Raw genomic sequence first — 109,947 nt, forward strand, 5'->3', positions numbered from 1 at the left:
CGGGTTAGTTGTCAGCATCGGATTGAATTCTTGAGTTCTTCGCTCGACTCAACAATTGATAATTTTTTTTGTTGAATGTTTTTTTTAATGTTGAAATAAAGGAATTTCATCCTTTATAAATCACATAAAATTGTTTTTGACTCACGATACTTGAGGAAATTTCTTAGCTTGTATTTACGTATTCCCATAAGTATGAGTATAAAAAACGGTTTGAACATGCTTGAACCAATCTTTTGAAAGACATGTAAATACCGAGTAGGATTAATATGCTCATAAAGGTTTTTGAACCGGCTTTTCTTGTTGAGACGGCTCAATTGACTGAGATATAAATAAGGTTAATTATTATAAGTATCTATGTATATAAAAAATGTAGATACAATTTTAAACTAAAATAAAAAAAAAATATCCTGAAAATCTCGGTACAGAATACCTAATGTCATTCTTTATGTCAAAAATCTATGTCCATATGTGATTGATGCAACCAGTTACCGATTCGCCGCTCGAAATCTGCTCGATTATTTGACACATACCGGCTTAAGCTTAAGCTTTCTAACTTTTGGGATGATCTACCTCATTTGTGGAAAACATTTAACCATCATTGCGACCGGTCCACAGTTGCCCGGATAATCGATGTTCTACTGTATTGGCGCTTATTTCGTTCCAAAATTTACTACATTCCCGCAAACTACGCAAAATTCCCAAGCAGAGCCGTTTTTCGAGTTCTGATACCAGGGGAGCATCTTTCTAGAAGGTAACATTAGTTACCCTCCAGCGTACATACGGCTGTCCCGCTTTCGCATGTACCGTTGAACGTGATAGCAGATCTTCTACTACATTGACTATCGTTATCAGATAGTACCAAACATTGTACTGATCGCTGGTGCCAATGAGGCAGATGAAATGGAAAGCATCCTTCAACTCTCTCAACCCCCCCGTCGGCGGATACCAAATTCATGAGAGCAGCAGAAGTGATGGCAAATCATCTACTACTTTTCCTATCATCGTATACTATCAAACTCTTGAGAACAATTGCAAGTGAGAAAGAAAGAAAGATTGCAAGTTCTTTGTCATTTCAGTTACAAGCCATTTATTTTTCCAAGTTTTACCTACCAGAACTTGTTTACAGTGTTTTCCCGAGTTACGCGACACTGGAGTTACGCGAATCGCGAATTTCCCTGGCACGCATTATTCGCGTAACTCGGGTAAAGTCTGTACATCGGAGCGACGAAAGTCAATCTATGCTGCCTCCGTCGTGGCTACTCGCTTGGTTTCAAAGATTATAAAACTGTTCAATTTCTTTCTTTTTGACGATGGAGAATTTTCCGACAGGAAGGAATCTCTGCGCTTCATCCAATTTACTTACACTCAATGGTGGATTGGTGGGGCAGGTACACGGCTAGGACCTCGCTGTGTAGGGAACATCGATTAACGAGGATGCTTGTTGCTCGGAGTTTGGCGCCATCGAGAGATCAGTTATTTTCGCGGTTGGTTGGTGCACGGCGGAGACCGGTCAACATTTATCAATCCTTTTTTCGAGGAAACTGGTACGCTGACTCGTAGACTACATAAACGCTTGCCAATAAAAGAACGCATTCAATGACCGTTTTCGATTTTATATTTATTTCATATTAGTTTATTGCAAAAAATGGTTTTATGTTACTTTTTATCATCGAAGATATCAACGATTCTTTTGTCGTTTGTTTCCATGATTCCGAGGCGCGTTTCCCATTATCGCACGACAGATAGGTCGTTTTGTTGATACGCTTATTTGATGCGGTAGTGTTGTGTATGTTTGTTTTCATCTCCCATTTTACATATGTTTTGTTGTATTCTACTACAATCGCAATGAGTAGTTTGTGTGCCTTACACATTTAAGTTACTTTACCTTGACTATTGGTAATATGTTTGTTACCCATCGTTTACAGATTCACTTTCTATCTAGTCAATTCTTGACATTCTTGACATTGTAATCATGTGATCTTCGTCGTGTATTGGATCTTATCGCTGGAGTTTTTATTCCGTTTTTTTCTAAATAAGCGGTTTTTAACTTCCCCGTCGGGTTTATGTCGGGCTCATATAGGTTCGGAGCAACATGACAGTCTGACTTTATAAACTTTTACTAGCTGGGCTGGTATCATTTCTGCCTTTGATGCATTTCTTATTTTTTGCGTTTTATCATTTGCAAGTTGTACTTTTCCATAGTAGCACATATTTCTTCAAACAATCCCAACAAATAATAATGTTAATAAAAAAAGCTTTCCTTTCGCTAATATTAACTACACTGGACAATGCAAGAGTTGCAGACATTTTCCGGTCCACTCGTTCAGTTCATCAATTAGCTCCTATCTAATGTTTATCCTCTAAAAAAATTGCTTTCACTTTTGCAATCCTACCATTGAAGACTTTTTTAAACACCCTCTCTATATAACATCAAATATAACAGAAAAGAAAAATAACGTAAAACAACGTAAAAGATGACGTTTAGTCACTTGAAATAATGATCTGTTGGTGTTGATTGAAAAATATTAAAATTATTTGCAAAAAAAAATATAACGAAACAACACAACCCCTTTAGGCTGGGCACAATCTGGATATTTAACTGATTTGATCTGAAAAAGACTGTGCTTGAACAAAATTGCCCTCGACATTAGAAGCGTATTGTTAAATGTTCGGAAATGAACTGGTAGACTTTTTGTTTTTTTTTTTTTAATGAAACCTCTTATTTTGCCATTAAAAAGAAGGAAGTAAAGGAAGAAATTAAGTGTGGAACTATAAGTGTAAATTTCCATTCGTTGGAATAACGTTTTTTTAGCACATGATATATCTGTTAGTTTAAGAACCAGTCATCGCATAAAATTATACTACTTATTGGCAGCAGAAAATCAGCTAGCCTTGGAAAATATTTTCGAGAATGGGGGAAATTCAATCATCACTCATGGCTCAACACTCCAATCCTTCCTTTAGAAACGTTTCCGTTAGACTTGTTCCTAACACTTTTGCACTATGTTCTAACTTCTGGTGGGTTGGGACCTCTTTCCTGGAAGCAACTGAGTAATGGAGAGCAATATTATTTTGCTTTGGTAGACTTGTGCATTAGATTACGCGACATTTTATCGATACACTCAGACACATCCAACAGATGCACACACACCCACACACACACATTTACATACACGTACGAAATATTAATATATAACAATAGTGTTCTTCGTGTCTAAAAAATATAGATCCCTTTCTTGGCTCTGGTCTCGGGTTTCACTGCGAATGTTATCCATGTGCTAATAGTGATAATAGTTGTGGTTGCGTTATGTTTTGCACGATCTTCTGCTGGCGATTGCTTTACAAAGCATCACTATGTGATTGATTTGTTGATCGTTCGTACGTTCTGTGGTGCAGGCAACTTCCTACCACAGAGGTAAGATAAGGGAAATTAATGGTATATATCTTTTCTCCTTACAATTTGCAACCGAAGTGTACCCTGAAATAATGAAAAAGAAATCTATACCTCCTCCATATCTTCATGTGTATTTTAAGATATGATTCTTCATTGTCGTTATCTTCGTTAGTAGAATACGAATAAAATATTGGTACGCTAGAACATTCGCCTTTTTGCATCGAATTGTGTCTTATTGTGTCCCTCCAATAAGTTGCGAAAAACGAAACGATAAAAATTTACCAAACTGTTACCACCCATCCCTGCCCAATGTGCGTAGTACATGTGTGCGTATGATAGTTTAGCGAATACTGCCTAGGAACTCACTTTACTTTTGGAAAAATCAAGGGGCAATAGATGGAAAGAATATTTGACTGCTATTCAGTTGAGTGGTTTTTAGCCACTTCAGCCATTTGTGCATGCCTGTATGGGTTTGTGTTCTTGTATTATTTTTTTTTTTACTTTGCATGCCCATTGCTCAACACCGCCGGCAAAACATTAACCTGCTGGACGGCAGCATTCAGCGCATCAATCTCTTTCTTCAGGAAAGCATTGCTGCTGGTGGTGGTACTGTTTACGGTGGTGGTGTTACTGTTACCATCCGCATTTACATTACCGTTCGCTAGCCCGGTGCCACCGTTCGTCTTGCGAGGAATGTACAGACCTCCGTTTGTTTCGTCCGGCATACGCATCAGATCATCCTTCAATTCGACGAAACCCGTCACAGTCTTGTCGATGAATTCTTCGATACTACGCGTCTCCTGTTCCAGCTTCTCTTTAATTCGCTCCCGCGTCAATTTTGAACCGCTCTTTCCATTAGCAGTAGAGGTTGCACTGTTGAAGTTGGTGGTGGTTGTAGTAATAGTGGCACTGTTGTTGTTATCCTCTGCGGACAGGAAATCGTCAGTCTTTTTGTGGTTGCCATTGATGTTGCTGGTGGTTGAAGTGGTGGTTAGACAGAATGGATCCACTACATCATGCACCAATTGTTGGGAGTCAGCATAGGACAATCGGGAGCTGGAAACATCACTTCGGCGACCATTTTCACCACCACGAAATCTAATCCCAGTGCCATTATTACATTCAGCTTCCACTGCGCTACTTTCCGCTCTATCCTCATTTTGACTGCTTCGAATATCGGTCGGCTGATTGTCCGTGGCGGCTGTAAGTTTGGAGCCCAAGCAAACATTCACCGCTTTACTGCTGGCCTCTCCACGTGGTACGTATTTCGATAAAATAAACACAGTGATCAGAGCGACTAGATGAAGGCACATAAACACATTCAGGTACATACGAAGACTAGCCTTAAACTCGAGCAGCACGAATGGAAAGGTCGCGTAACCCATGAAGACGCGTGTCACCAGACACGTCAGTATGTCATAAAATACGCGCGAACTGCCCGTACGTTGGAACGACGGCCGGAACAGTTTTCGAGCGATGCGCGCCGCCATCACTATCAGCGCACCGGTAGCGAACGTCATGTAATAGCCCGGATAGAATCCGTGCCAGAGAGCGCTCAGGCTGAAGGTTAGAACTGTGCCGTAGCGTTTTGGCACTCGCTCAAACACGACCATGCGCAGCCAACGGTTGGTACCGGCATTCCATGCATTGATGCAGTTCCGGAAGTTGGTACCGAACTCAAACTCCATCACCTGAATATTGGATAGCATATCCCAGCGGGGCGTTACACCATCTCGTTTGTCATAACCATTGAAGCCGAGCCCAGAATTGTTGCAGATCGCGTCGGCCATCAGCCAGGCAAAGTAATATTTGAAACGGACCGCTGTCGTGGCCATCATCATGAACCACAGGGTGTAGAAAAAGCCCGAATTTTCGATAAAGCCGTCATCTACAAACGCAAATGATTGATCAGTGTGATTGTCGTTTTTAGGAGAAAAAATGTTTTCGCCCTACCTTTCATCGTTTTGATCGGATATATAGTAGCGAACTTTACGAAGATCAGAGCACATACCAAACTTGCGACAACTTTCTTCACGACAGCTTTCACTGGGGATGGTTCATGAACGATCTTTTTCTCGATGTCATACTTTGCCTGTAGGTGAAAGAAACACGTGATTAATTTAATCAAAACCTATCAAGACCCATTCAGCTACTCACATTTGAGGATGTCTGTTTTATGATGTGACAGCCCTCAATAAAATCAATGTAGTCCTTATAAAACACCAACGGACCTGCCATCAGACCCTGGAAATGCAGAGTGTACGAGAAAAACTCTAACGGTGATGGCAGCTTTCGAATGGCGTGCTGCTGCTGGCTCTGTGTCAAATCGTTCATTTCGCGCGTGAAGCCGTCGTGAATGCTGAACGCCAGGCTGGTCACCTTCTGCGTGATAATCATGAGCGGACCGGTGATGTCGAGCGAGTACGATCCGTAATCGTAGTATTGGCGGTGTAGATGAATGCAGGATAGATAGAACAATGCCACGACCATAACGAGCCTAGAAAAGTACGTAAACGAATTAGGGATCACACAATTTCAAAGGGTACTTTTATTTCTTACCGTTGAACGATTTGGGGGTTCTGTGTACGAATAACAACATAGCAGACGGCAGGGAGTCCGGCGATATGGATCGCCTGCTGACCGAAGCAGAAGTAACCGAAAAACAAACCAATTACTAGCCCAATTGCGTGCCGGGTACTGGCCGACACCTTGGACGGATGTAAATATGAGCGAAACGCCGAAGCTAGAATCAATGCCAAAAACTGTGTGATGAGAAAGTTAACCTAAAGAGAGAAAAGATAAAACAAAATAGGATATTTTATCCATTTATCTGATTGATTTGTACTAAATTAACTGAACGTCTAGAGGTAATCATTGGTGTGAAAAAAAAAACTTTTTTTTACGAGTCACAGCTCACATAATTGCTTACTTCATGTAAGTGACATATAATGTCATAGTACACATAATGTCATTATTTTTTTTATCATTCATTCTTATGTCATTATAATGTCTCTCTTCTTGGCGTAACGAGCTACTATAAGCTTCAGGCCTGCCATTTCTGGCTGACTGGACTAATTTTTACCACGTAGCTGGCTAGTCAGTCCTTGCTACGGAGGATTGGCCCGGATGGGATTTGGACCGGTCCTGTCACGTGAAGATTGGCGCCGCGACCAATACACCACAGAACCGCGCCATTACTGTAATCTATCATATTTTAATAAGGTTATAGAGCCTCTGAGATACCAGACTATTTTGCAAATAAATACGCAAAGGCGTAAACTAGTTATTTGAAAGGTCATTTCGCATATCCCTTGTGTGTTTGCGTTCTCAGTGCAGTATAATAGAAAACGAAAAGGCAGATCAATTCCAGCAATACGGGCCAGGAATTAAAAAATACAATAGCAGCAATGCAACAATCTTATAAATAAGTATACCCCTAATCCTATAATAAATATATGAAAATTTACTTCCACAGCTCCGTCGTAACAGCAGAACAAAAGGAGGTTCACTCTTATCAATTTCGCCTGTCTCAAACGCTATTATCAATATGCAAAACAACAAACAAACCTCATCTCGATGCCGATTGCGTACAACTTTTAAAACCTTCTCATATGGAGATAGTGTGTTTGTGTGTGTGTGTATCACGGGTTCAACGAGTTCGCGATTGCTGATGGTTCCCCCTGCCTGGGAGCGTAAGCCAATCACGGCAAGCGCATGATATTTCGCGTGATCTCATCCGCACAATGTGGATTTGCTCGCGTAAGTGGAAATAATGACGACGGGAGCAAAGTAGGTACACAATCAAGTTGGTTAGGGACACAATTGGTTGGGGAAAAAGATGGCCTCTATCAGACACTTCAGACAAGCGCGAATAATATCCAATGAAAGGAGGTAAAGCCTATTCAAGTGGTGGAATTATGATATTAATCCAACATTTTGGAATCCGAAAGACGGAGCACCAAATGGTAAAAAAAGACAGACAGAAAGACATTATATTATAATTTTATCAATGCAGGAACGTACACCCCAACCTGATGACTCATATTGCTTATATTGCAAATGGAATTTACGACCTGTTACCCAGATACACCAGCAAATAGCGATTTAAAAGTGCTCTATTAGCGCTCTTGGCAACAGAAACAGAGAGCGAAACTACAAAAACTAAAATAAGCCGTTTTAAACTTTAGAACCTAGTTGTGTTGTGTTGGTTTAACTAGTGCTAGGGCCTTCGCACCAACTGGGTGAAATTGGCGAGTGATGAAAACAAAAGCCTTAAGACCGGATTTTGGACAGGAATCTGGGTCAAGCATTTATTATTGAACATACAACGTCCTTGACTAGTTTACCGGCTGGTTTTTGTTTAGTGGGTCGATGTTGGAGATCGGTGCTACAATTAGTCAATGCGCGACGCCAGAGCAGTTAATTTGAAGAGTGATGCAGTGCCATAGTCAGGAGTAGTAGGTTAAGTGTTTTAGTTTTAAACGAATGGTGAGAAATAGGCATATAATAATAAAGGAATATTACGCTGATTATTAGTTCATCCCAAACTGCAATTAGCAAAAAACTACTCTGTAAACTGTCCTACTGTTTTGAAACCCAGTGGCGGAACAAACGGTGGCCGCCAAGGGCTTCGTCGTGTGGTGGGCCTTAGTATTGGAAATGAAATAAATAAATAAATAAGAACCTCCTAGCTAGTAGGGACCTACTAGCATTCCGCCCAGGGCCTCCAAGGGGATTGATCCGCCACTGTTGAAACCTGTGTTCATCACAACACAATATGTGTAACTGTGGAAATTAAGCTCTAGGTTGTTGGTGGCGGTTAGAGCGAGAGCGAGAGAGAGAGAGAGAGAGAGAGAGTGCAAAGGGCTTTCGCTAGCCTTAACTTCAGCTGCATTAGACTCCCGAACCGAGTGCTAATATCAACTGCAACTAGGTTGACCTCGACCTTAAACCATGCATTATGTACGATCAATCGTTAAACGGGTTTATAGCATCGTCAGCGATTGACACACTCCCTTCCCATTTATGCTCCTATGACACCATTTGATAAGGTAAAGATCTAATCGGCGTATCTACATTTACTCCATGGATATGACCGTAAAAAAAAGCTTTAATTCGTACGTAAGCAAAAACAGATGCTGTTTCGCATGCGCCAATGGAAAGCGGTCTCTGGAGACCTTGGATGGTTCAGTGCGCACGCGGCCCAAAGTGAGGTTTTTCGAGCAGTTGTGCATGTGCATCGGCGCGTGCTCATGGGAAGGTTAAGCGTTTGCCACGGACAGTCCCGAGGCAGTGTTTTAGAAATGATTTGTTTCGTTTTAAACCCACTAACGGAGATGACTAATAATGTATGTATAGTTCTACCTAACGGAGCTCGGGATATTTCATTTTGCTGCAATAATGTTAATTTACACACCCTGCTGTTTGAGGTTTGTTTTACTCAATTAAATACAACGCCAGACGCTTACATCTCTAAATTATCACCCGAGAGCAACAACTTACGTATTTTATTGCGCCAATTTCGACGAAATAGGTTCGTATCCCTTCGAGCGGACCATCTTCAGCGAACAGGTCGTCCATACGCTTCATAACGATTCGGAATGATGATGGAATGTATGACTTTATTTTTTTTTTTATTTTCACACAACACAATTAGCTGCTACCGTGCCGTTACACGATTGATATTTTCGCATACTGATCTGTACTCAGCTTGGCTAACTAGCTGGTCTTTATCGGCTTAACATTTCATCCCGGTTGTTGCATTAGAAAAACGTATATGGTTTGGACTGAAGAGTACGATAGAAAGATGAAATATATACAAAAAAAAAACTAGCTCAGAGCATGGTCCCAGCCATTAGCTGGTGGGATGACTATTTTGGTGACAAAGTCTCAAAATCGAATAGTCTAAGAGCGAAACAAAACAATCTTCGTAATTAAATATTCATTAGTGCCTCAATCAAACAAACGTGCGAGCTGAAAAAGGAAAAAAATTAAAAGATGCCCTTTTGAAACCGAGTCGATTTTAGTATGTATATTTTTTTAAACATCCACTGCGCATCGTTTCACACGCTAATATCATCCAACAAACGCCAAGGTTAAAGTTGGCAGCCCTTTGCATATAGGATTAAATGGAGGAAGAGTTAGGATTGCGCTAGATAGGTGCATTTCCCAATAGCCATCGACATGCCGAAGTTATATTGACGGCTGGCTACTACACCCAGCGCAGGCAATGAAATAACTGCCACTCGAAATGTATTGCATTTCCAAACGTATGGTGCGATTCGGGGAATGAATACGGATGGTTATGACGGTGGTCCATCATTATGATGTGAAAACCCGTACCAAAGCCAAAAACGATCGAATGGCGGTAAAATAAAATAGTTTGCCACCCGATGCAGGATACACCGTCAGCACTGCTACTACTATTACCACCATCTACACTACCAGTACGTGCTCGCCACCCCAAGGAGTGAAAACCGAAATTGGAATACAAAAATAGAAAAAAAAAATGAGAAGCAGCCATTCACACGCACGACAAGAACTTTACATACGTTTCCGCTGAGTTTCGACCGTTTCGACCCTTTATTGGTACAAAATCATGAAACACAGGTTCAATGCAAATCGAAACAATAAATCATACACAGTCACTCCACCATGTCATCTTCCCGCAATATAATGTCGATTACGGATCAACTTTCGATGAAAGAATTAGCTGTATTATTATTGCACTGATTGTGAAAGGTGACGTTCTATATTTCCACTATGTGCATGGTGGGCATGAATCGGCTCAAGATCGGCTCGAGACAGTTTTTCCACTGATTGTTTCAATTGTAAGCACGCGCTTCGATTCAAAGCCTATTTAATGCGTTGGGTAGCAGTATTAAGCCGTCTTAACCGAATAAACAGGAATAAAAAACAACTACACCAAGCACCAAAGCGTTGTTTCTCTCTACTCTTATCAACATACATTGTACCGCACTGGAACCGCGCTGAAGCAGTGAAAAAGTAGTCATGAAGCGTTTTTTCCTAAAGGTGAAAATAGGCCATTCCGTAGAATGATCGGAACAAAAATAGAGTACGCCCACACAAGCCCCACCCAACACCAAAGGTGTCAGCGAGAAACAGAAATCATTAGAACACTAATACTATTCATTCAATAACAAGCAGATGATTAATAATTTTACACAAAACAAGGAATTTCCACAACGGAATCGAATTTAAATCGGAATCTCCTTTTTTTGTAGTGGTCTGGCGTGATTTATAAGCTACGTAAAAATTGCGGAACTTACTGAACAAGCTGTCTCTCCACCAAAACCAAATTTTATTTGAAGGTGATTTTGAGCTAAACTAGGAGCATATTTGCGATCTAACTTGTTACCACAACTTCAAAGGGCTATGTTTTGTTCTCGCATTATTAGTATATTTGTCTAGGTACTTTGTATCGTTTTTAAATAAAATTTATTTCATATAACTCCGACACTATTCGAGCGCTGCCGTCTGCCAATCATATATCCCAGCCTTTCTGGCGGACGCTTCAACGTCAGCACTCCTTCTACGCTGTGCCCTACCACCGACCATTGTCGTCCGGTGTCCTTCTATGGAAACGACCGCACACCGGAGCTTAGCGCGTGTAAATCGTTGTACGATATTGAGTGCACATAATTTCATCAGTGTAAATTAAATTCGTTATTGCAGCGGATGTGCAATTGTCCTTCCACACATACGGGGCCAAAAGCTTATGCTTGAGCTTATCGCCCTTCTTCCCATACCTCAGTAACAGTTCGATGAATTTTATTTTCTAGTGCTGCACCCTGGTATATGCTCAGTTCGACTACTGTTCCATCGGAGCCTGGTGACTCACTATTCTTGACCTGACCTAATATCCTTTCGGGGTTTCTCAATGCAACTACCGTCAGCTAGTTGACTCAAAAACTAATCGGGTTTTCACTATTGTTTTCTCCTTCGCTAATACATTTCCGATTTTAGTACAACTAGTTTGTACTTTAACCGTCGCTGGTCTTCATACGACAGCACCCATCTTCCCATTCGGACCAATCCCTCGTACGCAGGACTACGGGTACGGGTAAATAAATTTACAGTAAGCCAGAAATGGCAGGCCCAGACCTCTTGAGGTTGTTGTGCCGATCAAGAAGAAGAGTCTGTTCGTAACCCACCTAAATCTGCTTCAAAAGTAGTAAGAACAACATAACCTCATAACCACACGACCACATGACCGGTACAAACACACATAATTGTACGCAATCACACAACAAAACGCGTCAAGATGAACAAGAACCCTGCTGTTTGACTATATCTATCTGTTGCTATTGATACTCCTGGAACCGACGTTTGGAGTCGAATGACAAAAAGGTGGGCGAGCGTGAAAAATATCATTATTGGAAAGCTGAGATTTATTTCATGTTGGCATAAAACTTCGGTCTGAATGTGAATGTGAGTCTTAGGAAATTTGAATCTGCATAATGCACTGGATTGCAAATTGTTACACCACTAAACACCGAGTATCAACTGCGTCCCAAAGTGTAACGAAGCAGAGTTAGGTGTGTAAGTCATAAAAAGTAAGTCACAGGTCTTAAATACGAGCACTTACTCCTTATTTATTTGAAACGTGCTGTCTAAGGGCCAGCGGCCGATAAGATATTTTTTTGATTATTAATTTAACGTTTAACTCCTATCCTTTCCTCTCTTTTGTCCTACGGCGCTCAACCAGGAGAAAGCGAAGAGCAGTACACAGACTCACTCGCTCACTCCCGTGTCTTCGACGCTCACCGCAGTTGCGTGGTATATGGCCGTAAAAAAGCTCATACAAATCGCCAAACAAATCGGAAGATAATTAAATTGCGAATGGAGCAACAAGCTTATCTTGAATGAAACCGAAACCCCGAGTTTCGCAACACGTCTGGAGGGCAGGAAAGTCTGTCATAATCAATAGTATCAACATCTTCATTCGCTCTTCTTTAGCCAGTTCAAATATTTCTAAATCTAATGTGTTTAGATTTAGTACATATCAGCAAAACAAAAGTTCTGGAAGTTTCACTTCGTGAACCTTTACTTCTGTTTATGAGGGAGATGTCCATACGCGGGGGAGGGACGCTGGAATATTTGGTTCTTCTCCATATTCTTCAGTTTTTCCGATATAAAAACACGCATAATTTCGACAGTGTTTAACTGCTGGTTTTATCTCATTCACTGATGGAGTCAACAGACGAACATCACCAAACTTCACACCCAGCTTGCAATACAAGAAGAGAGCAAATGGACAGTAGATCCATATAACGATGCAGGATTCATTCGGTTTTTCTTCAAGCACGGCTCCGTGCTTCACGAACGGTAAGATAATGCAACGATTACTAGGACATATAAACGGGTTGCCAAGCTAAACTCTTCCGGAGGATAGTCCAATCAAGCAGAAAACTGAAACTTTCTTTACGTTATCTTTTCCTCGTCATCATTTTCTACGGTATCGAGTCCGAGCCCGTCAGACCTTTTACAATTTCCTTTCAAAATACTGGTACAGTGTTGAAGGGCAATTACGGAAAGCGACAACCATCAGTCTCTTAGTCAGATAAATGTTATCGGACACAGAAGCTGGATCATGAAGATGAAATGTAATAACCTCAATAACGACTGACTCGACTGAACGACTGAAACTCATTTGCAGGAGAAGTACGCATGAGTTGTGTCCACGCCGAAATTGCCAAATGAAATCTAATGAAAATCTACCTCGGCAGCTGTTTCTACAGATCGGTGGCTAATTGTTCTAAAACTGCTCAAGAAGCTCTCAAGAAGAAAAAACCCCATTTCAATACACCTAATGCTATCCACACATCGAAAACGCAGCGGAGTAAAGAACCATTGGCCATTGAACTCTTAAATCTCTGTTAAATATATGCGGATGATGGACAAAACCGGTAGAATCACTTTAAATCGATTTTTGTGTGACAAGCTCCCTTGTAATGCGACCTTCAAATGACAGGACTTAAATCGGACGAACACAATACACTGCCAATAGTGTAAACAGTTCAGTTAGCATTTTCAGTTTTCGTACCGTGATTTTTAAACGAGTTTCCTACGGATGAAGGAAATAACCTAGATAGTCCCACACTCTTAAGATTCAAATCGATTGCCCTATTTTATTAACCTTCGATAGTCCCTTCTGTTCGCCACCGTCGTCGTGTTTTGAAAGAGTAGGAGATCTACAGAAGGATTTGTGTTTGAAATATCATTTTACAATGCGGGTCGTAGAAATTAATCACAAATTGAAGATTACTGCTTAAGTCAAAGTTCAAGTTCATAGCTAGAAACTGCCGAAACTGTTGTGTAAAGCTTCGAAATGCTGAGAAGCTCGTGCTAGATGCCGTCTGTTATACAATATATATATATCGGATCGGCACACTATACTTGAATGTATTTTCACCGAAACATTCCCTCTACTTTTTTATCAGCACTTCGACCTCAAGAGGTCTTCCACATCTGCCTTTCTTTATTTACTTGTTTACTTTATTTATGTCCCCGTAGCTGGACAGTCACTCTCAAGTACTTAGAACTTGAGTCTGGACGGGATTTTGAACCGGTCTTATCGTGTGAAAATCGGCGCCGCTACCAATACACCACCACCACATATCAAAAGTCAAGTTACCTTTTTGCTGGTAACTGTGGTTTCCCTTTATTTTGCGGCGACATGGGTTGGCCATTAATTCATCGTGCCATCCATCTTAGGCGCACTTGAACAATTTTGTTTCCCATCACCACGCTCAGTTTTCCCCCAATTCTTGTGTATTTAATCTCCGTCCTTCCAAAATCTCATACACACATAGAGCCTATCTTCTACTTCGACATTTCCCGGTGTGTACAAACCATCAGCATTTAATCGAGTGACATTGATGTGTTTCAGGTTAGAAGCTTAGCGAACAACACAAACTGTGTGTGACTTGGTATGTCTGTCCAGCGGACCAAGGTTTCGTACCGTGATGATTTTAAAAGCAGTCAAAAAGAAAACGCAGAATAGTATATGCAAGTGCGTGTGCACGTTTAAACTTAAATTTGATTAGGTCATATGCTTTACACCGTACCGTCATAATGTGGATTGATTAAAATGCATCTTACTCCACGTCAACGTTAATTTGGCGAACAATTTTGTTACTGATTGGAAGCAGAAAATAACACATATCATTCCCCATAGCACCTCAAAAAGATGCACATGGAAGACAACAAGTCTAAAAAGATTGGACTTGTGTAACAACTTAGAACATGGACCGGCTTAGACTTGAAGAGCCTCGAAGAGAAAAAACGGGTGTTTACACATTTGTCTTCGTTGTTCCTTCAAGTTTCAAGTTTACGTGAACTTCAATGGACGGAACGTGACTTCCTGCAATAAAATTTTACGTAGCTAATTATGTACAATGGAACGCCGATTATCCGGGTGCCTTTAACCGAGTATCAGATTATCCGTGCTGTCCGGAAATGACAGTTCCAAAGGAGATTTGACAGTTCCATATTCTCTGCCGTTGACGAAAGAAATAAAAGCTTAAATAGTGTTAGGTCCTACTGCTAGACCTAAGTAAGACTAGAAGCACCTGAAAAAGAAGGTTCAGTTCCTCCCATGTACAATGAAACTAGTTCTCTAATGACTTAGAAAGGTTTCGAGCTTAGATCCTTTCCACTAGTTACAGCAAAGCTAGTAAGCATAAAGCACGATACGTTAAGCAAAATTTAAAAAAAATGCATTAAATGTGATAATACAGCTGAAACCCATAAAAATAAACGAAAGAAAACTATGAATCTCTAATTAAGTTTCCAGGGTTATATAAAAAAAATCACGGTACATTACAGGCAAGAATGTAAGAAACCGTGGTGTATCAAATTTCTTGGTTAGACATCTGTTCATACAGATATACGGCCCGGCCGTTCTTCAGATAAATAAAAACAAAAAAACATCTGTTCATAAAATGGCCAAATTATTTATTGCTTAAAAAAGTGTAATTTATCCAATATCGTATCTTTCTTAAGAAATTACAAAACCGAGCAAATTTGGGGTGCGACCATTGAAGTTGGCAGGACTGTAAAACTATTTTTATCACGCAGCCAGATAATCAGTCGTTGTTGATGGGGAACGTCCCGGATGGGATTTTATACCGGTCCCGTCGTGTGGAACTGGCGCTATTACCTAATACACAACGGATCCGCTTCTATCGCACTGTATTAGATATTGCAACAACAACAACCAAAAGCGACCAGAAGCAAGGCGCAAAAGCAAACAAAGACAAAGTTTGGTCTCAATTTTTCCCTCAGTTTTTGTGATATCCCCCAACAACAACCACTTTCACGTTGAAGGTAAATATAAACCGAATAAAATGATAAATATAACGAACGTTGGGTATCCGTTTAGTTGAACGAAGCGATTGAGACAGCCTATCTACTTCAAGAACCGGTCATTCTGGACAAGGCGATTAGTTAGGCATGACATTGATTGACGGACGCAAACCGATGGGGAGTGTAACAACACAAAATCGCTGCAATTTCGGGATGTATACGAAGCATTTAGATTAGAAATGATAATGCTGCTAATTATTTGTTGCGCCTAACCAATGTCATATGAATACACGATTCGAGCTAATGTTCATTGTATATTATTATCATTGTGCTCTGCAAAAGTTTTATTTAAGCGCTCATAAATCCGATTGGACCCGCAATGTGTTTGATACATTATTGATCATTTGATACACCTTTATGGCCCTGATACCTGACCTTTTTTCACCTGCAACAGTGAACAGAACAAATTGTCGAACACAAATCGCGGTCTTCTTTTAAATTTTGCCATTCAAGAACTCAATTTCCACTCATCGCGTGTGTTACAACTACAAACGAATGGCACGTACATATGTAGTTTTGACCACGTTTTAATGGGGATCACCAGAAAAAGAACGTTAATAAACTCAAGCAAAACGTTCCATCGGAAGATGTGTGTGCATACTAGGGGTTCGTTATGCTAAATTATAACACATAGTTGACCTTCAGGGTACCAACAGACTCGTTCCAACAAGCGTATGCGCGAAGGTGGAAGTTTTCTTACGGATGATGTCATTCATTAAATTACGCCTCACCACGACACGATGGATCAAAGCACCGAAAATCAAGCGAATGCATTGGTGACAACACCGTTTTTGGGGGAGTGTATAAGTGAACAGATATATCGGGTAGGTAAATATGGTAGAAAATAGGGAACCCACTGAATGCCAAACATCTTGCCACAATCAGATGGTGGAGTTTGAATTGAAGCAAAGATGTGCGACCCTCCTCGCATTCGACTTGCTTATCATGGCGAGGCAATTCATTGTAAAGGTGCATTGTGAGAGCACTCGATAGCGCCCATCGTATGAATTTTCCAGTTTGAACTACATTGAAAACACCTGCAATTAGCAATGCGAGATACATCGCCCTGCTCATTAGAAATCTATCGCACATTCTAGTTTTTCAGGGGAACCAAACTTTAAACTCTTGCACATATGCGTAAAAAAAAAAGTTTGAATAACTCGATCCCGGGTAGTACACAATGACCGTACACAAAACCTGACGATAAATTCAGCGTCGTTGACGTCCACGCGTATACTAAACGTTTTTTCGATGACTTGTACCCACTTGCACACCTTGTCTGTCCAGGAGTGGGGCCAGGAGGGCGATCGCTGTATTTGGAAACACCCATACTCCTCTCGAAATTATGCGCGTGTATGTGTATAAGCTTTAGTGGCGCTTTGTTTTGTTAAACGCGAATCCGAGGCGCATACTAGCCCACACACGCAACTCACCCCCTTGGCTGACCTATTCTCTGGATTTTTATAGTATTGGTAGCGTCGCCCTGAGCTGTTGGCATCATTGCACTACTTCCGAGACCGTATTGATTGTGTACAGCTTTAAATTAATTAATCGTTCGTGTGTGGTTTCATTCTTATCTTTGCGATAAAAACATGCACCGCTACAAATGGGTATTCCGTTTTTTTTTTGCTCAAACAACCCAGGTGTCAATAATGTAACTGGACCATCAAGCGTAAAAAATCATTCAAGATATAAAACCGCACCGCTGAAAGCAAGTTGACAAGGTTTACGAGGATGACGAAGTGTCGCCAACACTCCACAGGCATCAGTTCGGACAGAAAAGCCATCTTTACGTGTCAGGCATGGAAAGAATTAGTCAGTGCCCTTCCCACATGAATGCCACGTGCACGGGAGTGCAATCAGGCTTGGGTTGTGTATTTAATGCAAAACAGCTGACCAACGCGCTTAATAGCTCTTGAAGTGGCCTGATGTTTTGTACAAAAGCAACACACAGGGGTAAAACACCTAGCTGAAGATATTCACAGCCTTTTCGTTCGCTTTCGTTACTAGCTCTTCTCGGGTGAAGGTGAACTCATGAACGGTTATTTTTAATTCAATGCCACCAAAAAGCGTACTACGCACGCGAGTACGATAAACTTAACAAAAATTGAGAAATGAAACAAAAAACCACAGAAAGTATCTCTCAATGCGGCTGATTTTTTTTTCTCTTTCTATTTTTTCTCTCCTTTTTTCTCTCTCTCTTGCTCTCTTTCTCACTCTTACTCTGCTATTCGTTCGCTTTGTGAAAAATATCTGGGCAGAGGTGAATTAAACACCTTGCAGGGGGAACCCCAAAAGGGGGTGGGGCAAGGTTTGAAGACTGCTGATGGAAAACTTTCTTCGGAGCCTTCCTCCAACCGGCCCTACTTCTCCTGTCGTTAAATCACCTAGGTTCTTCATGTAACCTTGAATTTCGGGGCTCCGTGGTTGCTTAATCTGCGCCTCTTTATTAGAGGCGGGTCTCAGAAGCCATCAGCAATGTAACATTGTTTGCACTCTAGTCATCATATCTGAAAATGGTATTGACGCCGGTAATGATGAAAATGATCATGATGCTGATGGTGATCATGTCAATCGATCATGTTTGGTAACCTCTCGTGTGACTCACTTTGTGACATGAAGTAGTAAATGACTGTAAAACATTATGTAGACATTTATCATACGAGTGATTTAGATTCCAATCAGAGAAATGCCCTTTTTCTATGACGAACGGGACACTGTTCAATAAAAACCCTGAATTAATCGCATAGTTCAGCGTTGATAGATTTGCCTCGGCATGTTAGCAACACTTTCGAAAGGGAAATTTTGTATTGTATATCCCCGCACTCTCACACAGATTAGACGTGCTTGTGTTGTTTTGCAGTTTAATATAAATTACCGCCATACAAACAGTGATAAATTGTATGTACGTGTATTGTTGTGTGATTATTAATCGTTTCTTCTGTTAATTGTCCGTTCACCGCAGCGCTGTAGCAAATACAATCATCTTTGCATTCCGTTGATCGCATCATCGCTATTTCCGCCATGACAATGTAAATATAACATCCTTCAGCTCATCGTGATATTATTCAAAATGAAACCGAAACCATGAGTTCCGGAGGAATTCCTCCGTGGGATCACGATCCCTACAGGTAGATAGTCATCTCCTAAGCAATCATGCAAAAAGAAAACTCACCACGGGTGGACGCATTGCAGTGGCGGATCTGAGCATTCTATTTTTTTGGTTACGGTACAAAAAAAAACTCATAACTGGTGGCAGACAAGACGATCAACAAGTTGGGGTCGATTAAGCGAGCGTTTTTCACTCGTCATGAGACGACAAAAGGGCCCTTCATTTCAATAGGCTTACATGTAAGAAAAACTACTGACTGTGTTGTGCTGCTGTCGGTGGGTGATTAGCGTAATGCTTTAGCCAATTGATAAGAAAATATATCCCAATTGTTTTGTGGTCTTAGGTCGATCAGTACGTGAACGGAAGATTTTATTTATCAAAACCTGGCGACCATTCGAAAAGACAGTAGCCGTGCGTTTGAAATATCGTTAAATATTGTAATCGGGTATATACAGTTATTAAATAACCACATTTATTACCAATGCTCAACCAATTTTTGATTTTATCTTTCGATACTGCAGGAATTTTACTGGAAGATTATTTTTCAATCACTTTGGGACAGGCGGAGGTTGGCTCCTCAAGTGATATTCTAACAACAAAATCAGTCCACCGGAGCCAACATGCCAGTATAACTCGTTCATCGTACTACTCATGGTTCACGTCATATGCACCTGCTCCTGCATTGTCCTTCCACAAATGCGGATCGGAATAATTAGAGCACAACCATCCATACACAGTAATAATGAAGATGATGTTTTACTTATCACTATGATATAGTGCAACAAATGTGTTACACATCCGACACTCTCAAACGATTCTATTAAGCTACTCAAATTAAGCAAGGTCATTGAGTGGCAAAAGTTTCTAGAAGAACAAGCAGAATACGGCGCAAAAAATGATAAACTTATCAAACGTTGATTAGTTTATTGCAGTTGATAAACTTCCCGCGAATAATAAATACGTACCTATTTGTCAAACGCCTCACTGTTCCCCTTGTCATACAACAAACAAAGCCGTTTATCTCGAAAAACGGTATTGATTAGATATAAAAAGAGGCATTTGTCACCACGGGTTTGAAAAATTTTTGCTTTCCAAGATGTTCACTGTGTACGGTCATATTTAGCGAATATTTTTTCCCAACATAGCGAAGGTGAGAAAAAAGCGCCCATTTAGTTGCTGCTTTCTTTAATGAATCCCCAAATCTCAATGAGGTAGAGCAAGTGATTTTATTATTATTATTATTATTAGTTTTTTTTTGCTCTCCGCAAAGGGATTAACAGAAAAATTACTTAAACTAGAAAACGATTAGGAAAAGGAATCATGAAGGCGGGAGCGGAAGTGGGAGGCAGGGACATTGCAATCGAATACGAGTCGTTAAAGACCGAAATTGCATTTAGAAACGGGTCATACTGTCCGTTGCTTGTATGGCGCATGGGAATAAGAAGTGAAGGTCTATCTCGCAAGCTTCGGAAGGTTGAACATATAGAGGGATCGAGGATAGAAAAACCGGAGCGTCAAGATCATGGGAAAGGAGACAATCTATGACCTTACCAAAGGATTTATGCAATTGCGAACGGAATGTGTTGTAAATTTTTCAGATTGCACCTACTTCATTAGCAGTTTATACCATTAAAATCAAAACGAATATTATTTCTTTGAAAAAGATTATGCAGAACACTGTCCAACGTATCAAAAATACTAAAGTGTTCCGAATTCCCAATTAATTATCAATTTTCGTGTCAGTCCGAAAGAGAACTGAGAATTTTATAAACCAGAATTTCCACTGACAGAGTTCAAGTAAGCAGCAGAGTGGCATCATCCCTGTCACATTGACGTGCCGTGGGACTATTGAGAAAAATCGATGCCAGTCAAGTAAGCAACACCCTAAAGATAGCCAACCCCCTATTCAATTGACGAAAATAAAAAAAAAAGATGTGTGATGCGAGTCACCGTAATACCAGAGGGCAAAGTGAAAATGACAACCGACCGGGCAAGGAGGTTTCTTTTTGTCTCTCACACTTTGGGAATCCCGTTTAAATTAATCGAAATCGTGTTTCTCGTCGCTTTTGATCGTCTTCGCAGCAGTAGAAACTCGCGCCATCAGCAGATCAGTGTTTGAACAAAATGGTATAATTCAACTCACAGTGATGCACAAATAAATCAACACACCCACATATATCTCTCGCAAGATATTAAGTACGGTTATATGATATGCACGCTGAAACTTACCAAATCTACCGATAAGCCACACATATCGGCAAGCCAAGTGAACACGCGGCTTCCATCATAGTAGGCGTTCGCCCCGATGATCGTAGCTATTTGTTGCATCTTATTGATGGTGTGCCCTTCCGTTGCGTTGTTATTGTTGTCACCGTGTTGGCCGCGGTTGTAAGAACACTCACCGCCGTCAGCGCGTCTAGTTAGGCCGAATGCCTTCGCTGACGACCACCTTCACCGATCGACTATTCCTTTTCTTCTGGGTCGCGGTTTATCGACTTCACGCACCAGGTTCCCTTGATTGCGAGGATGAGAGTGTGTGGTGAGCTGGATAATGACGGTGGGTGACTTGGTGGGATATGATAATAATGCACACCCGTTTACGTTTTCGCATTGACCCTCACGCACACTAAAACCGGCTCAGCGAGATCGGATGATTTCCGATGACAAGCGAACAACACCTGCCTCCTCTGCTGCTATTCCTTTGCTTTGGTTGCTAATCTCGCGAGAAGAGTACCAACTCAGTGCTCTATTTATCTAGCTCCGTTCCGTTCGATCTCACGCGCGCGACAATAAAAACAAGCAGGTAAATGGCCCTGGCTCTAGGACACAACAATGGAACAAAGCATTCCGCGAGCAACGGGAAACCACTCTTACACACAAACATACGGTCACCCGTGCGCCGTGCTAATCTAGCAAAATATAAGAAGGGTTTTTTTCCAGATTCACTAGACCTTCTTTACATAATTCTCACTACACACAATCATCATCAACCAGGATACCTTGTGATAGGATTCGTAGCACACACACACACACGCACAAAACACACTCACTCGCGAACCAGTAACTCCAAAGGGAAGATTAAATTGTTGTGGCGCTGAACCTATCGGACATTTTTTTTCAACTGCACAGATTGTCCCGTTCGTCTACACATCTATGTACCGACACATAACCTAGTGCACCGCGTTTGTGAAGGCGTTTTGTTCACTCAACACTCAATGGAAAAAAAACTATCTGCCACTGATGCTGATTGCATGTCGTGTTGGCCGTCGTCGTCTTCGTCTCAGGGTGGATCTGGTAAATTTGGCCGTGACACATGCGCTTACTTCGAGATGCTGCGGAACTGCTACCGTTGATGCCGTGCCTGAAGAGACGAACTGGAAAGTAAGTTACGTGGAGTGGCCGGTTGACCGCGTACAGCGTTCCGAATAAGTATGAGAATAAATCATCCCGAGCGTCCGCAATAACACAAACTTTGCGAACCGAATGCTGCTCTAATGGCTAAATGTTTATTTCATTCGTAAAACGACTCAAATAGTTTGTAAATTCAACCATTCCCAAATGAAGCAAGGTTTAAAGGTTTATTACACCCGTCACGTAGTTCTTACTGCTGTTTGTGCTTCAGTGTTGTGTTGTTTGCTAGCTGCGATTGCTTCTAAAGCCTTGGCCATAGTTCGCACAGGTTAGTTCGCTCACTCTCCTGTTTGACAGGTCACATGGCACATACTGTGTTTTTTATTGAATTGAAATTCGTTAAATAAGTTTATGTGACATCGTGACGTTTCACTTTGATATTAAATTGGTTGGACGTGTTTCCAATAAATATTAACTGAATTTCAATCTATCTCATCGTAAACTGTAGGTGGCTAACGAAATCAAACAATTACAGTGAGTGAGATTGTACCTTGTACCAACGTAGTCTGACATTTGCATTTCATCGAGTAATTTGATGAATCGGTAAACAGGAAAATCAAACAACGAAGCTCCTATAATTCGACGCTCATTGCACATGCACATGGTATATTACGTTTATTAGTTTGCTCATAATAGGCATGCATTGTGCTTATGTATAAAACATATGATATTACTGTTTACGTTTAACCTTAAAGACTTAATTGTCGTTAAAGCTTCCGAATTGATTTTTCGAGTTTGGTTTGACAATCGGATGGAGCTTGTTTATGCGATTTCGCAACTTTGTTTGTCGTCCAATTGTTTCTGAACCGGCCATTGGAAATGAGTGAAAAAAAAGGATGCTGCTCGAAGGAGGGAAACTTGACCAATTACCAACGCAAACGTATCGAAGAAAACCGCCAAAAAGCGCTTAATTTGCGGCAGGCCCGGCTTTTAACGCATCCGTACAGTTCTGAAAAGAAACAACCCGAAACGGCCGTTTCGGTAAACAACGTAATAAAAGTGTCCGGAACAAAGTACATCGACAGTGGTGGCGGTTTCCTGATTGAGCAACGGACCAATCCGACCGAGGAAGAGGTTGGTGATCAATTAGAACCTATACCGGAATCGGATGCGATACCCCTGCCCATAGAGTACGATGAATGTCTGGAGTGTGGTGATCGAATTGCGGACTCCTACCTACTCAGCACATTCGACTATTCGGTATGTGATGCATGTCGAGAACCGGACGGTCAGCATTCGCTAATCACACGTACCGAGGCTAAACAGGAGTATCTGCTGAAAGATTGCGATTTGGACAGTCGTGAGCCACCCTTGAAGTACATAAGCCGCAAAAACCCTCACAATGTTCGATGGGGTGAGATGAAACTGTACTTGCATTTACAGATCGAGAAGCGCGCGTTAGAAATTTGGGGCAGCGAAGAGAAGCTAATGCAAGAAAAACAAGAACGAGAAGAAAAGCGTGAAGTGGCGAAGGTTAAGAAATACAACAAGCGGCTGAAGGAGCTACGGATGGATGTAAGGAGCAGTCTGTACGATAAAACGGTTCAGGTGCACGTACACTCCTATGGTGAATCAGAGGTATACAACAAGGTAGAAGACAACTACACGAGAACATGCGAATCTTGTGGACATTCGGAAACGTACGAGAAAATGTAATGTGGCTTCATGTTAGATGTACGCTCATGTTTTGTATCATGGCCCTTTTGTAATTATCATTAAAACAGGCAATTTCAGCTCTGCTGGAAAAAGAAACTGTTTCAACTGACTTATTTTTTATGCGTGGTTTGCTTTAAACTAACTTAATTGCTGCTTCGCGTTTGAGCCGCTTCCTGCTCATTTTTTGTCTTTGGAGTACCCTTTTCCTCTACGCTGGTCGTCGGAAGAGGAGTGCGGTCTTTCAGCGCTTCACGTACTATATCCGTTAGCTCCTGCGGCTCCGCATAAGATACTTTCCCACCTGCAACGAACAAATCGTTATGAAAACGTTAAATTTAAATTTAAGTTAACGTATTGCGTCTGAACTGGGGACACTCTATGGTAAAGAATCAAACAACGATCGTTAAGGGTGATTGTTGATTATTTATTAATTTAAGCTTGTGTTTGCTTCCAATGTTAATATATCTGCACTTATTCCAATATAGCACCAATAACACAGTCACCACCGCTTAACAATCGTTGTTTGATGACGTTGCGTTTCAGCTCGTTTATGTTCAGGGCTCATTTTGCGGACTGTTCAAATCCTTGAAGGCCCCGAGGGCTATCCGTTTCCGCTCGAGCGCTGCCAATCGTTCGCGTTCGAATTGTGCGTCTGTCTGTTTGTTTGTGTAGTATACAAACCAACCCGCCACGAGCAGCGCCCCGAGGGCGTAATAAAATCGCGTATCAAACCGCTCCTTGCGGTATTGATGAGTATCGGTTGGATCATGTGGTTTATACTTATCGTAGCCTTCTTCATCGCGGGCACCCTGTGTGTGCTTGTCAGATACATTTGAAGAGGACCAGGAGGAAGAGGAAGTGGAGAAGGATGTGGATGAACCGCTGCTAGATGTGCCTGAACCGGAAGATGAAGACTTACCGTCGGTTTTAAACGTAACACCCATTATCTGACCGGGCGTATCGTCCTCCAGTTCAGCGTATGCCTGAAAAAGAAAAAAAAACATTAACGTACAGAAACGATGGATAACAAGTGCTTATATAAATATCCCTTACCTGTATAAGCGCTTTTTGTTTAGGTGTTAGCCTAGTTGGAATTTGAATTTTCAAATGTACATAATGGTTTCCGCTGCCGTAGCTGTTCACTCGCTTCAAACCCTTTCCGGTGAGCGTTATTCTTGTGTGAGAGGAAGTTCCTGGTGTAATTTGAATCGTCTGATCTTCGTACACGCCCTGGACCCGTATTGTTCCACCAAGTATAGCTTGCGAAAGCGAAATATTTGCATCCGTGTGCACATCTGCTCCATCCCTCCGAAAATAGCGGCTTTTTTCGACTCTAATGAAAAATGGTTGATTGATTAGCTTTCAAACTTGTAATTGAGGAAAATGTCCATGAAAATATACCTAAACGTAATGAAGATCTCTTTGCTTCCAACATTCATTCGAACCGTTTGTCCATCCTCAATTCCGGCTGGTACCGGTACTGTTATTCGCTTTCTCTGTACAGTCTGTCCCTTACCACCACACTCCAGACAAGGATACTTGATGTACATACGGGTGCCTTGACAGTAACGACATGTTGATCGCATCACAAACGGCCCTGTCGAAATGGTTTCCATCCCGGTGCCATTACAGTACTGGCACTTGCCCGGTTTGGTGCCTGGTTCGCACCGTGAACCCGTACACTTTGGACACGTATCGACCACATTCACGTCGATATCCTTGTTAACGCCCCGTGCCGCTTGGGCAAAAGTAAGATTCATCATGACCTCCTGAGCGCCGCCAAAACCAAACTTGGAATCGCTAAAATCTTCAAACCCTGACTGAAATCCACCGTCTCCGAAGATCTTCCGGAATAGTTCTTCTGGATCGATTGTTGAACGAAACTGCCAGTTTTGAGAGAAGCCCTGCGGTCCAGCACCTGGTCCCGGACCACTACCCGCGCGACCCATCTGTTCGGAAGTTTGTCCGAATGTGTCATACTCACGACGTTTCGTTTCATCGCTCAGAACCTAACACGAAAGACGGGCACGTAAGAATTGGATTTTTGTGTTCCGTTATGTAAGATTGCACGGCAGGAAATGTCACGGTTGGGTTTACCTCGTAGGCTTCAGAAACTTCCTGAAATTTTTTCCCCGCATTTGGATCGTCCTTGTTAGTATCGGGGTGATATTTCTTCGCAAGCTGATAATACGCCTTTTTGATTTCTTTTGATGAGGCGTTTTTCGTCACTCCGAGTGTGGTGTAATAGTCCTTTTTACGCAGAATGTTTGAAGTGTAAAACGACCGCGTGCTCGGTAAAGTGTTGTCTAGAAGGAAAATATGATGTTATTTTTCAGATGCTGCATTTGCTAGGCCGATAATAAAATATGATGTAATATGGGTGTAATCTTCTGCAACTCACATCTGGAACTCGATGGCTCGAGTCGCTGGAGACGGCGGTCATTGGTGGTCGCCGGCGTGAACAAGTACCTGCTGATGGGTTGCTGGTTCGAGGTGATGCAATTGCATCCGCTACAAGCGGCCACAGCAGAATTAGCCACACCGATGGATGCAGACCGGCACGAGAATCTGTTGTTTAAAAAGCCAAAACTTTTCGGTGAAATAATTTGCAGTATTCCTCGCGAACCCATTTTCTCGCGGAAGATTCGGTATTTTTTGGTGTGTTTTTACTGTAGGAACGAACTGTCAAATTCTATTTGATAACTTGACGTTAGTACAACGATTTACGAAGATAATCAAATATGGAATGAAGGGTGAATTAAAAAAAGCTTATAGTTTGAATAATTTTTTTTTTGTACGAAATAATGGATGAATAGATGTTTTAAAAAGTCACATATTGTATAAAAATCGCGACCTGAGATACGCTTCATCGCAACAAGCGACCATAGTGCAAACAACCTCGTTTATATTAGCGTGCTGAGTAGTTTTCAGCATAGATAACCAAGGTATGTATATCGTTATTGAAAGTTGCGCCCAGACATTCCTACAATTGACCACACGATATAAACGAACAGTAACGCGGGATTGACAGTTCCAACAACGACAGCACAATTGTTAACCAATAAAATAGCTTCCGAGTGTGGCGAATGTTTGGTGTGAGTCTTTAGCGGAAATTCTACACATAAACCAAGCTCATAATCGTGCGAAGTTTTTCCTCGACAAAAATATACTGTTGGGTTACACGTTTTCTTGGGGGCTGTGTAAAGTAGCATTGTTGTTAGCGGTTGATCCGTGACCATTCAGTCAATTTATTTTATTTTTTTTTTCATTAGCTCGAGTATTGTTGCAAAGAATGTATGCTGCAGTATATAAATTTGCACACTACAGTTCCTCAATACATGATTAAAGTGTAATTCATAAGTAAGAACGGTTCAAGCATTGCTTCGATTGCAAAACGACATTGAGGTCAATTCTGTGAAAAAAGAAAAACTATAAGAAAATCGCATCCTTATTGAATGCGCCATAGTGTTCAACAAACAATAGGAATTCCGAGGAAACGTTGAATTGCAGCATCCAAATCGTCTAATTACCTACACAGTGTTTTGTAAAACGGAAAAAATGCACCACACTGAAAATGATAAAAAGCGGGCCAATTTTTCGGCATTGAACCCTATTAATGGAGCGATTATTAAAACGACAACCACGGGGAAGCCTGGTGATGTTAAAAAACTTATTATAAAAAATATGAAATGTAAGTAACTGGATAGCCAGGTATTTATTATGCTTGTTTTTGATTGTGAATATCTGTTCTGTACCTTTATTTTCAGCTTATCCCTCAATACCGGAAAATTTTGAAGAAACTACATGGAACCAACTACGCAAAGCGGTGATTGCTATTCAGACATCTACGCCGATAGAATATTCGCTGGAATGCCTCTGCCAGGCGGTTTCGCACATGTGTGAAGACAAGATGGATTCACAATTGTACGTTAATCTGACGGCCTTAGTAGAGCAGCATGTGAAGGCAAATATTGTACCATTTTTGTCTGAGTCTGGAGACAAGTTGGTATATCTTAAGAAAATGAACGACTATTGGCAATCGCACTGCCAGCAGATGATCATGATACGTAGCATATTTCTCTATCTCGATCGTATATACGTCTTAAATAACCCAACCGTTCACTCTATCTGGGAGATGGGATTAGAACTTTTTCGTGATCATATTGCTATGAACAATTTAGTTCAAGCTCGTACCGTTGAAGGAATTCTAATACTCATTGAAAAAGAACGCCATGGCGATACTGTCGATAGATCACTATTGAAAAGCCTTTTAAGAATGTTGTCCGATCTACAAATCTATCGGGATGCATTTGAACAAAAGTTCCTTATGGCAACGAAACATTTGTATCAAGCGGAGGGACAGGCTAAGATGGAAGAACTGGATGTACCAGACTATTTGCAACATGTCGATAAACGATTAAATGAAGAAGAAGAACGCCTGGAACATTATCTCGATGGCTGCACTAAGCATCAGCTAATTGTAACCGTTGAGAGACAGTTAATCAACGAACACGTAACTGGAATACTGCAGAAAGGATTGGATCAACTTCTTGAGGAAAATCGGCTTAACGATCTAACTCGGCTTTACAAATTGTTTTGTCGTGTGAAGAATGGTACCACAGAGCTGTGTGCACATTTTAATGCATACATAAAAAAGAAAGGCCGTACAATTGTCATCGATCCGGAGAAGGACAAATCTATGGTGCAGGATTTGCTGGACTATAAAGACAAAATGGATAATATTGTCAATTCATGTTTCGAAAAGAATGAAAAATTCGGCAACTCACTACGTGAAGCATTCGAGTACTTCATTAATCAACGATCTAACAAACCTGCTGAATTGATCGCAAAGTATGTTGACATGAAACTACGAGCTGGAAACAAAGAAGCCACGGAGGAAGAATTAGAGCAGATTCTGGATAAGATCATGGTGCAGTTTAGATTCATTCATGGCAAAGATGTTTTTGAAGCGTTTTACAAAAAAGATTTAGCTAAACGTCTGTTGGTTGGTAAGTCCGCCTCTGTTGACGCAGAGAAAAGCATGTTGTCAAAACTGAAGCAAGAATGTGGTGGAGGGTTTACTTCGAAGCTGGAAGGCATGTTTAAGGACATGGAACTAAGCAGAGATATAAATTTTGCGTTTAAACAGGTAAGATTGTAACGCTTATCTTCCAAGCTAAATTGCTCTTAGCTACATATCTCTTGTACTTTTTTATATCTTCGTAGAGTATGCAAAATTCGGAACATAAAGAGCTTCAAAATATCGATCTGACTGTAAACATACTGACAATGGGATTCTGGCCAACTTATCCGGTAATGGAAGTAACACTTCCGCAGGAGCTGTTACAGTACCAATCGATCTTCAACAAATTTTACTTAGCAAAACACAGTGGACGAAAGCTTCAATGGCAGCCAACGCTTGGCCATTGCGTACTTAAGGCACAATTTGATGCGGTAAGCGCATTTCACACCATTTAGGTGCGCAAGCTATAAAACTATCAATATCGTTTTATTTACAGGGACCGAAAGATTTGCAAGTATCTCTGTTTCAAGCTTTAGTATTGCTACTATTCAACTACAACGCTGCTATCTCATTCGAAGAAATACGTGCCGCAGTTGTAATAGAGGTATTGTAAATAATGTTTATAAAAAAATCCTAAATGCTTAAATATTGATAGTGTATTAATCTATCTGCCAACAGATTGGAGAATTGAAGCGCACCCTGCAATCACTTGCCTGTGGAAAGGCACGCGTTCTAACAAAAGTACCCAAAGGTCGTGAGGTGGAAAACACTGATAACTTTCATTTCAATAACGAGTTCACCAATAAGTTATTTAGGATCAAGATTAATCAAATTCAAATGAAGGAAACGGTATGTCAGTTATATGAAGCATATTATGCATGTATATTAGTTGACTATTGTTTTTTTTTAGACCGAAGAACAAAAGGCCACTGAAGAACGTGTATACCAGGATCGTCAGTATCAAATTGATGCTGCGATTGTGCGTATTATGAAGATGAGAAAAACCCTTAGCCACAACTTATTGATCACGGAACTGTATAAACAGCTAACCTTTCCAGTTAAGGTGGGTAATTTTGATTAAAGGCCCTAATGATGAACCTTTTATGCTGTAGATCATCTATATGCTATAATATTTTGTTTTGATCATTTCAGCCGGCAGACTTAAAGAAACGTATCGAATCTTTAATAGATCGGGATTATATGGAACGAGATAAGGATAATCAAAACCAGTATAACTACGTTGCTTAATTTCTTCGGAAAGCGATAACAGACAGTAGGTAAAATTAAAATTCTGTCTGCAAAAATATCTCTTGTGTCAGTAAAACAAAACACCAAGCTTCTAGACATGCAAGATTCCACAGAGCAAAAAAAAAACTCAATATCTATATATATATATACATAAATCACTTTTGGTTGCAGATATCTTTCTCACCGGTCGTGTTAAACTCGACAAAAATGTTAGTCGCATTTTACACACGGTTCGTTAAATGATAAGGAATATAGTCATGTTAAATGCAGGCTATATCTTTTAAGCAGAATACTTCACAATCGTTGATTTGAAACAACCGTATGTACATTTTGTAATAAATCTCCGAAGAGTGTGTATGTATGTATGAGTGCTGAGAATTTGTGTTAATATTTGTATAATTAGAACAATTTTAAAGTCTACTTTATTTTCGAAAGCCTTGAGACACTGTGTTCAACAATATTATATTGATATTGTTGGATGATTTCTTCCGTAATGATATGTTGTTAATCCCTATGTCATATACGACTCTACTCCTCCCCTTTAAGTGAGATAATATTTTCGGATAGTAGCAAATGTATCTACCGTTATATTATCTCATCCGTTCCGTTCTTCCGTACGCAGGGCTACCTATTCTTCTACAACTAAATACGAATAGAGTAAACCGAGAGCTCTGAGGATTAAATGATTTCCTTGAACATTGTTCTCCCTGTACAGGTTTATTTTATTTTCAACACAAATACAGTTGAATGTACGCTTTTGATATCAATTGAACTACCGGAAATGATCGTCCATGTGTTTTAAACGATCGTTACAAGCATCAATCTCGTTAATTAGGCTTGAAGTTAAATTTGTGGGATTAATCTCTCGTCCCAAGAAGTTTGAAACTAACAAACGACTTGGAATACCACCACCATATGCTAGACATCCACGACGATATTTTTCACCTTGTGTTCGACTGAATGGATCCTGTTCAAAATAAGTTTGCCATATCCATGAAGCAATTGTTCTCGAAATAAGGTATGAGTAATACTTTGCACCGTATCCGACCAGATGAGAAAAACGGAGCTGCCATGCGGTATTTTCCACGTAAGGAAGACCGTAATATTTCTCTTGCACTCTTCTAAGTGTGGCAGTTGTGTTTTCCCCATGCAGACCGTGATCTCCGTGGTAAACCTGATCCAGTGCAGAATAAAACACTTGCAGCTGTGTTTCGCTCGAAGCAAATAAATGTTTCGATGTGCATAGTCGTTGTAACATTTCTTCAGGCATTGGTTCTTGGGTTTGAAAATGTTTAGCAAAGGATCTTATCACTCGTGGGTCATTTGCAAAATATTCCATCAACACTGAAGGAACCTCTGCAAAGTCTGTGCTACAACGTGTACCAGTCACATGTTGATATTCCGTTCTTGCGAGCATCGAATGCATTGCGTGTCCCATCTCATGAAAGAGATTGTCCACCATAGAAGGAGCTAGCAGTGTCGGTCCTGACCAACGGGGTTGCGTAAGATTCAGCATGACGACAACGATTGGGTTTTGAAAACTTCCATCTGGCAATATTTTGCCTCCCTGGATCGTAAAATGGCAATCTTGGTTCGGTTTTCCTTGCCGCTCAAAAAGATCACAATAAATATAGCCAAGCAAACCCTCCGTCTCATGTACAACGGCCAGCTTATATATATCATGACACCAGGATTCTCCCGGCTCCATTTCCACATTTTTCAAATTGATACCGAACAGTCCGTTCATAAGTAGGTTCAAACCTTCCATGCATGCTCCTATACTGAAGTAGGGTGAAAATTCTGAAGTATTTGCCTGTAGATATTTGCGCTTCAAGCAAGACGTGTAGTATGGGGTGTCCCAAGAAGCCAGCGGAACATCATGGCCACATTCTGCAGTTTTCATTTTCTGCATAATAGAAAAATCTTTAGCTGCACGAGGACCCAGCTGTTCGTTGAGAGCATCTAAAAACAAATCCACCATCTCCGGTGTTTCCACAGTGCTTGCTTTCAGTGCTCGGTGGGCGTATGTTGGAAATCCGCAGACTGTGGCAAGTTCGTGTCGGCATTTTAGCATTTCCGACAATAGACGCTCCTGATCCTTATCTGGATAAAGAAATAAGCGATATGCTGACTCCCGAGCCTTACTGTTTGCAGAATCGGCATACAATCCGGATACGAGAATATGGTCACCATCTGAAGGAAAGCTGCAAAACAGGAGACTTGGTTAAGTATGCATCCAAATGTTCTAGTAACGCTTTAAGAACACTAACAAAGGTAAAATAGCAGCAGGAAGAATGTTTCTTGAAATTTGTCTAGGATTTACGGCTCCGGCCATGAACCGTTGACCAAGTTGAAGAATGCAATCATTTAAAAACACCACTCGTTGCCGTGCTTTCTCCTCCAGATGAATACCACTTTGTTCGAAATCAAAAAGAAATAATCTGGCCACATGCTTATCGACGTCGGTAGTCTCTAATTTGTCTCCGTTGTCTACGACGGTTTTCAATGAGTTAAATAACTTTTTATGGGTATTCAATTTCTCCACAATGCCACTAATAGTAATACAAGCGTCCTCAGCTGCGTAGCAATAATTAGCTGCCGGGTGAGCTAAGCGAATGAACTCCGACAGATCCGCCACTTTGCATAGCGTATCGGAAAGCTCATCAAAGATCATAACCATTTTTCGTCGGCGGTTTGGTGAAGTTGCTTCCTCGATAAGATCATCGGTTTTGAACATGGCCTTTTCCTTAAGTACATAAAACCCTTCATGCGATGTGAGTTCCGGTATACCAAACAGTCCCTAAAAGACAACAACAAAGAGCAGATAGAACCTAGTCGATGCAAAACCAATATCGTTAACAAACCACTTCATTCTTGGTGAAATTTATACGCTTTTCCGGACGAGTGTTGAATGCAGTGGTCAATGGAGACCATGTAGTCACCATTCGTTGTAATCGAATAGGAATGCGGAATGTTTGGGTCCGACGTAACATTTCGCTTATTTTTGTTTCTTGTTTTAATATTCCGCGTACTTCGAGAAGTACGTAGGACGAAATCTGTTCTGCCAATTTCTACAGAAACACCTGTCAAAGTGGACAATGGCGATTTTCCCATTTAAAATAAAGTATGCGAATAGCGATCATTAAAATTTGAAAATTTATATTCTTCCGTTCTTCAATGCATTAAAGGAATAAATTATGCATTGGACAAACTACATCTGATAATTTTTAGCTAATTCCATACCAAACCGACCATTGAACTTTAGCTTATAAACTACATGACAGCATTCCTGTCGTTTGTGGGAATATGAAGAAAACTTCAAAGATACAAAGAAAACAAAAGCAAAATGGTGTTGGCTAGACTGTTTGTAATTTGTGTGCTTATATTGAATATATGCAGAGGTAAATCATATTAACATACGTAAATGGTGTACAAAGTTATATAGTACACTATGAAGTTGCGGTTCTAGTTGCAGGATTATAGTAAGACAGCAGTATAGCGGTTTACAAATTCCGTGTACTGTTGTACCAGACCGTGGATGAACGAAACAAAAATGTTCAGAAACACCTTAGAGAGAAAGAGAGAAAGAGAGAGAGAACATATACAGTGGATAATTTTGTTATTTAGTAAACGAACCAAGAAGGGTAGCAAAGCTTGTTAGATGTAGTATAATGCTTTAAAGCGAGCGTGCAAGGTTTAACGTGAATTTAGGAGTACAATTGTATCGGTGCTACCACATCGGATCTGATGTACAAAATTACAACAACATTCATTGTTGTTCAAACGGAACGCTAAACGACTGCCGTAAAGCATAAGAAAGTGGTCCCCGCCATGGTGAAAGGAATGCTATCATTATTCTTATTATATTGTGCACAACGAAGCAAAACTAAATAAACTATAGGTTTAAGAGTAAAACTTAAAATAGGCATACAACAGATTGTTCCTTTCGTACTAGTTCTAATCATTTGTTCAGTAGTTTTATACTTGTTTACTTGAGTTTATTAATTCAAACTGTTTGCCTCAATGGGTCTTACAACGATTCAACGAGGAGAGATAGGCAATATAAAAAACAGGCAAACAAAAAAGCCATCAAGGAAAGGCAAACTTGACAGACTTGTTCCAAGTTATAAATTGTAATTATAATGTTTGAATAATATGTACATATGTATTTATGCACTTTCCAGGAGACCTAGAAGACGGCAAACTACTAGATGATATGGATGATAATGACATGGAATCTCCTCTTGGAAATCATAATCTTCCTATTCAAAATACTGTTCTTGTTCATCCCAGGTAAGCGAATGTAATCCCATTTTAATGTAAATAATTTTAACAGATCACTGGCCAATGACTTATGCCGTTGATTATGGAAATATTTATGTATTTACATTTTGGCATTTGTATAATATGTATGTGTGCTCTGGACTGTGTTGCTACTTTGGTGATAAATAGAAGGCACTCGAAGTCAAACAAGCGGATGAAACGAAGGTAACAGGGCTGAACAATTAAACATCTTCCTGGTTCAAATTAGTTTTTAGTTTCTTAACTTTATTCATTGTAAGTTTCTGATGTCTGTGTGTTTTTCTTGCACTGTTATATTATGTTTGTTTAATTACATTACTATGTTTGCCCTAATCGTTTTACAAGCTTTGGAAATAAAACAATTTAATATGATTTCAGATATAAATGTTATTCTTGCGAACCACCAGACTGTGCTGATACGGCGATTCACGCACACTACTGCCAAAATGCTATCCAATGCTGGAAATCACGAACCCGTGATCCCGAAGGAAATGAAAATGTACAACGAGGATGTACTACCGAACACGAGCAATTGCCGCTATATTGCCGTCAAAATCAGAAAACAAACTCTGGTGACGGCGGTGGACCAAAGAAACGCCATGTTTCCAATACCGGAATGTATAACATCGAATGCTGCACGGGTGATTATTGCAATAACGGATCTTTTCCAGAACTACCTCCCATGAAAGGTATATTTTTACCGTTTCATTTAGAAAGGGGCCAGAATAATTTGTCTGTGGTGTTTTACAGTTTCAAATACAGTCCCAGTGGCCGATCCGTTCGTATTGAAGATGGCAGCTGCTATTCTTGTACCATTTGGCACAGTCGTAATTCTTGCTGTTACTGCTATTTATTGTATGCGTCGGGCCCATAAAAAACGAATGAACGCTTGTCGAACTAAATATGATCCTGAAACCTATTACACAAACGACGATGTACTACGAGCTACCAGTGCGGGAGACAGCACGTTGCGAGTATGTTGGCTAATATTTTTTTTTTTTTTGTTTGCTAAAATTGAGATCAACCTTGTAGGAATATTTACAACACTCCGTTACTTCTGGCTCTGGTAGTGGACTGCCTTTGCTTATACAACGTACTCTTGCTAAGCAGGTGTCTCTTTGCGAATGCATCGGTCGTGGTCGTTATGGAGAAGTATGGCGCGGTATTTGGCATGGCGAAAGTGTTGCTGTGAAAATTTTCTTTAGCCGTGATGAAGATTCCTGGAAACGTGAAACGGAAATTTATGGGTATGTGGAAACGTAAACAAAAGATAAGAGCATTTTGTTTATTTATGTTGTTTATCGAACGTTTTAGGACGGTTCTGTTACGGCACGAAAACATACTGGGGTATGTTGGTTCGGACATGACTTCGAGAAACTCTTGCACCCAATTATGGCTCATTACACACTATTATCCGCAAGGATCCTTGTTTGATTATCTTAATCGTACCGCAATTACAACACACCAAATGGTCACTATTTGTCTTTCCATTGCCAACGGTATGGTGCATCTTCATACGGAGATCTTTGGAACCGAGGTAAGCCAACCTTTCGCATATACAGCCGAATATTTCAAAAATCTAATCGTTATGTCGTATTTTAGGGTAAGCCGGCTATCGCACATCGTGATTTAAAAACAAAAAACATTCTAATACGAGCCAATGGAACATGTGTTATCGCGGATTTCGGTTTAGCTGTAATGCACAGCCAAACAACCAATAAAATAGATATAGGCAATACGGCTCGTGTAGGAACAAAGCGTTATATGGCCCCGGAAGTGCTCGATGAAAGGTACGTTTGTTTCATAAAGAGGTTTGATGAGAACGATTGAATTACTATTCAAATGCATTTAATTTAATTTCCAGTATTAGCATGGATTGTTTCGACGCCTTAAGGAAAGCTGATATCTATGCATTGGGGCTAATTTTTTGGGAAGTTTGCCGTCGCACTATCTCATGTGGTATTGCTGAAGAGTATAAAGTACCCTATTTCGATTACGTATCGTCTGATCCTAGTTTTGAGGAAATGCGCAAAGTGGTATGTGTAGATAACTACAGACCTTCGGTGCAGAATCGATGGACTTCTGATACGGTGAGTTAATCTATCCAAAAATATTTTATTATAATATTTAATCAAAATTACATCTTTTTATAAACACACAGTTTCTCGCTAGTATGTCCAAGTTGATGCGTGAATGCTGGCATATGAATCCAAACGTACGATTGCCAGCGCTAAGGATTAAGAAAACTCTGTTGAAACTGGCTAGCTCTGACGAAACAATAAAAATAACCCCAGATGGCGAAGTAATAGTATGATGAGCAATCAACAGTAATAAGATCAATGTACAATAATAATTGGTCGAATACGATGATTTTAATGTTTTTTTTTAATAATCTAAGTTTTATTATGATTGAATTTGCATGTACTCATTGCAAACAATCTTCTTTACGGTAAAAATAATCATGTATTGAATTCTCGTTTTAGACTCAAATTGCAGCAGCTTATCACCCAATCAACATTAGGAGATGCTTAACTGATTAACACACATTTATCGAAGTGTTTGACGGCATCTAAGTAGTTATAATACAACATCACTGCAAACAATGTAAACAGATCGATTACTTAAGGCATGATATTAGTGTACGGTACTTTATCATTAACACAAAATGTGTCTTTAAATAGTTAATTTAAAGAAATCATCGGTCTTGAGCCGTTGAAACTCGTAGTGGGCTGAAACGAAACAAATCTTGAGTACTTGCCATCGTGCAATCAAGAAAATTATCCTTATTTTCGCGATTGTACACACAGTAGAAAGATATTGTCTAGGGAAAGATGTAAATAGTTTTTTACTAGTTTTTCACATAGTTTTTTATACTTGAAAAATAAATAAAACTCCCATCTCTATCATGATAGAAACCATCCGTAATGGTTTGGGGATGAATTGATTCTAATCCAATCTAAAGGTATACTTGTCCATGGACAGAAGTTGATTTTGATGTCATAGTTTGAAAGAAAATTAAGTTAATAGTATACTTTGTGTATGTTAATGAGTATATTTATAATAGCTATAGTAAAACAATGGAGGTTTCTCCATAAGGAATCAAGCACAATTTATTTTAAACGTCAACATATCGGAACCTATCGATAATTTAACAATATTCAACCAACATTGTTCAAAACACTACCAACAAGTTGTACAATGCATTAGCCATACATGCTGTATCGCATGTGTACTATTAGCATTCGAATAGAATCCACTATTACGACCTAATGAAAACAGCAATACGTCACAACAATAACTCGTGGCCAACAGGAATACGGCTGTAAATATAAGAAGCAGTCGATGTTTGTAATGAGCATGCGTTGAAATCTACGAGCTGTCGTTGATTCCATTTTTATCGTGCTTCAGTAATTGATAAAGAAAATTTCGGTGAATTGGTTTACGTTTATCGACTATTTCATTAAGCAGGTTGGATCTTGTTGTGTAGGTTCAAAGCATCAAGCGAAAGATTTTTAAATTTTTAGAAAACGTGTTCATCGAAACAGCAATTGTTTGCTATGTATATTTACACGGTGCTCCGATAGACGAATACGAAGAAAGGTTGATTAATCTTATTATCTTCTTATAGACAGTGATCAATAATGTGAAAAGTGTTTAATTCATTATGTTTTAATGAAGTGTAGGGGGGTGTTGTAAATGGGGGCTTTAGTTGGGGGTTTTTAAAAATATGCACTGATTGTACAAGCATGGTAGTTCAGGCAGGGATATTTTATCCACTACGCAAACGAAGCGACCGTGGCAGACACCGAGCTCTGGGGTGATCTAGAACCAGTGGTGGATCTAACGGAAGGCAGAGTAAGTGACCGCTAAGGGCCTCGAAGGAAGATAGAATGATTTTTTTTCAACAAGCACTTCCTGGGAGCCACGAAGGTTGTCAGTAGGGGTGGTCCTCCCGATCTGTTGCAGTGAAGTGTGGAGTCAATATGTAATGCAGTGGGCTCCATCTAGCATTCCGCTCAGCCCCTCCGAGCTTGATCTGCCACTGAGTTCAGGGCCAATGAAGTTCGTAGAACAAAATAAGATTAAGATCCATCTTTCTGTCGGTTGAGTTTATTTTAAAAAAATAATTGGGCTTAACTACGTCTGATATTTAAAACCCTACTCTGACAGGTTGCACCTATTGGAAGAGTAAAAAGTGACTAAATTACATTTTAAGTATGAAAAATAGTACACCCTAAAGATGACTAGCATGTTTATGTTCAACGAAGAGTAAAATAATATATCCAATGTTAATCCAATGAGGCTACCAATGTTATCCTTGATAATTTGTCAAGATAACAATAATCTATGAATCAGATAATAAGGTTTGAAGAAATGAATGGTTCTTTTCAAACAGAACTCAATATGTAGATGTAGTGGACCTTGCACAAACTTGTGTACAAGTTGTAACTGTATTATAATAGAAGAAGTTGGAGTGAATATCCCATGTTGCAGAAACAAATTGATTACTAGCCTACACGAACTGGACACCATAAATTCCTTACACTACTAAACTACATTAATGAACCCCCTTTTTCACACATGCTGTATTGGGCATGGTTTGAACCTTTGATTCAATTCCCGATAAGTATGTTTCATTGCGTCATCGTACGTGAGAGCATGCTGTTTTTGCCAAAGTATGCTCTGTGTAATTGTGTTAGTGTTATGAATGAACAGAGAGAGCACAAGTCTATGTTGCACGCATGCGTCAACGGTGCTGTGAACCAGTATTTTGCGAAAACATATTCTAAGCTTCTTTGGCGAAGGTAACTATCTCAATAGGTGTTGTAATTCATTCGCAAAGCGTATGTTTACCGCGTTTGGAATTTATTTAACTAGCATAAAGTGATACAAAGTGCTGTAATCCAAAATAAGTGTTGTGAAAGATACACAAGCTGTTCTTTTTTATAAGGTGTGATTGTAAACAGTTTGTGACCAAATGTGGAGTGAACAGTGTTGGTTAATATGCACATGCTAGAAGCTAAGCTAAGAAAACATAACCTTCGTGTGATCTGTAACAGAAAATGCTTTAACCATATCGTAAATGTTACTTCACATTTCTTTACTTTGCCAGAATCGTAACCATGCACACGCACCGAACACGCACACGAACGTAGATAAAATTCAAGGTTAAGGTCTTTATCAGAAATTCATGTGCCAAAACGAATAAGGTATTGCTATGTCGTTATACTACACTTTCGATGCCACCCGCAGTTGCAGCATGAAATTAATGAACAAACTCATGGGAAGGTCATCTGTTGAGGGATAAAACGGCGGTTTTGCGTATGAAAACGGAAGCTAAACATGGCTGGTTTCGCATCGAAAGCTGCATTACGTTCCAAATGGAGTGATTTGGTTGAAAGTGGTGCCACAAACATTGAAGCAACAGCCGAGGTTTCTCAGGGGTTGAAACATGTTGTCGGATGGCTAAAACAGGTGTTGTTATTTCACTTAAAACGTTTTTTTATCGGTTAACCGTTCCCCCTAGATAATCCCCTAATACGTTAACGTTTTAATGGCCGTAACTTCGTCTTCGGCGTCCTAAATTAATTGTATCAGTACTTTTCTTTTGTATTAGTGTAACAATTAACGGATAGATGAAACCTAATGTTTGAAAAGTTATGTTTGCCTAAATGAGAATGGCAATATTCGAATGTTTTGGTTTAATTAAATGTGTTTTTTTTTTTTGTTAAAATTATTCGTGGCATTGATTTATGAACTATGTCGCCGTATATAATAGGCATGACAACGCACGTGAAACACACAATTAATATCCCTTTAATGTTCTAGGTGTTCTGATTTCGTACAGTAGCCAGTAACTTTATTTGTGTAAACCATGGTTAAATTTCTTACACTAAGGCCAAACTTCCTAAAATCATATCTGTACCGTTTTTATTATCCAAAATCATGCAGGCATCCGTAGAAGTAAGAGAGGCCGGAAAGAGAGCCGTCTCACAGATACAGAACAATACACCGAGTTTGCTACCGAATCTTCACTCAGCAGCGTTAATTGGCCAGGGGATCGACCGAGACAGTAGCAGCATGATGACCGGTGCTACGGTGGATAAATTAACTATTATACATTACAATGACGTGTACAACATTGATGCAAACAGCAAATCTGAACCAATCGGTGGAGCTGCACGGTTCTGCACGGCAGTTAAATCATTCAATCAACTGAATCCTCTGATTCTATTTAGCGGTGATGCATTTTCCCCAAGCATGCTTAGCACCTTCACAAAAGGAGAACAAATGGTTCCCGTGTTAAATGCCATCGGAACACACTGTGCCGTTTTCGGTAACCATGATTTTGGTAAGAAGATCTGAAGTGTAAAAGAAATAATAAGCTTCCTCATGAAACTAATGATGTTCCACAGATCACGGATTGGATGTTCTTAGCGAATGGGTTGAAAAGACTAATTTTCCCTGGTTGATGTCGAATGTAGTCGATAACGAAACTGGACGACCGTTAGGTGGAGGCAAAATTACTCATATTTTAAATCACAATGAGGTGAAAGTGGGTCTAATTGGTTTGGTGGAGAAGGAGTGGCTGGATACGCTGCCGACGATAGATCCGAACGAAGTAACGTATATTGATTTTATTAAGGCGGGAAACCAACTAGCAGATGAGCTACACAATCAGGTAATTCTGAACGAACCGCAACACTAGTTCAAATGCGATGTTTTTATTCTTATGAATTTTTTTTGCACAGGGTTGTGAAGTTATCATAGCTTTAACCCACATGCGAACGCCTAACGATATTGAGTTGGCCAAACACAGCGGGCACATCGATCTTATATTAGGTGGTCACGATCATGTGTATGAGATATTGAATGTACGTATGCGGCTGTTTTACCCTTTACGATAATACAGCACATTTAATCTATCCTATTTTTCTCCAACTTTCAATTTGCAGATTGATGATACACACGTAATTAAATCGGGTACCGATTTTAGACAATTTTCGAAGATTGGCATTAACCTAGGACGTACTCAGAATGGTAAAATTACGGTCAACGTGGAGAAAGTTGATGTGAATTCTTCGCAGTATTCAGAGGACGTCACATTAAGGGACGAGTTGAAAAAATACTCCGAAACAATTGAATCGAAAATGGATGAAATGTTGGGAATGTTTACAGTAGAATTGGAAGGAAGATTTTCTGCCATTCGTACATCTGAAACCAATCTAGGAAATTGGATTTGTGATGTGGCACTTGCTGCCACTGGCGCCGATTGTGTGATTATTAACTCTGGGACATTTCGTTCTGATCAAATACATCCCGCTGGACCGTTTACGATGCGTGACTTGATCAATATCATACCAATGCAAGACCCATTAATCGTACTAGAAGTTACGGGCAAAATATTGCACGAAGCGCTTGAAAATTCCGTGTCAACGTACCCAAAGTTGGAAGGAAGGTTCCCTCAGATAGCGGGCATGTCATTCGTATTTGACCCAACAAAACGTCCAGGTGAACGAGTAGAACCGAAACTGGTGCGCCTTGGTGATGAATGGTTAAATTTGGAGCAGAAATATACACTATGCATTAAGAGCTATATATATGGCGGATGTGATGGATATACCATGTTTAAAGGATGTCGTGTGCTGCTAGACGACGATGCTGCGCCAGAGCTTGGATTGGCCATCCAGAATCATTTCAAAGCAATCGACATTCGTTTAGGTAAAACGCATCACACTAAACATCGCCAGTCGCTTGTAACTCTGTCACGGCGCCACAGCATGGTACAGATGCTCGAAAACCTTGAGCTAGATGGTCCGACTCCAATCAGGCGAAAGTCTTCCGTAACGATACCCAAAATGGAACACATCAGTAATAATCGGGGCAAGGTAATGGAGCTAGTACAGTTAGAACGATAGCTGTGACTTTGATTTAATTTGTTTCTTATTTCGAATCCCTTTACAGCTTTTACGTCGTGCGTCGCTAGATGATTTGGAACAGAACAGCTGCCAGCTTGCACCATCAATTCAACATAGAATTATTGTCGTGCAGAATGAAGATGTATGATAGAATTGGTTTGTCTACAATTTTAGTGCAACCAGTCTAATTGATCCATCCCTGTTTTTTGTTTCTTCTGCAGCATATTCGAGAAATGATTTTAAGGCGAGAGACTATTGAAAAAAATTTTGTTATCAAGGAAACCGACGAGCTTACCCCGTAAGTTTCTAGTACCGGCCGTGCACATGTCAGAATAATGTAATATACCATAGCCTTAACAGGAATAAACTACGCGAAAAGACGTGCGGATCATTTGTAAAGATATTGTTAGTGTTAAACCTTTTGAATAAACAGATTGTGTGACAATCGATCTGGTTCAGATATTATCTGAAAAAAAAACTCTTTAGATATGGTCTGTAATGTGCTACTGGACGACCGTATATTTTACGAACAAATACATAATGCTGTCCAAGATGCTGAGAAATAGATGTCGCGATCGTATTTGATTTGGGATATAAGAGCTGCTACAAAATCAACCCTTTTTCTAGCAGGTGCCATTAATTTCCCCACCAGCGTGGCATTGATCACTTGCACCAAATTGCGTGATAGTATGCGATAATGATAGCCAATGTAGTAGAAAATCTGCTATCACGTTCAACGATACATGCGAAAGCGGAACAACTGTATGCACGCTGGAGCGTAACTAATGCTATCTGCTAGAAAGATGCTCCCCTGGTATCAGAACTCGGACAACGGCTCGTTGCTTGCACGCTTGCTGCTTGCACAAAATTCATTCGAAAATGACTAGAAGAAGAAACAAAAATAATAAAAATTTAAAATGGCGCTTTATGAAATAATAAACGAATATCGCGATGGAAGCTGGAAGCGGCTGGCATGCAATCGATGAAATGGTAGAATATTGCATTTGTGGACAACATTGCATTTAATTAACAGAAATAATTATTTAAAAAATGGCACGCTTTCGTGTAACAGGGTTGTTTTTATTTGGTAGTTACGTTAAAATATAGAATCTATGAGCAACACGTCTGGTCTGGGTTGAAATCTCGGTTAAACTGTGCTTCTCATGCCAAACCACCACTGTTGGTTCAGGAAACAATTATTTAGTCGTAGGATGTTTGGCATTGCATGATGATTACCACGTGGACCGTTGGTCCAATAGTTGAAAATTTCACATTCACGCGCTTAGTCCTACTTCTAGAACGCGGTAAGCTAATTCGCGCGGTCTACTATTCAGTGAAATTCTTTATCACAGCCGGATTTAACATTCAACCTAAGCAATTTGCCCTTTGACGGAAGCTTCTGGCCGATTTCCTTCAAGCCAGTCGTCATCCTATACAGTAGCACGGTAGAACTTGGATCGCATATCGCCAATATGATGCTTTCTGGCTTCCCACCATCCGGCAAGGTGACTGCTTCTCTGTATGTTTTGAACTGGCCAACGTTCAATTGGCCGGTCGTTAGCGACGGAATGAACAGGTCGAACGCTGAATCCGGTTCTTTCTTCGCGATTAGGTAGAGCAGCTGTAGCTCACTGTCATACCGATACTGTATGTTTGTCATGCGCTTTTCTGTGATGAAGAAATGCATTAAAAACGGGAAAGCATTGATATTAGGACAAGTTCAGCACCGAACGACGTACCTGCCTTGAGATAACAGTAAACACGATACCCCGCATAGCAAAGCGCCCCATCTTTGCAACCTAGAGAGTAAAATGATTTCAACTGCAAGACAGAGTATTACTTTCGTATAAACTTATTTAAATAAACATATAAGCAAACCATTATGTGAATGTTTTACTTACGATTTCGTGAAAATTTACCATCCCATCCCAGAGGTATGTGCCGGCTAATGTTTACAAACGAAACGTCAGATGTTGACGTTTCACGCCGTCAAAAGCTTTCAAGCTGCTCGACTCTTCAAAAAAGCCCAATCTGCCCGAAAAGACTTGAACGTTCGAACGGCATCGAACGGTCAACGACGAACTTTTTCGTGATACTTTTTTAGTATATATTTCATCAGAGGATATTTTTTGTATTGACTCTTTCTTACCTTCTCTTTTAATTTATCAATGTTTCAAATAGTAAACACCGCGTCTAACAGTTTTGTGTTGTGTTCGACTTGCGACTATTTTTATTATAATTACAGAATAAGCAGTTTATAATTATTAATCTTTGTTTTGCTTTTGCTCTTTCCTCCTTCTTTTGTTGTTACTTTTCACGGTCTTGTTGTCCATGTTTTGGATAGTTGTTTTTTTGTGTGTTTTTCTCTCCATCTTCTTTGAGTTGATTACACTATGAGGAGCTTTTGCATTTACCGCTTATTGATGGATCGAGTCATGCTTTGACTAGATTGATTATATGTTCACTTCAATCCACATCTATTGCCTATACTTTTGCTACCTTGCGCTACGGTACCCTCCATCTTTGTTTGAGTTCCGCTTCCAAGGTTTAATGGTGTTGTCGAAAAAGTGAGCGCCACGCCACGTCCTGATGTGTTTTTCTTTGCTGTCCTGTTTTAAAGGAATGCCTCTTTCCTACATAATGTTTTTTGTGGATGTTCGGGGAAGTGGTTATTTCCTTAATTTGGGTTAAAGTTATGGCATGGGCGCTTCTCCTCTCAAAAGGGGAAATTTGTTTAATAGCAAGCTTATCCTTTTATGTGTTGTTGTTATTAAATATTCACCCATTCAATATCGACCTTTTGTGACATGCCGCGCACTCCCAAGCACACGCATTCGCATGTGCACAACGCATATTACTAGTCTAGAAAAATAGATTTGTGGATTTTATGTTTGTTCTCATCACTTATCTTCTGCCACTTTCATGACCATGTTAATCTCTTATTTCTGTATTTGTGTGTGTGTGTGTGTGTGCTATTATATCTGAAGATTCTCATATATTTTCACAATGCCTCTCTTTCGTGGTATTATTTTACTCGCCTTTGGTAAAGAATTATAATTTGTATATCTTTTTGCTCTTTATTCGCCATGGCCAGGGCGGGAGGGTATGTGCGACGGAATGGGATTTTACTCGATAGACACGCGTCCTCACTCTTCCTATATACTTGATCAGCAAAACATCAATTTCTTTCCTTTCGCGCCCAATATGTGGCGCCAGACATATATGTCTACCCAGTGCGCTGTTTGACCAACTTTTATCAATTTGCAGTTTTCAGCCTTCATCATCTTTATTGCAACAGCCCGTCAACTTTTCCAGACCAGAAAGCGCTCTTCAGTAGTCATCATTCATACTATACACATCTTTATTTATTACACCGGTTATTTTGACATTCATGGATTCCCTGCTACCCAGCAGTTGGATAGTCATCGGAATCGTAGATCGTGGAAAACTTGGGGATTAAGGAATGCTAGGGTAGTGTAGAGGAGAATAAGAGAAATAGATCTGCTCCTCTCGCAGGGTACCGTTTGCCTTTTAACACTAGTAACAATGATTGTGAATTAATTACGGCCAGGAGCGAAACGGCTTTCGCTTGTCTAGTATATAACATTTGATACACATCGTCGTAGCAATAGCCTTTACACCAATGGAAAGATGTAAAGCTGGGGAGCGATGAAATCTTATGTTAGTATAAGAGGGCAAAAGGAGTATGCACACGCAAAAACATAACATAGGCATTAAAAATAAATATACACAAACGATGCTTCGGCGGCAGGAGCATCTGCCTGTTAAATAGTATGAATCTGTTTATCTGCTCTTTTTAACCGCGCAGCTTGCCCTTTATGTACATCTAATCGAGTCTCTTTCAAAATAGTAACTAAATAAAGCGTCTCTCAAATCGGTGTTCTTATCGGGGAAAATAAAATGAAAACTAAGCTTAAAATCACACAAATCTATGCTACGGCAAAACACAAACTCTTCACTATCATTGAGCGTAACACAATAACAATAAGAACTTATACATACAGGATGCCCCTGCCACTATCCGGTGGCCGCAGCAAACTTCGAGCAAAGTGATTTATAACATGTTTGTTATGTATAGTTGAAACAATTTGAACAAATGTATACTACACGGAACCTTATTCCTCCGATATGATGACATTCTAAGCACAAAAAATGAAGTCATTTTGAGCGAACGGTAACACAAAATTTGTCTTCTAACTTAAACAACTAAATCACAATTTCCTGTTGTCTAGTAACAAGTTAAAACCATCAGCATCACGTGAAAATTAGAAGCTTCAACTCGTTCCTACTCTGATCATTTTCTCGACAGGAGGCGCGTTTACTCTCAAGTCCTAAAGAACGACTATTATCTGCTCAAATATTGCTGTTTTGTTACCGAATTGAGTCTTGCTGTGTGTTGCATTTAAGCATAAACTGCATTGCTGTGTAAAATGGAAGATTGCATAAATGATATGCCCGCAACGCAAAAGAAATCCTATTCAAACATCTCCGCCACACGGAACTGTGACGCGCTTTTGCATTCTGAGTGAGCAACCATACTAAATCACTATACGAAATGATTATTACCGCAGCGTTAAAATGGTGCTGCTGTTTACTAGTTGTCTACACATCATGCTACACAGGCCAGGAGGGACAAAGGGTGCCGATCAGGGCAGATTCCATTATTGCAATCTACGATTCTATCTATCCAACACTATACTCCATTTGATTTTTGATGCTATTGCTGTGCTGCACAGTAGTACTGTGCACATTTTCTCCAGCACAAAGATTCACTGGTGTTCAATTTTGCATATGTATCTACATCTAAGATCCACTACAGACGTAATTGCCGTTTACTATCAGTGGTTCATAGCTTATCGTATAGGAATCGAATTGTGCTTGAAGGAATCACAGTACTGGTTTACACGTTCACAATCATACTCTATCCGTGTTGCTCTAAAACTCGACTTGCTAATTTCGACATGCTTCTGGGCATGCTTTAGGCCGCTTCTAGCTGGAAAGCTTCCTACAGCCACTAGCAAATAAAATGTAAAACAATACTTTTCAAACACATAAACAACTAGCACGTGCTCGTAGGTTTTTTTGCACAAACCACTGGTTCCAATACTCTCCACTGATTCGATGCTTTTGGTTGAGCTAAGCACTTCATGAGTGGTACCTTAGCTACCAAAGCTATCAGTTTTCGATACCATCATGTTCAATACCATTAGGTGACATAGTACCCAGCACTGTTTCTTCTTCAAGCACACCTCGGTCCACAGCTTCTTGTACAATTGTTTTTTGTTCAACGGTGCAGCAGATAAGTGATCTGAGACTAACAGTGCTTATCTAATGACGACGGAAAGAATGCACTGTTACCGCATGTATCATCAACACACATGCTCAACTTCAACCTTTCGTCAAAACTCGAAACGGAATGCTAATTGCCACCGGATGGAGTACCTCTCACCCAAGCATCCCAGCCTTTGCGTTACCTTCTCTAGAACCGGTAGAAGAGACTAATAATAGCGTTCGGTTGGACGAATTGCTGCTACTGCTTCTAGCGCCCTATATTAGTATGTTCACGGGCGGCATTCCTACCACCGCGGGCACGCTGCAACGGAAGGAATCTTGCTTTTATTGCAATGGAATGGATGGTTTCACACAAACGGGTTCAATCACTTTCGTACACTTACGGACAGAATTTCTATGACCCACTATCGGTTCGTTTCAATTTTATCTCGCCAACCATTTCCTACTTTCTACGATCTACGCCTTTGCTCCTATTTAAGCGTTATGCTTTGTTATTTTCTTCCTTCTAACATAAATAAAAAATATGCTACATTCAGCAAACGGTTTTTTTCTTCAGCTTTGCAATCGTTTCTATCATCTACCTACAGCTTCACACATTGAACGGACGAAAAACGTATAGATTGTGTGTTAATATTTTCTATCGAAAGCGGGATGGAATCGGGTTCAAACAGTTCAAAATGCCTACCGTCAGGCTAAAAAAATTACGTTTTCAATTAATCAAACAATCAAATGCTTCAGTAGGTTGCGTCTCTTTATGGCAAGTCACTTGTTATTCGATTTAGTTTACTGTTGGCAGAAACTATGTGATCACACCAAAGTGCAACTAACATTCAGAATGCAATTATGCACGAAATGTGTGAGAAACGAACATATGAGATATGTTCGCTACCTCCACAATCGGATACATACGGTTACTTTTTCTCGTGACGTGAATATGTATTCAATATAAATCTCCCCGCCTTTGGACAACCCTATCAGCTCGTGCATTCTTGATAATGCTATGATATTTGTGATAGTCAGGATGACGAAGATAACCTCATTTATTACTTTACTTGTCTCGTCATCAACTTGGGATGGTGAAAATATCTCATTCACTATCTAGAGCTGCTATAGAGCATTAGCTTCTGAGCTATTTATGCGTTTGCCTAAAGTTTCTCTATCGATCGCTATTACTACTACTGTCGCTTCTCTAGCAAAGCGAGCTTCTAGTTTACGACAATATATAGGAAAAAAAGCATATCTTCAAAATATGAAGCAAGTTTCCTGATAGAAGGGATGGATTTTGTAGCATCGGACTTCCAAAATAAATCTACACTTTCGATCATGCGGCCTTTTCTCTAAAGACTCTCCTTTCACAAGTGTTCGCGTACTTTTGACTATCGAGCTAGGTCATGCATATGAAGATTGCGGATATTTCAGTACTGCCTCTGCTGTTTGCTTTTCATGTTATTCGATCGGCATGCTGTATATGGTACTGTCGAGATGTCTCCTTTACTTACCGCGGTTAAACGTTGCAACGGAGGCAGACTTCGGAACAAACCGCTTTCGGCCTGCGAACGGCTTCGACAAACACTGCGCGCTACTGAGGCCACGATTAAACGCGTATCATTTGCGTGGACCATTTGTTGTCATTCCAGCAGCCGTCGATGGCCTCTGTCCACCTTTGCCGGTAGCTAGGTCAGCTAAAAGAGTAACATATACCACCATATAGAACATAAGGTATAATCGGGCACATACTTTTAACTGCTACCAACAAACCTTTCATCTTCTCCGCTTTTTTCAGTTCACGCATTGCACGGCCACGCTTGTCGAGAATCAATTTGTCAACACGCACAAAAATTCCGTGCTTTGGACGGCAATCAAAATATTGGATCCCTTGCACGGTACCGTCATTTTTGCCAGTCGGCGTGTCCAACTCCACTCCGATCCAAGTTCCTCCCTAAAAAAAGGAAAATCTTTAATAACTAGTAACTTTATAGTGCAAAATGGGGATGCCTTTACTTGGAAGTGAGTGGCACCGATGAAAGCTATTACACCGCTGGTATTATAGGGTCTTATTAGCACGGACTCGCCAACCGCTACCCATTCCGGAAATATTTCCTGCTTTCCAGGCGTCGACGAGAAACTGCTTTCCATAACTAAACAATAGAAAACAGAAACAGAGCATACAAAATTATTCGTTTTGATTTTGTTCGATCGAGGGGTAAGCATAACGAACTGACTATGCGTAACTGTGAAAAGGCATAAATAAAATGTCTGTTGATGTCTTCACATTAATCAGAAAGACAAAAAGGCAATTATTAGCGCGTTAAGGTAACTAAAGAAAAAAAAGATAAAACAATTACAAACGTGTGGAAGTAAAATTATTTTCTATTAGAAGTATTATATCCTCCACGTATAAATCGAATGCTAACAATCGTTAAAACACACATACCATCTGAGGAGAGTTTGGTGTTCGCTGAGCATTGATCACTTTCTTCAGTCTCGTCAACCATTTGTGTTGATTCGCTCATAGTCGTTGAATCTACAGATTGAGTTTGCTCTGCGCAAATTCCTTCATCTTCTTCATTATATTGTTGTATATGCTGTTTCACATGATCGACAAATCCGATCGATTTGCTACCGTCAATCGATTCCAAAGTGGTATCCTTAAGGAACGGATTAACGCGTTTAGGCATATCGCTAAGTGGTCGTGTTGATGGACTGCTGCTATAGCTATCCATGCTCTCCACCATTAGCGTGCTCTCAGAAGCGGAGGTTGAGGTCGTAAGAGAGGTCACAGATTCCTCCTCGTATTTGGCATTGGTGCTAGCAGAAAAAATTTGATCCTGCATTTTGGACGGCGACATTGTATCTAAGGGAAAAACACAAAACAATTGTTTAATCGTTTTCATGATTTTTGAAACGCACCTGAAACGAGTTTATCTCTCCACACTAACCTGGCGTTTCCCCGGCGCTTAGTGACCGGATGGAGTATGTGTCATCGTTGGTAAGGTTGGTGCACGAGACGGCTTGAGAGCCATAGCCGCTCGAAGTTGACGAACTCATGCTAGGCGTCATTGTTTGATATTTTGACCCATGGCCACCAGCACTACCGCCCGAAACCGGCGCCGATGAGATTCCACCCATGGACGCCGATTCTACTTTCGTCTTACCAGCGAACTTTCCACCAGTCACCCCGATTGAATTCATCCCTTCACTAGCGGTCGACTGGCTACGTTTATCGATGTCAATAAACGATTCGACTGTGTAGGATGATTTCATCTTCGATAGTGACGGTTTCTTGCCCATTGGCTGATCGTAGAAATCGTTGTAATCAGCATACTCCGGTTCACTAAACCGATCCTCTCCTTCTTCCTCATAGCATATCTGCTTGATCAACGGTTCTTCATGCAACGTCGTCATCCTTTGGGCTAACTTGCTTGCAGCTGGTGATGCTAAATATTCGAATAAAACAATGTGTTGCAAAATTAACACAAGTTATACAACGTCTAGTCCGAAGGTAATATTAAGCAAATTTAATAAAAAAAAAACAAATAAAAACATAAGAAAAATAGTGCTCAATCACAACATATGAAAAATAAACAAGTTTCTTAAATTTAAATCACGAAATTAAATATATAAACAAATCCATGTTCAAAAATAGAAACAAAACAAACAGAACAAGTACGAACATTAGGAATTTAATTAGTAAAATGAATATGACAAGACAAGTTGGGCTACATACGCTTAGTAGGTTGAAGTCGCAAGGAGTTCAGATTGATATTGAGATTGAGGAATGTGGGACGAGCTGCATTCCATTAGTGAGAGCGTGAGGAGTGTAGAAATATTAAATGTCAGTATGTGAATACAAAAAAAGAATATCTCTGTTGTATTCGATTATTGGAAGGCTAACCTCTTCAGTGAAATTTACTTATATTTTCAAACTTCAATAAATGACATAATAGAGTTACAATATAACACTGAAACAACTTCTAACATGAATTTTTCCATCGTTCACAAGTAAAATAGACGTGATACACCAAACTAACGGTAAGGTGATTTAGGTGTGAAAAAATCTAAACAGGACACATATACCCCTATTGCAATCTATTTCGCACGTACCTGCACCGTAACCGGAACTAGACGATTCTTCACCATTGTTGTTTTTCATCTTTTGTCTGTTGTTAGCCGTCTCACGCGTGCTTTGCGCTGTAGAACATGAAGGAATTACATTTGCATTAACAATTCATTTATAGCGCGCCTTAACATCGCGAACAACGCCTACCATTGTTAAGACCCATTTTCAAATCAGCATACGATTCCGATCGTCCAATGCTCAACAACGACTCGAACGACGCATCGAAGAATCTCATCTGCAATTAATTGGAAAGCATTCGTTATCAATCAAAGCAGTTAATGATTGATTGCCATCATTGCGCATAGTAGCGATAAGATCGATATCATAAGCGTATATCTTCTGATATCTTATAATAATATAGTTTCTAAGCCGATAAATAAAAAGAAGAACAATTGTGTAATATTATTCGTAACTTAATCACTACTACAACATATATATATATACAACACATCGAAGCTTTGATGGGAAAAAATCCAACGAAAGTGACTATATCATCGTTCAGGCGGTAAACATTTTTTCTCTGGTATTCGTAGCTTCACAATATCTCGTCGATCACGTTTAAAGGAATTCAGTTAAAACACAATATAACGAATGGAGAATAAAATCATTAAGAGTAAGGTAAACATCTATTATATTTAAATACTTTTAAATACTTTTAAAAACTGTTGGGTAGAGTTGATAGCTTAATTCCTGGCGCTTTTCAGGAGTGATATGACTATTATCATGTGATAATAGGATAAGGAGTTGCAATCGCATTAAATCAATAGCTCATAGCTTTTCTATTGTTTGTGCTCGATGATACTGTGAACACTAATTAATTGTGAAAGCTTTTGGTTCGTTTGTTATTATTTTTGTTTTACAAGTCTCAAACAATCTTTACGTGCCAAATAGAAAAAAAATTTCAGAACAATCTCTAATAAAGCGCCATTAATTAAGGTAACGACCTGAACACACTAGACGATTTATAAACATGTGTTTTATTTTTTTAAAAGTACAAAACAGAAAATCAAACAAGGAAATTCATTACAAGCTAAATACACATTCATAGACACACTCTAAAAACACGATTTTTCGTCTAGCGAGCGTCTACTTACTGTCCTCGAGGTGGTGAGACTCGTACTTAGCTCCCTGGCATCTCTAACCGCCTTTTAGGGTTTAATATTAAGAAATCACGCATTTTTTTCGTACCACCAAAACGGGTAAAATCACCGCGCACAATCGCGAAACACGATTGGATCATTTAACGATGAGCGAAATTTACAAAATACAGCAGAGTTGATGTTTTAAGGATGAAGGTTTTCATGTGTGAGAGTAGCATATTTAAAAAAAGTGAAATTTTGAAATGCATTTGCGCGTGCACAATGAGATTTGTTATCATTAGATTAGGATACGTTTAATTTAGTTAAAGCATTTTAACGGATATGAAACACGCAGGATAGGGTATGTATTTAAAACACGGTGTAATTTAACGGTGGGAAGGGCAAAGCACACATTGATAAGGCACAGAAAAACGTTTTTTTTGCAGAAGACAGAGTTAGAGATAGAGAGAAGAGAGAAGAGAAAAAGAGACAAAAACAATTGTTAGATGAAATTTACAGTTTAGACGCTATGAACGAAACCAGATTAACGGAGGTAGGTGTGGCAAATTGGTTGGAACTAGGAAAATTAACACGGGGTAAGCGTTCAATTGGATTTCAATGTAGCACACGAGCAGTAGTAGCAGTAGCTTTAGCGACAGGGAACGAACAGGGATCACTTGGAACAGATATTACGCAATATGATTTATACCAATTATAGAATTGGAGCAAGATAAAATAAATTGAATTATGTCCAAAATAAGACGCGTAAGCTAATAAGAAACAAAAAGACAAACAAAAATAAATTTGCCAGATCAAATTGCATGAATGCGACATGTGTGACGACACATGAATTTAAGTGATGACACAAAAAGGTGATTGTTTTGCAATAAAAATACGCCGCCCTGAGCTGTGCACATAGAAATAGCTGTTATTGTATACATTGTATATAATACATATTGTATTTTCCACAATTGCAAAGATCGTCCGCGATATGATTGAACCCCGAGACCGTAGAAAACGGTTACCAGAGAGAGTCCGCCCAGGCCTTAAGTGTACTTCAAAACGTTCCATTTCCATCACACGCAGCTAACTTCCAAGCTTCTAGCATACTAAGCAATAAGGGCGTAAGTTCGGCCTCGCGTTCGTACAACAAAACATACAAATGAAAGCACCATCCGAGCGTAGGACATGGAAGGCAGGGGAGCTTGGTAATATGGTTGTAGACTTGACAAACGTATCGTACCTGTGAGAAGTTTGGCACACTGGCCGTCTTGCGCATAGAAAGTGCCGGTCCGCGCACCTGTTCCAGCTCTTTTACGGCCACACTCTGCCTTAGACGATCCAGTGTCAAAATACTCTCCACAGCTGATACTCCTTTGGTATATTTTTCTACAAAAACAATCGTACAAAAATAAGTAAACTATTTATTCGTTTTCATTCATTTCAGTAGTACTGATTGATTAAACTTACCGATATATGTTTCGCCATCACTTGCCGAACAATCATCGCCGGTGGCGGCTATTTGTGCCAACGACTCGCGATCCTCTAGCTCTTCCGAGGCCTTTGGAATGTTGGAAACCACTTCGTACGTAACGCCTGATTGTAAAGACAGCGACTCTGCGCGCCCAATGCGTAGTTTCTTTAACCGATCCGTAAAGCTCTGTCGCTTGTAAATGTTTAGTGCCAGCCGCTTGCGAAGTACCAAATCCATTGGAGCCGGGTGCGAAAGTCGAACGGTTGTTTTCAGAATCAGGTAAACACGTTCATTTGCTTCCGTGATACGGTTAAGGGATGCACAGTCATGAATGGACGAATCCCAACTACAAATAGCGCAAATATCTTTATCCAAGTGCTGGATTATCTGCAAATTGTAGAATTTATTGCCATGCTCTTTCGGCAAAATCGAATTCAAACCAGACAACGGGACCTCATCGTTCGACAGACCCTGCGTCGACAGATCGTCAGCATTGAGATCAAGAAACAGAACAGGAACATGCGGTTCCATACCGAGTGGTGGATCCCAGGAAGCGGGCGCACCAGGAATGCCGGATCCAGGGGCCGGCACTAAAACCGCATTGCGCTCCTCCGTCAGTGAAACCCACTGGTTCACCAAACTCTGCTCTCGCTCCTTTTCTTGTTCCGTCTTATCATCTTTGTTGATCAATCGCTGTATTTGCTGATCAAGGTATTGACGTCGACGTCCAAGTGCTTCACTCCATTTGTCCCGCAGTACCGTCAGATCTTCTTCTTGATACGAGTCCATCGGTTTCTGCAATTTGGAGCGCACAGTAACACATCCCATCGATACATTGATGATCGATTGACAGATAATAGGTAACGTGCCAGAGTTTTGCACTGGCTTTACTCGCACCATGACGCGACGTTGGAATCCTTGGCGTAGTTGGTACACTCCACCTGTTAGCATGTCGCGTGCGCATTGAACCTCGACAGGAGCCCAATCACCATTATCGTTCAGCTCATGGATCTCAACCCACAGTTCGATCTTGCGTGATAACTCTGCCCATCGATCAGCCAGCGAACGTGCTTTTGCCTGCTGTTGTTCTACCTCCCAATCTTTCATGCGTGAGAATCCCACCGACCGATGGCCCCACACCTCAATTGAAAGTGCACCATCCGTGCAGTGTTCCATGAACTCTTCGTTCATCGTCACCACGTAGTCCGCTTCGTGGTCAAACTTGAACGTTATGTTTTGGTTGTGACCAGCGACTTCTTGATTGGTCGCCGGCACCACTGCTACCTCGTGGTTCCAGAAAGAGTACTGACAGAACACAAAATTGGACAGGTAAAGCGGCAGTCCGGACGCTTGCTTGATGCTAATTCTACAACTGATCTGATTACTATTGGTGGGCGGCGGAGGTGACGGTGCATCGGGCGAGTCCTCATCGTCCTCATGACTGTCTGCGGAACTCTCAGATGCTGACTCACACATACGATCTTGTGGGAAGGTACCTGCCACGCGGCTAATTTCCACCTGCAACCGCCCCGCAACTTCACCTTGCTGACTAATGATCGGTGTATGATACTCCAGCTTCACATCGTGAAACAACACTTCCAGAAAGATGTTTGCTACACCGATCAGGTTATGATTTTCTTGTGACTCGTAAAATGGATCCGACTTAGCTTTAGCCTCTTCCATAGCGGCCAGATGACGCTCCTTATAGTCTTGGTACATGTCGCGCATATCTATCAGCTTGTTCTCCAGCTTCTCCATACTCCAGATCTGGCTGCCCGAGTTCATGCGTCGCACCAAGATGGCTGGTTCGCTTACGAAAGCGCCTCGTTTTCTATTCGGACTGAGATTGGCAGGAGGTATCTGCAGCGTCACACTGAATTTTGTTTGCTTGTCCATCTCTTCTGCCAGAACGTTTGCTTCCTGTACGAGTGCATTTGCTCGTACGATGTCTGTCTTGAGCTGACCAAGAGATCGTTTAAACATCTCGTCCCTCTCTTGTGCCCACTTCTCAACACGAAGTTGGCCCGTCGGTGTGTTTGGGGGGAGTTTTCCTAGCCGGAATGGATCGTACGGTGCATACGGAGCATACGGTGTTGTCGGTGACAGTATGTTTCGCAACTGCTGAAATTGCTTCTCATACTCTTGTCGTTGCTTTTCGAGTGCCACCTGCTTATCTTCTTCGTGTTGCTTCTCTAGTCGCGAGATGGCCGCCTGTATCGGGTTATTGCTCAGCTCGTTTTGCATCAACTCTTCCTGCGCGTAATAATAGTCAAGATGCTGCGCCGGCGTTTGAGGTTCCGAAGTTCCCAAAGTCGCATTGTTTGCGGCCGATTTCGGACAATTTACACGAAAAAAGTGATGATTGCCCCAGAGGATACGATCACCATGATGAAGCGCTGTCTTTCCATTCATGACAGAGCCATTCACGCAGCAACGCGCATTCTCGATGGGTTCCATGTACAGCTCGCCATCCTCGATTGTGATAAGACAGTGTTCTGGCTGGATGCCGAGACCAAGTAGCTGAATGTCGGGTTGTTTGCTACCGCTACTACTTCGACCACCGATCAGTGTTTCCTCTTTCAAGTAATACACCAGCAGCTCATTCAGAGACGGATCAGCATTCAGGTTGACAAGATAGTATTTATTCTTTTCCACCTTGATACCACTGTCCTGCACGCTGATACCCATCTTCTCCAGCGCCTGCTGACGTTCGCTTTGAATTTGTTCGGTCTTCTCCAATTTCTCTTCCCACGTTTGAGAGATCTGCTTCATCAGGTTCTCGCTTTCCGCAAGCTTATCGTGGATGTCGACGCGCTTCATGTCACCGAAATTGTTACCAGTCGCATGCTTTAACATTTCGCGCAGCGTTTCGACCTCCTTGCGCAATTCACGGATAATACGTGCATTCGGGTCTTCATTCACCACTGCATGGTTAACAATTCGTTTAGCCCGATCGGCATACCTAAGCGTAGACAGCGTCTCCTCATAGTTATCTGCCGCTGGTGACAATGTTGCCAACATTACCGTCTTCGAGTTACCACCAAGATTGTCCTTTAGTAGCCACGTCAACACTGAGTCACGGTACGGTACAAACTTATCTTTGTTCTTACCGCCTCCAGTACTATCAGCCAACTTCGATATCACCAAGCCGAGTGTGGTAAGGCTTTTGTTGATATTTGAGCCCTCTTTGAGGCGGTCTCCAACGGCACCTGTTTTCACAGCACGCTCACTACCGGCCAAATCGACCAGTGAAACCCGTGATACCTTTTCTCCCGTGACTCCGGATAGTGTGTCGATTAGTGTCTGTGTCAGTACGACTGTGAAGACTGCGTGCGAGCGGGACGATTCCGAATTCATATTCGTTGCGGCGACCGTACGCGATTTGTTGCCTTCTGCCATCAGGTTATCGATGTCCTAAAACAAACAGAAAAACATATAATATGTGCTGCATAGTACCAAACAAATGAGTTTACGCATTCTATACTGCCTTAATAGCCTTGACCAATGTGTCAAATCGATGAATCACGCATCGTCGAGCAAGCAGACCCTCCCAAGGGCAACATCAATTATGCTGCAGGTCGGGTCAAATAATTGAGTGGCAATAGCTTTGGGTAAAACATGAACGTTTGTAGATAACGATACAACTAAGTGACATGGAAGTGTTCGGCTTGCGAGCAAAATTGTTCCCAGTTTACCCACTTCCAACGAGGTGTGTATATATTACCGTCGCTTATCTATCTAAAAAGCCAGACCTCTATAGTAAACTGACACTAAACTTTCCCAAGAAGCAATAAGAACAACAAATTAAAGCTTCTACAAGTATAACGTACCACACAAAAGAACTTAAATTTTATACTCAAATATGAAGTATATATTCTTGTCTATACTATAATTTGTACGAAACGTACAACAAAGAAAAGGTACCAAGCAGCTCTATCTAACTTATGCAAGCGAGTGTAATTGTTTTTGGATATTTTTTCGGTTAATCGTCCTTACCAGAAATGAGGTGACTGCCAGCTGGGATAATCCATCGACATACGGACCAAGCACGTTATGCTCGCGCACCTTCAGCGACTGTTTTGCTGTCTTCGGATCGAGCAGATCGTGCACCTTTTCATTGTAGATCTCCATGTATGACACCTCTACCTTATAGTTTAGCTCATCCGTCTGTTTGGCTGCGATGGATGCAAACAGCTCGTCACACAGGCGCGGTATGATGCCTTTGCTTTCTTGGCTACCCATCATCGTGTACGACTTGCCCGAACCAGTCTGACCGTACGCAAAGATGCACGCATTATAACCCTGGAATGCATTCTCCAGAATGTCCCGACCGATGTTGTTGAAGACCAGCTCCTGTGACGCAAAGTTGTTCGCGTTTGCATCGGTCGAGTAGAAACAGTGATCGAAAGCGAAAATCTTCGGAGGCTTCCTGTAACGAAATAGAGTACAGCTAGTGAATGAGTAACTAGTGGCGAGCAACAGCATTGTCGTTGTGTAGAAAAAACGTGTTAAGTTAAATATTAAATCAAAAGACCAAAACAGTCAAGGCCATATTACCGGGGCGGTTAGCGTTGAAAGCGATGGGCACATCTGGTTTTGGTTTGACATCGTCAGTTGTGTTGACGCACTTTTTGCATGCTTTTCTATGCACTTTTTGACATGGAAACAGTACCAGCAGTTGCAACATTTGCAGACACAGTACAGATTATCGGTAACAAGAATGTACTACTTGCTTAGGTGTTGAAGATACTTCCAGTTTTCTGCGGTGTATGGGGTTACCTTTGGCGATTGAATATACTTTAGTGCAAATTGCTCAATCTCTATTTATCCCTCTAGAGTGTGCCGGGTCACCAGCAACCAGCATTCACAGACAATTGACTTCATATAAGAACAACCCTGCTCGTATAAATTTACAGGACTATGGGGGCAGGGAAGCATTCTTGGGATGCATGAGTTTTTATTTCAGAGCCTACTTCAATTTAATTCTCGCACCCCTTCGGAAATGGCCATCACGTTCTCGAGTGTTCTAAGATTTTTTGTGCTTTTGCTTTACATACTTCAACATTACACTTTCACTCTAATTGAAAAAGAAGTCCCCACCATTATGGAAATATTCTTTCTATAGAAGAGAAATCCCAATCCGCCTTCCTCTTCATACGGTAGGCCTTTTCACTTCTGAAGGTAACGGTGCCTTCTTTATGAGTCGAAAGGAACTCAAAACTGCAGTTTGTTAAATGCTTGGTGGGACCGTCATTTTTTGCACCACCGATTACCTATTTCCCAATTGCGTGGCTTCGGCGGCATTCGGTAGAGGAGCACTATGGTTCCATCATCAAATCATCGCCCCAAAACGAGAGAGTACCGCAAAAAAAAACTCGCCGTTGTAATGAAAAACGCATGCCACTTCGGCGGAGGAGCAATGGAGCAGGAGAGGGGAGCATGGTGGCCGTCCCTGGAGAGTGTAACTTTTCCGAACGTTCCATTTGTTGCTGCTTGTATGTGTTGCGCCAATTGCGCCAGTAATTTTTTCTTTATAGTGGGGTTTTGCTTCTTCGGAGCTCCCGGCACCCACGAAAGGCCACTTACTATTTTTTCCATTTTTATTCATGCATTGGTACTGTCTGAGGTGGTCCCACGTGGTGAAGGACGGTTGTGGTTTCTGTGAGGAAGACGGTCGGCAATCGCATAAAGCGCGCACCAAAAAAAATCAAATACACACACACGCTCGAAGATGGAAGAAAACAAATCGGACACCATGTTTCTGCTTCATTCGTTGTGGGCGCGCGCGTGGCGTAGCTTAGGCACCTTCGTTTCATACTTTGAACCAACTTCGTCGTTTCATTTGGTTGAACCGTGCTTTCGAGAGTTCGAGAGTTTCCTTCCAAGGTGTTTCGTTCAAACTGCTGAACTAGAAACAAAAAAGATCTCACCTTCGGTAAGACACACATCCGCACACATGCGCGATTTGGAAAATATTACCCTTCTCCTTCTTTTTGCTTTTCCAACCGCTGCATGAACCGAACAAAGTAATGCTTATTAACAAGCCGCTGTCTTTTTGACGATCAACCGTGCTTTTACGCCGCTTTTTCTATTCTCTTACTTCTATTTCTCGCCAATTCATGTAATCGCGCTTGATGCATCTGCTTGAATTCCATGGACAAGGAGTATTAAATATATCAATTTACTTTTTCAATTCCACTCGGTGCTACTACAGAAGGAACTCGTGTAGTGGAGACATTTATTAGGCGTGTTTACGGATCGTTCGATTGGGACATTTGGTTTGCCTCTAGGGGGCAAGTAGGAAAACAAACCGCCTTCTACATGAAGAGTACGACATTTCAAGCCTCACGTAATCATGCCACGCCTGTCTGATGAAGTCTTACTCGTTTACACTCCGGGAAGCATTATCAAACGATTATCATTCATTCGATTCGGTTTGTCACATAACAGCATATTACCGATGTCTACTACAGCATTTATTTTTGCAAGCATGATATCCTGTAGAAAAAAGTAAGTCTGGTGGGAAAATTAGGCCATTACACCAGGCACCGGTCCGTTGTTGTTTTACCACTGTGTTGTGATCTTAAAATTTACATCGAACAAACCATCGTCGTTGTTGGGAAAGTTGGGCTTTTCACGCGGCCAAAAAACACGGTGCAATTCCATGATAAATTACTTATCTTTACGACGATAAACTTGTTACTGTACAGCACGGGGCATCATATGAATGGCCCCTGTCCGTCGGTTGGCCCATTTTGAGACCCACAAAAAAGCGTAATTAATGCAGTTACGCACCAAAGAGCACTCGAATGTGCAGAGGTCGTATATTTTCAGTTTGATATGATCTTACAAGACATTCTCTCTAAACTTTCGCTTTGTATTTTACGTTTAGCAATCGAAGCAAAAGTGACAAGCGACAAAACAGCCCGACGTTATTAGATTGCACTCACAAATGTAGTGCACACACCGAACATCCGAACACAACTAATCACAATAATTCATAAGAGATTAATATATATATATATATATTTTTTTTTTTTTGGGCAATCACAATGTTCACAAACGAAATATCTAATTTCGATCTATTTTTTGTAAGAAAAATTGTTCTAATATAATGCTACACGCTGAGGAATTTCTTTCGAAAGATAGAAAGACAACAAAACAATCCTTCGTTTACACCGAGATTCGACCAAGGTGTGATTAGAAGTTCCCAAAGGGACTTTAATGGGTTTATTTATTCGTTGCCGTTTATCGGCGGAAAAGGTTCCCGCTACAGCTACCACCGTTTTTCTCTTGCTGTTCCATCATGATGGGAATTTATTAGACAAACTAATTAAAAATATTAACCTGCACCAGGTGGCAATGGTGGACAGGCGGCAACGCGCAAATAAAGTCACACATTAGGAAATCCTTCCCGGACACGCTCGACCCGACGAAAGTTAGTGCCACACCTGTGGTTCGGGGAACTGACTAACAGGGAAATACTATTTCCGCCTTCACTTATCTGCTCCTTCCATCCCCTTCCTTCTATACGAATGGATTGTCCTTTTATCCGTTGTCTGAAAATTAATTTTCCACTCATTCTAGGATTCTACCGCTACCACAGGGACGAAAACCCTCAACACACTTGGAATTGCGTGATGAAATGCCATAAAAGGAAGCTCATCATGCCTCTCCTTCTTTCGTACACCGCGCCATTCCTTCTACGGGGGTTTGATTTCCATCGTTTGCCATCCTTGCGGATGTACGGATATCGAAAAGAACAGCCGTCAAAAGCAGCAGCTATCATGTAAAACGATCTCTGCACAACCAGTGCAAAATCAACATCAAGCAGTTTGGAGTGAGATTTTTTGTAATATTTCGCACACCATCATCATTATGGGCGGTTTCGCGTGTTTTTTGTAATGAAAACACAATATCCCATCTGTGATTGAATTAAAGTAGCATTGTCCGGGAAAGCGTACGAAAAACTTTTAACACAATACAACCCGCGAAAGAAAATCTCGCATACCACGCTCCACCTGTTGTACAGGGCCGTCTTGGACAAAATGCAAAGTATTCTGCTTCCCATAAACATGCTGCTTAACACGTTTGGCAAGTTCAGCTTCCTGTTTTCAGCAACGCTGTATTAATCGTTTGCATATATTTGCTAGACGACTACAGTGCTTGGGATCTTTTCAACAGCAATAAGAGTGAGTAGGACTCCATTTTTCACTGAAATCCTTCGACGGGATATGTATTGAATACGCAATGAGCAACTGTATTCGAGCAGAGTGTATTTGTTAGCTCTATTATGCCTTTCATAGTTACTTTCAATGTTCATTATGACAGTACAAAATAGCTGTCAGCAAATTATTTCGTTATATTAACCTTCTTTAATCAGATAGCACCAGTGAAAGGCTTTCATTTCAATCTTTATCGATCGAACGGCACATAATTTTGTTGGCTGACATTAAATGTTCTTTACTGTCGCTTTTAGGCGATCATATTGCGAAAACGAAAAAAATAAACTACAAAAGCCTCTTCCAAACCTTATACTGAAAACCAATATCAGAAAAGACGGTTGCACACAAAATGGAAGACGGTAGTTGATCTAGCTTCGGAGGAAGCACCTTCTATTACGTAATAAGCTAATCCCCAAACTGAACTCCAAACAAACCGAATAACTTTTTTTCGCTCGCAGGCGGCCAAAAGGCACCGAACACCTTCGACAAGCCCATTAGGGGTATGAGCAAGTACAAACTATGCGCTTTCCACCACCCAGCTTCTTCTGGTGAAAAACAACGACGAACTAATGTTCAGACGAAGGCATGTTGTCTCTGCTTTCATGTTTCCAGTGAATTGGGTGTGGACCTGTTGAATGCTTTTTTCCGCTAGCTTTGTACTAAAATTGTGATAATTACGAGCAAACACTATCCCCCTTCGATTTGCTTGCAGACTTTTTTCAGAACCCTCACTCATTGTGGCTTGGAATCCCATTAAATTGCATGCTGTTTGGACAAATTTGGATATATAAATCGTTCAACATAATGGCATGAAGATATGCTTTGTTCTCTTTTCTTGTGATGTATATAAAACATCAAAATATACAGATTTTTCTATCAGTTCCTGTACGTTCTTCTAAAGCTATCTCTTTGAGCTCGTAACATGTACAGTTCATGAACCTAGAATTAATTAGTTCTTATGGACTTCTTCATGTTCAAAACATGTGTTTTTTATTGATAGTTCTATCGCATGTATTTTTTTGACCTTGGTCACTTCATTTACTAAAAATATGGCGGCCCTCATAGTATCATTATTAGTAAGAAAATCTCTTCCAGAAAATCTACATGAAATAAATGTTTTAGAAAGAGCCTCAGCACAACACGCAAAATGTTTAAATCGTAATAAAAAATTAACACCATATTGGTATGTACTACGGGCGGAGCTGAATGAAACATACTATCGTGAAAGGGAGCGATAGCGAAACTGGTTTACGGTTAGGTAGCGCTCTTATCGCAAATTGATAACAATAAGCCCAGACTGGACAGGATGAAATGCAACGTTCAAGCAACTCGACGCTCACGTTTGCCGTGTGCCAGAGGTGAGCAGCACTGGCATTTTTCTTTTGAAATGAATGTTGGCGCACCGGCCTGACCTGAACACGTCCATCGTGTGCCCGACCGCGATGTTGGTTGGCTGGGACAGCAAAAGGCAAAACTGTTAACCACCAGGGTCTGGTGCCGGTTTGAGTTTGACCCTCCACTACCAGCGGACGCGATAGGGATGCGACGACGATACCGAATGATACTTCTGAAAAATGTACACTAGTACACATTTCCCACGACTACAGCCGTCGTGAGGTTTAAATGATAAGAAATTGGGCCATATGAGGTAGAACAGTACATACTGCACCTAAAAAGCGCGAACCAAATACAAATGAAATGCATCGATTTTTCATGGAATGGCTGGTGCCTTTGAATGGAGCAACTTCCGTGATCGCGATGGCGTGACCGATCGATTGAATTTCCCAAGACAAGCAACACACATTTTTCATTTTCCAATCAGACACTATGGGGTCGTCTCAACCCTCAACCTGATGTGCTAACAACACATAAATAAATATGAGTATAAGTACGACAAAAAACAGTGAAAAAGTTTGACTTGAAATCGGTTTCAAAATCTATCTCACAGACACGAGACAAACAATACAAAGAGAAGTGCGTAATGCCTTATCGCTTCCTTCAAGATGGGATGGGCACTTTCTCTGCGAAAAAAAGCAATCCCTAACAATATTCGCGCACTATCTTTACGAAGGAGTGAACGATATGACAAACAGGAAAGCGTAAACCAACTCTTTCCGACGGATTTAATGACTCTCGGCTCCATTATGAGGAAGAAAGGAGCAGCTCCTTCCTGTGAGGTGATAGCAAGTCTCCTGCCTGACGCTGATATTGGCAAACAAGCATTTGGCTAGCTTCTCTTCTTACAGACTCTCTGTCTGCACTTCCTATCGACGACAGCTCCAGACTTGATGGCATCGAATTATGTGTGCAAGCTATTCCCTTGCCTTTCGTTGGAAAATGCCTCGTACAAAAAAGGGCAAAGGGAGGAAGACCCTTTGCAATCAACCTTCCACTCCCTTACCATTTTTTTTTAATGAAGATGGTCACAGCGCGTTTCCAAAAAAAAATGTAGAATGTCCTATTTCTTGTATAACTACATCGTTCCAACACCACCGTCTAGTGAATCTAATAGATACGACAAAATAGGGAACAATGGGCGAACGTTTTATCCTGTATAGCAAACAGGACCACCACATAGAAATTAAATTGCAAAATACTAGGCCCCAGCTTGCCTGGTGCAAAAGGACTACTGCCAACTCGATACTGAAAATCTTCCTGAGTGCTGGCGCTAAGTGCAATGCATTGCCACAATAACCAATGCAGCACCGTGAATTGAATTCTATCCCTTATATGCAAAGCCAACCAAAAGCACGCGGAAAACAGAAAAGATTAGATCGAACATTTAGGTTCTCCATAGGTGGTGGTGTCGTCGCCAAAATCCCTATTTCATGATCAGCACCACACCATCGTTGGCGGAGATAGTGATTGACGGGATGGTGCTAATTCTGTTGACTGTTTGACACTTTAACAACGCATGGAAGCAGCACACCTTCGGATGACAGGGCGAGAAGTAAAAGGTCTTAGCCCAAGGATGATATGAATTCCGTCACATAAAATAGATAGCAAAGGCGTCATTAGGATGGGTTTAAGTCATCGTTAAAAGCGGTAAAAGTTTTCAACACCCAGGCAAAAACTGACAAAAACTAGAATTTTATCAACTCCAAAATTGATTCATAATGAAAATGTTATGTAAACGATCGCCAAACGTGTTTTACGTGGACCGTGCAAGGAAGGCTTCGCCATATTGTGCTACTAACAGCGGTACGCCCTAATGAAACCTACGGCTGAATTATTGATTGCAGAAAAAGGAAGTGATTGTGCTTGACGATAGAGACGGAATACAATCACTGTGGAGTCCCCGGTTGTCTCTACTACCTGCATAGTTTGGTGCGGTGTTTAGAAATCCTCGTGTCTTTGGATTGTACAGTGAGTTGATCGAACAGAGCCATGACAACTGTTTCGTCTTCTTCTCCACCGGAGTATCCTTTTCACCAGGGGCAGTGTAAAAGACCTTCCACACCATCACCCTGTAGTGATGCGAGTCGACAGGTTAATAGCGGTGGTTGTTCATAGTCCGTAAAGGCAACACACGGAAAGGACACCTACTTCTTTGCCGTTTTTCAACATCATTTTACCTTGTCAACCTACCACCGGCACCAGTGAACCGTTCCACTGTGTTTGAAAGACTTACCGTCCATTTCCTGTGCAGAAGGTAGTGGTGGTGCTCGTAGTAGTGATAGCGCTAGCACTACTCGTGCCTCTAGTAGTTATGCTACTGTACGAAAATAAATAATTGTTATTTTCAGCCCAAGGTGACAGCATCACCTGAGCCATACGGTTCCGTGCTAGTGCAAAAACCGTCCGAATCCAGCGCCGTACCAGATCGAGCAAGATGAACCAGCGTCTCTTGCCATCCGATGAAGGCGATGGATGAGTTTGCCGTTGGATCACCTCGAGCACCCGCTCGTCGTCGTCGTCCTCCTCCTCTTGGCCGACCATTCTCTTCCAATACACCACTACACACTACTCTATCGTGCCCAACGCGTAAAAGTCACCAATAATCAAAAACGTCGACGACATACTCGGGAAAGGAAATAGAAAATAGTGCGCGCAAAACCTAACCGCAAAGACGGCTCCGACCCGTGAGCCGTAAGGTGTACTGAATTCTAGAGGTACAAACGACCCCTCGTATAACTCGACCACGGACCAGTGGGGCGGGTAGTTTTGGGTCGATTTTCGATTTCGTATCAACCAGCCACGCAATCGGAGGTATCGGAAAAGGGAAAGAGGTGCCTCTCGACATTCAAGCGTGTGCCTAGCCATCGATGCCTGGCGTTGCAACATTGCGATATGCGTGTGTGTGTGTACCAGATTGTTTTATTTCTTGCACTAAGGCCAATGACAACATCGCGTTCGTCCTCCCTTACCTGTCCCATTCACCTGGCCACCTGACAGGCTTGACTGTTTTTTTCTCATTCGATATACTACCAAGCGAATATTGCTATCGCAAGGACACTTCTCCAACTACGCTAACGATGATAACCAAGCGGAAAACTCATAAACGTAGCGCAACAGCGTTTCAGAAAGCTTCTACAGACCCTCCGTTTCCGTTGCGGCGTAGGATGCGCAAGGCTTGAATGAAGAAAATCAATAGATTACGAAAAACAATAGCTACGACACAATCGCACAATGGTGCTTTCGAAAATAGGACATGTACAGTAGTACCCCTTTTCCGCCTAGCCAGGAAGAAACTTTCAAGAACGAACATGTTTGCGATGAGAATTACTGGGTCCACGATGTTGGATCGTAGTATTATAAAGAAGAGTACGTTCACACAACTTCGGATTATTCTTTCTTCAGCTTCCCCTCTATCACTACCATAATTCAAAAAATACAAAATCATAAATGAGGCTGTCTTATGAAAAGCGTGATTAAAAGAGACCTCAGATACAATGGTTTCCTTTTGACCCAAGGGAAAATATGGTATAGAACGAGAGGGACGAAATGTAATACTCCACCTTGATCAATTATGAATAAAATCTGTACAAGCTAACGATATTTACGGAAATTTCCATACGTTTTGTTGTGGTGACATTTTGAAAGAATTATCCACTAGTGCAACATATTTTACATATTAAATTGAAACTCCCAAAAATGTATCCAACCAGCATCAAAATACTTTACTTAACTTCATTAAATTTTCTACTTTAAACGAACAGAACATTTACACGACGATTGTTCGACTATCGCCATCATTGAATTTGTTTACTGAATACGGATCTTATGCATACATCCTTCAATCCTTCAATAACTCAATCCTTCAATAACTATTGCCTACTGTTAACGCAACAGTGCAACGGTTTAGCCATCGAGAAACCCAATAAAGCCAGTCAAGCAAAGAATTCGTCAACATCAGATCATTTTTTTACCTGGTAGTGCGTAAGAATGAAAGACACTCCCCGTCTTCAAGGCAACTACCACCCTATACTGGCCACGAATTCGTCTAGAAAGCACCACAGCAAAAGTCTACGTGCCACGAACATAAGGACAAGGCAGTTTGTTTGCCATACTGCTCTGACAGTTGCAGGACTTGCTCCTACCACCTAGATTAACCTTCCCCTGGCACACTATTGCGTGCGTGTGTTGAAGTGAACGCAGAACGTGCGCTTAAATAATTCTCTGTTTTGATTTCCGTTTGCGTTTCGTAGTGCTGTTTTTCCATCTTCTTTTAGTTGCCTTTTAACGTACCCTGCCAACCATTCTAACAATTCAACCAAAACTAGAAAGCTCCGACCCCGCGCATGGTACACGCATATTTAGATCGTTTGGTTTCGGAACATGCTGTCGAGCTTTTCCACCATGACGGGGGGTTTGGTTTTGAGTTGTGTGAAACTTGCATATTTAATGCCGACGGCTGACGATGGCGGGTTTGCTGTGGTGTATGTGTATGCATTTGTAATAAGAAACGTCGTATCGGCCTTACCTTTCCATCTTATCTAAGCTGGCAGGATATTTCAAAATCGTTTGATAGCCATCCATTTCAATGACGTTTTCTGTGGCGAGTTCAAGTTCTGCAAAGAAGAATAGGAAGAGGAATTAAAGAACGGTGGATTTACTCGAAGAATGGCAAAGTGAATGCTGCGTCATTGGTTGGGTTGGTAAATGGTAAACGGTGAAGACTCTTTTCCGGCTCCGATTCAACAAGACCAACGATCGGCACGTAAACGGTTTCCATGCATGATAATTGACTGCGTTCAATGCGTATGTGGGAGTCGGCCTTTTCCAAAGCTGACTAATGAATTGGACGTCACGACAGATTTCTCTATTTGATTCCTTTGTTCCGTTGCCTGTACGTTGGGAAACTTTGTCAGCTGCAGAGGATATGTGGTCTCATGTGGTGTGATGATTGCATGCTATGAGTAATCCACTCGACCAAACAGCTGCACCCTTTCATCAACATCCGTACCCGTACAGATTGACAACTTTTCGCATTCACTTTGCTACACTCCCCGAACATCATGAGCATTTCCCTTACCTCGCCGATTAAACGGACGAACCCGCACGGCCACTTTGATTTTATCCGACATATTTAAACACGGGTGAACAACAGTGGCTGGTCGAGATGGATCGCTCCTGGACGTAGCCTTGATGCCCAACACCGGTTGGGACAGAAGGATTTAGCAATGGAGTTAGCGGGGATATACCCAACGCAACTCACCGCAACCTGCGACAAGCACGCACACACTCACTCACTGCACACTTTAATAATATGAAACACTAAAACACCTTGCTAAATCACAAATAGAGATAGTAAGACGACTAGATCAGCACAACATGACACAGCTTCACAACGTGATCAACCATCAATCAAGAATGCATACAAAAGCTTTTTTTATACACTTCTATTACTTCACACACGTTATCATACAAACACACACAAACGCTGCTGTTGCTGTCGTGATATGGAATCGTTGTTTTACATACATTTTCTTTGTATTTCCATTTTGCACAAAACAATAAATAAAACACCAGTTGGCGCTATGCTCCGTTTCCTTACAGCCAGGTTCATTCTACCCCGTTTTCACCTTCAATTGTATTGACGCTTTTACCTGAACAGTTATTAGTAAATCTCACTCTCTCAACAACTTGCTATTTTTCTATTATACTCATTTATGAAAGGCACATCTTGAGCTAGTAGTCCGCGAAGGCACAATTAAAACGCAAAGTTGAATTGGTGTACAATAATGACTACCCCGGTTTTCAATGAATTTTCTTTGTAAAGCATTTTACAAGACCGCTCAAGGACGACACATACAACTGGCCGAGTGCGGAGCGGAAGCTCGAAACAGTGACGCAAACGAAGTTGACTTAATAAACGGTCCACACTTGTATGAATCATCATTTAGACGTACGATTTTACTTCCTTCAAACGGGCTATGTACTGAAGCTTTATACTTGGATGTTAAAGATTCTTTTACTTTACTATTTCCTAAGAAATTAGTAAAAGATTAGATAATGGGAAACAAATGCAAAGACGAACCCTATGGAAGGGTTTCTATTCACAAATTCCATCAGGACACTTGCTTAGTTGGGAAACACACATTCCGAGATACAAGAAACACACACACACACACACTCATTCAAAGGATCCTTCTCCTTTTTGCTATACCACACTTAAAGGAAACGATTCAATAATAAACCCCTTTTCAAGGATGCGTTTTTCCTCTCTGCTACTGTTATAGGGACGAATACACATACAAAGAAATAATCGCACACTCGCGCACACACACCCACGCTCCGACACGTACACACGTGCGCATACACCCTTGCATGTGCGCACGTTGTGCACAACGCAGCTATTCGTATGGAAAGGCAAGCACCCGCGTACCGTTTGTGCAGGGCATTGGATCAACAGTGGCCTCGTGAGGGTTAAACAAGGCAAACCAACACACCGCACTGAGCATGAAAGAAAGTGTGTATGTGTGTCGTGCAAAACCATCTGGAAGAGAGCGCGCGCGATGAAAATCTCACCGCGCTCTGTGGGGATATTTCGCCTAACCACCTCCCAATTCCGTACGACCCTTTGGCAAGGGATTTATTATCCAAAGCGCTGAGGGGTAGGCGAAAGGCCTCCAATGCAGCACGCCATCTTGCTTTTTTCGGTTCGTGTTGTGCGAACTTCTTCTCTTGTGGGGCTCCCCATTTAGAAGACTCTTTTGTTTTTTTTACACCAAGAATGGATGGGTGGAGTGGGTGTTACGCATACGCAGAGTGGACGCAATATAACCTCTCTCTTTATTCACTGGTAATAGCACAATACACCACCACCACCAACAACAATCATTCCAGCAACACAACCAATAATTTGGAGTTTTACAGCACAGAAGGGCTTTTTTCACTAATCGTACGTGAATGTCCGCAACATAGGATAAAAATATGCCTTTTTACCGATTTTGCCTGCTTTTTTACGATATGAAAGACCCCTTCTGGAGCGCCAGCTTATCCTCCCGTGCTTGGAAGGGAATTAGCTCCAGTTGCTAAACCTGTGACTCTAATAAACACACATTCTACGGATCCGTTGCCGTTTTCATTTCTCTTCATTCCTTCACACCTACAATTGCTTCTCCTATTGCTTATTGCACCTGCACCGGAAAACGAAACAATTCCATCACAACTCCTGACTGGCACAGTTCACTTTGACAACTGACTCGACTGCCTCACTCTGGGTGAGCTGATCGGAGCGAAAAAATCCATCCATGAGAAATGAGAAAAAATTGCTCACCATGTGAGACCATGAGAAATGGTGAGTTTTGAAAGTGAGCAAAAATCAAAATACTTCTCTTTTAACGCTACTTTCTGCGTAATTCCCAATGTGGTTGTATTATGAACTATGTTTGTAACATTTTCGTAAAAGAAATTATTGCATAAGCTATAAAATACATTTTTTGGAAATCGAATAGCTCAAACAGTTGTCCTAGTAAGTTGAGCGCTTAGATTATTGTGTCCTGTAAGTGTGTGCTGTTGGTTCATAGTTGACGAGTGATAATCGAGCGAGAGTGAATATGGAAAGAGATGGAATCGGTCCGTCAGTGGTATCTCCAACTTTGAAACCAGTGTTTCTAAACATCGTCCACCTGACAGCATTTTAAATTTCTCATTGGCAAGACATGCAGTCTACTAGAAATAATCGTTACATAGCCCATATTTAACAAGATAATATCCCAAAAACACACACCACACGCATTTGCGATGTCGATGAATTTTTCGAATTTTATTACGTTCTATGTACAGTACTTCTTTATTCTATAACCACATTTATCAAATAGAAAGTTCTAAAATTCGGTTGGCCTACGTTCGGTACCTTTTCCACATGAAACGGGAACTACCGGGCGGGACTGTGGAGATATATCGAGGCGATGATATTTAAATTCCATCGTTGGAACATTTTTTTCTTATAATTTTACTACATCTCGCAATTCCGAATGATTTCATAACTATATCAGCGCACGTTCCGTTTGATAGGAATATCGCTGCTTACTCCTACCATAATTCGCATCGGGATTAGCTGTCTTCCACCGCATGTAACACATCCACTAGACACGCTCGAATTAAGAAAATGTTTGCCTAAAATTAAAATGAAAATAAATACAAGAGAACGCATTAATTGTATAGAAGAATCAATAGCTGGACTATAAAATCTCTGGTGAAGGTGACCTCTTATTGCAATTTAGATTTTTTGTCGACAGAGATGTACAAAGGATGCAGTTACTTACCTTGAATCACATAGCCAACAAGCAGAACACAAGTCCAAAGGAAAAACAAAATTAGTTCACGTTACTTATCTAGCAGACTGGTAGCTTAACATAGAAAGTTAAGTGCAAGTTTCGCCAATGGGAAGGCATACACGAAGGAGTAACACAACGGTTGACTACGAGAAACAATTTTAATCGGTGCAGTATGATAAACAGATGAGAATGAATACAAACCGAACGAAACGTTAACAAAGGTAATTTATTTCCCAGTCGAAATTTTAATTAAACACATAGGAAGAACATCACCCATTTGGAGGACGTAAATCAGGAGGGAACAGGGAAGAAATCTACAATCATACAATATTTAGGATGATTAGAAGGGTTCTGTTTTGCTTGAGCCAATTTGATCCTTTATCTGTTTTTGTGTTTCTCAACAATTGAATACCAATCGAATCCCAATAACTGTTGATGTTTATTTACTTTCATATCAGTTTTCGTATCACATATATTGCAGGATTGATTTTCCCATTATACTAAAACCAATTTCGATGACGATGGATGGATATTGGATTGTTTAACATCTCGCACACCTCTGTAGTTATCTAAAATTATGATAAATTATAAACAAACCCCGCCAAATTGTCCAACTCTTATTCCCGATCCAATGTCCATTAATTAAAAATTAGAAAAAACCCAAAAAAAAATAAAAAATATTTACAACTTATGTTACAACAAAATCAAAAAGAATTCAATCTAAACGGAATGTGTAAGCTAAGCTTGAGTTTTGGTATCATCGACTTCAATTGCTTATAAGTCAAATTGCAAACTTCACAACCACCTGAGTCGTGTTTTTTTGGAAGCAAGGAAATTAGTATATCTTTTGCTATACGAGACCGTATTGCTCATTGACGATCATGCACAATAGCACAGAATGGGATTATGTGTAGCTACACTCGAAAATTGCGATCGATTGCTATTGGGTGTGTGTGTGTGTGGGTGTGATTGTTATTCTTATGACAGAGAAATAGCATTGTGTGAGCAACAAGTGCATTTCTCTAGAGCTTTGCCCATGGTGTCCTAAAACGGAGGTACGGAGAGAAAAGAGAAAGAAAAACAAAAACGTAAAACTCATGGTCAACACTCGCACGCAATGATCAACTGAGTCCTTTCGGAGATTCGATATGGAAATAGGAATGTTGTAAGAAACTATACCAAACAAACATGCAGTAATGGAATAAGTGCATCAAACTATTTTGGCGGAATGACTAAATGTGTTATGCAAACAGTTTTGTTTTCTCTTCTGTTTCTCTCAAGCCTAATGATGTTCCGATTCTTCTTTGTAAGTTCCTTTGTTCATGCATTTCATCTTTATATTCTCTAGCGGAGCCATTCCATGCACATGCCTATATAGTACTTATGATTTTGCCTGTAAAGTTCTGAAACAAACATAAAATTGCACAACAAGCGACCGAATGTTTCTTCTAGTTTAGAAAATGAACAGATTTTTCACACTTAAACTGAAACGAAAGTACAAACGAGCATTAAGCGATATGCAGCATTAAGTAATATAGAAAAGCAAATATTTATCACATCATGTCATATTGATGCGATGAAACGTGTCTCTATTTGTACTTTGTCTATGTTTTACCATTTTAACAAAGCTCCGAAGCAAAAAGGCACTTATTCTACCAACATTTGCATCGCAAATGTTAACATATGAAGATATTAGGACACATGAAATATGTTCTGCTTCTAAAAATGATGAGAAATTTAATAATATATCGGAGAAAAACAATAACCACAGAAAAACAAAACATTATTAATAACTTGCGCGTATTTAAACTAAAATACAGAGCTAACAATAAAATAAAATACATATAACTCCATACAAACACATCTTCAAAATCATATATTAACAACGAATGTACATCGATCTTCTATTATTCATGCCTATACACAATGGGGGTTTCTCGGTTTCCAGCAAAATTATACTAAATACAAACATTAAACGAACATTCATACTCTAAATGCGCCATCTTTTACCTATACCCGCACACATTCAAGCGGTAGTGAGCCCTTATAACGCTAACGCGATGCCACTTTTACGATGCTAATTACCACAACTGTATACACAACGCGGTAACAGGATACGGTGCGCCTACCACCGTTGTGTTATAAACATACGCACAAACTGCTATACATAGCTAGGCTGTACACAAAGCAATGTTAAGTAAATGTACAGATGAATATTTTTTCGAATAATAAATGTGCAGAATTTACCACAAAACGAGAAACACGAAAAAACAACGGAGAGAAAAAATCACGCAAAATGATAGGATTGAAAAGGAATATAACAAATTTAAAACCGTCAACTTTAAACCATATCGCAAAGAGCAGAACTGGAGCTAACGAAGAAGCAAATATGTGTCTGTGCATACGAATCAAAACCTACTAAACCGAAAGGAGGTGTTTTAGTACAGTTTGCTATCCTGACTGACTACCTGTGTGGATTTGATATCGTTATTTTTAAATTGTTTTGGTTTGGAGTGATCTTCACATGTAACGCACACGGATCTACGCCGGGTGCAATGTTGCCGAGTGTTGGAAAATATCCCTAAACGTTCAATTCTAAGGCGCTACCATCTTAAAGACGTTAACAATTTTATCCTTCTGTTTCTACTACATAGCCCAACAAAGCTCATCTCAACAGACAAACAACAACCGACCCGACGCGATCGTGTCTAACACTACTTTGTCTCGTATTGCCTATGTTGTACTGAAACACAGTTCTCGGTTTTTGTGTTTTGCTTTTAGCTTTGCTGACACAAAACGCTCAACAACACTCGGTGGTTTTGGTCGAATTGGGTGGCGTGTTGGGCCAGTTTTGTTTATGCGAGAGAGGAGAAGGAGAAGTAGAAGTTCGACTTACATGTGTTCTGGATGGTTGCGCAGACAGTCCAGGAATCCTGCCGGTTTCACCTGACCGGTACAGATTTTATGGATGGCCGTAAACAGTGGGAATCTACAGTAAAGGAACAATGAATCAAATCGATTATTTGGCAAAAAGACCTTCCGCCATAGACACTCACTTATCCTCCATTCCTTTACTCTTCAGCATGAAGTTCACCTCTTCGGCAGTGATCGGACCCTGTAACTTCTGTCCGTTGAGCATCTCGTCCTCCAGCTGCTTGATCGTTTTGCCTGTTTTTACAAAGGCTTCCGAAACTTTGCGATTGCGGCCACCTATTTCACAGAAAACACACAGTTATTATTTTGCAAACCACTAGTACGAGTACAGTGGCACCATAATTACCATAGCAGGTAGTGATGAGATCAGCGACACCACAGCTCTCGAAGAACGTCGAAAGCTTGCTGCCCGGGTAGAACACATCGACGAACTTAATCATCTCCATCAGACCTAACCGAATGACGGCAGCCTTCGTGTTATCACCCAGGCCCATACCGTCGACGAACCCAGCGCCGCAAGCCACGATGTTCTTGAGCGCACCGCAAATTTCCACCGCATCGACATCGTCCACCACGACCACCCGGAAGTTAGGCGTTTGAAAAAGGTCGCGTAGTGTCTGGGCAATCTTCATATCCCGGCACCCAATGGTTGTCTCACAGAACTTCTCTTCCGCTACCTCGCCGGCCAGATTAGCGCCCATCAGTACCGAGCATGGTATCTTCAGGTGCTTCGTGATCAGATGCGAGATCAGCTCCATACCACCACCTTCGGCTACGTCGAAGCCCTTGATCAGTGACAGACCGACAGCAGTCGGCTTGATTTTACCCAGCAGCTGCGTACCTAGCCCACGGATGAACTGGTGCGGCACGACAAAGATGAGAATGTCGGCATCTTTTGCTGCCTCCACAACATCCGGAACAGCAACCTAACGATATTATAACATTGTTATTAATAATACATTGCATACATTTTAATGAATTATTTTAGCCGATTTATATTTTCTAGCTCTTAAAATACTTTTGAACATTGTGAACAGTTAAATTCCCCACCGATATACATTAAAATTTTCGTTGTGACAAATATTACCAAAAAAAAACGTCTCAATAAGGAAGGAAAAGGGTTAGTATCCAAGACCGTCTTGACTCTAACAGCAGCGTTTTACCAAATGTCGATTGGTTTAAAAATAAATTCCCTGTTCACGGGATTGAATATACAGTTGCATCAGATGCAACGTGTTCGCCTCTACGCACACACTGTTAGCGTTCGAAATTCAATATCCTCATTCGTGACCGCTGTATGATCGATGGGGTTCAGTGATCGCTACCAACCAGTGAGCGGAAGATGCCCAAAAAAAGAGACTACTTCTTCGAACAAAGAAAAGATAGGAAGCGTAGCAGTGAAACCCTCCGTCTACAAATGTTTGATAACGCCGGTGAGCTATTTGCATACATTTGTTTGATCAATTATCATTATCTCGCCTTTCCTTCGGTGCGCATACTGTTCTTCCTTTCGTGCTCTTGGCCGACGCCTTGAACAAAAGCTATTGAAACAGCATTTTTCCTTGCATAATCACTTCTATGCATTCGGTTGCCGAAAACCGGGTTGAAACGTACGGCGACAACTGTCTACGGGAGTCCGCCGAAGGTTAATGATAAGCGCGATAAAGTCGAAACAGGTTTCTTTGCAACTTTGCGAGAGGGTTCAATTCCGACGGAATGACTTTTCACTACGTACGGAAACAAATACATAAATGATGAATTAACCGGCAACGGAGAGGCCTTAGGCGAAGTGATAACCTTTCGTTGCCTGACCGATTCTGTGTTTCAACATTTCGGAAAAACTGTCTTCGGTTATGTAAAACAGATTTAGAAGAGACTGTACGTCGGATAGATTAGCTATGATAGATGGAACTGCGCTGTTTGAGTACGTTTAAAGATTAACACTCTAAAAACGTATCAAACGCTGTACAATGAAACATTCGGAAACAAAATCTTTTACAAAAATGGAAAAACCAAGTCGGATATTACTGCGCTCTAGTTGATGACCTTCAAGCGCTTGTCTACTTGACTCTAGTGCATATACGATAGACGAAGTAGCAAACGCTATAATGCCATACTTGAGGCCATCTATCTCACAATGTGCAAGCATCCGCATTATGCCACGTGCAGTCACGTGCAATCGGCCCTACACTTCATTGCGCTACACAACTGCAATCGAGAGAATAGAACTTCCACGAGTATCATGCACGTATCCGACACGCACACACGGTGAACAGTCAAGCGCTATGTGAGAAAAAATGTAGTCAATGGAATCGGTCGATTGTTCGTGCTTTATGCTTGAACAGGCTCATAATGCAGAATTCGTCAATTGCGCCCGAAATTGACATTTTCATGCGACATATTTTTTGTTAATGTCCTACCGTTCGATCGGACATTGTTAACACTTATTATAGCCGGTTTGACGTGGTCTCACCATCAAAATGCTATTAATAATCGCTGGAAGGCTTCAAGATGAACTCATTCCGATAAGATAAACGCGCCGCATCATAAAAAAGCCCAGTAATCATAAAACCAACAGGTAAACAACCGATATGGCTTTAGCTATCATGTGGTAATTAATTATTCTCCATCGTTATCCACGCGCTGTCGATAACGAATCACACACACATGAAGTTTAAATAGCCCTTGGTGATGGGGTTGAAGGGCGCGCAGGTTGATAATTACGAACATCGAAACTTTGGCACCGTGACAAAGGACAAACGGGCGTACGCGGCCTAAAAATACTTCATCCACGTAGAGTTTTGTCTGCCCGCGCAACAGGCCAAGCAAATGTTTTGATGGTTTGAGTCGATCGAATCAATTCACAAAACTTACAATGTTCTCGGGCAGCTTGTGTCCAGGCAGGTACTTAACGTTTTCGTGCGTCGTGTTGATGATCTCCGTTAGCTTCTTTCCATCGATCATCTCCTCGTACACGTACATCGTCACGCGGTCTTCGAACGTGGACAACCGCTTGGCATTGACGCCCACAATCTTGGCGATGGCCGATCCCCTAGAAGACAATGCAAACGCAGAAGAAGTTAAGCTATTGTTTTAGTCTGTTTTCGCTGTTGAATATGTGCAATCAAATACATCCCAGATAAAGATTCCCCATACGGTAGGTTCGTTTTGATTGAGGTAAATGGGAAATGTTTACCGAAAATATTCAGGCCATAAGAACACAACCTTCATAAGCTGTAGTCTTTGGCAGTAGGTCAGCTTGGGGACACATTAATCTTGTTTCACCCTCCGTTTTTAACTTAACTACGGTTCGGGTGATAAGATGGTAAATTCTTCCACACAAATGTGCACATTTATAGCATTTTTCCTTTTTTTAGTTGTTCGATAGTCATTCCGCTTTATCTCGCTTCTTTTACGTAACCCTGACCGCCAATGTCGAGTGTCGAATAATAGTGGGTTTTCTTCATTTTTCATGAGGAAAATTCACACTAATAGCACACAATGGTCGCCTTGACATTGAAGCGGACCGTCTCACGTACGAAGCAATGTTGTTTGTCCAGGATATTGCGTTTGAACCACACACACACACATGTTCGGTACAAGGATATCACGCCACTGTCAATCACACTAAACTTCGAACAATTTTCCCAAGGCCATTTGGTAATATACCATGTTCCGGTATCGTCAAGCAAGCCACACTTACCAGTTTCCGGAACCGACGATGCAAACACGAACCTTATCAGACATGATGTTGCTGGTATCTACTATACTGTACACAGAGGACACACTCGCTGTATATGATCAGCTGCGAAGGAATGGACCAACAGACGGAAGCTGCGCGCTGGTAGGAAATGAAACGATACGAAAAAATGGTTTTATGTAATGCTCGAAATACGAATTCAATCAACGGCCACAGAGAAACGGATGACTTCGGCTTCTTGTTCGGGTGTGCCAGGTTGTGCCAACCACGTGTAGGTGTGGGTTTATTTTGGTATTCGGGTTTATTCACACCGTGAACGACTGTCCGAATATCAACACAGAGATTGTGTTTTCATATTTGAATTTTTTTCACAGCGGAATCTTACTTTCAAACGATGCGTCCTCCTCGCGCAAACAATCAAATTTAATTGAAAAAACGTCCACACATCGTTCCGTAGCAGTGTAATACCCAAGCGATAGCCTTATTAAGGGCCAATAAACAGCCATTGATAAGATCATGCAGTGCGTTTTTTGTGGTAGGGATTTTATTACTTGCTACGATTCGTTGGCTTTTTACTGTCGGCTATTTAAAATATATTTTGCCTTATTTGCCATTTGTATTATGCTTATGGTAAAAGAATTCTTAAACCTTACTTAAATCGTTCTTTTATGATTCCAATTTCCGCGATACCGTAATTCTACAGCCTGGCTTGTTAACTGGGGAACGCTAACAGCTTGACAGCACGCTCAGCTGTCAGTGGAGGAGAAATGTCAGCATGACAATTTCGCGCGTGCAGCATTTGTTTACTTCGTTTCTTTATTGTTTGCAGAACAGTGAATTTTCAGCTATCACACATTAATACAAGGTTCCCTTCAGCTACAATTGTGCTATATTGCACTCGCAACATTAATACTACTATATCAATAACTGTATTAATCACTTGTCTTAATCGCAACAAACGTTCAATCGATAATTCAATGAGTTTGAATCAGCGTGGAATTGTTGTGACATTGGACACGCACGAACACGCAACGTCGAGTACGTTAATACTTACGTAGGATAAGGTTAGTATTACCAGAATATTTCACTTGCATTGCAAATCCTTGATTTCCTGCTCAATATTAGCGCGTGCGATACTTTCGAAACGATCGCTAAATTCCTTCGTCATGTAGATGCTCGGTATGCGGCCCATCGTTTGCAATAGCTAAAACAAAACGAGAACGAAAGTTTAATGCTGCTGCGTTGAGGCATTCGGGGGCCTACTACCTTTAGGCGCATTTTATCGTAGGTGTTAACATCCGCAGCAGGACATTCATTGCGAAGCTGCTCAATGTACTGCTTGTAATCTTCCGACGACGTGCTGGTGTGTCGGAGTAAATATGGAATACACGATTATCACACATTTTAGGTTGTATTATACACTAAACCTCTTACCCCAGCACTAGCAAATCCAGATCTTGGAAGTATTGAACATCTCTTTCCGACAGATTGCCTGTTTCCATCTGCAAGTCGCCCAACAATCGTTTCACGTTTGCTTCTAAAGTTTTCTACAACAATACGCATGCATGAAGATTGGCCAGATTCATCAATCAATTCCCCATATTTTGTTGCACTTACATTTTCAAGCTGTGCATCGGTAAAGAATTCGTTCACTGCCTCACAATTTCGTGCAACACAATCCTTGTCCGCCTCGAAGTGATAATATTGAAATAGTGCAGCCAGCTGAAGGCATATGCTGGCACCTGTTAAATGTGGCACCTTTCGACGGACCAACTCGGACTCCGTGTGATAGTGACGATGGCTCTGCGCGTACTGCGTGCGAAGTTTGGTTAACCACCTGTCCGATGTCTCCTGCGATAGTTCTAGCGCCGTGCTGATGTTTTCCCATATGTTTTCCATATTCCACACTTCTACCAACCTTTTTTGAGTCCGCAAAGCTGTTATATGTTGTGAGATTTCGGTTGATCCCTGCAGATGGAGAATATCTTTTCTGTAATACTAAAGTGACGCCTGGAATTGCTGCTGGTCGTCGTGAATAATGTCATTTAATTTGACTCGAGCTGCAAGACATGCGCAGTGGAAGATCAGCATTTCAGGATGTAGTTATTTGTATCTATTTTAATACATCACAAACAGCATGTCAATCATGGTACTTTCTAATTCAAAGCAAGTAAAGAACTGGAAAACTCCCTGCTCTTTAACCACATATCCCAGGAGCGGCAGCATGACGCGCAACAACAAAGCGACAAAGAGAAAATCAAACACAGCCCAACAAAAGCGTATTGTTACCAAGATAAAAACACACACGTTTAAACCAAAAGGAGTTACAACTAGATCGCAAAAATTGGCGGAGAAAAAGAACAAGAAGGTAAATAACAGTATGCATATGTACGTATGTTGATAAACATTTTACTTTATAATTTAGATAAGCGGAAGTCTCGGACAGATGCGAACACAAACAATGATTGAATCGCAGGAAAATCAACAACAGTCCTCCAATGCTGTTCCGAACAAACACCGGCAGGGACGCTTTACTCGGCAACTTCGTTCATCGATGAAAAGTAACAGTACCAATGTCAACAACAATCAATGTCTCGCCAGTACTAGTATTACAGGCCAAACGAAGCGTAAGATAAATTTGAATGGCAACGCTAAATGTGTAACAGGGTAGTTACAGTACGCAAATCTTTTAACTTTCCTTAGAACCAAGCATCAACTGGAAGTCAACGGGAGAAACGATCTTGATTGAAGATTCGGATGATGATGAAGCTAAAACTACCGATAATGGTGAAAACTCAAGGCCCTTATTTTATCTAGATCGAAATCCCGGCATACGGGATGCCGAAGTTCCTCTGTACTTTGTTTGCGGTGAGGTTGAAGAATCGGTATCCAACAATATGCGTTGTTCCGTCGACAATCGCGACGACAGCGTAATAGTGTTGGACAACACCATAGATCAAACGATGAACGCCAACGTGCAAATGGACGTGGAAACCGATCAGCCATCAGCTTCGGACAATGTATCCAGCAGCTGCTTGAATATTATCACCGACGGACAAATCGATACACAATCTAAACAATCAGTTGCGACTGTAACGAACGTGCCAACAGAAGTGATCGAGCTAAGCGACCACTCTGACACGGAGCCTAGCAGTTCATCTACAAGCAAGACCCCTGCATTTCCAGCAATGGATTGTATTCCGCTTGGGTATAGTGTGTTGCAACGTCCAGCGAGCAAAGCTACTGCTATTCAAAAACCGACCAAAAAAACAAGATGGGAAAACGCTGATAATGATATGGCCGTGTCTAACAAAGCAGCACCCCAGAACCACGCCGAAAAAACGGAAGGAACTAAGAGGATGGTGATCATCGATGGAAATAATGTAGCATTTGGGTAAGAATATTATTCCCTGCTACCGTTCACAGTGAACGTATCAATGTAGTTTAATTTAATTCTTTTCCTTTCTCTCCTCTCTTGCAGTCATCTGAATAATAAAACGTTTTCAGTTAAGGGGTTACAATTATGTATAAATTACTTTAAAAGGCTCGGTCACGAGGTTATCGCCGTAGTGCCTCAGTTCAGGTCAGTGGCTAGAAAACGCATATGTAGTATACACGGTTACGTAAGTGTACTGTACTGTTTAAATCTCCTTCTTTGAAGGTTAAAAAAGCATCAAAGTACGGATTACGTATTACTGGACAAAATGCACCGAGCAGGCGATGTAACTCTAGCTCCGAGCAAGAATCTGCCTGGTCAGTGTTCTTCAACGTACGACGATCGGTAATTATTGCAGCTTTATTAGTAATAAATAAACAGTATCTTACCAACCAGTTTTACCAATTGCAGCCTAATATTGTCAGTTGCGGAACAGTTTGACGGAGTTATTATTTCAAATGACAATTTTCGCGACCTTCTCGAAATCTCTCCAGGTATTTACTTTCAACAAAAAACAATTGCGTCATTACAACAATTTGTATCGCTTACTATCCTCCTTCAGCTTGGCGAAGGATTATTGAAACACGCGTCATCGGTTACACGTGGGTAAAAGACTGCTTCTTTCTACCGGACGATCCTTACGGACGCTACGGTCCTACATTGCAGCAACTATTGAACGGAAAATCCAAGTAAAGAATTTCACACGTTCTTCTGGCACCAAATCTGCCGGACGATAATGACGAACGCTGCGGTCCTACGTTACAACTGATACTGTACTGAAAATTCAAGAAATTGTTTTTTATACACCATTATAATTAAGTATTGTTGATACAGCAATAAGCAAAATATAAAAAAGAAGAAATAATTTATTTTCTACACGGCGACTATATAAAACTACGAAGCGAATTATATCGTAAATGAAATATCGTAAATAACGGACGGAGATTGGTTTGAATAGTTCTGGTCACGATGGCGTTCCTCTGCTGTGCATTTCATCTGTTGTCCTTATCGCCTGATCGTAGGAAGGTGGTAAATCTGTAGTACAAGTATATAGTATTAAAAGGGAATTTAATACTTTCTTTAGCACAAGCAAACGGACCCCTAGGAATAGTCGTAACGACAATTAAACTCTGGCTTGTGTAACCATACTGTGGCGGAGCAACGCCATCCCGTCCATCCGGTTCGATTCGAATGTGGGTGGCACTGTTCAAATCCGAACTTGGGCGAACAGTACCGTTGCCAGTTCCACCGTTGGGAGTGTTGGAAATGGTATACACTATGCCTTCCTGTCGTACGTTGGGTGATGCCGTGGCTGAATACAGGTAATTGGAAATCAAAACACATGTAGAATATGCTATCATTTGCTAGATCCACCGTTCGAGAACAGAGGTTTACAACAACTTACCCGGTGGCGATGAAGAACTCGTAGTGGTTTTTAATCGTTTGTCGTACATGTACTGGAAATAGGAAATAAAACATTGTTATCGTACCAACGAGTCACAACAAGTATTTCACAATTTCTGCTAGCATTTGGTGTCCACGATAAAAATACGTTCTTTTGTTTGTTATCCAGTTGTAGGCTAAGCCAACCGATAAGATACTAACGTTGCTGCTACAGAAGCATAGTCAAAAATAACCGTGACTCAATGGATAATGACACCGTTAACGTATCGATGGGAGTAGATTCGAAGTAATCGAACAGTGAAAGTATGTTTCCAACAACATCTGAACAAATCCCCTGTACACTACATCTATCCTTCGCTTACCACCATAAACCAAATAGCCATCATCGTTAAAACAATCACCGGTATCACTATGTAGGCTGCCATTTCCAGAACTCTGTTGTTGGATCTTCACTAACAGGACTGTTTCAGAGGACTGTGAGTGATAAACGGGCTCACACCTCAATGTTCGCGAAGTTTTACGGTGGTGCGGAGGCGTGCGTGTGTGTGTGTGAGAGAGTATGTAGGACAGTGTGATGAACATATTTTATCGAACAGTGGGGATTTACAGAAACCAACGCTTAGCTTCGATGCAACGCTTGTCTACGGAGGAATGTTGTGTATGAATCTTTGCGCTACTCCTGTAGCTAAAGGAAAGTTACATTTTAAAGCAGAGGTTCGGATGTACGATAAGAAACAATTTCGAAGGTCTATTGCCATCATGCAAACATTTGAAAACAAGTTCAATTACCGGTGCAACGGAAGCTAAGCCTGTCATATTCTCGTATAACTGTTGGTTGATGGAATGTGAAATGAAACTCAGCGAGCTTCCTGGCTCGGAGTCTAAATCGGAACATGTAGAACACATGTAGACAATCGGAATTCCCCGCGGAGAGAGCGAACTATAATTTCGAATGTGTGCGCATAATAAAATCTGGAGCAACAGTTTCTTAAGCATAATATATTCCCGTTCTGTTTAATTGTGTTTTATTACCAAACTCCTTCTCTTATCATTCTCCTTTACCACCCACGGAGAAAATAAGACAGCACAACACACTAAGAATACGGAATAGAACTCTTCGAATTCTGTTCTGCGCTGTTCTATAGGTTTACGGTTAGAACGTTTTAGCATGTTTCTTCGTCAGGGATATAGAGACACGACCAATCCACAATCGATCGTAATTACAACTAAATTTGTTCCTTATTTGGTAAGTTTATAATTCTTTATTAAGACCGCTCTTGACTAAGTGAATAAGCATTTTTAAGAACTGAGAACGTGTGCTAAGAAGAAAAGGGGAATAAGGAGAGAGAGAGAGTGAGCAAGCGGGCACATGCACATGTCTTTTTATGCGATTATTCATAAGTAAAATGTTTATGGAAAATGATTATCCGAAAAGATGGTAATTACTACCCTTTCTAAAGATTCTGTTACTTGCAACTGTTTCATCTAATTCTTATGATGATTTGTGAATTCACGCACGACTTGCACTGCCTCAGTCTCACCGATCGGTTCCTTCGGTTCCACGTGGTCGTCTAAGACCAGCAGAACACAAAAAAGCCTTGCATCTTCATCTCTACAGCATCGTCGATCGATTACATCGCTAGACATTAGTCGGCTTCAACATGTTTGTACGCTGCTTTATCTGATGATTTTATAGCATTATTTAAGAACTTGCTGAATTGCCTTTCTTATCTATAGATTTAGAATGAAATAGAGTGATGGTGCTAGCACTTTTTCTTTTTTGTCTGTCGATTTGAAAAAAATCCAGCAAAAGCAGCTTCTGTGTGTCCAACAACTTTCATGCAAATTTCCAGATGCAGTTGAAGCACATATGAATGCAATATATGTGAGTGAGTGTGTTGAGCATGTGTGTAATTGTAATAGTCTATCTTCTATCAACATGTTCGTTGCTTCTACCCAAACCCTGCCACACTCCTGCCCAAAACGCACGGTCGAAATGAGAAACTATACTTTCCCGCGACAAGAAAGTATCATTTGACAGTCAAAAAGTTTGGGTGGGGGGCAGTGGCCGGAAGATTTGTTCGATCTTGGATCGCGATCCGATCGCGGATCCTTTATCTTGGAAGTGGTAAAGCATGTCCCATGTATGCTCCTTGGACCGTATTATACGAATTTCCCAAGGAAAATCTGCCAATACGTTAACGACTAACAACCAACCACGAAAGCTCGTATTTGCGAGGACTTATCGCATTGTTCTCGCATTGTTTTCTCTACGCTTCGTTGTCTTTGTTGAACAGTCTAATACCAAACCAATTCGACTAGTTAAGCGGTGCCTCTTTCTAAACGGCCTCATGCACGAGTAACGGTAGATTCCAATTTTCGTATCAGCAAAAAACACTACTTAGATTTTCTATCTAATCGAAAGGTAAAATTGTTTTGTCGTGTTGCATAAATTGCCTTCTATCGTAAATGTTCCAAAAATGATCAAATGTGTATGTGTGTGTCGTGTGCCAAGCAAAAAATGGGACGTGTGCATTTCGTTAGCTTAAAATCGCTGCTGTAAACCACTGCGATGGTTTGTCGTGTGTGTTTGTTGCCTTATATAAAATATGGTGTTGTACTTAGCGAATATTCAAAAGAAATCGAGTTTCTATAAAACAGGAAATCTTTTACGAAACGGTAAACTTCTGTTCGGTTGTCCTCTTTTGCTGTTATGCTCAATTTGCTTCCAGCTGCTCTTGCTACAAGTTAAACGATCGGCCCTATTTATATATATAATTTTTTTTCATGTTTCAACACATTTTTGCATTGCTCTGTTACCATGTTACACTATTTTCTTTCGTTTTATATGTTCTTGCTTTAAGATCTTCTTGAACTCTCGCTATTACTATTGATTGATTGGTTTTCATATTTTCGACCTTGTCCAATATCGTTTTCATAACTATTATATTAGCTGCTCTGTAATATCGTGCCTTTTTTTCGCGTTTTGAGATTGTACCTTCTTACCCTTAATCTAACTCTCTACTCCCCCCTCCACTCCCCTCCCCTACAAGCCCCCCCTTTCGCGGCTTTCTCTCTGTTGCTCACTTCCCTTTTTATAGATGGTGTATTATCTGTGTGTAAATATTAAAAGAAAAACAGGTGTACAAATACCCTCTTATGTTCGTATAAAAAATAAGCCATGTTTTCTTAAAAATTATTTAATAAATATACATACTCTAAATGTCTATATATATGGCATATCTGCGTCTCTGCGGGAAAAAAGAGAGGATGTTGGTGTGCTAAACTCTGATGCGCTCGTCGTTAAATAATCGGCCTCGAGATGAAACGATCTGCTTGACCTCGTCACAAGAACGACGCAAGAGGTTGCGATACATAAATGTGGCGCGCACGGTGGGACCGATTTTATTTGCTTTTTATATCCCAACTATCTGTCTTGAATTATACGTGTAATTGTTTTGTGATTTTTGCCTGATAGTACTAGTATTTTGATGATTTGCTTGATAGTAACTAGCGCCACTGCCACACGCGGTTTAGTCCGAGAGGAAGCAATTCATATTTTTGATAAAGAATAGAAAACCCGTACATGCAGACAGCAAACAATTCAATCTCGTTTATATAGTAGTTTGCAAAATAATATGATGTGCGCACAGTTTCCCTTAAAGTTGACGTTTATCCTAATTTTCAGTGTGCTTTACACCAGAGTATAATTTTCCCCATCACACACAACACATACAGCTGCTCGCCAACACGATCGCTTTTACACGGTACAATAAACTTATCTAGGCCTGTTTGCAACATTTATGCAAGCTCATAACACGTATCAGAGCTGGTTGTCTCTTGTCGATGTCTCCGAAACGATCACACAACGATGTATGTGCGTGCGATCGCACTAGAATACTATCCCCCAGCACGCATGGGGACCGTTTTCTACATATCCATCGCATCGTTTTAACTAAACTCTTACGAAATATATTGTTTGATGATCGGGCATGATGATCGGGTATGTGAGAGATGCTGTTGTGTTTTGTTTGCTAGGATGCAAAAGAGTAGAGGATCGTGTAGTCGGGATAGTGATGCTACGATAGTTCGTTTTACTGGCTGTTCAAAACCTTACCAATGCTATGCTCGATTGGTAGTCGCCTCGGAATAATTGATTTTGGGTATAGTCGCCGTTTGAGCTGTAGCAGTAAATAGTAATGGCGGTAACAAAGAAGTGTGCGCCAGTTCGGGGATACTATTGCATTTTGATCACAGTGTTGGGGCTGCTCTGCGTGGAGCTCATTTCCATTCAATGTTGCTGATGCATGGTTGATTATTGCTTCCGACATCCCAGCACACATCCCGTCGTTCTCACCATCCTCATGATCATCGCCAAGTGGGGTTGTAGTAGAAGTAGTAGTAGTAGCAGTAACAGTGAGCGCACACTTTCTTCCGCACCGTCCTTACACCACACTCTAACGGTGAGCGAAACTCTAGAAAAGACCCTTCTTTTTCTTACCTTTATCTTTGCCGTCCACAGTTCTGAAAAGGAGTCGGTGAGCAGGGAGGTAAGGTTGAGAATAAGGCGTTTGCGAAGAAAAAAAAACACGGAATATTGACAGCATATAACAATAGTGCACTATTAAAATGGAAGAGCAGTTTTGCAGGATGCGCAGGTGATTGATACGTAATGAGACAAAATTGACTAGGCTCCACCATCGCATTATATTTGAAAGAGAATTGCTTCATAGCGATAAGTAAGGGAAAACGCACAGGATTTGCCTAATTTCGTGCTATTTGCAGATAGTATTGTCGTGGCGATGTTCGAAGATTGACGTAGTACAAAATCAGCTGAAGCGAGTAAAAAATTGCAATAGTTCCCGCCGACCCGTTAAGGAACGTTGGATGGAATAAGCTGGAATCAACTGGTAGGATTAATCGCAGCACAATAGATTCAGTATTGGGTTATCCTACGAGAAACTCAATCAAACCCGGTTTCTGCAACGATGCCACAAACTTAACTACAGCTACGACTAACGGACGTGTTGGGCCGAGGACAAAGATTACGAGTACGAGGTGACCATTTCAACGGACACTCTAACTACCGATTTGTTTGAGGTTTTGAGTGATCTACAGTAAACGAAGAGAGATGCTAATGTTCATGCGCGCTTTACTGTCTAATAAATATCATACTAGTTTCAATGTTTGTTGATGTTTTGCACTTCTTTATGGCCAAAAACTTGTATACAAGATTAGTTAACGTACAAATACGTTAACAACACTAAAATTACACTAAAAACCATAAGTCATCCATCTAATGTAAGACGGCATATCTTAGAATAGCTAACAAAGAGTGTAGTCAAATAAATAATAACTTTAACCTGTTGCAAATAGCAAAAAGATACACGGGAGTGTAAGTGTATAAACAGGTGCTTCAAATTACATGCAAAACAAACGAAACTTTTCGTTCAAATGAATGACGATTGAGAAATTATTTTAAACAACATGCAACGACGAAAACGTTAGTCAATGCGTTGGACACGGAAAACAACACACATACCCACACACACATAGAACGAACGACGAAATTTAACTACTCCTGAGCTCCATAAAGGACGTAGCATTGTTAGTAACGGAGGTAGATATAGTGTGTTGATGGTGTCGGTGGTGTTTGAGTTAAGATATGATTGGGATCGGGAAAGAATAATGCAGTAGTACCTTTGAGCGTCACGTTACACGGGTTATAAGAAATCCCCCAACGTTCAACAGAAACACACAACCAACAGAGGGAGAAGAGCATGAAGAATGCAGGAGGAATGAAGAAAAGGAAAAGAATTGAAGAAAATGCCAGCAAAGAGATTTCAGTTTTGTCTCACTTTCATCGGTCAAATGTATACTTTTTTTTTACATCATCACTTTTAAATTTCCTTTTTGGATCATTTATTTTCAGCGATTTTTGTTTGTTTGAGTATGTTCATCTTTTTCATTTTGGTTATTATTTCATCAAGCTTGTTTTTGTCCCTTTTTCGCATATGTATTATTCCACAATTCACTAAATCCTGATGACTGTCCTAAATGTAGCCGTGGTGTATATCATTTGTTTTATTTTCATTATTGAAATGCGTAAAATTAGTAATAACGATTACAAAACATATAAGACGATAAAAGCGCACAAGAGACGAACCCAGATTGCAGCACACATAAAAGAGAGCATAAAATAAACCATCCCGAAACACCTTTCCCGAGATACATTTATAACCGATGGCTAAGTATTCTTTGTAGCGTATTAAAGGTGGAAACTTTCAATTCTTAAATCTACTGCCAGCGGACCAGAGCCTTTCGCACGGTTAATGAACTAATCTGAAATGCTTCAGCCGTGCACTAATTCTAGTTCTTCACTCTAAAATGCAAGGAAAACCCTTCTCACTAGGATATTTGTTTTCACCAACTCTACTATGTACTGCGTATGTTGATCCACATGTTTGGTTAGTTGATGTATGTAGTCCAATTGAACCAGCGATTTCCCTAATGATATACTCCTTTTCCGGACCTACTATTAAAAGAGGGGACAGGTTTGTAGATAGTTAGTGGCAAACCCGCAACATGGGCCAATGGAAACAATGTCTTATTAGTTTGTGTCCAGATAAGTCCAGCATAAGCTATACATCAGCACGCTCCGAAGGCTACCTGCTTGGCACGCTTGCAATTTCCTATCGTCTAAGTGTATACCAAAGTTCCTTTTTCTTTGGCTATTCCTTTCCACTCAGCGACCGTTCCACAGTGCTGATATACATTGCGAAAATAATATTTGTGGTGACTATTAAGTGGGTAATGTGCTCTTGCGGTTAGGATATGCGTTTACCTTCATATTGATGCTTTTTCGCCTTTCTCCGTCTTTTAATCTACGATATTCGCATAATTGGATAAAAGTTACATAGTATGGGGTGGTGGCGGTGCAAAATAGTAAATAGTGAAAAATTAGTGTTCAGATAATTCTAGTTATGAAAGATTTCCTAGATGGTGGTGGTAATGATGGTTGCGATTTTGCATGGTGAGAGTATTGATGTTTTTGAGTTTGGTCTCAATCGTTATCGCAATCATATGAAAGAGAAATGGTCATTCCTTTCTCAGGCGGTTGAGAAGCGTTCTCGTTACGAGGAGATTGTTATCTGTTTTGTTCTGTCACGCACGCATTTACGATTCGTTATGTTCTTGCGGACTGGGTGGCACTGTGCTGCTGTTATTGTTAGCGCTAGAAGTGAGAGTGGAAGTCGAACCGGCCGCACCGGTAACGCCGCGTACGGCGTCCGGTGCTCCGAAGCTAGTGTGCCGACGCAGCAACGATCCAAAGACGCGCCTGCCCTTCGACTCATCGGAACTTCTTGATGCAAGAGACGCGGTCCTGGAAAGCATTTGGGGCATTTGTTTTTACATCAGTTGTACATCAGGGTTTGGAAGGTTCTACTTCATACAAACATACACGGGAGATCAACTAGAGTGTGGATTTATACATAATGCACCATTTATCTTGCACGTTGAAATTTTTACCATTGACGATGGGCTCACTTTTCTCTAACTTCTTGTGCATTATTGATATTGATATAGATTGTATGAGGTATACTATTGTTTTACTCGAGTGTCGGTCATATCATAACACTTTATCGTTGATCGAAATCACACAATATTTGCATGCACAACAATTCTATTTCCACAATGTAGAAATATGACAAATTAGAAGAAACAAAACGGTGTAGCCCTAACGTCCTTGCCAATGTTAATTTATGATACATAATAAGACAAATGCGCTGAACGAAAATAATGCTTCATTGCTAAACATATCCGTTCAGTGAACTGTGTATATTATGGTAAAGTCTGTGCAATTAAGTGACAAATTTTCATTATTTGGATTTCCCAAAAAAAAGTTAGCATGTGTGTAAATTTGCGCAAATTTAAAAATAGTGATAGCAATATGCTCAAATATGAACACGTCACGGCTATAGAAAAAGTGCCACATATTTCGGAGAAAAACCATGTACAATTTTTGGAAAAAAAAAGTTTGATTGCTATACTTAATTCGTGGCGTTTGAGTGGTCTTATGATTTTCTACAAACAGCCACAGAAGAATTATTTCGATTCGATAAACTATGGTAGACGATGTTGGTTTCAAAGCCCTCTTCTTGAGGGTTCTTGCCTCAAGCCCTCGATGTTCAAATGCTGCAGTTCAGAAGTATATCACTATAAACAATGCAGCAGTTCATCAACGAGTAGCCACGTCACTGTCGCATATTAAAATTATACTATTAATCTATCAGAAAGCTTCGACGTGGGATGTTTTAAATGGGGATTTTTTAAATCTTCCCGAAATATGTATTGGAAGGGTCAGCATTGACATGTTTGCCACGAACTAAGTCATAGAACTAACTGTATGTACAAAAACAAAGTGTAGCAGAATGAAGAGCAGGAAGAAAGTACACCAGTTTATATTTACTCACACAAAAGTTTCTTTTCCTGTTTGTTCAATAAAGTGTTATGTCGTATCAGTTCAAATTATGTAAAAAATATTGTGTGTTTTCCCAAAGCGTCCACGTATGTCAATTGTTTAAGATTAAATTAGATACAATTTTAGAGCACAGTGTCATTTTACATTTATCATCAGTAGCAGAAGTGTTGTTTGTTAAAAATTTACATTCAATGTTAAGTTTATTTGTTGATTCGTATTGATGGCAAGGATAAACAAGAAGGGAAAAGAAGAAGAAGAAGAAAACAACCAAATAAATTTCTGTTCTTAAGTCTGTATAGTTTTTTTTTGCTTTGCTTCCAACAACTTATAAAGTACAAACAAAACCGATGAAAGATTCCACAAAAACAAAATAAAACCATGATGATGCAAACAAAAAAGAACAAAGCTAGTGACAACATATTTAGGACGACCGTATCAAACCTATGACAAATATAAGAGTTTGCAAATGAATAAAATACCGTAACAAGCATAGACGGCAGCTGCTGTAAGACGACATAAGGGGAAGGGAACGGTAGTTTGAAGGTAGAAGACTGTATTTGTCTTATCACTTTAATGAAAACAAAAACATTCCAATTACACCACATAAGCACTATTCACCGAAAATAGAGAAAACTCGCAAAAACGAAACAGAAACAAAACATTAAAAAGCAATATTGCAGCATAGGAAAATAACAGGTAAGGCACAGTTAGCACAATTTGAGTTTAGATTACTTATCTATCGAGACGTATACACGCACACGCATAGGCAAAAAGTTATAGTTTGAACATCATTGATGTGATTTAAATAGCAAGACACGTAAAAAATGATCTTATACAACATTTAACCGAGAAAAGACGAAACACTATATACCGGCTTTTGTTTTTTTTTTTTCGTTAGAACGGTCGTAGTCAACAGATAGACCGGATTTTATCATTAAACAATACTTTTCATTTCCTGATTTGGTTCGATTACGTTTGGGATTGAAGAGCCGACCGTTGATGGGTTGAAAAACAAAAGCACACCCCCAAAAGCCGGCAGTGAGGAAAGCGCAATCAGTCCTCTTTGCTCTACAAAGCTCCGTACTTCTTATATCCTACAACTTAAAAATTGTGGCCTGACTTCTGTAAAGTTTAGCGGCAAACCGCGAGAATCGAACGTTGTTCACTTGGTGTTGGGGGGTTCCAATGGTGGAGAAATGCGATAAAAGGATAAGGATTTAGTAAACTAAAAAATCAAACATATTACACAGAAAGAATGCTCAAAAACGTATCGAAGAAAACCGTAACAAGTAACAAAGTGAGCAAGATTGAAAGTATACACCTAAAAGCGACCAATACTTACTCTTTACTATTCGCTTCCAGGCTCTTGCGGCGCAGCTCGTCAAGTGTGACTCCGTTCTGCTGTTCCCATTCCGCTTTCTCTAGCTCAAAGGCCTTTCTGCGATCCTCCAGTTCGCGTATTTGAAGCTCGAGAGCCTTTAGAAAAAAATGACATATTAGCCTCCGGTTGCTTTTTTCGTTAAAAAACTACATCTACATATATTGTTCACTATTTTTCACCTTCTTTCTCTCCTCGTGACGTCTGGTCAGTTCGGCTTCGGAATCTTTCAATTTCTGTTTCTTCTCCTTCACCTTCATCTCAAATACCTGCTCCATTTCGGCTTCCATCTTTTTCATCTTCGATTCATGTTCTCGTTTTTCCTCCTCCATCTGAGCCAGCGGGTTCCTATACAACGAAGAGCATTATTTAATGAACGTTTGTTAAACAAAGTCACTCCAATCGATTCTACAGCGCTCTTCTTCCTGCAACTCTCTTCTCCATGCAACGAGCTTTCCTGTTCTTAAATCTTAAAACAATGAAATGTGCTTAACTAAAAAGATGAATAAAAAGCCCGGAATGCATGCAAGCCAAGACTGCGCTAGTACTCTAATGCGGCCTAATTGCGTTCAGATTTTTGCGACTCTACAAGTGAGATATCCCACCAGACATTATAGATTACGATGGGATTCTCATTTCATAGGGACACAAAGCAACTAAACGTAAGGACGAATATTGTTAGCTTGAATACCAATTATTTCCCTTTTCCAGGAAACTAACTTACCATCCAGTACCATTTGTGTTAACAGTTCCAATATTGCATAAGCTGGATGAGAGTGATGAATATGGCGTTTTTGGATGTTTTTTGTTTTGTTTTTAAAAAGGGTGAGAAATGAAAATGATTTTAGTGTTAACGAAGTAGCAGCAATGTGCGAAATGTGCACGCGCGTGTGTTTTAATAAATAATAAACTAACAACTTATTCCCGAATCAGGTGCGAATGGATGAAGCTACCAGAGGACATAAGAAGAAACACTTTAAAAGGGTAGGGTCTTCTGTCCACTCGTACATTACATTCACACTTGAACGATATTAAATGCATGTTAGATCAGCGATTGCAATGCAAGCATACGCACAACCAACCAAAGCCAACAAAATGAAAAAGCACGACCAACCGCCATACAGTTCAAAACGCGGTCACGCGGTACTCAAACCCTTACTTATTGCTCAGCTTGGCTTTGCCATCGGTACCCAAACCAGCCAGCTTTCGACAGCGGTAGTTTTCGTAGTGCACATTGTTTGTCACATCCTTCAGGTCCTGCAGGTTTGTCCGAATAACCATGTTGCGCAGGGCGATGAAATCACAATGGTCCAAGTTTTCAACTGCAATAACGACAAAAGACGGTCAGAAACTGTGCCATTATGGAACAATAGGTGATCGCATATTCTCGTACCTTCAGCAACTCCCCACGGATAGCGTCGACCGCGAACCTTGCGACCATCGATTTCAATAATCGCATTTGCACCGACGACCGCAAACGGCACACGGCTACGAAGCTGTCTAAGCACTTTTGCATCTTCTTCTTCATCCATTGGGTCCGGGAAATCGTAAATCTTAATCTTGTGTTGAGCGATTTCATTCAGAATCTGCAATTGAACCACACATTGGCTTACGATTTTTTTTACTTTAAAATCTGCACCATCTATACGCACCTGTTTCTTGAACAGAGTAATTTCCTCCGGTGTGAGTGTGTCCGCTTTGGCAATGACCGGTATGATGTTAACCTTATCGCAAAGTCGTTGCATGAACTCGATATCCAGTGGCTTCAAACCGTGCCCAGATGGGGCGATGAAGTACAGACAGACGTGCACACGCGAATCTGGCAGTGCCGTTCGGTGAACGCGCGACTCTGCCGTCAAATACTCTTCATACTTCGATTCGACAAAGTCTACAATCGGTAGCCAGCTGTAGAGAGGTAAAGATATTGCATTAGTTTATATGTTGCATCCTCGACGAGTCTTTGTCAACCTACCAGTTACTGTTGTCCACGGCATCACCAAATCCAGGCGTATCGACAACCGTTAAAGTTAAGTTTACACCATTCTCCTTCAACAGCACCTTCGTACTCTCGACGGCCACCGTCTTTTTTATGCGCTTTGATGGGCCGGGGTGCTGCTCGGCATGGTAAATGTCCGATAGAAACATCGAATTGATGAGTGTCGATTTGCCCAGGCCAGATTCGCCTACCACCATCAGCGTCAGCTCGAATCCTTTTTTCACCGCCTTCCGGTACACCTGATTGGGCAGGTTCGCGAACCCAACGTATCCGTCCAGCTCTTTCGGTTTTGATTTCACCACCGGCTTCTCCTTTTCGTGCCGTTCGTTTGCTAACTTGGCGTTCCCCGCATCCGCAAGATGATGATGATGGTGCCCGTTCGCACCGCTATCGTGGTGGTTTAACAGTGCGTCCCTTTTCTCCTTCAACGAAACACTGTTCATGCTCGTGGTCAACCCGTTCACACCGCCACTTGCACCGGTGAGATTATTGTTACCGGCCATGCTGCTCCCGTTCGTGGTCACGGCTCCATTTAGACCGTTATGATTGTTATTGGTGACCATTGCCCCAATCGAGACGGTGGCCGGTGAGCTGTTGTTAGTAACGCCACCGGCGGTCGAGTTAGTGAGCCCTGCAGTGCTGTGTTTGTCGGTGGACGCGTTTGCGCTGTTATTATGCTGCGGAATAGAGAAGCGAGAAATAGATATGATGGGGTGTTAGTTGCAGCGATTAATGAAGCACGCACACACAGTAGATTGAGGGGAAAATCGCAGAACACGGGACAGGCAAGCAGCAGCAATGGAAGTTAAATTGTTGAAAGGGAAACACTACGATTGAGTGGAAGGAAGCGGGAGCAAAGTAGGAAGCCAACCACACAACGCAAAGCTCAACTCACGATCACGTTATTGTTAGCCAGGTTCAGACTATTCAGTCCTACCGGTGGATTTGGTGGCGGTCCGGACGGACTGTTGCTCTCAGACTTGAAGAACATTTCGCGCTTGGTTGCCAACTGAAAAGCACATACCAAATAAAATAAACGAATCAATTAATTCGAACAGATACGACACACGGACAAGGCATGCAAGAACAGCAATGAAACGTAAAATTGCGGCAACCAGACATATCCTTTTTTCTTACAACTATTTCCGATCCGTCTCGAAACATATTTCTAACGTTCTACAATGGATCATAATGTTTTGACAATCCATTCCAGCCATCCTCTGGGTGCACCTTAAACGAATCATTGTGACGACTTCTCTATATTTCTGGGCACACAGAAAGATGAGTAGCGCTGTCAAAATGAAGCCTAAACGGAGAGGAGAGCCTCTTACAACAAGAATATTTGTATTTTGGGTAGTTCTTATATGTAAAAGCTGATGTATTAACAACTGGGTTAGTGAAAAGAGGATGCTTAAGCATCCATCAAAACGTGTTGCTTTAAAGTCAGAACCTGTTCATTAATAATCTCTTGAAGATTGTTCACCAGGCTGTTGCTTTTCCACGCTCTTTCTAAACAGTATGTGCCCGAACGAAATGGAAACGTGAAAACCAACCAAGTATAGCGTCTTGTCGACTGAAGTCGTAACGGTGAACATATCCATTGGCTTCAGATTATTATTCTATCTAGCCGCCAATGATGATTAAATTATTCCAGCGGTTCTCTCAAGTAAACAACTCCCAGCACTCCTACTTTACCCTCGACTTGAGTCATACTACTTTGACTAAACATTCTGAATGTTTGTTTTAGCGTCGGACCAATTGCAAAGATTTCAAAGAACGAAGCCGATTATAAAATAATGAATACAATTTTATGTTTCCCTGGGTGCAACACAAGAGGAGGATCGTTCGACCGTAAGGATCATCTTCCGGCACTACGCGATCGTACTCTCTGTTTGTTTCAGTAAACGCTCGGACACGCTGCTCACCAGGCTAACCTTTTCCCGTTCCGCTTTGTCGATCTTGGTGAACTCGTTACGATCGCGATCGATCTTGTTAAACGATGATGAGTAGTTTGGCAGCTTCGGAGGTGGTATTGGCCGTGCGGCGATCGTCGGTTTCTCATGCGTCTTGTTCGTACCGTGAATACCGGCAGTTATTGGCGGTGCCACCGTCGATCCGGCCGTACCGGACTGGAAGTTGGCCATGTACGCACCGGGTGAGGAAAGTACCGGCTTCACCGGAGGTACTGGCGGTCCACCGACACCGGGTGCCGTTTGTTGTGCTGTGGGCGTTGATGCACTCATATTTTCATACTCTTATTATCGTGATGTCGTATCACACACACTCATGTATACACTGCACCGAAATTCCAGACACTTGTCACACTTGTCCGTTAGGAACTGGTTCTTTCCTTTCCAAATACACTTTATGCTGGAAACATTCTGAGATCACCGGGAATGATGAGTATCGTGAGAACTACGTTACTTACGTTACGTTAATAACGCTATCAACTCCAATTTGCCAGATCCATGAAGATCGATCGATTGGAGGAAAGGACGGTTTGCTTCTGCGTAACAAACCGCTTACAGTTGCAATTGCTCGCTCGAGAATGTCACCCGCGCATTTTGACCCACACGTCTCGCGACCTTTCGATAACGACCACTGTGTCTCTGGTTGCTAGTATGTGGCGATCACGGCGACTTCGCGGTGATTGTGTGCGACATTCCAACGCGAATCGAAAACGATCACTAACGAGCCATAAATTATGCCAACAATGCTGTCGGTCAAATCCTTCCAGCGGGTTAGTGGAAATGGATGGTGTTAGGTTAGGTGGTCGTAATATCTAATTGAAACAAACGATTGCCTTAACTCTCCCGATACTTTCCGAGGTTATCGAGGTCTAGTAATCGTTTAGAAATCGGCCACATGCGCATCGGTAATGGACGTGTACACTGATGCGCTTTGTGGAATCGTCCGGAGCGGGCGAGGTTTATATGCATTATTAATATTTATGAAAAGATCTGCTACTTTGCATGGCGAACCCTCCTCCCTAGGTTCACTCTTTCGTTTCGGTGTCATCGACCATCCATGTAAGGGATGTACACGCCGGACTAACGGCGCAGACCTTAAGCATAAACGAGTTGATAGAGGAGTACCGTTGTGCATTGATGCGTTAATCCTCGTTCACTAGCCAAATCCGATCGCAAGACAACGGTTACCAGTGATGATGGAATCCAACCAAATGCACATTACATTGGCAAAGATTTAAACGTAAATAAATCAACCATTTCGCAAGCAATGGGAACCACGTGGAAACGTTTGTGATCAATGATTTTTAATTCAAAGTAACATCTTACGGCCGGTGTTCTAGCTTATGGGGCAGCAGCAACAACAACTCTCTATCTTTCTTATCTTGTTCCCGTTGCGATTTTAGTTTGCGTCATGCGCATGCGTTCGTAAGTGAATGATAATGAATGCAAGATGCATTACTGCATTTATTTCGCACAGTTTGTTTCGAACACAAGGCGAAGCGCGTAGTTCACCTCCCGATGAAGTGGAAGATATTCCTCTTCCACAATGTGCTTTAATGAAAACATGCTACGTCCAACGATTAATTACTACAGCGCATTTTTCCCATATGGTCTTGTGCTCGTAATGGTGAAGGCACGGAACTGTGTCGTCTCAAGATGGTATGCGACACAATGTGACCGTTTGTAATTCAACAAGCAGTGTGTGCAAGCATTAATGTTGCCGTTGCAGGAGCGCCCATTTCCGTGGAAAAGTAAGATGTAACATTCCGATAGTGATCTCCCCACGTTCTTCGATCGCATCGATATTCCGAATGGACACCCTAGGGTCTTCTCCCAGTCTAAAAACCCTGTTTTTGGAAGTCTAGAAACGAAACGGAAACTGACAACAGCACCACGAAAGGAAAGAGTTCCACAAAACACTGCGGGATCAATTATAAACAGAACCAGCAGTGACCTGGGAAAAACTGAATCTCTGTCCATGCTCTCGAGGCCAACGCGTCTTAGGGATTGGGACGAACAAATAAACATTCTGTCACTGCACTGCCAACATATGTATGCAGTTGCCGGGTAATGTGAGGAATCGGGAAAAATGGGCATATGACCCAGTACGCGGTTCATTCACACTGGAACGGCTTTCTGGACGTAAGTATGGATCGTGATTTTTTCTTACGTATTTTTATTTTGTACAATCGAGTACACTCAGGCTCACGTCCAACTCGACACACATGTGTGTGGAATAAGCTGCCTCATAAGCAACTTCAGAGTGCTTCACCGCTTTTACTGCCGTGCCCTTCTACACCATCCGGAACAAATATGCTGAGCATTGCTTGATTCGAGTGTTGTCTGTGTGCGCGCCTTTTTCTTCCACCCTGGCAACGGATCTGGAGAAGGAACGCCCAAGAGGTCTAAATATGTGTCTGCTCTTGGTGTCCAAATGAAAATCCCATCCCATGTCGGTAGTGTTCCACCACCTTCTTTTTGTTGATTCTAATAGCGAAAGACTTCCGGTGCGTTGCATATGTGGTGATTGTGTTGGCTCTCATCACTTGCGGGTCGCGAGCTATGTACGTTTCGCAACGTCAAAACATGGATGTGGCCTCACGATGAACAACTGACATTCAAGTACGTAACATAAGCTCAGTGCCGCGACATATTAGTACTTCGCGCACACTATCTCCGTGACATGTTTGCCCTGGTTTTTTCACCCTCTTTGTGTCGATAAGACAATCCAGCCGTCCAGTCATCCAACAATGCTTCATCGGTTGACGGGGCTGAGGGGCCACGGTCAGTAAGAACACGATAGCGATGTTTTTTTATTGCATGTCGCCACACTACCACCGTGGCGATTTTACACACCCCGTATGTATTTGAACTCGAATGTGATTTTTGCCCTACAATTCCTAAGATGTTCTCTTGTGGGTAAAAGAGAAGAGAGCTAAGCAGCAGCAACAATTCAATCGTATTTTATCCATAGTCACACATCGCTGCGAGAGGGAAGATTCCTTCGCGGAACTCGTCCACTTTAATCTGTAGTCATTCTCGATGAGTAATTCCCTTTACCATGTACGGTTCGCGGAATGGGGGATGCGGTGGTTCATTACCCACGCTATGCTATGATTCAAACCTAGAATGGCTAAAATTAGTCCGAACTCGCGATTGTAGACAATCAAACACAGAGGTTCGCTCTGAGGTAGAAAAAAAAATCTAAACGACCTCCACCACACACATTTGCGATGGAGGGGAACAATCGATCAAAAGACGTTTCCTTTTTTGCGGTTTCCTTCTTCTCGCGTACGATTCGTATAGCTTCCTTTCGCTTTTATTATTGTGTAATCAATACGCAACTTGGCGAGTTAGACCACAACCCATCAGCGGGTTCAAGTTGTGTTCAAAGCGTAGACTAACAACCATTTTAATAAATATGGCTTACCGAACAATTTTCCTATTGAAGGACACATTTTGATTCAAACAACAACTTTAAATTGATTTGGTGTTGTTTGTAACGTTTCACTTCAAAACCTCCCTGAAGATACTGGGCAATCGAGACTATAGGTGTGTGTGTGTGTGTGTGTGTGTGATTGTATATATACCTATTATTTATTTATTGATAAGGCCACGCACTTCCTTTTGCACTGTCGACTGGTAATTTTTATGGATCACCAAGCCAACTTTGCAAACCAACGCGAATGTGGAAGTGGTAGTAACTTTCGCCCCAAACTCCGCATCAATCAAGTTTGTCACCCGTCCCGGGGAGAAAATCAGCTCAGAAAAAGGACAACACAAAGGGTGCTCTGCGCTTAGTAAGGCAGCGACAGCACGCTTTTTCCAGGGGCTATTGGGAAGACTCCGTAGTTCCGGCAGAATAAATAATCACTTTCACCAATGTTGGGTTTTATGGGTATTAAAAACGGTGCAGCCCAACCACTGGATGCTTTTACCACACAAATAAATCAAAGCAACTTCTGGACCGAACAGGAAAGTGTACCGGAGAGCGCATAAAACAGATTCGTCCACCGTCGTCCACTATGCCGCTTATGACTCATGTTTTTGGGAGTTTAAAGATACACTTCTGCTGTTGCTGCTGCTAGGGCTAATATTGCGTTTGATGCTTTGCCTCCCCCGGACACATATTCTGGTGCAGTTGTACTTTATGCTTTTAAAGCACACACACACATAAACTTGCACGAATCAAATCCACCAATCCACTCCCACTTCGATTCTGTTCTGCCTCTTATAATCGCGCACACATACACACCCACACACCCGCGTACACATTTCGTCCTGACTGCCACCGAAACAAGATGCTACGTTTAAGGCTGTTTTGTTCGAGAATACGTGTCTCCGCTATTCAGAAAGGGTGTTGGCTTTAGGTGCTGCAACCGCGGAAGAAAATTTACTCCCAAAAACCATCACACTACTCCACTTCACTCTGCACGTTCGTTATACCGGTTTTTGTCGCCAGGATAGGAACTAACCGTCACTAGAACTATTCACTCCAGGCGGGCCAACAAGAAGGAACGCGAAGCAGCAGCTTCTTAATCACCAAATACACAAAAGATGTCGGGTTGATTTGGAATATCAACTTCACTTGCTTTACTTTCAGTGTGTGTCCTGCGGCCCTTAGCAGGCGTTGCTTTTGACAGGCTACTTTCCGATGCTACGCACACATTCATCCGTGATGAAAAAGGATACGCACACACAGCCGCAATCGAATGGCTCGATTTCTTTTCCTCTTCTTCCCGCAAGGGGCATCACAGATCCTTTTATGGTACACAATCCCGGTAATCCCTCTACTCCTCACTCCCACCCTTATTGGTCCGTTGCTAACCCTACCCGACTACAGGAAACACACAACCGGGCTGGACAACTTTTCAGATCCAAGTGTTTGCGCGATGTGTGTGCGATGCGCGTTTCTTCTTCAACGCGAAAGCCACCCTTCTGTTGCAACTAGTACGTCGCGCTAACCTTTCCCGTCGGACAGAACGCACACTGCGGGCTGGAATTTACTCGCACACACGGAAATGGTCACGTACAGCAGCGGATTTCGTTTGAGACGCGGGCAAACACGCGCTTTTTCCATACAATTCCCACACGCCTACAGATTCGTTTTCTCTCCCTTTCAACTGAAACGCAGCGCCACTGTAAATATGCTGGAGTGTTACTGCGATATCACAACCCAAGGAACAATTTTTACCCCGCAACTACCAGTTTCTCGCCGGCAGACACTACATACTGAGCGGCTCTTGGTAAGATATTATATCTATCTCTTTCGTACATTGCACTGCTTCTTGTGCCTTCTCGCTTTTCTCAAGCTTTATTTTTTCTGCTGTATGCAGTTGTGAAAGGCGGCGCCAAAGAGAAGTGCGCGTTTGGATTATTCTAGACTATCCTAAAATATTGGTTTAGAATCGTAAGCAAACCAAATACAATCAATCAAGCCAATATTTATTTATAATATCTATTCAAAAGTACACAGGAAACTCATCGCAATAGCATTTTACTGGCGTTCTTTGACGGCAACGAGGCTTGATGTGCGTGTGTGTATGCGTGCATGAAATGAAGTGTTGCAGGGATTTGCGTAGTGTTTTGCTAAATTAAAAGTGCTTAAAAAAGGAAAGTGTTGCTCAATGTTACTCCTACCAGGACGCCTTAATTAAGCACCACTTGGCGTACTAGATGCACTAGAAAATGTGCATCAACTACTATAAAAAATGTTGCATAGCGTGTTTCTATTCATACCCGAAAACAGCTGAGGTGCAAGCGCAGCTGTTGTACGAGACCGCTTCCATCGCTGCTGCTGCGAGAGAATGAGAGCCAGGCACCCGCACGGCCCCTTACTCGTTCCTTTCACACCCTTTCGGTAGGCCGGATAATCCTGCTGTCCGGCCGATTATCCGGCCCGAAAATGGGCAATCTTTCGCTACATGCCTGCTTCGGAACTGCTTCGTGGGAAGCGGTATGCGACGCTGCTGGATAAACCCTTCGCAGGCAAGCCTGTTTTGTGCATCGTTCCACATTATTAGCATTGACGGTTTTGTACATTAATTGAAACGATAAAACCAAACACATTTCCCTCTTAACAATTGTGACTATAAGTTGACTAACAAATAAGCTAATGTAATGCTATACTTACTCGGAAAAATCATTCACAACAACTTGGTGATTCAATTAACCGTTTACGATACGCCACCTTCTCTTTGCTTGATAAAATAAAGCATCACCGCATTTTCTTTAACCGAAGAATGAAAAACGCTTAACGCACTTAACGAAGCGTAGCCGTCGGGGTAACGCTTGAGCCGCGCGGTACACGCTTGCATTTGAAAAGTGACAGTTATTTTGCAATTTAATTCACAGACCTCCCATCTGTGGATTCTGTTATGACGAGCAATCCAACACTGTTTTTAATTGTGTTTTATAATTGACACACAAAAACATGACATTTGACCGGACTGCAAAGCAATCAATTTCTCGCAAAGCCAACGTTTCTCGTCACACATATGGTCACTTTTATTATGTGTTCCATAATCGAGCATATGAAAATGCAACAGCTCGCCAAGCTTATCTTGCAAGACTTTCCCTTCAAATCAAAATTCATCTAACGCCGAGAAACGATTCACTGCAAGGGGAAAGTAAAGTCATCTCGATGTAAACAGCCACGCTCCGTTAGCATTGTCCATCGTTGTCGAACGAATTTGCCAGGCGTTTAATAAATTACCGCCTCGCTCGATCGCTACCATTCAACGAACGTGGTGGATCACAGTGCAGTTCACTTTATTATGTCAGGCGAGAGGAAGTAGCTATTTAAAATGTAACTTTAGTTGAACGAATTAAAGATTTTCGTATTAAAGGCATATTTCATTCAGTAAGATCATACGCCATCGCTAATAATTTTGCGCTCCTTCCTGGTCGGCGGCACGTATCACAGACGCGGTCGGAGTTGCTGACGTAACGTTGAGATTCAATATGCTTGCTCAACACGAATTCGGAGCTTCCGCAGCTCACTTACGCTTTCCACACGGTTACGATTTAATGATTTTTACAGACGCATCCGAATCCCGGGCTCTTTCCAATTCCGCACCACAAACAGACGAAAGCAGAGTAGCGTGAAAGTGAATCAATATCAGTTGAACTCAACCCATCTCATGACGGGGAAATCAATCGCGAGGAACAATACACCGTGGGCATCATTATCCAAAGGGATCCGATCGATACACTTGGTCAAACGGGCCAATGGTCGACGGTTTCGGCTAAATCAGGCCAAGTGGCAATATACGAGCAGCATTTAGTACGAATAACTGTTTTGAGCACTGCTTGACCTACCGAATTTACTCAAGTTTCCGCACCAGTAAGGGGGCCACCGCCCATACGGCATATCATTCCAATACGTCATCTACGAACGCGGCTAAGCACCATTTGCATATTGTTGTCAAAGGCACGTATAGGAAAGCAAACCAAGCAACTCGCGTAAACTTCTGGAACACCCACCTAAAGGGTGGATGAACGTACTTTTGCTGACCGAAGGAAATCGAATTCCTTGGCGTAACGACACATAAGCACAACTATCACACCCAAAAAAACACAAACAAGTTAAGAGTGTGTCACTACGGGTTCCGCTCTATCGATGATACACCTCAAATCAAATGCCACCCTTAACGAGCGTGATCGTCCACCACCAATAAAAAGTGACCACCAAAGGTTTACACGCTTCCTGTCCATTGAATTGTTATTAATGACCCCGATCGTCGAATACCGATGCCGGCAGTGGCACGAATTAATCGATCGCTTTACGGAGCGATCGCCGGGTCATCGGAGCGATCAAGTACAAATTGCCATCGGTGTACTCTGTGTGTCCAAAATGTCAGAAAAACAAAACATTATGTGCGCAACATGTGTACCAGCCGAGCATGGGTTATTAGGACATCATCATTCGCATCGCAACGGCTCCACGTCCATCCTCCAAAAGACCAAGTGAAAGGACACGCGCACCAACCAGACCAGTGTTTGTTTGTGGTATAAATATTTAAACCCCCAATTAAAAGGATACGTGACACCGATGGACCGATTGTTTTTTCAATTTTTCAAAACATATAACATTCTATATGCAGCCCGCGCCTTACACATTGATTCGCCGGGCGTTCGATACGGTGCAGTGGTTTGGAACCGTAATCGGCCGCCCCGAAACAAAGGCGCAATACACGCGGCACGCGTCCTAACAACATTCGGTAACGGTTTATTTGTCTTACAGCATGCAGCGAGGTGCGATGTTTGGGTGGATATTTTGGGGGTGAGTGAAAAATAGTTCGTCATTGAAGCGTTGGACATCGGTTTGCCGCAGTTACACGATCGCGATCGCGACTCTAGAGAGCGGTTTCGTATCATCGCTATGGAAAGAAGAATTCGTCCCTTCCAACCCTTACCGCGCGTGCCCCCGGGAGCATTTAAAACGGTTGCTGCATCCACCTGCATTATGCTACCCGCGGTACACGTGATGCAACTCTACAACGAGCGAGGGTTTAGAAGGGCGGTGTAGAAAAACGCCTCACGCCGTATGGTTAGAATAGTACGTGCTCTTGCTTGCGTATCGAGGTGGAAATATGTTCACGCGTCTATCGTACTAGTAGGGCCTCGGTACTTACCGCTATGGTTAGATGCGTTGCGACCAAAGCGACGGAGAGGCGGCGTTGAAATTGATACGTGCGGTGTTTTGAGATGATGACGACAACGGTTCGGCAATGTCGCAGAGCGATGTTGCACCACAATGCACCGCGATCCATGTCCACGACACCATCGTGAAGTTGAGCGAGACGGTTAAAGCGGGAAGAAAGAAAAATAAAAAGAACATAAATTATGGATGTAGTATGCAAGTTCAGTAGTACTCGTAATAGTATAGTTTAAAGGCACAATTGTAGGTTTGGCATCAATTAAATTAGAACATACAATCGCTGTTAGCCCTGGTGTAACGTACACGTCAGTATGAGCAACCGTTAATTTCATCCAAAAGCTGGTGGTGGTCCCCATTGACCCCCCTCCCCCCCCCCCCATGCTGCCCGAAGGTGCGAGAAATCGTTAGATTCGCCATATTTAATCCGATCCATAAGATCTGCAATTTTGATCTTGGCAGATCTTGCCAGTAAGTGGAAAACTGGACTGTTGAGTAAATTCTACTACATGATCGTCCGTTCAAACGATTACAAAATCAGTCTAGTTATTTATATACGTTCATGTACGACTGGTGTTCCAATGTTTCCAATATATTCCACCAATGAACAAATTCAAAAGTACCAATGAACAAATTCTAAAGAGTCTGCCATATTCGAAGGTAAACGTTTTATAGCAAACACACAAAATTCCCCCACAATATGATCGTACCGAAATCCTGCATATCCACAGACCAGACTAGACCAGAGCTTGTTCATCACCACACCCGCCAATCGTGTAAGACAATGTTTATGTCTTTCCCCTTGCCAGAAGATCCATGGACCATCCGGGTGCTCCAACCGTTCCCGGAGAATGTGGTCGATGATTGATGGGTGTTATTTCAAGTGTTTCTTACCCGTGCTAACTGTCTACCGTTTCTAAACAAGAGTAGACAAACCTCAAACTCACCAGTGTGAGCATCACACGCGAGCCACATGTCGTTGCATCGCCGGGTCGATTGCCGGAACGGTGATTGAGGATTTCATTACCGGTTTTTCATGTTGGAATGATGAGCAGTATCGTCGTGGGGTAACGAGCAATTTGAAACCATTTCCGGGCACTTGCTTGCAAGGGGTGAATTTATTGTATCGGATTGGTGCGATGAAGTGTGGCTTATTCTACATTTGCCGGTTACGGTTTGTGAAAAACCAGGTTCTGCGTTTGCAAAACTTTGGAACCCATGGTTCTACCGTACCAATTCTTGTCTATTGCCTACATTTGCTCAAGAAACTACATGCTATTGCAATAGATTGATTAATAGGCGATCATATGAACACATGTCCCTCATCCCGTTAAGCTAAGTATGTAGAATTTACCTTTAGCTGAAAATAGCAGTGTTCCACGAACAGAATGAAAAAAAACAGCATTTTCATCACTAAACCTTGGACACCCGGGGAAAGGCACACAGGCATTCATTGGTATCGAGTGTGGCATGGAAAATCTAACACCTTGAAGGCTTCACCTCACCTCGACCGGGGTGTGAAAACATAAAAGCTTTTCCCTTCCACGCGCACTGGATCTTACAAACAGTACGCCTTTCCCATTCGCCACCATTTCCTCACGGTATCCTCCTTCATCCCCATGCTCCCTTACACATTTATTATTTGCCCACCATTGCGCTGTGTTTCTGGTGGTCCCTCGATCCGGAATCAACGCGCCGAAAATTCATTCCAAAGTGAAATTCGGAAGTACCTTGTCAGCCCCCACCGTACCACCCTCTTCGCATGCCGGGGGAAAATTTTATTTCAAAACGGGCTGCCCCTACACGTCGGGTGGCCACCAGTGCACCGTGGTGTTTTGGGCCGAGAGAAAGCAATTTAGATTAGATCGTTTTGTTAAAATTACATTAACAATTCGGACGGCTTGAGTTGGGGGAGAGTATTGCCCGAGGAGGGGAGATGCCGAAAAACCGAAACAAGTGAAACTGAGTTTCTCCAGACGACTCTGACGCGGTCCGGCTCCGATATTACGACGCTTGGATGCTTGTAAATATATAAACAACGACGCGTGTAGTTACTGCATTTCCAGTCAAGTACCACCACGGAGGGATGTAGCGGAGAGAATGGAGATGGGCCGTGGAGAAGGGGGGATTTTTCTTTCCTTATCCATGCTTTTCCCCGCATGATAAACCACAATCAGTCCCTCGGAAACGTCCGAATGACGGAAGGCAGGAAGCTTTAAATGATTAGCTTAACAAGAGACGAAGCAAGGAAGCAGCGTTTTAACTGGAGCGATCACGAGTTTTTTTTTCTTTATCTCCATTACTTCTGTTCCTCCCACTGTCCCGCCTCCCTAGGACGGGCAAGGCAAGAGATTGACCAACGCAACATAAACTAATTTACACCGTCATGGGTCCGTGGATTTGGTTTACCAACTCATTTGCAACTGGCGGCTCGCCTGTTTTTGTCCGATTCGGAGGCTTAGCTAATGGGCGAATGTTGGACGCGTGTTGCATTAGTCATATCGGCATAAACTGCTCCCTTTTTGTTGTGCTCCGTCGAACGAAATCATGCAGTAGTACCACCAACAGCTGTTTTTGATGCCCGATGGATTGGTCCGATTTTTATTCATTCCCCCAAGATTGTTGCTGCCAGCCTGCAGACCTCGCTGCTTCTTCGCGTAATGTTGGTTCTTGTTTGCGCTCGTAACACACCCCAGTCCCAGTCGCGTTTTGTTGCCTTCGAATGCTTTCCCATAGCATGCAAAAATGCAATTTTTATGGGGCACAAAGAAATGCGTTTCGATATTTGTCACACGGATTGCATTGGACAAAGTGCCATTTCCAGTGACAACGGTGCAAAGGCTGATACTTACGGGATTTCATCATGCTATTTTTAGCGGTTTCAATCTTGAGGGTGATCTTATTTTCCGCCTTGGTAGTCATCTTGCTTGTCGCCTTATTCCGGGGACAGGGGAGCTCGCGAAAAGGGCTGAAAGAACTCGCTTCTTTGCACTTGCACCGTTGTTCAACACCGAACTTCTCGCTCAACGAAACGCTTTATTTGCTTTTTGATTGGTTTCGCACTGCACAGCGAATTTTTCACCGCACCAGCACTGCAACAACGTTCAACTGGACTGGTCGGACTGTATCAACAATTCACACCAACCACGAAACAAACGAACTGTGGACGGACACAAGAACGATCAGTAAATTGAAGAAATCTAATTTAGCGGAAAATATCGCAATCACTTGTCCCTGTGTTTCTTTCGATCGTGCGTTTTGAAGTAGGCCGGATCTCCGCAACACACAAAGGAGGGACACACTGTTGCTGGATAAGTTCTTCTTCGTAAGTAGCCCTTCTGAACTGAAGCACGGTATTAAACGAAAACAATTCTTGTCTGAGCATCTCCACCACAGTCAGCCACGGGCGAGGATCAGAAACACGGAAACTGGAAACGATCGACGCTCTCGTTCTCAATCGTTTGTGTGCCAGCAACCGGTCGTCGTCCGGCCCAAAGATGGTGACAGTGAGGCTGATTTAGTGGTATCTTATCGTCCCTATCCCATCACCCTTTCCTTGTCCCATGACCCGTTCAATCCCTTTCCAGGTAGCTGTGA

General features: G+C 41.4%; 14 protein-coding genes across 14 annotated transcripts; 5 read left to right on the forward strand and 9 right to left on the reverse strand.

Moving 5' to 3' along the window:
- Positions 1–3,891: 3,891 nt before the first annotated feature.
- On the reverse strand, positions 3,892–21,224 carry LOC128716168 (lysophospholipid acyltransferase 6). Its single transcript, XM_053811089.1, has 5 exons — positions 21,126–21,224; positions 5,954–6,177; positions 5,552–5,891; positions 5,348–5,486; positions 3,892–5,282 (listed from the first exon to the last, which is right to left on the reverse strand). Exons 1-5 carry the CDS (start codon positions 21,222–21,224, stop codon positions 3,892–3,894), a joined length of 2,193 nt encoding a protein of 730 aa, XP_053667064.1.
- A 1,902-nt stretch (positions 21,225–23,126) lies between these two features.
- On the forward strand, positions 23,127–23,963 carry LOC128712233 (DNA repair protein complementing XP-A cells homolog). The gene has a single exon (XM_053807129.1). The coding sequence runs from the start codon at positions 23,127–23,129 to the stop codon at positions 23,961–23,963; it is 837 nt and encodes a 278-aa protein (XP_053663104.1).
- Positions 23,964–24,517: 554 nt separating this feature from the next.
- On the reverse strand, positions 24,518–26,593 carry LOC128713272 (protein tumorous imaginal discs, mitochondrial). Its single transcript, XM_053808129.1, has 5 exons — positions 26,365–26,593; positions 26,061–26,269; positions 25,365–25,972; positions 25,017–25,296; positions 24,518–24,946 (listed from the first exon to the last, which is right to left on the reverse strand). Exons 1-5 carry the CDS (start codon positions 26,591–26,593, stop codon positions 24,518–24,520), a joined length of 1,755 nt encoding a protein of 584 aa, XP_053664104.1.
- Positions 26,594–27,521: 928 nt separating this feature from the next.
- On the forward strand, positions 27,522–30,234 carry LOC128711961 (cullin-4B). The gene is made up of 7 exons (XM_053806852.1): positions 27,522–27,654; positions 27,731–29,112; positions 29,190–29,417; positions 29,483–29,590; positions 29,665–29,835; positions 29,897–30,049; positions 30,139–30,234. Exons 1-7 carry the CDS (start codon positions 27,522–27,524, stop codon positions 30,232–30,234), a joined length of 2,271 nt encoding a protein of 756 aa, XP_053662827.1.
- Positions 30,235–31,006: 772 nt separating this feature from the next.
- Positions 31,007–33,227, reverse strand: LOC128713273 (mitochondrial intermediate peptidase). The gene is made up of 3 exons (XM_053808130.1): positions 33,099–33,227; positions 32,505–33,034; positions 31,007–32,438 (listed from the first exon to the last, which is right to left on the reverse strand). Exons 1-3 carry the CDS (start codon positions 33,225–33,227, stop codon positions 31,007–31,009), a joined length of 2,091 nt encoding a protein of 696 aa, XP_053664105.1.
- Positions 33,228–33,580: 353 nt separating this feature from the next.
- On the forward strand, positions 33,581–36,850 carry LOC128715430 (activin receptor type-1). Its single transcript, XM_053810327.1, has 10 exons — positions 33,581–33,635; positions 34,419–34,527; positions 34,687–34,722; positions 34,915–35,225; positions 35,287–35,510; positions 35,569–35,783; positions 35,851–36,073; positions 36,139–36,326; positions 36,401–36,626; positions 36,698–36,850. Exons 1-10 carry the CDS (start codon positions 33,581–33,583, stop codon positions 36,848–36,850), a joined length of 1,740 nt encoding a protein of 579 aa, XP_053666302.1.
- A 3,029-nt stretch (positions 36,851–39,879) lies between these two features.
- On the forward strand, positions 39,880–42,757 carry LOC128711964 (trifunctional nucleotide phosphoesterase protein YfkN). Its single transcript, XM_053806855.1, has 7 exons — positions 39,880–40,011; positions 40,489–40,888; positions 40,953–41,218; positions 41,289–41,411; positions 41,493–42,425; positions 42,502–42,597; positions 42,677–42,757. Exons 1-7 carry the CDS (start codon positions 39,880–39,882, stop codon positions 42,755–42,757), a joined length of 2,031 nt encoding a protein of 676 aa, XP_053662830.1.
- A 1,028-nt stretch (positions 42,758–43,785) lies between these two features.
- On the reverse strand, positions 43,786–44,377 carry LOC128713274 (uncharacterized). The gene is made up of 3 exons (XM_053808132.1): positions 44,357–44,377; positions 44,195–44,276; positions 43,786–44,123 (listed from the first exon to the last, which is right to left on the reverse strand). The coding sequence occupies exons 1-3, from the start codon at positions 44,375–44,377 to the stop codon at positions 43,786–43,788; spliced, it is 441 nt and encodes a 146-aa protein (XP_053664107.1).
- A 4,996-nt stretch (positions 44,378–49,373) lies between these two features.
- Positions 49,374–69,193, reverse strand: LOC128715817 (kinesin-like protein KIF13A). Its single transcript, XM_053810733.1, has 14 exons — positions 69,142–69,193; positions 68,590–68,677; positions 58,438–58,870; positions 54,438–57,855; positions 54,211–54,356; positions 52,983–53,033; positions 52,036–52,123; positions 51,873–51,959; positions 51,496–51,558; positions 50,708–51,205; positions 50,203–50,622; positions 49,770–49,906; positions 49,527–49,707; positions 49,374–49,450 (listed from the first exon to the last, which is right to left on the reverse strand). The coding sequence occupies exons 1-14, from the start codon at positions 69,191–69,193 to the stop codon at positions 49,374–49,376; spliced, it is 5,739 nt and encodes a 1,912-aa protein (XP_053666708.1).
- Positions 69,194–73,413: 4,220 nt separating this feature from the next.
- LOC128713390 (glycerol-3-phosphate dehydrogenase [NAD(+)], cytoplasmic) lies at positions 73,414–79,072 on the reverse strand. Its single transcript, XM_053808248.1, has 6 exons — positions 79,029–79,072; positions 78,200–78,377; positions 75,672–76,251; positions 75,448–75,601; positions 75,288–75,380; positions 73,414–73,435 (listed from the first exon to the last, which is right to left on the reverse strand). The coding sequence occupies exons 1-6, from the start codon at positions 79,070–79,072 to the stop codon at positions 73,414–73,416; spliced, it is 1,071 nt and encodes a 356-aa protein (XP_053664223.1).
- A 1,037-nt stretch (positions 79,073–80,109) lies between these two features.
- LOC128713275 (uncharacterized) lies at positions 80,110–80,924 on the reverse strand. Its single transcript, XM_053808133.1, has 4 exons — positions 80,643–80,924; positions 80,460–80,572; positions 80,292–80,385; positions 80,110–80,229 (listed from the first exon to the last, which is right to left on the reverse strand). The coding sequence occupies exons 1-4, from the start codon at positions 80,922–80,924 to the stop codon at positions 80,110–80,112; spliced, it is 609 nt and encodes a 202-aa protein (XP_053664108.1).
- Positions 80,925–81,121: 197 nt separating this feature from the next.
- Positions 81,122–83,154, forward strand: LOC128715443 (NEDD4-binding protein 1). Its single transcript, XM_053810340.1, has 7 exons — positions 81,122–81,393; positions 81,451–81,640; positions 81,729–82,419; positions 82,507–82,608; positions 82,687–82,806; positions 82,873–82,955; positions 83,024–83,154. The coding sequence occupies exons 1-7, from the start codon at positions 81,163–81,165 to the stop codon at positions 83,152–83,154; spliced, it is 1,548 nt and encodes a 515-aa protein (XP_053666315.1). The 5' UTR covers positions 81,122–81,162.
- A 271-nt stretch (positions 83,155–83,425) lies between these two features.
- Positions 83,426–84,290, reverse strand: LOC128713276 (uncharacterized). The gene is made up of 4 exons (XM_053808134.1): positions 84,228–84,290; positions 83,867–83,918; positions 83,561–83,773; positions 83,426–83,496 (listed from the first exon to the last, which is right to left on the reverse strand). Exons 1-4 carry the CDS (start codon positions 84,288–84,290, stop codon positions 83,426–83,428), a joined length of 399 nt encoding a protein of 132 aa, XP_053664109.1.
- A 6,751-nt stretch (positions 84,291–91,041) lies between these two features.
- LOC128715442 (septin-7) lies at positions 91,042–97,964 on the reverse strand. Its single transcript, XM_053810339.1, has 10 exons — positions 97,647–97,964; positions 96,617–96,730; positions 95,698–96,398; positions 95,378–95,630; positions 95,119–95,311; positions 94,885–95,047; positions 94,450–94,491; positions 93,908–94,073; positions 93,690–93,823; positions 91,042–91,249 (listed from the first exon to the last, which is right to left on the reverse strand). Exons 1-10 carry the CDS (start codon positions 97,962–97,964, stop codon positions 91,042–91,044), a joined length of 2,292 nt encoding a protein of 763 aa, XP_053666314.1.
- Between the last annotated feature and the right edge of the window lie 11,983 nt (positions 97,965–109,947).

The sequence above is a fragment of the Anopheles marshallii genome, chromosome 3 (assembly GCF_943734725.1).
Source record: "Anopheles marshallii chromosome 3, idAnoMarsDA_429_01, whole genome shotgun sequence".
In the NCBI taxonomy this organism is placed as follows: Eukaryota; Metazoa; Arthropoda; class Insecta; order Diptera; family Culicidae; genus Anopheles; species Anopheles marshallii.

What these genes read in the sequence shown, in the direction of transcription:
- LOC128716168 (XM_053811089.1), bottom strand. Translation starts at nt 21,224, where the DNA reads ATGCAACAAATAGCTACGATCATCGGGGCGAACGCCTACTATGATGGA. An exon ending in AACCCCCAAATCGTTCAACG is followed by an intron (nt 5,892 to 5,953) that starts GTAAGAAATAAA and finishes GTACTTTTCTAG; the next exon opens with GCTCGTTATGGTCGTGGCAT. An exon ending in TCCGATCAAAACGATGAAAG is followed by an intron (nt 5,283 to 5,347) that starts GTAGGGCGAAAA and finishes TTGCGTTTGTAG; the next exon opens with ATGACGGCTTTATCGAAAAT.
- LOC128712233 (XM_053807129.1), top strand. Translation starts at nt 23,127, where the DNA reads ATGAGTGAAAAAAAAGGATGCTGCTCGAAGGAGGGAAACTTGACCAAT.
- LOC128713272 (XM_053808129.1), bottom strand. Translation starts at nt 26,593, where the DNA reads ATGGGTTCGCGAGGAATACTGCAAATTATTTCACCGAAAAGTTTTGGC. An exon ending in CGAGCCATCGAGTTCCAGAT is followed by an intron (nt 26,270 to 26,364) that starts GTGAGTTGCAGA and finishes TTTTCCTTCTAG; the next exon opens with ACAACACTTTACCGAGCACG. An exon ending in AACAAAAAGCGCTTATACAG is followed by an intron (nt 24,947 to 25,016) that starts GTAAGGGATATT and finishes TTTCTTTTTCAG; the next exon opens with GCATACGCTGAACTGGAGGA.
- LOC128711961 (XM_053806852.1), top strand. Translation starts at nt 27,522, where the DNA reads ATGCACCACACTGAAAATGATAAAAAGCGGGCCAATTTTTCGGCATTG. An exon ending in TAAATTTTGCGTTTAAACAG is followed by an intron (nt 29,113 to 29,189) that starts GTAAGATTGTAA and finishes ATATCTTCGTAG; the next exon opens with AGTATGCAAAATTCGGAACA. An exon ending in AAATTCAAATGAAGGAAACG is followed by an intron (nt 29,836 to 29,896) that starts GTATGTCAGTTA and finishes GTTTTTTTTTAG; the next exon opens with ACCGAAGAACAAAAGGCCAC.
- LOC128713273 (XM_053808130.1), bottom strand. Translation starts at nt 33,227, where the DNA reads ATGTTACGTCGGACCCAAACATTCCGCATTCCTATTCGATTACAACGA. An exon ending in ATTTCACCAAGAATGAAGTG is followed by an intron (nt 33,035 to 33,098) that starts GTTTGTTAACGA and finishes GTTGTCTTTTAG; the next exon opens with GGACTGTTTGGTATACCGGA. An exon ending in CCTGCTGCTATTTTACCTTT is followed by an intron (nt 32,439 to 32,504) that starts GTTAGTGTTCTT and finishes CCTGTTTTGCAG; the next exon opens with CTTTCCTTCAGATGGTGACC.
- LOC128715430 (XM_053810327.1), top strand. Translation starts at nt 33,581, where the DNA reads ATGGTGTTGGCTAGACTGTTTGTAATTTGTGTGCTTATATTGAATATA. An exon ending in CGGAGATCTTTGGAACCGAG is followed by an intron (nt 36,074 to 36,138) that starts GTAAGCCAACCT and finishes GTCGTATTTTAG; the next exon opens with GGTAAGCCGGCTATCGCACA. An exon ending in CCGGAAGTGCTCGATGAAAG is followed by an intron (nt 36,327 to 36,400) that starts GTACGTTTGTTT and finishes TTTAATTTCCAG; the next exon opens with TATTAGCATGGATTGTTTCG.
- LOC128711964 (XM_053806855.1), top strand. Translation starts at nt 39,880, where the DNA reads ATGGCTGGTTTCGCATCGAAAGCTGCATTACGTTCCAAATGGAGTGAT. An exon ending in TTTCGGTAACCATGATTTTG is followed by an intron (nt 40,889 to 40,952) that starts GTAAGAAGATCT and finishes GATGTTCCACAG; the next exon opens with ATCACGGATTGGATGTTCTT. An exon ending in TCAGTAATAATCGGGGCAAG is followed by an intron (nt 42,426 to 42,501) that starts GTAATGGAGCTA and finishes ATCCCTTTACAG; the next exon opens with CTTTTACGTCGTGCGTCGCT.
- LOC128713274 (XM_053808132.1), bottom strand. Translation starts at nt 44,377, where the DNA reads ATGGTAAATTTTCACGAAATC. An exon ending in TGGTAAATTTTCACGAAATC is followed by an intron (nt 44,277 to 44,356) that starts GTAAGTAAAACA and finishes TCTGTCTTGCAG; the next exon opens with TTGAAATCATTTTACTCTCT. An exon ending in TTACTGTTATCTCAAGGCAG is followed by an intron (nt 44,124 to 44,194) that starts GTACGTCGTTCG and finishes TCTTCATCACAG; the next exon opens with AAAAGCGCATGACAAACATA.
- LOC128715817 (XM_053810733.1), bottom strand. Translation starts at nt 69,193, where the DNA reads ATGTCGGATAAAATCAAAGTGGCCGTGCGGGTTCGTCCGTTTAATCGG. An exon ending in GCGACTTCAACCTACTAAGC is followed by an intron (nt 51,206 to 51,495) that starts GTATGTAGCCCA and finishes TCGAATATTTAG; the next exon opens with CATCACCAGCTGCAAGCAAG. An exon ending in AAGCGCCGGGGAAACGCCAG is followed by an intron (nt 50,623 to 50,707) that starts GTTAGTGTGGAG and finishes TTTTTCCCTTAG; the next exon opens with ATACAATGTCGCCGTCCAAA.
- LOC128713390 (XM_053808248.1), bottom strand. Translation starts at nt 79,072, where the DNA reads ATGTCTGATAAGGTTCGTGTTTGCATCGTCGGTTCCGGAAACTG. An exon ending in ATCGTCGGTTCCGGAAACTG is followed by an intron (nt 78,378 to 79,028) that starts GTAAGTGTGGCT and finishes ATTGTCTTCTAG; the next exon opens with GGGATCGGCCATCGCCAAGA. An exon ending in CGCAACCATCCAGAACACAT is followed by an intron (nt 73,436 to 75,287) that starts GTAAGTCGAACT and finishes CCTCCGTTTTAG; the next exon opens with GACACCATGGGCAAAGCTCT.
- LOC128713275 (XM_053808133.1), bottom strand. Translation starts at nt 80,924, where the DNA reads ATGGAAAACATATGGGAAAACATCAGCACGGCGCTAGAACTATCGCAG. An exon ending in CCGATGCACAGCTTGAAAAT is followed by an intron (nt 80,573 to 80,642) that starts GTAAGTGCAACA and finishes GTATTGTTGTAG; the next exon opens with AAAACTTTAGAAGCAAACGT. An exon ending in ACGATAAAATGCGCCTAAAG is followed by an intron (nt 80,230 to 80,291) that starts GTAGTAGGCCCC and finishes GTTTTGTTTTAG; the next exon opens with CTATTGCAAACGATGGGCCG.
- LOC128715443 (XM_053810340.1), top strand. Translation starts at nt 81,163, where the DNA reads ATGTCAATCATGGTACTTTCTAATTCAAAGCAAGTAAAGAACTGGAAA. An exon ending in CGCCAGTACTAGTATTACAG is followed by an intron (nt 81,641 to 81,728) that starts GCCAAACGAAGC and finishes AACTTTCCTTAG; the next exon opens with AACCAAGCATCAACTGGAAG. An exon ending in CCTTCTCGAAATCTCTCCAG is followed by an intron (nt 82,956 to 83,023) that starts GTATTTACTTTC and finishes ATCCTCCTTCAG; the next exon opens with CTTGGCGAAGGATTATTGAA.
- LOC128713276 (XM_053808134.1), bottom strand. Translation starts at nt 84,290, where the DNA reads ATGGCAGCCTACATAGTGATACCGGTGATTGTTTTAACGATGATGGCT. An exon ending in TGGCTATTTGGTTTATGGTG is followed by an intron (nt 83,919 to 84,227) that starts GTAAGCGAAGGA and finishes TCCTATTTCCAG; the next exon opens with TACATGTACGACAAACGATT. An exon ending in CGTTACGACTATTCCTAGGG is followed by an intron (nt 83,497 to 83,560) that starts GTCCGTTTGCTT and finishes CTTGTACTACAG; the next exon opens with ATTTACCACCTTCCTACGAT.
- LOC128715442 (XM_053810339.1), bottom strand. Translation starts at nt 97,964, where the DNA reads ATGAGTGCATCAACGCCCACAGCACAACAAACGGCACCCGGTGTCGGT. An exon ending in GCCGTGGACAACAGTAACTG is followed by an intron (nt 95,631 to 95,697) that starts GTAGGTTGACAA and finishes ACCTCTCTACAG; the next exon opens with CTGGCTACCGATTGTAGACT. An exon ending in TCCGTGGGGAGTTGCTGAAG is followed by an intron (nt 95,048 to 95,118) that starts GTACGAGAATAT and finishes TCGTTATTGCAG; the next exon opens with TTGAAAACTTGGACCATTGT.